The sequence below is a fragment of the Pecten maximus genome, chromosome 12 (genome assembly GCF_902652985.1).
Source record: "Pecten maximus chromosome 12, xPecMax1.1, whole genome shotgun sequence".
Taxonomy (NCBI): Eukaryota; Metazoa; Mollusca; class Bivalvia; order Pectinida; family Pectinidae; genus Pecten; species Pecten maximus.
Window position 1 is genome coordinate 34011644 of NC_047026.1, and position 144179 is coordinate 34155822.

Consider the following 144179-nt stretch of genomic DNA (forward strand, 5'->3'; position numbering starts at 1 on the left):
TAAGCACAGTTCACATCAGCCAGCGTAGAGGTCCCAAGTGAAGGTGGGGTGGGGGAATAGTTGATAATTCAACGCATTTGACAATATTATTTTCTTCTCAATTATTAGTAATTATTTTTATATCAAACACTCCACATCATTATTTTACAAAATATGCGAAAACTTTGTGTATACAGATGCTGGTTCTGACATTCGATTGATCCCCGAGGATACCCACTACATCTACAAAGAGGGTACTGCCATACCGGATATCCGGTGTGTGGCTGACTGTAACCCTACCTGTGAGATGTCGTGGTACCATGATAGAACTGGACACATCACAACGGGGAGTAACCTGTCCTTGATGGAAATGGAGAGGTCAAAGGACGGGAACTACACGTGTAAAGCCACAAACAGTCGAGGGACTCGGACTTTAAATTTGGCTGTAGTTTCTCTCTGTAAGTAGGTTCCTACTTATGAGCCATGTAATGTCACATCCTCTCTTACTTGGTAATATTCATTTGTTGCTAACCAGCATGAATAATAGGGTTCTTTCTGTGTATTTCAAGTTATGTAACACAGTAACAGTGTTTCATGCTTTGTGTCTTGTGAGTAGGGAACGTGATTCTAGCGGTCTACCACAGGCACTCCCCTCGTCTGTCAATACATCTAAGGCTAAGAACTCCATCGGCCTAGTGAAACAATTTCGAGAATATTGTGATTGTCGACAAACCGTTCAAAATATTTCGATGGGATGGTCTCAATCACAGACAGATAATATTTATTTAATCTGGTATAGGATCAAAAATCATGGATCGCTGGAAAATGGTTAGATTTCAGTCAGTCGGACATTACTCCGTCTCTAGTGAGTTGCATTAAAATGCGGCATATCAACACTGCATCTTCGTCACATTTAAAGTTGGGTCGAAAACAAATGTATCTGTACACCAGTTGATATCTGTAGATTGTCCTGTTGTTCGCCCCTGCCCATCGTAATAGCCAATCTGAAATTCTGTGTCAAACTAGGCCATGTTTAAACCCGTCTAACTCATTTGTAGTCTCAACGCCGATTGATTATTTGAAATCCACAAGGTTCGCTAGGCCAATGGAGTTCCTAACCTTGATTGGGTATATTGACAGACGTGGCGAGTGCCTGTGAATCTACACTGTGTTTTCTATGCGCTGTACGCTGTAATATTTTCGTGTTTATATTTCCACACGAAAGGGCGGAACATTTGACAGTCATTAATAGTCATTGTCGCTATCACTTGATTATCCTATATAACAAGCATCCATCCGAAATCATTTTGTTATAGGACAATAAAGTCGTTATATCATTTATAATACTTTTTGATAGACTGTCAGCTTAGATGAGTATGAAGGTTTGCTTTGTTGCAGTCCCTCCAGAAGGTGTCCAGAATGGCCTCCCGAACCCCTCCTATATGTTATACTCGGGCGACAGGTTGTATAGCAGTATCACCATTGACGCGTCACCTTCACCACATGTCTACCATCTGTATAAGGGGGATGACAATGCTCAGCATAATGAAACCGGCATAGCAATGCAGAGGACGAGGCGTGCCAATTATAGGGCCGAATATTCCTACAGCATCAGCAACATCACCTTCTCCGACGCGGGACACTACCTTTTGAATGTGTCAAACTCACAGGGAACCTTCATTTTCAGGTTTTCGGTCAACATTTTAGACTACGGTATGACAAATCATAATATGGCATTTTTACTGTTGTTTGCACACATAATAAATCTTCCTCGTTCGAAATTGGGAAATCAATGTTATGTTTTTCTGTTGTTAATACATACGCAGTAAGCCGCGGGAGCTCTATCTATGAATGGTAGTGTTCGATTTCATTATTTTTTTTTTAATTTTCGATTCTTGTAAGAATATAATTCATATCATTTAGATCCAATTTATCCAGATTCGCTTCAAATCACAAACTAAGAAGGCATCATTTACTTTCTATTGCAGATAGTCACACAGAAAAGTACAATATAGCAGCCATCTCTACCCTGGGAACACTTGCCGCAGTTTGCCTGACGACAATCATCGTCTTGTCACTCTGCCTGTTCAGGTAACGCAATTAAATTACCATTTCTGTGTTGTTGCATACTTGATAAAGTGTTTCATTAAGTCGACAATGTGCACTTATAATGCATACAGTTTACATTTGCTTGTCTGTATTCCAAAACAGCTTCTGTAACAAGGATATAGTGATATAATCGGTATAATGTTTTGAGATATCACGAAACGACCATGTGTCGGCTCGGACAAATAAGAGATTTATTTTGCAATAGCTTTATAAAAGACATTTAATAGCATGTGGCTATTCACTATTGCAGAAAAAGATCTACAGAGCAGGTCGATCAAGTGACAGGTAAGTACTGTACTATTTTTACTTTTAATGATTGTATTGTATGCCGTGTAGGTAATTGTAGGAAGACAATAATTGTCCCTGCTGTCCCCTTTGCATTGTTCTTCTTCTTCCTCTTCTTCTTCATCAATATTTATGAGTACAGCTTCGGTCTGAGACCTTGCTGTTCTTTGATTCGGTTTTAATTTGATAATAAAGAACGATACACTCTTCAAACTTCTGCTTGTAGGATTATTTTTCCGGCTTCATTTTTCTCGATTAATTTCTTTGCAATTGTCTTTACAGAAAATACTTACGAAAACATTAACCCCGCCGAAAGAGAAGATCCGCCAATATACGAAATGATGTAAATCATGCGACGTCACTGTTAGGAAATAACATCTGAAGCCATAGTATTTGATGAGGACTTTACAACACTGTTAGTCCCGAAACCCAAACATACAAAAAAAGGTTTCTGGGGTCCATTTATATGAACAAAACTTAATAAGTGTATTATTTTTATTTTTTATTTTTTTTTTTTTTTGGGGGGGGGGGGGGGGGGGGGTGTTCTTTTTCTTTTTTTTTCTTTTGTTTTGTAACTTGTTTTGCAATTATTACTTATCGTCATTGTTTATGTTATTAATCTATATATAATAATCGGCCTGATATATAGTGATTTTGCCCTTGTATATACAAATAAAAAAATGTATTGAATTTGCATGTCATTCAGCAACACTTGTGTGATATACAAGCGTTCATTTATAAATCATATTTAAGCTGTGATGATAATTATATATTTATTACATTGTTATATTATATCGTTATTTTAAATTATGCCATGCTTGTGTAAATATATTTGATGCAGGGCCATGTTGTAAACTAGACATTGTCTAAATATGTTACCCTGGTTAAATAAAAGATATTATTATTATTATTATTATTATTACAAGCTTACCGGTTATAAGTATTTATATATTAAAGTATTTAAAATGCTGAAGTATCCATCCACGTAAATATGGTATATCATATACACGTCTCTTCCAGAAGGTAGAAAGTTGTAGTAACATTTATTATGAAGTGTTTACAAAGGGATACGATAGTAACGTGACCCCGGGGTCAGGGTCTGCTGAGAGTAGCCAGATCACACCTGCAGACCAGTCAATTTTAAACAAAGATGCACCCTGTACATGAGAAGTACAAATATACTTGATAGAACTATCCCGTGAAGTAATTCGACTATGGTTGAGAAGATGAATTATTTATATGACCATTTCCGTAAACTGTAAAACGAAAGTAGGTCTTGCCCAACTACATATAGATTACGATACGATAGCTATAAATTAAATCAGTGTTACTTTCCATTGTAATTTAGCACAATGGTGTCTCAAAAATTGCGAAAATAATCCGGTAATGTTCAATGGTCTTCTGTTTTTATTACCGTCGTGTTTTCTGGGTCGCGTTCTAATAACCGACGCCACGAAATGTCATACAGTTAATGGACCGAAGTGTTATCCACTCCAAACCTCCACTTATCGACTATAGATGCCTGATTCTATAGCATGTGGGCTTCCTACGTCATCAAATTCATTTCCCGCGAAATTACTGGGAAATCTAAAACAATTCTTTAAATGAAATGAAACGAAAGAAATAGAAAACGTCTAAATAAAAGTATCGTGATCAGTATTGAGTACAACGTTAAAGTTCATTGTAAATAATTGCTACTATTTGCTAACCTAAAGCATAAGTAATCTAAATCAAATTATTTTAAAATCCATATTTCGTTTCTATATTATAATCTTAAAATTTGTATCACAAGATCATTTAGAAGCTTTGCAGTACTTACTCTTCCAAACGCACAGATGCTTTGATTTTAACAAATATGGCGACCTGAAGCTGCGAGGCGGTTTGGATTGGAATTAAATTGGTATATATTCGGCAAGTAAACATCGTACAATGTTCCCGTATGGTCAGATCATCTAATTTTGTCATTATGTATTCAGAACAGTTGTTGTTTAGTCGCTACCGTCATTAACATACAAATTCGGATTATTATATAAATACTTATTTAATTATTCGTGTAAGATGCCCCGGAGGGATTTTCATTGGCTTTGTTGGTCAGACATTGATTGTGACGATATTATACGGGCAATAAATCATCAACATTTTTGCTTTAAAACTTGTCAAATGTAGGTTTTCTGAATTATGTAATTGGAAAAGGTATATTTGTTTAGATTTCATATGAGATTTTATAAAACTCGTATAAAATGAAAACTCGTTTTAATACAAAAAAAATTATATAGAGGATATTGAATGGTTTCCCGTTGAGAGATAACATTTATTTCACGAGTATGACAGAATATCGATATAATCTGTCGTACGAGTCAAAATTGGGTAAATTTGGTTTTTGTATCACATAAAGTTGTATGTTGCTGTTGTTTATTCTGGGTTTTGTCTCTGTGTTTTCAATCCGGGTTCTTTCAATATCTAACATAACAGATTTGATCAGTGTCTGGCTAAGGCTCAGCATAGTTTCTTGTTTTGGAGCGCTTCGAATGTTATAGTGTTTGTCAGGGTGGTCGGTTGGCACAGTGGTAACACATTTACCTTTCACCTAGGCGGCTGGGGTTCAATTCCCCGACCGAACATGAAAAGATATGGTGGTCACCTGTCCGACTACGTGGGTTTTCCCCGGGTACACCGATTTCTTCCCACAGTAAGACCCTCGTATAACTTGTTTCGCAATTGTTGTGAAATGAATAAAGTTTACAGTGTTTATCAGCGAGCTCGTTACTTGTCTGATCGCGTCGCGAATTGGGAGCACGCTCAGAATATTTCGGCACACCCAAAGCGCCAACCATCCAAATCTAGGTTAAATCAAATTTTCAAAATATGAACTATAGTGGTAACAATGGAACCATATAGGCATTCTAACAATAATATAACACATCTGGCTTCATATCACACAAGTAATAGATTATTTCCAAATGAGATCATGACAGAAACTTTCCTATGATCTTGATCTTAGGAACTGAACACACTCTTAAATATCGAATCAACTAGGTAATATATACATCACAGGCAGAGGATGCAGGGATGCTACTGTTGGAAATGGAAAATTAAAAATTAGGATATTGATCGTATAACTAAGTTGTAAACTGTCTCTGTTGGTTATGTTGTAAAAAAATATCAGGATAGGCGGGTGATGTTAACACCTACACCTACAGTGTACATCACCTACAGTGTACTATAGTGTACATCACCTACAGTGTATATCACCTACAGTGTACATCACCTACAGTGTACATCACTAACAGTGTACATCACATATAATGTAAATCACCTACAGTGTACATCACCTAGAGTGTACTACTGTGTACATCACCAACAGTGTACATAACCAACAGTGTACATCACCAACAGTGTAGATCACCAAAAGTGCACATCACCTATAGTGTAATACAGTGCACATCACCAACAGTGTACTACAGTATACACCACTAACAGTGTACTACAGCGTACATCACCAACAGCGTACTACAGTGTACATCACCAACAGTATACATCACCAACAGTGTACATCACCAACAGTGTACATCACCAACAGTATACTACAGTGTACATCACCAACAGTGTACTACAGTATACACCACCAACAGTGTACTACAGTGTACATCACCAACAGCGTACTACAGTGTACATCACCTTCCGTGTGCATCAGCAACAGTGTACATCACCAACAGTATACATCATCTACAGTGTACTAAAGTGTACATCACCAACAGTGTACTACAGTGTACATCACCTACAGTGTACATCACCAACAGAGTACATCACTAACAGTGTACATCACTAACAGTGTACATCACTAACAGTGTACATCACCTACAGTGTACCTCACCTACAGTGTACATCACCTATAGTGTACTACAGTGTACATCACCTACAGTGTACTACAGTGTACATCACTAACAGTGTACATCACTAACAGTGTACATCACCTACAGTGTACATCACCAACAGTGTACATCACCAACATTATACATCACCTACAGTGTACTACAGTGTACATCACATTCAGTGTACATCACCAACAGTGTACATCACCTAGTGTACATCACATACAGTGTACATCACCTACAGTATACTACAGTGTATATCACCTACAGTGTACATCACCAACAGTGTACATCACCTACAGTGTACATCGCCTACAGTGTACATCACCTACAGTATACTACAGTGTATATCACCTACAGTGTACATCATTACAGTGTACATCACCTACAGTGTACATCACCTACAGTGTACATCAACTATAGTGTAATACAGTGTACATCACCTACAGTGTACATCTCGTACAGTATACTACAGTATATATCACCTACAGTGTACATCACCTACAGTGTACATCACTACAGTGTACAACACCCACAGTGTACTACAGTGTTCATCACCTACAGTGTACATCACCTACAGTTTACTACAGTGTACATCACTAACAGTGTACATCACGTACAGTGTACATCACCAATAGTGTACATCACCTACAGTGTACTACAGTGAACATCACCTACAGTGTATATCAGCTACAGTGTGCATCAGCTACATTGTACATCACATACAGTGTACATCACCAACAGTGTACTACAGTGTACATCACCAACAGTGTACATCACGTACATTGTACAGCAGTGTACATCACCTAGAGTGTACTACAGTGTACATCATCAACAGTGTACATCACCAACAGTGTACATCACCTACAGTGTACATCACCTACAGTGTACATCACCAACAGTGTACTACAGTGTACATCACCAACAGTGTACATCACCTACAGTGTACATCACCAACAGTGTACATCACTACAGTGTACATCACCAACAGTGTACATCACCTACAGTGTACATAACCTACAGTGTACTACAGTGTACATCACCAACAGTATACTACAGTGTACATCACCAACAGTGTACATCACCTACAGTGTACTACAGTGTACATCACAAACAGTGTACTACAGTGTACATCACAAACAGTGTACTACAGTGTACATCTCCTACATTATACATCACCTACAGTGTACATCACCTACAGTGTACATCACCAACAGTGTACATCACCTACAGTGTACATCACCACCAGTGTACATCACCCACAGTGTACATCACCTACAGTTTACATTACCTACAGAGCAGATGGTGATAAACTAGGGCAAATTTTGCTCTTCGGGTTGAAAGTAAAACGAATCCTTTTCGTGGCTTAGCTTTTTCGGTCCGAAAAAGGTGCAGTTTTCCCAGAAAAAAAAAACCGAGCTTACAAACGGGACAAAAACGCCGTTGATAAGTCCGTTTCACTTTTTCGGATAAAAAAATCCATATGTACTTCAAATAGTAAAATGACCATCTCGCTAATGTAGCAGTATAATAAAGTCACTACTACATTCATTATAAAATTAATTGTCTGTTGAGTACAAGATTAGCCAGAACAATATCTAATTTGAGAAAGTCATTGAAAGCGATTCATTATATTAATGGAGTTTTAACGCAATCATTTTTTTAATATTTAATATGAATATATAATAAGTACCTGATTTGTAAAGGGAATGCTCTGACTATATATGTTATAATGAATTGTAATGTCTAGAAACATTTATATAGTTTAAATATGTATTAATGTATGATGACACATGAGAATTAAGTCATTGACTTGGTATCATGTATTGCAATTTTTTTTAACTTAATGCAAGCGATTATGAGACGTTTTTAACATTTTACTTCATAACTTGTGATTCTACATGCATCGTTTTATCTGAAGGTCTTGTCAGTCATTTCCAGACACTCACGCTGAATATATTGTCTATGATAACCCTGAATGTAGTGTCTAGTATAACGCTGAATATATTGTCTATGATACCGCTGAATATATTGTCTATGATAACGTTGAATATGTTGTCTAGTATAACGCTGAATATATTGTCTATGATACCGCTGAATATATTGTCTAGTATAACGCTGAATATATTGTATATGATAACCTTGAATATATTGTCTAGTATAACGCTAAATATATTGTCTATGATACCGCTGAATATATTGTCTAGTATAACGCTGAAAATATTGTCTATGATAACCCTGAATATATTGTCTAGTATAACGCTGCATATATTGTCTATGATACCGCTGAATATATTGTCTATGATAACGTTGAATATATTGTCTAGTATAACGCTGAATATAGTGTCTATGATACCGCTGAATATATTGTCTAGTATAACGCTGAATATATTGTCTATGATACCGCTGAATATATTGTCTATGATAACGTTGAATATATTGTCTAGTATAACGCTGAATATTGTCTATGATACCGCTGAATATATTGTCTAGTATAACGCTGAATATATTGTCTATGATAACGTTGAATATATATTGTCTAGTATATCACTGTATATATTGTCTATGATAACGCTGAATATATTGTCTATGATACGGCTGAATATATTGTCTAGAATAACGCTGAATATATTGTCTTTGATAACGTTGAATATATTGTCTAGTATAACGCTGAATATATTGTCTAGTATAACGCTGAATATATTGTCCGTGGTAACGCTGAATATATTGTCCGTGGTAACGCTGAATATATTGTCTATCATAACGTTGAATATATTGTCTAGTATAACACTGTATATAGTGTCTAGTATAACGCTGAATATATTGTCTATGATAACGTTGAATATATTGTCTAGTATATAGAGAATACTCGCCAAGGCTCGCCACTTTTGTCTTTCTTTACCCTTGCCAAAATACAGCTTATATTTTAAGACACTGACCATGTATTCTATTTATCCTGTAACAATAAAAACTAAATCATCAAAAAATAGTCATTTTGAAGTGAAACGGTGTCAAAAATGACAGAAATGTGTTCGCCTTTTAAACATAGTTTCACTTTGAAGTAGGTCAGTCGAACTGGCGCACGTGCTTAGATTCCAAAATACATCTGTTTTCCGTCACTGCCGTATACAGCAAAAATATATACGGTGGGTGTATTCCGACAATGCGGTGGCAGTTGCAGGATAAAACACTGTATACATGTATATTGTCTAGTATAACGCTGAATATATTGTCCGTGGTAACGTTGAATATATTGTCTATGATTACGCTGAATATATTATCTATGATAACGCTGAATATATTGTCTATGATAACATTGAATACATTGTCTATGATAACGCTGAATATATTGTCTATGATAACGCTGAATATATTGTCTATGATAACGCTGAATATATTGTCTATGATTACGCTGAATATATTGTCAATGGTAAAGGTGAATATATTGTCTATGGTAAAGGTGAATATGTTGTCTATGATGACGCTGAATTTATTGTCTATGATTTCGCTGAATATATTGTCTATAGCAACGTTGAAAATATTGTCTATGGTAACTCTGAATATATTGTCTATAGTTAGCAACCATGTGCTTGCAGTGAGTTCAAAACTGAGGAAGTTTAGAACATTGCTCAACTTCATACAGTTTTACATTTTTTTCTTAAATTTGTTAATTCAAACAGTTCCATGGATTTTCTTAATCCCTTAATCCAATTTGGTTTTATAACCATCAACATTCTGGGTCAGGTTTTTTCCACAAAATTGAATCTCATGATGGGGGAGGGTGTTATATCTTTTTATTACATAATGCGAATGCGTTTGATTTTCCTTAACTATACGCATAAGTCATATTTTGAACTATTGTACGGCTAAAATGACTACTGTATTGCACGGTCACTTACGAACTATCAAACACACGTGACGTTTCGGAATTTGGTCACATGCAAACTATTGAACACCTGTGACGTTTCAAAATTTAGTCCTACCCTTTCAAGCGTCTAAGTCACTCAGGGCGACTTCGGTTGGGGCTCGAGAGTCAACTATTATAGTCGGGCTGTTAACAACAACCAATCACTGCCGTCCTTCCAAATGGTGACGCATGTGCAAACGAAGCATAGTTGATCTAACCCAGGGTCGGGCATGGGTTGATGGACCCGGGTCATAGGACGTCACTATAGTCTGAACTCTGGATGATCGATTGTTATTAGAGAAAGTCGAGTCTCAACTCCGAACCGAAGTCGCCCTCAGATGTCAACACTGCCAGGCGACTTCTAGGCCTACAGGAAAGTTGAGATTTCAGTGATTCCAAGTGTGTTTTAATGAGTATGTAACAAAATACGTATATCATGGGTGTCTGTGCAATAGTCAAGAATGTTTCAGTACTGGTAATCAACCGATGTTCTTCGGCCTCGTGCAATAGAAAATCGCACGATTACCAGTGCCTCGTATAAAATATTCTCAACTTTTGCACAACCACCCATGATTATTTGTATATATACTGGTCTAGTAGGGAAAACACATATTGCATATCCGGAAATCGGACCGTCTTCATTTTGTTTAGAGCTTTATTTGTATATTTACTTCTATTCTGAAATAAAGCGAGAAAATTAGATGTGGTTTGTTTTTCTCTGCAACGAAGTCTCTCTCCCTACCACTTCCTCATTGTTAGATTAGTTACACAATCTGTTGACGGTAGTGTCAATTGTTTAACCACTTAGTTACAAAGTATTTAACGTTTTTAAAAAAGATATAGGGTATACTGCTGGATGTTTTAATACAGTAGCGCTAAGTACCTAAATAATGACGATAAGCCATGCTTTAACGATGGACTGTACATAAACAGTATCATCACTTACAGTGCTGCAAAAGGACATTACAAACAGCTGGGACAAAAGACAATGATTCACGAGGTGACATGGTGGTGTATCTACATAAGCATAACCTAAAATATATAAAACAGATGAACAAACCTTGGTGAACAACCAATGGAGTCAGAACAGGTTGAAAGAACAGTAAAATAATCAATTGTTTGACCTTTCCAACAACCATTCTGAGAGTATTGTATGCTAATAGACTAAATAAAGGACTGAAGTATAGTAGATCAGTGGAAATTACAAGTTTGATTTTAATTAGATTGAACCAATACATACTACCTTCGCTGGGAAATTGTATCATATTTCCTTCGTGAAAGATTTTGAGAATAGTTTTGCTGAAAATGGTGCTACCAGTTACGATTTCGGAAAATTTAATTTCTCCTTTCTTCTGATGATGTTGTGATTGTTTTCAGTTGATGGCAATACCCTGTTAGTCCACTCTTGAGCCATTGTATAAATGGGCCGATTATTGGATATAGAGTTTGTTTATATTCCCCTAATGGAATATGACCTTCCGGTCTTTTGATTGGTCACGAATTCAAACTTTAACCCAAGCTGCAGTTGTTATTGACGTCATCAATAATCACAATAATGACGTCACATCACCGGGTCCCGGTCGTGACCTGTACACCTTATTTCACACGAGCAAGTAATTTTTTTTAAATTACAACAAAAACACTCGCTAAAGCTCGTTTCTTTTGTAACTTTTAAAAAACAACTTACTCGTGTGAAATCAATTCCATATCCAACAAGCACTCGTTGTGTAACCGCTATTTCTGCCACAATACGCTGTATCATTCCGCTCTCAATCCACTGTATCAATTGTTACGACTGTTGGATATATAGAGGTTACACAACGAGTACAATGCAGTAGTTTAAAATGTTAAAATTTTGGTCAAACTACTACTCTCTGATAATTGTATCTTAACGGAGGCATGTAATTTCCTTTATGGGGAAACGGGTAAAGTACACCAAACGTTAACTGGTTTATCTTAAACAGAAGAACAGTTGATTGGTGTATCTTAAACAAAAGCACTGTTGGCTGGTTTATCTTAAACAGCAGAACAGATTATGGTTTATCTTAAACAAAAGAACATTTCGCTGGTTTATCTTAAACAAAAGAATAGTTGGTAGTTTATCTTAAACAACAGAACAGTTGACTGGTTTATCTGAAACAACAGACCAGTTTACTGGTTTATCTTAAACAAAAGAACGGCTGGCTTGTTTATCCTAAACAAAAGCACAGTTAGCTTGTATCTCATAAACAAAAGCACGGTTGACTTATTTATCTTAAACAAAGGGACCGTTGGGATGTTAATCTTTAACAAAAGCCCAGTTCGCTGGTATGTAATTGTAGTAGGGCAGTGAGCAATGTCACGAGAGGATGTCGACTCGCGTTGTGTTCTGATTGGAATGTCAAATGGTTTCAACCGGTGACACCCAGTCATGTACTGCCGCCACCACACCCAGGTTCAATTTGCCAATGGCATAGACGTGAAATGATGACTACAAGAGTATAGTAAATTTAATAAGTTTATTAAGATAAAGATGATATATGAAATATGTACAAGGAAGTAGCTAACTGTGGGGGCCTAATCCATATACAATAAGGCATGTTCCCATTATCACCAGAAATATATACATATGTAGGCAAACAACAGAGTTAAACAACTAAAACTACACACTGCTGTTTACATAATATTCAGGAATGATAATTGTATCTAATGACAATAACTGATGTGCCCTGGATAAACATTACTAACAAATATAGCTACAGATATGCTAACATAAAGTCCACCCCCCTGTATAAAGTTGTCTACCTTGCATTGTCTCAGCAAGGACAGACGTGTATGTATAAAACCACCCAACCTCCCAAACTACAACAACAATCCTACATATAAATGAAACTATAGCATACTGAAACTGTCAACAGACTACGACGTTTTTACAAGTGAAGCTACCACATTCCGCTGACGGAACGATAGGTAGTCCTAATTAGATATTGGAACATGCTGTAACTGACAAACTAACACTAAGGTATAGATAAACAAAGCTGCCGCATTCCGCTGACGGAACGAAAGGTAGCTACGAGATCATAATGACAAACCACCCCCAACCCGTAAGTAAGCTAACCAACAGAGAAAGAGCCCAAAATTCCACTGACGGAACGGTATACCTGCTACATAGCTAACTATAAAATACTTAACTACATTCCGCTGACGGGACGGTAAATTAAGGAGGCTGGCCTCACCTGTTTAACTACAGAAGCGGTCTAGAAGTATAGAGAGAGAACTGACCCCGGGTCGACAAAGCTTTATATACTGACGAGAATAGTCTCTAACCTAGTGATACCATAAACAAATCCTAGTCAAATCAAAATCAAAGTCAAACGATTAGTCCCCGGGTAACATGACGACCAATCACAAACGGTCTTACAATTAAGACCACTTCCGCCAGCATGGCGGCGAAGTAGGCATAACAAACAGGCGACAAGCGCACTGCAACAAAATACCGGGATTATATGGCCATAATAACACCCGTCACAACAAAAATGGAACCAAAAGGTAACAAACTATTTCCCCTACATGGCTAATACAATGACACGACCAAACAAAAGGGGTAAAACTCCTAATTTAATACCTATAAAAACCGATTCCGCCATATGATAAAGAAAGACATATTTGGCTGGCTTATCTTCACCTGGTTCACCTGGCTTCGGTCTGTGTTAGACGTGGACGTTTTCGTCTCTTGACCACCTTGATGGATTTCAATTCATCAATACGTTTTGTTGCGCCTAGTCCTTGATTAAAAGGTTTTCGTCAATATATCATTGTTGTAGTTCCGTGGATTCCTTTATGATTATATACAATTTCACCACCTCTTAAAGTTTATGTACAGTTTCCACCGGTTCCTCGATTAAAAATATCACTTTAAATTTGTAAAAATTGTCTCACAGTCCTCTTTTTCCTTTTATATACTGGCTTGTAGATCTTTAAACACAAGTTGGGTGAAATTTTATTAGCAGGTCTTTCCATTGCTTGTTGAGTCTATTTTTGAATTGGTTAATTGTCTCACTTTCTACCACTTCCTCTGACAAGTTATTCCAGTCATTGATTACTCTTATACTAAAGGAGTTTGTTCTGATGTTCATTCTAGTTTGGGGCTTCATAATTTTGTATTTGTGTCCTCTGGTCCTCCTGTTTGTCTCTATTTCGAAGAACTCTTCTTTTTCGGGGTTGTCTATTCCCTTGATTATTCTGAATATTTGAATCATATCCGTTCTTTTTCTTCTGTATTGTAGGGACGGAACGCCAAGTTGTTTAAGTCGTTGCGGATAAGATTGGTTTTTAATATCTTTCACTAGTTTTGTAGCCCTCTGTTGTACTTTCTCAATCATTTTTTTGTCTCTTTGATTCATAGGATTCCATACACTCACTGCGTATTCCAAATGGGGTCTGATTAGGGATTTATAAAGTGGTAGAAACATATCCTTGTCTATATGACTAAAGGTTCTTTTCACCAATCCAGTTATTTGATTTGCTTTTTTCACCGCCTTCTCCACATGTTTACTGAATTTTAGGGTTTTGTCCACTACTACTCCAAGATCTTTTTCTTCCTCAGACTGTTCAATGTCTTCTTGTCCTAGTTTGTACACATTGTTTGGTTGTTGTGGCCAAAATGTAAACTTTTACATTTACTGTAATTGAAGTGTAATTGCCAAATATTTGACCAGTCCTCCAGTTTCATCAAATCAGATTGTAGTGTGTCTCTTTCCCTTACTGATCCACTTTTGTGTAGAAATTTGCTGTCATCTGCAAATAATTTTATCACTGCATTAACTACTTCTGGTAGATCGTTGATATATATCAGAAATAGTACTAGCCCTAACACACTTCCTTGAGGGACTCCGCTAACCACTGGTGTCCATGAAGAGGTCTGTCTGTTGATCACTCTTTGTTTTCTATTCACGAGAAAGTTACTGATCCATTTTAGAATCTTGACTTTAATTCCAATTGCCTCTAGTTTTTTGAGTAATTTTTGATGTGGTACCGTATCGAATGCATTTTGGTAATCCAAATAAATTATATCTGCAGGCTCTCCGTTGTCTCATATCCTGGTTATTTCGTCAATCATATCAATTAATTTGAGAACTGTAGATTTTTGCTTCTGAAGCCATATTGGTGTGGACTTAGTAGTTGGTTATTTCCCAGATACTCCATGATATTGTCTCTAATGATGGAATCCATAATTTTGCATATTGTACTTGTGAGGCTTATTGGTCTGTAATTTTTAGGTGAATTTTTGTCTCCTTTTTTTGTGAATGGGTATTATGTTGGCCAGTTTCCAAATATCAGGTAGTTCTCCTTCCTCCAGTGATTTTTTGAATACTATTGTTAATGGTTCAGATATTGCTTCTGCTGTTTCCTTTAAAATTTTTGAGTGTATATTGTCCGGCCCTGGCGATTTACTGGAGTTCACTTTTTGCAGTTTTTTGGTTACCAATTCCCTGGTGATGTTAAGATTTTCAATATTATTTTGTGGTGTGTCCAGTTGGGGAATATTGGAGACACTGGTGAAGAAGTTGTTAAGTTCTGTTGCTGTTTCTTGGTCAGTTTTTGTTGTGGACCCGTTCTCTCTGGTCATTGGCGGTATTCCCTCCTTCATTGATGTTTTAGATTTTACATAATGCCAGAAACATTTTGGGTCATTCTTGCTTTCCACTGCTATGTTTCTCTCATAGGCCTTGTTTGCCTTTCTTTTGATTTTATTGGTATTGTCCCTCTCTGTTACATATTCTACGTGATTTGCCCATGTTTTGTTTCCAAGGTATCTATACCATGCTTTTTTTTTTTTTTTTTTTTTTGACAGCATTTATTACTCTTTCGTCCATCCACAGCTTCCTGTTCTTTCCTGGCTTGTTCCTCTCTTGCTCACCGGTATGTTTTTTCCAATACTTGAAGATATTTTTTCCGCAAAAATGTTCCAGGATTCAGTAACTGTTCTTTCCCAAAGAATCTCTTGCCAGTTTATTTCTGTGATGTCATCCTTCATTTGCTGGTAGTTACCTCGGAAATATGCAGGCTTGTTATTCAGGACCGAGGTGCATGGTTCGTTGATTTTTATTTCGAATAACAGTTGCACATGATCACTTTTTCCTAGTGGATGATTGTATTTGATGTTGTCGACCATATCCTCACTGTTGGTTAATATAAGATCTAAAATGTTCGTCTATTTCCTACTCTATACCTGGTTGGTTCTTTCACGTGCTGATAAATAAAGTTGTCCTGAATACAGTCTAGACATTTACTTGTGTTTGGGTTTGAGGCTTCAGTTGTTATCTCATTATCCCAGTTGATATTCGGGTATTTGAAATCGCCCATAATTATGAATGGTTGGTTATTCAGCACAATTTTGTCAATCAATTTGAGTAGTTGTTCGGAGTTGTCGATCGTACTTGATCGGCTTCTGTAAATACATCCTACGATTATCTTCTGACCGGTTTTTAGTAATATTTCACACCACACATGTTCTTTAAACTCAATGTTGTTTATCTTCTTTTCTTCAACTCGAAGTGTTTTTGATACATATATGATGATGCCCCTTCCTGTGTCTAATGTGTTGTTGAACAAATAGTAATTTTCTAGGTGGAATTCAGCTAGTTGGAGATTTCCCGGATTGTTTTTTGGTAGTACCTCTGTTAGGCATATGATGTCTGGATTTTCCTGGTTGATTTCAATTTCTAGTTCCTTTCTTTTGTTTAGCAGTGAATCAGCATTGGCATAGAGGACTGTGAGTTTTGTATCAGTTAAAATGTTGATTCCTCCTCTCACGTTAAAACAGACATCCTATTTCTGGTTTGTACTCCGAGGGGTAGGCGATATTTCACTAGCATCCATATCCTCGAGAATGTGAGATAATTCATTTAGTGACACGTCTCTGTATATATAGCTCTGATTGCCAGTTTTTATTGTCGATTTCTTTAATTTTTTAGGGGTGGAGCTATCTCCACTCTCTATTGTTGGTTTGATGATTTTTGATTGACTTGGGGGATTTGATGATGTAGTTATACCTCGTTTTGGGGTGGAGCTATCTCGACTCTCTATTGTTGGTTTGGTGATTTTTGATTGACTTGGGGGATTTGATGATGTAGTTATACCTCGTGTTGTTATCCTGTCCATGATTTTAGGTGACTTTCTTGTATTTAGTTGCTCTTGTCTTGTATCATCTCGACTGACTGTTTGTGACATATTTTTGTCTTCCACAATTCTGTTTCCTCTGATAGTTACTCTCTCTCCCTGTTCCCTTCTCTCTCGTCATTCATTTCCTAGTTTCCTTCCCTCTTCTCTTTGCTTTGGTGTCTGGTCCCTTGTTATTATAACTCTTTTTAGTTGCTCATCTGGAATATTTTTTATCTCTAATTTTTCCCAATAGCTTATGCCTGTCTGTTTTGTCTCCAAGTGTCAGTTTAACTGGTCGTGTTTTGTCTTTCACTATTTTTCCTATGCGAATTATCTCTTTTATGTTGAAGTTTTCCACACCTAGGTGATTACATATTTTGTCCACTTTCTCTATATCATCGTCTTTCCTTGCGGGTCCAGTTTCTTTCTCCGATTCAGGTAGGTTGAAAATCATGATTTACTTTTCTCTCCTTTTCTGCTCGTCTACCTCCTTCATTTGTACCTCAACGGTTTGGGATATGTTCTCCTTGATTTCATCTATTATTGATGTTTTCATATCCGCCATTGATATTTTTACACCCTCTATTTCATAACCAAGTCAATCCACGTTTCTTTCTACCTCGCTTAATCTCACTTCTGTATTCCTGTCTATTCTTTCTAGTGTCTTCTGCATTACTGTTAAAGTTGGTAATAATTTTCTGCAGTATTTACAATACTTGCATGTCCATTCTTACTCACTATCAAGTATTTCATCATCCAGACCTGTACATGGTTGACAGAAAAACTCTTCACAGCTCTTACAGTTTATAAATTTATCTTCAGCTTTTATCGGTTTCTCACAGTGTAGGCAGAATTCGTTGCCACTTGATATCCTCCTTCTTTTTCTTTGTTTAGTTGTCTCTCCAGACACTCCTCCTTCCGCCATATTTTTGTTCCTTAGTGCCTGGTAGAGCAATTCCTACTCAGAACTATTCACCTGGTAGAGCAGTCTCTACTCAGATCTTATCACTTCATCCACTTAAGTTTAGTCTTAGTTCCTAGTTCCTGGTAGAGCAGTCTCTACTCAGATCTTATCACTTCATCCACTTAAGTTTAGTCTTAGTTCCTAAGTTCCTGGTAGAGCAGTCTCTACTCAGATCTTATCACTTCATCCACTTAAGTTTAGTCTTAGTTCCTAGTTCCTGGTAGAGCAGTCTCTACTCAGATCTTATCACTTTGGCCACTTAAGTTTAGTCTTAGTTCCTAGTTCCTGGTAGAGCAGTCTCTACTCAGATCTTATCACTTCATCCACTTAAGTTTAGTCTTAGTTCCTAGTTCCTGGTAGAGCAGTCTCTACTCAGATCTTATCACTTCATCCACTTAAGTTTAGTCTTAGTTCCTAGTTCCTGGTAGAGCAGTCTCTACTCAGATCTTATCACTTCATCCACTTAAGTTTAGTCTTAGTTCCTAGTTCCTGGTAGAGCAGTCTCTACTCAGATCTTATCACTTCATCCACTTAAGTTTAGTCTTAGTTCCTAGTTCCTGGTAGAGCAGTCTCTACTCAGATCTTATCACTTCATCCACTTAAGTTTAGTCTTAGTTTCTAAGTTCCTGGTAGAGCAGTCTCTACTCAGATCTTATCACTTTGTCCACTTAAGTTTAGTCTTAGTTCCTAGTTCCTGGTAGAGCAGTCTCTACTCAGATCTTATCACTTCATCCACTTAAGTTTAGTCTTAGTTCCTAGTTCCTGGTAGAGCAGTCTCTACTCAGATCTTATCACTTTGTCCACTTAAGTTTAGTCTTAGTTCCTAAGTTCCTGGTAGAGCAGTCTCTACTCAGATCTTATCACTTTGTCCACTTAAGTTTAGTCTTAGTTCCTAGTTCCTGGTAGAGCAGTCTCTACTCAGATCTTATCACTTTGTCCACTTAGGGTTTAGTCTTAGTTCCTAGTTCCTGGTAGAGCAGTCTCTACTCAGATCTTATCACTTTGTCCACTTAAGTTTAGTCTTAGTTCCTAGTTCCTGGTAGAGCAGTCTCTACTCAGATCTTATCACTTTGGCCACTTAAGTTTAGTCTTAGTTCCTAGTTCCTGGTAGAGCAGTTTCTACTCAGATCTTATCACTTTGTCCACTTAAGTTTAGTCTTAGTTCCTAAGTTCCTGGTAGAGCAGTCTCTACTCAGATCTTATCACTTTGTCCACTTAAGTTTAGTCTTAGTTCCTGGTAGAGCAGTCTCTACTCAGATCTTATCACTTTGTCCACTTAAGTTTAGTCTTAGTTCCTGGTTCCTAGTAGAGCAGTCTCTACTCAGATCTTATCACTTCATCCACTTAAGTTTAGTCTTAGTTCCTAAGTTCCTGGTAGAGCAGTCTCTATTCAGAACTATTCACCTGGTAGAGCTGTCTCTTCTCAGATCTTATCACTTCATCCACTTAAGTTGAGTCTTAGTTCCTAGTTCCTGGTAGAGCCATCCCTACTCAGAACTATTCACCTGGTAGAGCAGTCTCTACTCAGATCTTATCACTTCATCCACTTAAGTTTAGTCTTAGTTCCTAGTTCCTGGTAGAGCAGTCTCTACTCAGATCTTATCACTTTGTCCATTTAAGTTTTAGTCTTAGTTTCTAAGTTCCTGGTAGAGCAGTCTCTACTCAGATCTTATCACTTCATCCACTTAAGTTTTAGTCTTAGTTCCTAAGTTTCTGGTAGAGCAGTCTCTACTCAGATCTTATCACTTTGCCCATTTAAGTTTTAGTCTTAGTTCCTAAGTTCCTGGTAGAGCAGTCTCTACTCAGATCTTATCACTTCATCCACTTAAGTTTAGTCTTAGTTCCTAGTTCCTGGTAGAGCAGTCTCTACTCAGATCTTATCACTTCATCCACTTAAGTTTTAGTCTTAGTTCCTAAGTTCCTGGTAGAGCAGTCTCTACTCAGATCTTATCACTTTGTCCATTTAAGTTTTAGTCTTAGTTCCTAAGTCCCTGGTAGATCAGTCTCTACTCAGATCTTATCACTTTGTCCACTTCTTATTCCTAGTTTCTAGTAGAGCAATCTCTACTCAGTGAGTCGCGATGCATCCACTTAAATTTAGTCGTAGTTTCTGGTAGAGCATTCTCTACTCAGATGTTGATGACTTTGTTGTAGTGTGGTACACTACAAGATCCATGCCACGACTGTTGCTAGGTAGAGCAATCTCTACTCAGCAAATTGTCATACACTTATTGTTTTTCCGTGTAACATAGACTCACTCTACTTGTGTTTTGGGTAGCAGTATTTGATCCACACTGCATGCGCGAATCTTGTAGCCCAGTTTTTATTTAACAAATCCGATGCATGGGCTCCATCACGCAGCCTGTTGTAGCAAATTTCCATTCTATTTGTCCTTGCCCTTCCTTTTACAAGATTCTAAACTAAATTTGGGTGCAGATGATCCATTTTGTTCGTTTGAAACTCCTTATTTTTTCCTTTAGATGATCTATTCGCGATATTAGAATACGTTGGTTATCAATAAAATGTTCGGGGTTTGGGTGTCCATGTTTTTCGTTCCAGTCGATAATTGAATAATATGGGCATTCAAGTACTAATATTTTCACTTTACCTCTGTATCTCGCTACCCTGTCGATAGCATTCTGGTATTGTTGGATCACTTGGTCTACAGTTAAGTTAGATAGATCGATGTATTTTCCGGATTTTGACGTCAGATCGCATGTTCCGGCCCAGAACACCACAACTAGCCTTTCATACCTTGCGACTAGTCTTTCAAGTTTATTGTTGAACAGCTGCACTAGTTCTGTCGATTTTTTTCCAACCGAACAGTACCACGTAATGTTATTTTGCATCCGCGGGATCTCGCACTTCAAGTTCAAATATCTGCCCTTATTGTCACCATAAAAACACAAGTTTTCTGTATCTATCACAGTTAGGATATACTACCGGGTTCTCCTTCAGGTATTTGTTAATCCTTGTCACATTCATCCCGTTAATATCGCATGCAAAATAATGTTTTCGTTTTTAGCGCCGTCCCCTTTGTTATCGGCTGCCATGTTGGAATTTTTAGAACAACAACGTAGCACAGAGAAGTCCGAATATTACAATTATATAGTCGTACTCACTGATCTTTACGCTTCTGATGGGAGAGGGTCACATTGGGAACTATTCCCCCCTTTCTGGTTCCATCTTTACGAATATTTATAATACTTACAGTGGAAAATTGATAAAATTTTCAGAGAACACACAGAACCACAACCGTACTGCTCGCGCATGCGCAACTCCTCTCATACAAAAGCACAGTTCACTGGTAACTCTTAAACAAAATAACACTTGGATGGTTTATCTTAAAAAATAACAACAGTTGTCTGGTTTATCTTTTAATAAAGCACAGTTCGCTGGTATATCTTAAATAAAAGCACAACTGGATTGTTTATCTTATCTAAACAATAGAACAGTCGCCTGGTTTATCTGAAACAACAGACCAGTTAACTGGTTTATCTTAAACAAAAGAACAGTTGACTGGTTTATAGTAAACAACAGAACAGTTGACTGGTTTATCTGAAACAACAGAACAGTTGACTGGTTTATCTTAAACAACAGAACAGTTGACTGGTTTATCTTAAACAAAAGAACAGTTGACTGGTTTATCTGAAACAACAGAACAGTTTACTGGTTTATCTTAAACAACAGAACAGTTGACTGGTTTATCTTAAACAAAAGAACAGTTGAGTGGTTTATCTTAAACAACAGATCAGTTGACTGGTTTATCTGAAACAACAGAACAGTTTACTGGTTTATCTTAAACAACAGAACAGTTGACTGGTTTATCTTAAACAAAAGAACAGTTGACTGGTTTATCTTAAACAACAGAACAGTTGACTGGTTTATCTTAAACAACAGAACAGTTGACTGGTTTATCTTAAACAACAGAACAGTTGACTGGTTTATCTTAAACAACAGAACAGTTGACTGGTTTATCTTAAACAACAGAACAGTTTACTGGTTTATCTGAAACAACAGAACAGTTGACTGGTTCATCTAAAACAACAGAACAGTTGACTGGTTTATCTTAAACAACAGAACAGTTGACTGGTTTATCTTAAACAACAGAACAGTTGACTGGTTTATCTTAAACAACAGAACAGTTGACTGGTTTATCTTAAACAAAAGAACAGTTGAGTGGTTTATCTTAAACAACAGATCAGTTGACTGGTTTATCTGAAACAACAGAACAGTTTACTGGTTTATCTTAAACAACAGAACAGTTGACTGGTTTATCTTAAACAAAAGAACAGTTGACTGGTTTATCTTAAACAACAGAACAGTTGACTGGTTTATCTTAAACAACAGAACAGTTGACTGGTTTATCTTAAACAACAGAACAGTTGACTGGTTTATCTTAAACAACAGAACAGTTGACTGGTTTATCTTAAACAACAGAACAGTTTACTGGTTTATCTGAAACAACAGAACAGTTGACTGGTTCATCTAAAACAACAGAACAGTTGACTGGTTTATCTTAAACAACAGAACAGTTGACTGGTTTATCTTAAACAACAGAACAGTTGACTGGTTTATCTTAAACAACAGAACAGTTGACTGGTTTATAGTAAACAAAGGCACAGTTGGCTTTTTTTCTTAAACAAAAGTTATTTGAGCTAGGATTCGGATATGTCTGGGTGAGACAGACACCCACCGATATCTAGTCTGAGAAAATTACAAAAGTGCAAAATCTTGATTTAAAAAACTAAAAACAAACCATCAATTTGTAACGTGCAAATCGAAACAAAGCTAAACTTTCTATGATAATAATGTTGGCAAAGTAAAAACAAGCATGAACACATATAGTGCAAGAAAAGCCGAGACAAAAGCTTGTCAGATATGTTTGTGCTTAAATTTATATGTAAATCAATTAAGCATTGAGGGCATGAAAAAAAATTCTTTGCAAAAGTATGAATCTGCGTGTTCTTACAGAAGTTTCCAAACAATTTTTTTTTCATACTCCGATGAAACTAAAAAAATTGACATCAATGCTAAATAATTAATTTTTGAAAATAATTTTCTAATTTAAAACATGTTTTATGTACAATTTTTTATATGGGATTCTTTTTCTTAAACCAATACGCAATGTCAATTGTCGTATTGTGACGTCACATTTTTCGCGCCATTCTCGGAATTGTTTTCATATTGGTATGAAAAAAATCTCAGCCAATCAGAAAGTCGCATTCTGCATACAAACAATGGAAAATCAATTATATTCGTGTAAAGTATTATCTAGTTATTATACATGTAACCCATCTATTCATAAAATGAAAGGATTATTATCATTATGCAATATTAAGTATTATCAAATCTATCTATGCTCATCCAGTTATTAGAAAGACATCTAAAAAATAATATGTGAAGTTCAAACATCAAATTATAAAATTTGTATAATGTATATTGTAAAAATATTGAAATGATATGTTTTAAAATATACATGTTATCATAAGTACTATTGTACGGTTAAATATATACCAGCATGTATTGAACGAACGTTTATGCAGTGTATACTACAAACTTTGTCTTAATGTAATTGTTTCACTATTCTGTACACAATTATACATTGTATTAAGCTGTTGTAATTTTTGGTGACCTCTTGTCGCACATATGTAATAGTAAGTGTGCCTGAGTGCTAATAAAGATCTCCCTATATACAAATTCAGATTCAGATTCTTTTATTTCCTTGTGTTACAAGACACATTGGGGAGTAGACATATACATATACAATAATACAATAGTACAGATAGTGATGGACACATTGGAGAGTAGACATATACATATACAATACTACAATAGTACAGATAGTGATGGACACATTGGAGATTAGACATATACATATACAATAATACAATAGTACAGATAGTGATGGACACATTGGGGAGTAGACATATACATATACAATAATACAATAGTACAGATAGTGATGGACACATTGGAGAGTAGACATATACATATACAATAATACAATAGTACAGATAGTGATGGACAATCATACCATTATATCAATCAACAATATATATATCTTTATATAGAGGAACACATTACATGGTTTATCATTACATAATAGCACAATGCATTACAGTTACGTGATGGACACATTGGAGAGTAGACATATACATATACAATAATACAATAGTACAGATAGTGATGGACAATCATACCATTATATCAATCAACAATATATATATCTTTATATAGAGGAACACATTACATGGTTTATCATTACATAATAGCACAATGCATTACAGTTACTTAAATTCATATTAAATGAGATGACTTACATAAGCTGTAAGCTTGCTGTCAAATCCCTATTCATTTGGAATTATATGTATAATGTTTATTGATGTTTCCACTGAATAAAAATATTGTTTAAACTAAATAATAATCAGTGTTTATGCACTGGTATTTTAACATTCATTACATTGACCACTAAATTTTCAAGATTTTTTGAAAGAAATTCGTCATACAAATCCTCAGTGTAAGCCCCAGAATAAAATCTATATGAACGCTGACATAATTATTAAGTATAGATACTATTCATATACATTTATCATAAATGCATAATAAAGTAATACAGTATACAATATGTTTCATTGATAATACAAACATGATATACGAGTACTATAGAAACGGTAAATATTGCCAATCCCTACTTTAATTAGATACATATACAATTTTACATATTAGCTTTATAAGGACCACTGATTTACTTTTTATCATATAATTATACAATCTCGACATTTCGACATGTCTTTTAAACTGATATGCATTTTAAATGAAAGTAGAGCTCTGATATGTTTGTATCAACCTATCTTAAGGCAAAATTATATATAATTATTTCGGTGCTTAAAACGCAAAGATATATATTTGCCTTACTTATTTAATTCTCCAATATTCCGGGTATTTAACAGCAGGTCTGTAATAATATGGCTTAATGTACTTTTGCCTTAAATCAGTTGCACCTTAGAAGAAAATGAAATCATTAGAATTGCATACTTCACATATCCTTTGATCTCTAGGACGGTTTCTATACCGTCCTTGTTGAATATTTAAATTGTGTGAACTTAGTCTAATACGTGCTATATTCTTTTTGTACGAACTACTGATAGTTTTAGTTAAATATAATTGTAGTGTAAAATTATCAATAAGATGTCGGTATAGAAAACCCTTTGGAATTGCTTGTATGTTTGATAAAAGTTCTTGACGATAAACGTCGTAAAATCTATTTTCAATAATTGTATAAGCCTTCCTGTCATTGCATGTTATATCGTTCCAAAAATAAGATAATCCTAATTTATCTAATTCTGCTCTTATGTTTAAAATCCAACTGTCATTTGATCTGATCCTTTCTTCATAGCAATTTCTTAAAATACAATTATCTGAATTTCGCAGTTTCAACCAGTACTTAATTATGCGAAGTTTTCTGTATGTTGACAATGGTAATCTTCCGAGTTCACAATATACTAAATTTTTACATGTACTTTTTTCACACCAAGTACTTTTTACAAAAATTAATGTGTATCTTTTCAATATCTAAGGCTTTGTGGAAACCCAATACCTCGGCACTGTAACTAAGTATGCTATTTACATATATGTGTCAAACATTTTAAATCATGATTTTTGAACTTATTATATATAGCGTAATATGCTTTATTGCCCTGTTCAGCCACATGCTTTTGGGTAACATAAAATTTACCATTATAATTGAAAAGAATCCCTAAATAATTAAATTGGTCTACAATTTGTAATTCAGTTTCATTGTAAAACCACTTTTCGTTATTTCTAATATTCCCGCCGTTTCTAAAGACCATTATTTTCGTCTTGTCTGTATTCAAATTAAGACTATATTTATTGTAATAAGATTTGAGAGTATCTATGACTTGTTGCAAATTATCTGGAGAATCTGCAAATAGCACTGCATCGTCAGCATACATAAGAAGAAAAATACTGATTAAGTTAAGTTCAATTGATGGACAACATTCACTAATAAAATGCATTTCAGTCATTTACAAATAATGAATACAAAATCGGGGAGAGGATTTCGCCTTGGAAGATACCGATTATGTTGGAGAAGAAATCAGAGTAATAACCGTTATATTTCACACAAGATTTTGCTGAATTACATAATGATTGAATGACTCTTAACATTTCCCCCTCACACCCTGTTTTATTAGTTTAAATGTACATGTATATACGATACAAAAGCCGCACTTGTAAAATTATAATTAAGGTAACGTAAACTGTGACATTATAATAAATACATGTATATAATTAGTTGTGATCTTATCATGAATATATTATACTAATTTGTGAAAAAAATGTATAGTAAGTTTTGAGATTATAATAAATACATGTCGTCAGTTGTGACACCATAATAAATATAAGCTGTGACATTATAATAGATGTATAGTAATTTATGACATTATAATAGATAAAAAGTAAATTGTGACATTATAATAAATCTATAGTAAATTGTGAGATCACAATAAATATAAAGTAAGTTGTGACATAAAATAAATATAAAGTGAGTTGTGACATTATAATAAATATAAAGTGAGTTGTGACATTATAATAAATATAAAGTAAATTGTGAGATTACAATAAATATAAAGTAAGTTGTGACATTAAAATAAATATAAAGTAAGTTGTGACATCACAATATATTTCAAAAGAGTTGTGACATTAAAATAAATATAAAGTGAGTTGTGACATCACAATAAATATAAAGTGAGTTGTGAGATTACAATAAATATAAAGTAAATTGTGAGATTACAATAAATATAAAGTAAGTTGTGACATCACAATAAATATATACCTGTAGTGAGTTGTGACATTACAATAGATAAAAAGTAAGTTGTGGCATCACAATCAATATAAAGTGAGTTGTGACATCACAATAAATATAAAGTGAGTTGTGACATTACAATAAATATAAAGTGAGTTGTGACATCACAATAAAGATAAAGTAAGTTGTGACATTACAATAAATATAAAGTAAGTTGTGACATTACAATAAATATAAAGTGAGTTGTGACATTACAATAAATATAAAGTGAGTTGTGACATTACAATAATATAAAGTGAGTTGTGACATTACAATAAATATAAAGTGAGTTGTGACATCACAATAATATAAAGTGAGTTGTGACATCACAATAATATAAAGTGAGTTGTGACATCACAATATATATAAAGTAAGTTGTGACATTACAATAAATATAAAGTGAGTTGTGACATTACAATAAATATAAAGTGAGTTGTGACATTACAATAAGTATAAAGTGAGTTGTGACATTACAATAAGTATAAAGTGAGTTGTGACATCACAATAAATATAAAGTGAGTTGTGACATTACAATAAATATAAAGTAAGTTGTGACATCACAATAAATATAAAGTGATTTGTGACATCACAATAAATATAAAGTGAGTTGTGACATTACAATAATATAAAGTGAGTTGTGACATTACAATAATATAAAGTGAGTTGTGACATCACAATAATATAAAGTGAGTTGTGACATCACAATAATATAAAGTGAGTTGTGACATTACAATAAATATAAAGTAAGTTGTGACATCACAATAAATATAAAGTGAGTTGTGACATCACAATAAATATAAAGTGAGTTGTGACATTACAATAAGTATAAAGTGAGTTGTGACATTACAATAAGTATATAGTGAGTTGTGACATTACAATAATATAAAGTGAGTTGTGACATTACAATAAATATAAAGTGAGTTGTGACATCACAATAAATATAAAGTGAGTTGTGACATTACAATAATATAAAGTGAGTTGTGACATTACAATAAGTATAAAGTGAGTTGTGACATCACAATAAATATAAAGTGAGTTGTGACATTACAATAATATCAAGTGAGTTGTGACATTACAATAAATATAAAGTGAGTTGTGACATTACAATAAATATAAAGTGAGTTGTGACATTACAATAAATATAAAGTGAGTTGTGACATTACAATAATATAAAGTGAGTTGTGACATCACAATAAATATAAAGTGAGTTGTGACATTACAATAAATATAAAGTGAGTTGTGACATTACAATAATATAAAGTGAGTAGTGACATTACAATAATATAAAGTGAGTTGTGACATCACAATAAATATAAAGTGAGTTGTGACATTACAATAAATATAAAGTAAGTTGTGACATCACAATAAATATAAAGTGAGTTGTGACATCACAATAAATATAAAGTGAGTTGTGACATTACAATAATATAAAGTGAGTTGTGACATTACAATAATATAAAGTGAGTTGTGACATCACAATAATATAAAGTGAGTTGTGACATCACAATAATATAAAGTGAGTTGTGACATTACAATAAATATAAAGTGAGTTGTGACATCACAATAAATATAAAGTGAGTTGTGACATTACAATAATATAAAGTGAGTTGTGACATTACAATAAATATAAAGTGAGTTGTGACATTACAATAAATATAAAGTGAGTTGTGACATTACAATAAGTATAAAGTGAGTTGTGACATCACAATAAATATAAAGTGAGTTGTGACATCACAATAAGTATATAGTGAGTTGTGACATTACAATAATATAAAGTGAGTTGTGACATTACAATAAATATAAAGTGAGTTGTGACATTACAATAAATATAAAGTGAGTTGTGACATCACAATAAATATAAAGTGAGTTGTGAGATTACAATAAATATAAAGTGAGTTGTGACATCACAATAAATATAAAGTGAGTTGTGACATCACAATAAGTATATAGTGAGTTGTGACATTACAATAATATCAAGTGAGTTGTGACATTACAATAAGTATAAAGTGAGTTGTGACATTACAATAAATATAAAGTGAGTTGTGACATCACAATAATATAAAGTGAGTTGTGACATCACAATAAGTATATAGTGAGTTGTGACATTACAATAAATATAAAGTGAGTTGTGACATCACAATAATATAAAGTGAGTTGTGACATTACAATAATATAAAGTGAGTTGTGACATTACAATAAGTATATAGTGAGTTGTGACATTACAATAATATAAAGTGAGTTGTGACATTACAATAAGTATAAAGTGAGTTGTGACATTACAATAAATATAAAGTGAGTTGTGACATCACAATAATATAAAGTGAGTTGTGACATCACAATAAGTATATAGTGAGTTGTGACATTACAATAAATATAAAGTGAGTTGTGACATCACAATAATATAAAGTGAGTTGTGACATTACAATAATATAAAGTGAGTTGTGACATCACAATAAATATAAAGTGAGTTGTGACATCACAATAAATATAAAGTGAGTTGTGACATTACAATAATATAAAGTAAGTTGTGACATTACAATAATATAAAGTGAGTTGTGACATCACAATAAATATAAAGTGAGTTGTGACATTACAATAAGTATAAAGTGAGTTGTGACATCACAATAAGTATAAAGTGAGTTGTGACATCACAATAAATATAAAGTGAGTTGTGACATTACAATAAATATAAAGTGAGTTGTGACATCACAATAAGTATAAAGTGAGTTGTGACATTACAATAAGTATATAGTGAGTTGTGACATTACAATAATATAAAGTGAGTTGTGACATTACAATAAATATAAAGTGAGTTGTGACATCACAATAAATATAAAGCGAGTTGTGACATTACAATAATATAAAGTGAGTTGTGACATTACAATAATATAAAGTGAGTTGTGACATTACAATAAATATAAAGTGAGTTGTGACATTACAATAAATATAAAGTGAGTTGTGACATCACAATAAATATAAAGTGAGTTGTGACATTACAATAATATAAAGTGAGTTGTGACATTACAATAATATAAAGTGAGTTGTGACATTACAATAAATATAAAGTGAGTTGTGACATCACAATAATATAAAGTGAGTTGTGACATTACAATAAGTATAAAGTGAGTTGTGACATTACAATAAGTATATAGTGAGTTGTGACATTACAATAATATAAAGTGAGTTGTGACATTACAATAAATATAAAGTGAGTTGTGACATCACAATAAATATAAAGTGAGTTGTGACATTACAATAATATAAAGTGAGTTGTGACATTACAATAAGTATAAAGTAAGTTGTGACATAAAATAAATATAAAGTGAGTTGTGACATTATAATAAATATAAAGTGAGTTGTGACATTATAATAAATATAAAGTAAATTGTGAGATTACAATAAATATAAAGTAAGTTGTGACATTAAAATAAATATAAAGTAAGTTGTGACATCACAATATATATCAAAAGAGTTGTGACATTAAAATAAATATAAAGTGAGTTGTGACATCACAATAAATATAAAGTGAGTTGTGAGATTACAATAAATATAAAGTGAGTTGTGACATCACAATAAATATAAAGTGAGTTGTGACATCACAATAAGTATATAGTGAGTTGTGACATTACAATAATATAAAGTGAGTTGTGACATTACAATAAGTATAAAGTGAGTTGTGACATTACAATAAATATAAAGTGAGTTGTGACATCACAATAATATAAAGTGAGTTGTAACATCACAATAAGTATATAGTGAGTTGTGACATTACAATAAATATAAAGTGAGTTGTGACATCACAATAATATAAAGTGAGTTGTGACATTACAATAATATAAAGTGAGTTGTGACATTACAATAAGTATATAGTGAGTTGTGACATTACAATAATATAAAGTGAGTTGTGACATTACAATAAGTATAAAGTGAGTTGTGACATCACAATAAATATAAAGTGAGTTGTGACATCACAATAAGTATATAGTGAGTTGTGACATTACAATAATATAAAGTGAGTTGTGACATTACAATAAATATAAAGTGAGTTGTGACATTACAATAAATATAAAGTGAGTTGTGACATCACAATAAATATAAAGTGAGTTGTGACATTACAATAAATATAAGGTGAGTTGTGACATCACAATAAATATAAAGTGAGTTGTGACATCACAATAAGTATATAGTGAGTTGTGACATTACAATAATATAAAGTGAGTTGTGACATTACAATAAGTATAAAGTGAGTTGTGACATTACAATAAATATAAAGTGAGTTGTGACATCACAATAATATAAAGTGAGTTGTGACATCACAATAAGTATATAGTGAGTTGTGACATTACAATAAATATAAAGTGAGTTGTGACATCACAATAATATAAAGTGAGTTGTGACATTACAATAATATAAAGTGAGTTGTGACATTACAATAAGTATATAGTGAGTTGTGACATTACAATAATATAAAGTGAGTTGTGACATTACAATAAGTATAAAGTGAGTTGTGACATTACAATAAATATAAAGTGAGTTGTGACATCACAATAATATAAAGTGAGTTGTGACATCACAATAAGTATATAGTGAGTTGTGACATTACAATAAATATAAAGTGAGTTGTGACATCACAATAATATAAAGTGAGTTGTGACATTACAATAATATAAAGTGAGTTGTGACATCACAATAAATATAAAGTGAGTTGTGACATCACAATAAATATAAAGTGAGTTGTGACATTACAATAATATAAAGTAAGTTGTGACATTACAATAATATAAAGTGAGTTGTGACATCACAATAAATATAAAGTGAGTTGTGACATTACAATAAGTATAAAGTGAGTTGTGACATCACAATAAGTATAAAGTGAGTTGTGACATCACAATAAATATAAAGTGAGTTGTGACATTACAATAAATATAAAGTGAGTTGTGACATCACAATAAGTATAAAGTGAGTTGTGACATTACAATAAGTATATAGTGAGTTGTGACATTACAATAATATAAAGTGAGTTGTGACATTACAATAAATATAAAGTGAGTTGTGACATCACAATAAATATAAAGTGAGTTGTGACATTACAATAATATAAAGTGAGTTGTGACATTACAATAATATAAAGTGAGTTGTGACATTACAATAAATATAAAGTGAGTTGTGACATTACAATAAATATAAAGTGAGTTGTGACATTATAATAAATATAAAGTGAGTTGTGACATCACAATAAATATAAAGTGAGTTGTGACATTACAATAATATAAAGTGAGTTGTGACATTACAATAAGTATAAAGTAAGTTGTGACATAAAATAAATATAAAGTGAGTTGTGACATTATAATAAATATAAAGTGAGTTGTGACATTATAATAAATATAAAGTAAATTGTGAGATTACAATAAATATAAAGTAAGTTGTGACATTAAAATAAATATAAAGTAAGTTGTGACATCACAATATATATCAAAAGAGTTGTGACATTAAAATAAATATAAAGTGAGTTGTGACATCACAATAAATATAAAGTGAGTTGTGAGATTACAATAAATATAAAGTGAGTTGTGACATCACAATAAATATAAAGTGAGTTGTGACATCACAATAAGTATATAGTGAGTTGTGACATTACAATAATATAAAGTGAGTTGTGACATTACAATAAGTATAAAGTGAGTTGTGACATTACAATAAATATAAAGTGAGTTGTGACATCACAATAATATAAAGTGAGTTGTGACATCACAATAAGTATATAGTGAGTTGTGACATTACAATAAATATAAAGTGAGTTGTGACATTACAATAAATATAAAGTGAGTTGTGACATCACAATAAATATAAAGTGAGTTGTGACATTACAATAATATAAAGTGAGTTGTGACATTACAATAATATAAAGTGAGTTGTGACATTACAATAAATATAAAGTGAGTTGTGACATTACAATAAATATAAAGTGAGTTGTGACATCACAATAAATATAAAGTGAGTTGTGACATCACAATAAATATAAAGTGAGTTGTGACATTACAATAATATAAAGTGAGTTGTGACATTACAATAATATAAAGTGAGTTGTGACATCACAATAATATAAAGTGAGTTGTGACATCACAATAATATAAAGTGAGTTGTGACATTACAATAAATATAAAGTGAGTTGTGACATCACAATAAATATAAAGTGAGTTGTGACATTACAATAATATAAAGTGAGTTGTGACATTACAATAAATATAAAGTGAGTTGTGACATTACAATAAATATAAAGTGAGTTGTGACATTACAATAAATATAAAGTGAGTTGTGACATCACAATAAATATAAAGTGAGTTGTGACATCACAATAAGTATATAGTGAGTTGTGACATTACAATAATATAAAGTGAGTTGTGACATTACAATAAGTATAAAGTGAGTTGTGACATTACAATAAATATAAAGTGAGTTGTGACATCACAATAATATAAAGTGAGTTGTGACATCACAATAAGTATATAGTGAGTTGTGACATTACAATAAATATAAAGTGAGTTGTGACATCACAATAATATAAAGTGAGTTGTGACATTACAATAATATAAAGTGAGTTGTGACATTACAATAAGTATAAAGTGAGTTGTGACATTACAATAATATAAAGTGAGTTGTGACATTACAATAAGTATAAAGTGAGTTGTGACATCACAATAATATAAAGTGAGTTGTGACATTACAATAATATAAAGTGAGTTGTGACATTACAATAAGTATAAAGTGAGTTGTGACATTACAATAAATATAAAGTGAGTTGTGACATCACAATAATATAAAGTGAGTTGTGACATCACAATAAGTATATAGTGAGTTGTGACATTACAATAAATATAAAGTGAGTTGTGACATCACAATAATATAAAGTGAGTTGTGACATTACAATAATAAAAAGTGAGTTGTGACATCACAATAATATAAAGTGAGTTGTGACATTACAATAAGTATAAAGTGAGTTGTGACATTACAATAAGTATAAAATGAGTTGTGACATTACAATAAACATAAAGTGAGTTGTGACATTACAATAAGTATAAAGTGAGTTGTGACATTACAATAAGTATATAGTGAGTTGTGACATTGCAATAATATAAAGTGAGTTGTGACATTACAATAAGTATAAAGTGAGTTGTGACATCACAATAAATATAAAGTGAGTTGTGACATCACAATAAGTATAAAGTGAGTTGTGACATCACAATAAGTATAAAGTGAGTTGTGACATCACAATAAGTATAAAGTGAGTTGTGACATCACAATAAGTATAAAGTGAGTTGTGACATCACAATAAGTATAAAGTGAGTTGTGACATCACAATAAGTATAAAGTGAGTTGTGACATTACAATAAGTATAAAGTGAGTTGTGACATCACAATAAGTATAAAGTGAGTTGTGACATTGTAATAAATAAAAAGTGAGTTGTGACATTAAAATAAGTTTGTACACACAGATCGCATGGGTCTGCTTCTGGTAAGTATTTATAGAAGAAATATTAGTCCCTAGCTCTCTATGCGACTGGAAACAGACGCCCGTGCACAGAGTAACAACTAATTGATAGTTATAAAAATATATCAGAAACTGAAAGACAGTAAACAGTAAAACAAGTGACCAAGGGCAACCTATAGTTCTCTGGGCATGGTATTATTATTCACTTTTTACAGAGACGTGTGTATATATATATAACTTGTATCGTGCTGTGGGTCAAATTACCCAAACGGTCCATGATACTCTAATTTTTCTAGTGAAGTGAAGTTTAATTTGTTGAATGCTATATTTTCTTTGACGTTTCGTACCTTATTTGTTGTTCTTAATTTCAAATTGGTAAGACGTTAAGAAAAAAACTTTATTTTATATTAGAAAACGGCGGCATTTTCACGTGATGAGGAAGACGCAATTTAACAAGCTATTAAGCGATGGATCAAAACTACCAAAACGGTCCTAAATACTGATTTTGCTTGTGAAGTGACTTTTTATCTGTAGAATGATATATTTTCCTTAACATTTCATACATCGATGTTCTTAATTTCAAACTGATCATTACAAATACACAATTTTATATAATAGAAAATGGGCACTTTCAAACACAATACATGGGTGTGTACGTTCTAATTTATCATAAAAATGATTCATTGTAGATGCACCTAAGTGAAATATGTGTCTGCTTGTTGCGTCCTGTGTCACCCGGTATGTACGTTACTTGGCCACCTCCAGCTAGATGTCACCATATTAACCCCCATCCCCCAACCCCCTCCGGCCATGGACGGTTTTACCTCAACATGTATCCTCAATGGCAGTACAGGTAGGACTGTGATCTAAAGTCCTCTGGTTGCAGTTCAAAGGAACCTTCAACTTACTTGTGACTTACCTAGCTGTGATCGGGTGGCATGTTGACAAACTGTGATGAGTACACAAGCAAATTCACACTTAATAATATATACTATGGAGATACATGTAATAAACAAAAAGCAGATATTTTTAATACCTACTTTATTGCCATATATGACTCTAATATAACACTACCCTGTAATGTAAATACTCCTGATAATAAACTTGAAAATAAAATGATAATATTATTGAACAAGATGTTGAAGATGCAATCAATATGTTAGATATTCCAAAGCTTCTGGTCCAGATAAAATGAGTCCAATCTAATTAAGGCAGCAAAGACAGAGTCTGTTATTTCAATTCTGGCCAAATTAACACGTCCATCGACTGTAGTATATATGTTACACCAGTTTTTTGTAAAGGCGATAAAACTATTGTTTCAAATTATAGACCTATACCTCTGATAAGTATCGTTGGCAAACTAATCGAAAGGGGTATTTTTAAACACGTAAAAGTTTTTTTTAGAGATACGTTTTTTTTTTTTTTTTTTTTTTTTTACAAAATGTCAATCAGCCTTCACACCTGGGGATTCTGCAACAAATCAATTGCTAGACATTACAAATGATATTGGGAGGGCTTTAGACGCGGGTTGAAACAATCGGATGATTTGGTATTGAAAACATGTCTTGATGAAATGGTAATTGAGAATGACGTGTGGATATGTGACATTAAGAAAGCCGCTTTAGGTATCGAGTATATGTTTGATTCTAACTTACCAGTAGACTATGCTTTTCAAAATCGTAGAGGAGAGATTGACCGATGTTACAAAACAATACATGTTAACAAAGATATCTGGTTCGTCGAAAGGTAGATTATATCGATATCTGATAGATAGCCACTGTGTACAGTTTTATCTACGTAAACCTATAGAAACAAAATATAAAAGCATGTTAACTAAGTGTAGAACACACTCACACAATTTCATTTTATTTTGTTATGTCCATTATTATTATACAGATATGAGGGTAAAATATATGAAACAATATTACTACAAAAGACCATCTGTTTTTAAATTAATCCAACTCTTATCTGTTAATAACGCTAGAGAGTTGTCAAATTTAGGTAAATATCTATACTTGGCTAGCAAAAGACAAAATTGATTAGTGTAGATAATTTTATATGATCAATTTTCATGTACATGTATGTAACACTCGCCTGTACACATCTGTATTTGTTTAATGTTATATATCTTGTACATGTATACCTATATGCCTTAGGGCTTTTGGTAAATAAAGAACTTGAACTTGGGCAAAGAAATTATTGCTGTATTATGTGATATAAGTAAAGCCTTTGATCGTGTTTGACACAGGGGTCTTATACATAAATTGAAAGAATCGGGCATATCTGGGAAATTACTAACTTGGTGCAAAAATAATTTTTTTGCTCTGTGTCCCATGGCAAGAAAAAACTTATACAATTCAATTCTTTATTAATCTTGAGAATTACATCTCATCGACATTATACAATTACAAGAATACAAAAATAATACAAGTTAGCTCGGGTAGAGCAATGCACATATGTATAGCATGCACATATTTGTATATATATATATGTGTGTGTGCGTGTGCGTGTGCGTGTGTGTGTGTGACTCAATAAGGAAAATGAAGTGTGTACTAGTTACTAGAAGCCAACAGAGTAGAACGTAGTAGCGATGCTTGGTATAAAAACTTGCCCAGATTACTTAATTCTTTAACATTACCCGTTGATAGTAAATTTATTAACTTATAGACAGAGGGATTAACCCGATAATGAGGCTTTATATATTTTATTCTGAGACCGTTAAAGGGGGGACATTTTAAAATGAAATGGTATTCATCTTCTATGTCATTTCTACAGAAAGGACAAAATCTTACATTGTGAGGAATTTTTCTATAGATGCCGTCCAGTTTCAATTAACAGGTTATGTGAAGTCAAACGTATTTTGACAATTGCCTTTTTATATTTAACAGGAAAAGGCTTATTTAAGTAAGGTTGCAGACATACATAGTCAATAATATGTTTATACAACGTGCCTTTGGACGAGGTTAAAAAGAAACACTCACAATCTTGCTTAAAAATGCCTAATAGCCGTTGTTTTACTAAGGCCAAAAATGTTCTAGTATTAAAATGACTGCGCCTGCCAGTACTCGGCCAAGCCAATGGCACATACAATGTAGTTCCTGTTTAACTGAAGCTACCCAATTTTTACAATGTGGATTTGTTTCACAGCCTATGTACATATATTGATAACATGCACTTAATATAGTTATTGGACCTCAACAATTTACACCAGTACTTGAAGATTCGTATTTTGCGCAAAATGAGAAGAGGAAATCTACCAGAGACATATGTATGTCTCTGAATCTACCAAGTTCAGAATAGATCATTGCCAATCTAATTAAAATCTAGATGGTCATTCACACTACGTTACATGAACATCTAACAACATCCCATAAGGGGTCACGTCAGGGTTAGCCAATCAAATGACTACTTCCAGAATCTTGGAAGTAAATTTTATATGTCCGAATTAGCATGATTAGAGTGCATAGTTTGTATAATCTGTCAATTTAGTTCAAGTCATTTCGTCCCATAAAGCATAAAGCTATATACTGTACCGAAAAATGGTTTGCTTCAGATGCATGCTGTCACGAAATGTTTTGCTTCGATGACATCGACAAAATGCCAATTCGCCCTGAAAGTGAAATACACACATCTCAGAGGTCAACCTGACGTGACCCCTTATGGGATGTTGTTAGATGTTCAAGTAACGTAGTGAGAATGACCATCTAGATTTTAATTAAATTGGATCATTGCGTTTGCTGTAGATTTATGAACTCCTAAAATATTTTTACAAAAGTCTAAGTGAATTTGTTCGATATCTATGGCGCGGGAAGGATGTCATAATTAAATAGGCAAAAATAAAATATTGCCTAGGCAAAATTATTTCTGCCTAGGCAAAAATCGAATATTGCTTAGGCAAAAATATTTCAGCCTAGGCAATATTCGATTTATGCTTAGGCAAAATTATTTCTGCCTAGGCAAAAATAATTTTGCCTAAGCAAAATTCGATTTCTGCCTAGGCAAAATTCTCGATTTTTGCCTAGGCAGAAATAATTTTGCCTAAGCATAAATCGAATATTTCCTAGGCTGAAATATTTTTGCCTAAGCAAAATTCGATTTTTGCTTAGGCAGAAATAATTTTGCCTAGGCAAAAATATTTAATTATGACATCCTTCCCGCGCCATACTTATCACCAAAAATTATAATGCAAACTGATATAATTTTGTTTTCTGTGCTGAAACACATTAGTTCGTTCATTTTTTTCACCAGCAGTTTTATATTATAACCACCAGCATTAAAACTATGCCGTTTATCTTTTTAAAGATATGTCTTGTTTTAATTAATTTTGTATTAGTAACGTAATATTTCCGGAACATCATTTTCCGGAATCGTCACCGTATATTTTATTTTTCCCGCGGATACAACTATCCCACAATGCACAGCTAAATCTGTAAACACATGGACCGATATTTGGTACTGAACTGACATAAAAATCTACGTTTTTGGTGATGTCATCACACAAACCAATGATGCATGACCGCAACGGCCATTATCATGATCCCTTGTGGACAATATGAGTGCAAGAACCCGGAGAAAGTATTGGCAAAATCGTAGCATTGATGATAACCTACTCAAACAAGTCGCCCATTCGCCAAAACCATCAACATCTGACGATGTCTCGCCCTCATCGAAAGTAGGATGTAAGTTCTGTTTGATGTAAACACTGCAACAACTTCATTAGGATATGTATTGATGTTCAGTGTATCAATCGCATTCATTTTCTAAATTATTATTTATTAGGATAGGTAAGAATTGTAAAGTTAAACCGCATCATTTCATGGATCATGAATGTTTAGAATTGATTTGTGGTGGGGAAATAAGGTCTCTAGTGTGACAGAGCCACTGGTTTGCTGATCTCAAAACAATAATCCTCTAGTTTTCTATGTACAGTTTATTAACATATTTACAAGTTATATTTACAATACATGAGTCCAGCTTCCATACACTTTTCCGTCTGTTCTACTCGTCCTTTCTCACTAGACTGACCATTCATGCTACGTACCATTATCCTAATCACCCTGTCCAGGCACACCCATTCTCACGCCACTGGCTCCCCTTATCTGTAAAGCCATAAACTTCCATTCCTCATCCGATAGAACAATTTCATGCATTAATTCATTTATAAACATAGCCTAATCTAAACAGTCTAATGGTAAGTTCCCCTTTAATTTACTTAACGATCTGACACTTCAATTAAAATGTGACCTCACTTGACACTCGGTGAGGTGCCTAGGAGAATGTCCAGACTCATCAATTGGACATACATACATGCCAGTCTGTTTCTCTCCCCCCCTACTCTGTCGCAGTCTCTTATCAAATTTATCACCCTGTCACACTAGAATCACCACCAAATGGATGCTTATCTGCAGATGATGCATCATATTTAATTGACTCACATTCACAATAGTTAGTTGCTATAACTGCACTGGTGAAATATTCCTCAAATACGACTGAAAATGAATAAGTAGAGCGGAAATATTCATTTCACAGACTTGCATGATTTGTCATCCATTTTTTTCATTCTGCAGGAGAAAAATGTGACTGGCCTTCACCTGTTTGTTTACATTTGTGTATATCTGTGATCAGGTTTGACTATATAGCAAAATCTACTTATACATCCAGATTTACCAGTGCCTGAACACTCAAGTTTGGCCTTAGTAATTACACTACTGTCCTTGGTTCTAATTTTCTGATGATGATCTTACCACGTAGATACGTTGGAACTTCTTACCTACAGATAAAAAATAAGCAATTTTTTCAACCCAGCCTCAGGTCGGCGTTTTAACAACATTTACTCCCATTCCCTTCAATCTGACAAAAGGTATATCAATTAAAAGGTAAGATAAAAATATAATATTTTATTAGCTTACATACATATTTTACCCACTGGTCATCGTTCACTAAATAAAAATATCTGTCCACATACTTTATCATCTCGTTTTCAGAGAACTTTAGAGCTATCACTACTAAGCTAATCATGTCACTCAAATCTCATCACAAGGGACTTTTGCCTGATGTGTTTACATTGAAATCTCACAATATCTTGTGTTCTGGTGATGGTGGCCATTTTCAAAACTATGCTTAAAAAAAGGTTTGAAAAGAATGTGGACAGATATATTTAGTGAACGATGATCAGTGAGTAAAATATGTATGTAAGCTAATGAAATATTATCTTACCTTTTCTTCTTTATCATTCTTCTTTATCGTTGGCCAATTCCGTCAATAATGATGATTACATTGGCAATCTGTTGGCAAAAGGGACGTGCAGAGGGTTATGTTTACATTTAATCAATGTAAACATTTTATGTGCCTGGACGAGGTTGAAGGGAATAAAGAGAATTATTGTTCAATCGCCGACCTGAGCTGAGGGTGTGAGTCGAAAAAATTGCTTGTTTTTTGTATGGGTCAAATTCTGATGTTAAATCTCCACAATACAGCTTGAAAAGCAATAGATATCTAGAGGTGTTACAATTCACCGTGAATCACAGTATTTTGCGGTACAGTTCAATTCACGATAATGTTTCCGTAATTTCGATACGCTCACGATTATAAAGCTACAATCTACGCTAACTCTGTAAGCGTTTAGTACGCTCGTTTCCATTTGACCACGTGTAGTCACGAGAGCCAATCAACTTCAAGATTACATTTGATAGTTTATCTGCTTACATGTGGTCACAAACATGGCATGTTCGAATACAAAAAGTGGATCCACCTACAAGTTTTCAATCGAATGTTTGGAAGTATTTTGGCTTTGGAAGTGTAAAAGAAGTAACCGACAAGAGTAAGACTAAAGTATTCTCCACTGAGCTGAATTACAAGATAAGCTCCGTCATCTAAATTATTATGTGTTAAAATCCTCGTTCTCTGCGACAGTATTATGGTCTCGTATCCTCTGAATAGTTATCAGACTTATAACGGTGAACAATTTTTTATTTTGCATTTTTTTCATATTATTGCGTATATATTTAAAAAGTATAAACTTATGAACGATGACAATTTGATTTTGATGAAATCTGTACATAAAAACATCAATTATTTATTATAAAAATGTAATCACACTTCGTTGATCAACAGTCTGGATATGTAAATTTTGTGTCATACACAATATAAGGCATGCACACAACAAACTACAACACTTGAAAACAAAAATGGCGTTCCGCATGAGTCCACCTCGGTTGAAAACGGTAACAGCTTCAGCAACAAAGAGAAGAATGGCCAAATAGTCAAATACAATCCTAGAATTACACTGGGAAGCTTTGTTTTTAGCCCACCATCATCAGATGGTGGGCTATTCAAATCGCCCTGCGTCCGTGGTCCGTCCCTCCGTCCGTCCGTCCGTAAACAATTCTTGTTATCGCTATTTCTCAGAAAGTACAGAAGGGATCTTTCTCAAATTTCATATGTATGTTCCCCTTGGTGCCTTGTTATGCATATTGCATTTTGAGACCTATCGGAAAACAACATGGCCGACAGGCAGCCATCTTGGATTTTGACAATTTAAGTTTGTTATCGGTATTTCTTAGAAAGCACTGAAGGGATCTTTCTGAAATTTCATATGTAGGTTCCCCTCGGTGTCTAGTTATGCATATTGCATTTTGAGACAAATCGGAAAACAACATGGCCGACAGGCAGCCATCTTGGATTTTGACAATTGAAGTTTGTTATCGCTATTTCTCAGAAACTGATGAAGGGATCTTTCTGAAATTTCATATTTAGGCTCCCCTCTGTGTCTAGTTATGCATATTGCATTTTGAGACCAATCGGAAAACAACATGGCCGACAGGCAGCCATCTTGGATTTTGACAATTGAAGTTTGTTATCGCTATTTCTCAGAAAGTACTGAAGGGATCTTTCTGAAATTTCATATGTAGGTTCTTCCTGGTGCCTAGTTATGCATATTGCATTTTGAGACCAATCGGAAAACAATATGGCTGACAGGCAGCCATCTTGGATTTTGACAATTGAAATTTGTTATCGCTATTTCTCAGAAAATGATGAAGGGATCTTTCTGAAATTTCATATGTAGGTTCCCCTCGGTGCCTAGTTATGCATATTGCATTTTGAGACTAATCGGAAAACAACATGGCCGACAGGCAGCCATCTTGGATTTTGACAATTGAAGTTTGTTATCGCTATTTCTCAGAAACTGATGAAGGGATCTTTCTCAAATTTCATCTAAAGGTTCCCCTTGGTGCCTTGTTATGCATATTGCATTTTGAGACCAATCGGAAAACAACATGGCCGACAGGCAGCCATCTTGGATTTTGACAATTGAAGATTGTTATCGCTATTTCTCAGAAAGTACTGAAGGGATCTTTCTGAAATATCATATGTAGGTTCCCCCTGGTGCGTAGTTATGCATATTGCATTTTGAGACCAATCGAAAAACAACATGGCCGACAGGCAGCCATCTTGGATTTTGACAATTGATGTTTGTTATCGCTATTTCTCAGAAAATAATGAAGGGATCTTTCTGAAATTTCATATGTAGGTTCCCCTCGGTGCCTAGTTATGCATATTGCATTTTGAGACTAATCGGAAAACAACATGGCCGACAGGCAGCCATCTTGGATTTTGACAATTTAAGTTTGTTATCGCTATTTTACAGAAGGTACTGAAGGGATCTTTCTCAAATTTCATATGTACGTTCCCCTTGGTCCCTGGTGTTGCATTTTGGGACCAATCCGAAAACAAACAGACAGCCATTATCGCTAAATCTTAAATTTTATATATAGGTTCCCCTTGTTTGAAAAGTACTAGAGGGCTGTTTCTGAATTTACACAGATTAGTAAGACTTAGAGGAAGGGAAAAGTAGAGAAAAGATCAATCTGACATGGAACCTATAAAGATCATTCAATGGTGGGCGCCAAGATCCCTCTGGGATCTCTTGTTGTTATTTTGCTATTCAAATCGCCCTGCGTCCGTGGTCCGTGGTCCGTCGGCCGTCTGTCCGTCCGTAAACAATTCTTGTTATCGCTAATCCTCCGAAAGTACTGAAGGGATCTTTCTCAAATTTCATATGTGGGTTCCCCTTGGTGCCTAGTTATGCATATTGCATTTTGAGACCAATTGGAAAACAACATGGCCGACTGACAGCCATCTTGGATTTTGACAATTGAAGTTTGTTATCGCTATTTCTGAGAAAGTACTGAAGGGATCTTTCTCAAATTTCATATGTTGGCTCCCCTTGGTGCCTAGTTATGCATATTGCATTTTGAGTCCAATCGGAAAACAACATGGCCAACAGGCAGCCATCTTGGATTTTGATAATTGAAGTTTGTTATCGCTATTTCTGAGAAAGTACTGAAGGGATCTTTCTCAAATTTCATATGTAGGTTCCACTTGGTGCCTAGTTATGCATATTGCATTTTGAGACCAATCGGAAAACAACATGGCCGACAGGCAGCCATCTTGGATTTTGATAATTGAAGTTTGTTATCGCTATTTCTGAGAAAGAACTGAAGGGATCTTTCTCAGATTTCATATGTAGGCTCCCCTTGGTACTAAGTTATGCATATTGCATTTTGAGACCAATCGAAAAACAACATGGCCGACAGGCAGCCATCTTGGATTTTGATAATTGAAGTTTGTTATCGCTATTGCTGAGAAAGTACTGAAGGGATCGTTCTCAAATTTCATATGTGGGTTCCCCTTGGTGCCTAGTTATGTATATTGTATTTTGAGACCAATAGGAAAAGCAACATGGCCGACAGGCAGCCATCTTGGATTTTGACAATTGAAGTTTGTTATCGCTATTTCTGAGAAAGTACTGAAGGGATCTTTCTCAAACATTTTTGTAAGTTCCCCTTGGTCTTTAGTTCTGCATATTGCATCTTGGGACCAATAGGAAAACAACATGGCCGACAGGCAGCCATCTTGGATTTTGACAATTGAAGTTTGTTATCGCTATTTATCAGAAATTGCTGAAGGGATCTTTCTGAAATTTCATTTGTAGGTTGCCCTCTGTGCCTAGTTATGCATATTGGATTTTGAGACCAGTCAGAAAACAACCTGCCCGACAGGCAGCCATCTTGTATTTTGACAATTGAAGTTTGTTATCGCTATTTTACAGAAGGTACTGAAGGGATCTTTCTGAAATTTCATATGTAGGTTCCCCTTGGTCCCTGGTGTTGCATTTTGGGACCAATCCGAAAACAACACACAGCCATTATCGCTAAATCTTAAATGTTATATATAGGTTACCCTTGTTTGAAAAGTACTAGAGGGCTGTTTCTGAATTTACACAGATTAGTAAGACTTAGAGGAAGGGAAAAGTAGAGAAAAGATCAATCTGACATGGAACCTATAAAGATCATTCAATGGTGGGCGCCAAGATCCCTCTGGGATCTCTTGTTTAACATCCTATTAACAGCCAGGGTCATTTAAGGATGTGTCAGATTTTGGAGGTGGAGGAAAGCTGAAATACCCGGAGAAAAATCAACGGACTACGGTCAGTACCTGGCAACCGTCCCACGTAGGTTTCGAACTCGCTACGCAGAGGTGGAGGACTAGTGATAAAGTGTCGGGACACCTTAACCACTCAGCCACCACGGCCCCTATGGGAAGCAGTACAGGAGATGAGAACAGTTCAAACAAGCTTACAATGAATTTGTATGCTGCTTGTATTTTGCTGCTATGTCTATACACAATAACAAACTTGGTACACTATTTAAATACAGTCTGTACCAGTACTTCGTTAATGTCTTTCACTACTATATGCTTAGGGTTAACGCCTATATACACATAAATATTTACTCTGGAATATATGCAGTACGTGTTAAAACATTTAAAACAATGTATAACATCGTTATCCAACTAACCCAGATGGAATATTTCGACTTTTAAGCTATCGTGTGTTTGTGTTAATGGATAAAAATGTCTCGATTTCAAAACAGTCTCGTGATGATTTAAAAGTAATTTCCGCCCTAAATTTAGAGGGGTTTCCCAACTAAATCGAGTGTTCAAGCTGGAAATAGGGATCCACTGTGTATATAGGGATAGCACAGAAATGTAACTGGAAAGGTACAAAACATGAAAATAACAACGTTTTTACTGTGATGTCCCTTTAATCATCAAAACCTCCAACTGTATCGAAAATGTATCGAAAATCAAATTGTAGGTGCAATGTATCGTTGTAGCCCATTAACATCAGAACCCTTTGAATTATATTTTTCCCTGTGTAATTATATTAGAAATCTTGTATTGTTAGCCCACCATCATCAGATTCAAATCGCCCGGCGTCCGTGGTCCGTGGTACCTCTGTCCGTCCGTAAACAATTCTTGTTATCGCTAATCCTCAGAAAGTACTCAAGAGATCTTTCTCAAATTTCATATGTAGGTTCCCCTTGGTGCCTAGTTATGCATATTGCATTTTGAGACCAATCGGAAAACAACATGGCCGACATGCAGCCATCTTGGATTTTGACAATTGAAGTTTGTTATTGTTATTTCTGAGAAAGTACGGAAGGGATCTTTCTCAAATTTCATACATAGGTTCCCCTTGGTGCCTAGTTATGCATATTGCATTTTGAGACCAATCGGAAAACAACATGGCCGACATGCAGCCATCTTGGATTTTGACAATTGAAGTTTGTTATCGTTATTTCTGAGAAAGTACGGAAGGGATCTTTCTCAAATTTCATACGTAGGTTCCCCTTGGTGCCTAGTTATGCATATTGCATTTTGAGACCAATCGGAAAACAACATGGCCGACATGCAGCCATCTTGGATTTTGACAATTGAAGTTTGTTATTGTTATTTCTGAGAAAGTACGGAAGGGATCTTTCTCAAATTTCATACATAGGTTCCCCTTGGTGCCTAGTTATGCATATTGCATTTTGAGACCAATCGGAAAACAACATGGCCGACATGCAGCCATCTTGGATTTTGACAATTGAAGTTTGTTATCGTTATTTCTGAGAAAGTACGGAAGGGATCTTTCTCAAATTTCATACGTAGGTTCCCCTTGGTGCCTAGTTATGCATATTGCATTTTGAGACCAATCGGAAAACAACATGGCCGACAGGCAGCCATCTTGGATTTTGACAATTGAAGTTTGTTATCGCTATTTCTGAGAAAATACTGAAGGGATCTTTTTCAAATTTCATATGTAGGCTCCCCTTGGTGCCTAGTTCACAAAATGTTCTCATTAGATAAAGGAAAGAATTTTGATGGGGCCCTAAAAAAAAGTTGTGTGTTTCTAGTTTCAGCTCCTCAGAAAGTTAGGGTTGGTAGGTAGGAAAAAGCTTTTTTTTTATTAAATATTTTTAAGCAGATTTTATGCTTTGAATTACATTATACTTTTAATACTGGAGTAGAAGATGTTTAAGTTGTAGGGCTATTTAATATGTGTTAACTGTAGACTTTTACCATCTGAACACTTGCAATTACACACAGATTTAATGTTCCACTGAGGAGAGTAGCTTGCCAGAGTACAAAATATGTTGATTTCAATGATATTGCTATTTTATATTAAAACAGAAAATGGTTGTTTTCCAATAAACAGTTTTGAACCACTATTGTCTTTATAGTCGTTTTGAATATTCTGCTAAAAAAACCAACTAAAAACAGTTATTTCAATGGTTTCCTGTTCATCACACGTAAATTCAATACATCTTACTCCGAATCCTATAACATCAGATATTGTGAGACCTGCGCTGCGTTCATCGGGTCACGGAAAACCGAGAAAATTTCTGAAGAATGTCTAAAAACTTTTGGGTCCGCGTTGATTTATTGGGGTCGGTCGGGAAACCGGAAACACACAACTTTTTTTTTAGGCCTGGATCTTAATTGTTTATCAAAATAGGAAGTATGATTTGTGTGACTAATGTTTAGAAGGAACTAGATCTGGAACTCAGGAATTAACAAATAAATAAAATAATGAAGAAACAGAAAATGATACAAAACAATAGTGCAAATTAAATTTCAATATTTTAGATATTTTTGATTTAGTTAATTATAATAAATGATGAAATATTCAGTAAATAATTTTTCATTACTAGTATTATGGACTAATATATAATATTGAAATGCATACAGCATGGGACAGTTATAAATTGGTGTGAGAAAACTTACATCCCTGGTGTGTTGTACAATAATGGTGAATGTGTGTGTGTTGTAATGAAGTTTCGGCTGTACTAGCTGGTTAGCTGTGGCCTGTAATTTATCGATAACCTTTTTCTGTGATTAGTAAAATTTCATCAGAAACATATTCTGACTTTGAGATATACATAAACATGTATGTTATTTAGTGAATTAATGACACTTTCTCTTACTTTACAGATGGGGCCATATGTGTACATCAAAAGGTTGAGATAGGCCATACCCATAGCTCTGATCATATTAGTACGTTTGTGGATGAAGACCCGGAAGGATTGTACAATCTCTCTGATGTCAAAATAGGTCTGAATCCTAATGCTTTGTCAGACCAACAGGAATTAAATCAAGATATCAGTGAAAACAAACACTATTCTGATTTGACAAATCTTGTAACAGATTACCACGTGGATAACCCAGCAATGGAGTCTGGCAAGAAATCAAGTACCCCTTCCTCTGACAGCAAACTTGTCAAAAAGAAACAAAGGAACCAATCTGGAACCTTTCAATGCGATATTTGTGATCGGACTTACAAATATTATTTTGATATGCGTAGACATGTGAGAGATAATCATGTTAAGACATTAAAACAATGTAAAGGGAACAAGGCATTGACTGAAAAGGTCAAAGCTTATGTGAAAAAAAACATTCCATACAAATGTAAAGTTTGTGGCTCCTTATACAGTACACCAAAAGGTTTGTCTCTTCATATGAAAGTTATTCATTCAGCCAAATTACCAGCAAAATCAAAATCCATCAAAGATAAAACTGCGCGTAGCAAAGATTTGATTTCTCTGCTAAAGAATGCAAAGTCAAAGACATCAGTTAAGTCTCAATCTCCAAAAGGAAACAAGAAGGACACACCAGACAAGGAAAGTCCATCACCAAGAAAAAAAACTGTTCAACCAAAAGTTCCCTCAAATGGAACACTAGTACATCCAAAATCAAGTGTGTCATCTCCCTCCATAGCAAAATCTCCACCCATAAAAAACAGTACAAAACTTTCTGGGAATAGGAGTCACCCAATTGAGGTTGTATTTCAAAAGAAGGAAAAGAAATTGAGATGTAAACTATGTCAGAAAATTTATGGTACACGTACGGGGATCTTGTACCATCTAAAGATCACTCATCTTTACTGCTCTGCCTGTTACAAGCAGTTTTGTTATCAGAAGGTCTACGACAAGCATATGGAGTTCAAGCACAATCAGCATCAAGTCGTAGTTGATGACCATTATTTCTCTAATTTGTCTAAAGCAAACGAGACCACAATTTCTCCTGAACCCAAGAATGCAAATAGAGAACCTTGTTTTGTGGATAAAGATTCAGAAGGTTTGAAAGCACAGGAATGTACAACGAAAAAGTTGCCTGCCAAACAGAATTACACTTCTGAACTTGCTGTACCATCTGTAACTTCATCTCTTAACACTAGTAACGCTGTTAAAATCCCAGAAGGAACAGTCCTCAGTCCTTTAAAAATCAAATTAAACCGACTGCCATCAGACCCTACTGCTCTCAAAGATCTTAGTATGAGATATGAGGTGGTTCCCATCAATAAAAGCGTTAAAAAGGACAACAAAAGTTTGGATGAGAATAGTGTAAAAAATGCAGTGTTCTCCAGCCCACAAGACAAGCTTGTTTCCACTCAAAACATCAGTGAAAGTGACAGTTCTTTTGAAAAACCTGTGACTCGGCCGAAAATGGGACCCAAATCCAAAACACAAAAATCAACGATTATCAGAAATGAATCAAACGTCCTTGAATTACATGCACAACCAGTAACAGTCTCCAATAAAGGAAAAGTTGTGAAATTTATAGACGAAACAGATGAGTGTAACAGTGAAATATCTGTTGTAATGGATCAGGAAAGCCATTCGGATAATCAAAACTTTAGGAAGACTCGGAGCAGGCCATTTGGAGTTAGGAAGGGAGAGAAGACAAATATTTCAGCAAGTGAAGCAAAATTGAAGGATAGTTCCCAAGCAGCAGTTAATGATCATCAAATTGATACCATGGAGACAGATGATTTTAATACAGAACATTCTTCTTGCATGGAGGATGCTAAGGACATTGCAATGAAGCAGTTGAACACTTCCACAAAGCAATCTACTCTCCAAAGTTCGACATCTGCTGAGCGTGTAACAAGAAGCTCTTCACAACCAGCTGCAAGAGGAAATACCCTATCAGTAAAGAGGAGTCATTCAATGCCAGGTAACTCTTCACTGTCATCAACAGAAGATCTTCCTTATGATTGCCCTAGGAATTCTACAGCTATGAGGTCTTCTCGGCCGACAAACCAGAAAGATTCATCTAAATGTCAGAAGCCAATGCATGAATCCAGGACATTGACAAAGTCATTGGAACATTTGACAAGTTCATCTTTGACTACTCATTCAGCCAGGAATCCCTCCCTGCTTAGGAGAGATACAAATTCAGAATCTTCACAATTAACTCATTCAACCAGGAACCTTTCATTACGGACTAGGAAAGCTACAACTTCTGAATCTTCTCAGTCAACTCATTCAACCAGGAACCTTTCTCCCTCGCCTCGAACTGAAACTGATGCAACTATGGAATCTTCACTGTTGACAAGTTCTTCCAGGAACCTTTCATTACGGACTAGGAAAGTTACAACTTCTGAATCTTCTGCAGAGTTTACTCATTCAACTAGAAGACCTCTACCATCACCAGTTACAGATACAACTACAGAATCTTTTCAGTTAACAAGTTCAACAAGGAATCCTTCATTACAAACTAGAAAAGCTTCATCTTTTGAATCTTCCACAAAGCTTACCAATTCAATCAGGAATTCTTCTCTTTCGCCATCAACTAGGAAAGACACTGAATCATCACAGTTGACTAGTTCATCCAGAAATGTGTCACTATCATCAAGGAAAAAAACAACCTCAGAATCTTCCATATCATTTACTCATTCAAGTAAGGATTCTTCTCCTTTGCTGCCAACAACGACAGATCCTGAACCTTCTTCAGTGTCATCTAGGAAATCAGTACATTCATCTGAAATTGTAGCCAGTTCTTCACAGTTAACTGGGAAAAATAACACACTTGACTCACCTTCAGAGTCCACCAGAAATAATTTGGAGTCTGGTGACACCAATCATAGTCAAACAAAACCTTCTAAAGAAAAGAAGTCTTGCGAAGAAACAGATACTAGGAGATTGGAAGATTCTATAGAGCATTCAACATTGCATTCAAGAAGTAAGATCACATCAGTGTACAATCATGACATTCGAGAACTCATGTTCGGGAAATCCTGCAGTGCATCAGATCTTCATGTAGACGATAAAAAATCACCAGAACATCATGAGGATTTTGGGTGGAAAATAGTGACTGAAGAAAGATCTTACGACCTAAACAAATTAACTTTGAAAATAACAAGGAATGTGAAAACGGGTATGAGAAGTGTGAAAACACAACAAAGGTTCTTATGTAATTTATCAGGACTGAAACTGAAAATTGTTCGAGATTTTTCACAGCAGAAAAGGACAGTTCTCTCAGATGAGGATGGAAAGAACCAAAGAGAAACGGACCAGTCGGACACGTCGGCATATTCCACATCTCAAACCATATCAACAGGATCCCTAGTGGATGAGCTGTCCTCTGACGTTGAAAATGATATATCTAGCACCTGTCATACTCTACATAGCTCTCGAACTGGCGATTCTGCATCTTCGTCTAAAGACAGTGATGATTTCACATCTCCAAGAAAGACAGACATAAAATCCATAGATCGTGTGCCATATGGAGGATATTTGTTTGATGAGGGAATATTGAATTCCCAAAGAACTCCGTCCAGTAACAGATGTGATGGGAAAACATCCTACCTGATGCCGTCTGATGACATAACTGAATCATCAGATAATGAAGGTCATGATGATCCAAATTCTCAGGAAAAGAACGTCGGTGTCAACCGTGAAAGAAAATTACGAGGAAACCTTGATGTCACAAATTCAGAAGAAACTACCTTTGTTGATATAGATGAAAAACTGATGAGGCACACTAAGGGTAATTCCAAATCATCTTTAGAAAGTGTTCAAGCAGCAGTTGCTAATCTGATTGGACCCTCAGGTGACCATGTTCCAAATAAAACATCTCCTAAACCTGTTGAAGGACAAGCATTGGGTAGTGACAACATTCCGAGATTGTGTTCAAACACTTCCGACGATCTTTTGAAACATGTTAAGGAACGAGGTGTTGCCAAGGTGCTGCTGGAACAATTACAAGATTCAATGACTTTGCAGGATCCGTTAGTTAAGAAAAGAAATTGTGTGACAAAATTGAACAGGCCCGCTCCTGCATCTGTTAAGAAACAACGTTTGTTAAGCCAGGTGATGGTGGTTGATTCAGATGAATGTTGCAAAAGTGAGCTGAAGAATGAAAATGTTACGGTTACATGTCAAACGTCTTTGCCTTCGGGTGCTTTTGTCGATGAGATTGATGGAGAATGCATCGGATCCCCTGGCTTGGGGGAATTTCCACCTGAGAATTTGACCAATTTAGATAGACAGAAAGGACCCAGCAATGGAAATGGAACAAGAGTCCTCAAGGCAGACATGATCAGCCAATATCTTTTGAAGGGTTTCAATGAAAGTGATTTAGATATCCTACTAAACCAAAGCTTAGATGATAGGGATGAATCTTCAGATCAAAATGTAGATGTGACTTTGTCAGATGATGGTTTATATGCAACTGTGCATTCACAACAGGGGGATAAAAACAACAATCAATTTAAAGGTGAGGTCCTGAAGGAAATCATGGGTATTATTCAGTTTGCAAACCCAGGTCTATTCCAGATGGAGAGGGAATTAGAAAAAAGTAAAGCTGGTCTTGATAACAATGATTGTCACAGGAAGCTACGGAACATGAATACACTAGAGAAAAAGTATAAAGTGAAGTCTGCTCACAGAAAATTGAAGGAAGATTCAGCAGTCACTGAGCAAGAATCAAAAGATTCGTATGTCAAGAATATTGATGCACTTGAGCTGTCAGAAAAGTTACCAGAAGCAAACATAGAAGAGATGATATTGTCATCTGCTGATGAATGCGAGAAAGGAACTGAAATTGGTTTGATAAACAAAAGTATCGCTAAAACAGGCACTAATTATGCTGGCCCGAAAGATTGGATACCCCAAAATGAGGAAAGCAGCAACATTTCTGAAAAGGAAAAAAAGGAGATTCCTGCCCCTGTTAATGTAAACCTTACTGAGGACCGACCAGAAACAGTGCAACAGTCTCTGGAGAACAAGCCAAGCAAGACAAATGCTACAGCAGACGTATTACCACACCTACCTAAATGCAGTGTGTGTGGAGACAGTTTTCCATCAGTAAAGAGTTTGGAAAGTCACCAAGTTAAATGTCACCCAGAAAAATTAAGAAAATTGCAGAAATTTGCATGCAAATTTTGTGGAATGATATATGCACAAAAACAAAATGTGAAGAGACATGTCAAAAGTAGACACTCAGAAATTCTTGCCAATTCACTGGAGGCTTTCAATGATGTATGTGAAGTGATAGATATTGTTTGTGATCAATCTACAAACCATCATAATTCAGACGATATTTATGATGTAAATATCCAGTATCATTGCTTAATTTGTAATATGATCTACAAGAAAAGGAGCAGTGTTTTATGTCACATCAAGTCCAGTCATAAGAAAAGAGATTTATTATATAAACATGTCAGCCAGTGCTATGTTTCCAGCAAAACACACCCAGATAGTTTAATGGAAAGCTCTGAAAACTCGAAAATTCAGTGTCTTGATACCAACTGTAACATGGATGAGTCTGAGGCAGCAGTACATAATCTGTTAGAGAGCTTTGGAGAGGATGTTTCTACAAATAGAACTAGGGCCCAGGATCCAGATGTCCTGTACATGGAAACACCAAAACCTATGACACCTGACTCAGAGGTCATGCGGTCATCTGAGATGGTATCAAAAAGCACAGGGTTTAATTGTCAGGAATACAATGGGAAGAATTTTTCTGAGGAAGTAGGACAGGTTGATCATGGGAGTGGAGATGTCTGTCTCCAAGGAGATCTGCAAGATCATGTGACACATGGAGATCAGCAAGATCATGTGACCCACGAAAATCTACAAGATCATGTGACACATGGAGATCAGCAAGATCATGGACAATCAGAGAACATATCGCAGGAGGTACAGGGGGATCAGAGGGGAAACACACTGAAACATCGAAGAGATGCTTGTGAATGTCATGTGAATTTAGAACAGGAACAGCAGGGAAATGAACACCAGAAAGTTACAGGTGTTTTAGCTTTAGTGGAGACAGGTCAGAATAGCAACATTGTATGTCCTCCGTCTGAAACCACATCTCCTGAAACATCTGCACCATGTTCAGAGGTTGAAGGAGAATCCAGACATGTAGAAGAAGATGAACATGAGCAGAATTTTCCTAATGCACCACATGGTCCTATGCAGTACATGTGTAAAAGTGATGACAAGATTTGCGAGGAGGTTGCTCATCAGACCGGATTAACTATACATCAAAACAGTGTGGTCAGGATTTTCCGTCTGCCTTCTCATTGGTTGACAGCAGATTCCATTTTGAAGCCTGAAGGTTCTGTGGGAAATGTTTTTTTGAAAAGAAAAACCGTCAGTGGGGACACAGAATCGAACCATGTGACCAGTCCCCCGAATGAGGCTGCTCAACCTGTAAGTTGTAAGGAAGACCATAAACAGGAAAGCATACTATGTGTTAAACCTATCGGAGAGACCCAATATGCTGCACTATTGTCTGCTCGATCTAAAGGTGATTCCAAACAAAGATTCATTTGTGACTTGTGTGGATTTTCATACACATCCAAAGCAAACTTAAAGAGACACTTTATCACGAAGCATTCGGATCAAGTTACAAGTTCAGATGAAGCTTTAAACGTAAGATTGGAAAAAAGTAATTCTGATGCTACAGATAAAGAAATCTCAAGTTTTACACATATCCAAACCATCGGAGAAACAACAAGTGTAAATCCAACTGAAAAATCAGGAAAAATGGCTATCATCTCCTCTGCTGATTCTGAAGGTCAGATCGAGTTGAGAAAATCAACAATGGAATTAACAGATGGTTCTGGAAACAAAGACACAAGTGAAAAACAGGATGGTCAATTAGTCATAGAATCAAACAACCAGTTGGAGGTTCTGAAAGAAAATTTAGATAACCAGTTGGACATTCAACAAGACGACCAAGACATTCATACAGACTTGGTAGACAAAATGGCGACACAACCAGTTCTTAATTCAACAATACCAAACACAAATCAAGTTCCTGAAGCATCAGATCAACAACCAGGCAAAGAAAAAAAACTAAAAGGATCTAAACATAAAAAAGATAAATCAAGAAGGAAACTGATGAAAGTGAAGGTACCATTAATCGGTTCGCCAGCTAGCCATACCATCACAGAATTTGAAATGGCAATAAGCACTCCAGCGCAATCACAACGCAAATTAAAGAAAAGGAAACTGGATCGACAGACTTCTGCTGAAGAAGGGCCATCATCCAAAAGGCCAAGTTCTACCGATTCAAAGACTGGGTTTGATAAAACTCTTCAAGGTGTTACAGTGGAGAAAACCTCTTGTGAAGCACAAGAATGTTTCCAAACCCCAGAAGAAGATGTGTTTTCTGGTGATACGGAGATGGTTGATGGCCTTTTGAATGTGTGTGAAATAGACACTGAAATCCAAAGTGGCTCAGAAACATCCCCTAGAAAATCCGAGAGCCCTAGGAAACCAAAAAAAAGTATTGATAAGATAGTCCAGGGTATCATTCAACGACACAAGGATATGGAAAATAAGAAAAGTCAAGAAAAATTGGATCCACCTGAAGTGGATTTCCCTGCACCGTTTGAGGAGATTCTTGCTCGGTGCAAAGGCAAAGCTGTAAAATCTGCTGAGGTGAGCGAGTCTACAGGATCTTTAAATGATGAAAATTCAAATTCGTCATTTGGGTCTCAAAATAATGCCAAGTTATCAGTTAAACCCATTGATATATTTTCTTCCCTGAGAACAGGTCCATCTGTTAAGTTTGGAAAAAGTTTCCGAAAGATACCAACTCAAACAGCTTCAACTGATGAAGAAAGACAATTCAAATCACCTCTAGACAGAGTCGGAGCTGAGGTACCGATGAAATTTGGAGCAACGCAGGAAAGAAAGAAGGTTGGTGAGGCCACTGCTAAACCAATAAAACAGAGCAACAAAAATTACTTGATTGATATATTGAAGGACATTCCCTCTATATATGACTGCAGTAAAGAAGAAGGACGCTATGTTTCGCCATGGGACAACCCATCAGTGAGTGAACCTGAGAAATCTGTCATTGGTGTGACAAAACCACCTGTCTTTTCCAAAACTGTACACTTTGTCTCTGATGTAAATAATAGAGCACCAAACAACAGCGTGCACAAAGTAAATAACGAAACGTCAAACAAGTTGGTAAGAAGTAATGTCTCGGATATTTCCAATGAAGATATGAGAATTGAGGTTTCTGATGAGAATGTTAGAATGAAAATAGATAATAACTGTCAAAAAATAGTGGATACTGATGAAGAGGATTCATTGGAAAAAGGATTGGAGTTTGTTTCTGAGGAAATTGTGGAGGAAAATAATGATGGTGTTACTATGACAACAAAGGAAAATGCAGAGGAAAAGCAGTATTTCTCATCATTGCCAGATGAAGATGATAATAAGTTGACTATTGTAGATGGTGAGAAAGATGAAAATTTGTATGAGGATGAAAATGATGAGGATACAGATGATGGCCTTAGAAAGAACGACCGATTGGATGATGATGAACCTGAAGATGATCAGCAGAGTGATGAAGATGAAGAAGACGAGGAAAATAAGGATTCTGACAATCATAGAAACAGTGACAGAGAGGATGATTATCCTAATGATGAGGAAGAAACTAAAGATTCTGACAGTGAAATGGAAGTGGAGGAATTCGATTTCTGTAAGTGCAAAAGGTTTTACAGATTTTCACATTTTTTGTTAGGTTCTGAGGCATGCAGTTGGCCCTTGATTTTTAGTAATTTCTAAAGTCAAACCACCATTTCTAAGAAGTTTGAAGGGTTAAGACATGTCAAATAGACTTGTCCCTCTAATCTCAACAGTTGAATCTCATTATAGGTAATCAAAATCAAACTCTCAAGGATCTACTGGATACCCCAGATCTTTTTCAATTAAACAATTCTACCGTCACATACCAGGCAGGTTATTGACAGATACCAGGGTTGTTAAGGTTATATGTAATGTATACATCTCAGGGTTGTTTAGGGTTTAATATAGGGTTATATATAATAGATACATACCAGGATTGTTGAGGGTTATATATAATAGATACCAGGGTTGTTTAGGGTTATATATAATAGATACATACCAGGGTTGTTTAGGGTTATATATAATAGATACATACCAGGGTTGTTTAGGGTTATATATATATATAATAGATACATACCAGGGTTGTTTAGGGTATATATAATAGATACGTACCAGGGTTGTTTAGGGTTATATATAATAGATACATTTCAGGGTTGTTTAGGGTTATATACATGTATAATAGATACCAGGGTTGTTTAGGGTTAATTATATATATATATAATACATACATACCAGGGTTGTTTAGGGTTATATATAATAGATACATACCAGTGTTGTTTAGGGTTATATATAAAAGATACATACCAGGGTTGTTTAGGGTTAATTGTATATATATAATAGATACATACCAGGGTTGTTTAGGGTTATATATAATAGATACCAGGGTTGTTTAGGGTTATATATAATAGATACATACCAGGGTTGTTTAGGGTTATATATATATAATAGATACATACCAGGGTTTGTTTAGGGTTATATATATATAATAGATACATACCAGGGTTGTTTAGGGTTATATATAATAGATACATACCAGGGTTGTTTAGGGTTATATATATATAATAGATACATACCAAGGTTTGTTTAGGGTTATATATATATAATAGATACATACCAGGGTTTGTTTAGGGTTATATATACAGTGGAACTTCGTTAACTCGAACTCGGATAACTCGAATACCCCGCTTAACTCGAAGTACCTCGCCGGTCCCGGCCGAATTCTCTCTTTATCTTAGTAAAAAAAAATCGGAAAATTCGAATTCGGATAACTCGAAAAACTCGGATAATACGAAGTAAAAATTTGGTCCCAACAATAAAAATCCTACTTGAAATGTTCGAATAACTCGAAGTATAATTTTCGTCGATCGGTGGCAAACGCCGACATTTTTTAAGAGCTAAATTCCGTTTGTAATACTGAACATATCGGCACTACTAACCTACATGCTATTATAAGTGTTTCATAAATTCATAAAAGAAATTGTCGGTTGAATCTTATAACAACAAGTCCTGGTGATAAAAAGTACTGCTTTACTTACATCAGGTAATTTCCCAAGGCGGTCGCCGATATCAGTACACACGATAGTCAACAACTCATCTACCCGTTCGCTCAAGCGGAACTAATCTCTGACACACTGGTAGATCTACCGGGCTGATGTTTTTACAGGTGTAGAAATGACACAGTCACCGGCGCCTATTAAATCTATAAACTGCTGAAACAATAGCGTAATTACTGCCGAGGTGTTCAGAGTACAACTGTAACGGTCAGTGCTGTCTATTAAATCGGATAAAACGCCAACTCAGTTACAGTAACATTTTATACGCACATGCGCAGCCCAACTTCCGGTGCTAATACACATGGAAATGGCGTGGTTATCAATAAAAAGTAAGTAGGCCGATCAAACAGTATTTTATATATGTCCAATAAAAGGTATTAGTTCTGTTACGTTTTGTATGCAATCTGTGTTAAACTTAAACGGTTATTTGTTTTGACATTAATAACTTGTTATTTTGTCGAATTCCGTTTTATCGTTTACCTTTTGCAAACATGACTTGCACATCAGATCGTTATTGAAGTGATTAAGTGAAAGAAACTTTATCGTGACTGTTTATCGGCAAAACTACACCAAATTACAAGTGACATAACGAAACATTACATATATATTTACATGTATTGACCAGTCTTCACACTAAACTGATGAGCGACAGAGCGAAGGTATAATGATTATATAATGTTGACAAATATTGACCAAACTTTTCACCAAAAATGATAACTCGCTTAATTCGAACACTCAGATAACTCGAAGTTTTTTCGTGGTCCCGTCGACTTCGAGTTAATGAAGTTCCACTGTATATAATAGATACATACCAGGGTTGTTTAGGGTTATATATAATAGATACATACCAGGGTTGTTTAGGGTTATATATAATAGATACATACCAGGGTTGTTTAGGGTTATATATAAAAGATACATACCAGGGTTGTTTAGGGTTATATATATATAATAGATACATACCAGGGTTTGTTTAGGGTTATATATATATAATAGATACATACCAGGGTTGTTTAGGGTTATATATATATAATAGATACATACCAGGGTTGTTTAGGGTTATATTATATATAATAGATACATACCAGGGTTTGTTTAGGGTTATATTATATATAATAGATACATACCAGGGTTTGTTTAGGGTTATATATAATAAATACATACCAGGGTTGTTTAGGGTTATATATAATAGATACATACCAGGGTTGTTTAGGGTTACATATGATAGATACAGGGTTGTTTAGGGTTATATATAATAGATACAGGGTTGTTTAGGGTTATATTATATAACATAGATACATACCAGGGTTTGTTTAGGGTTATATATAATAGATACATACCAGGGTTGTTTAGGGTTATATATAATAGATACATACCAGGGTTGTTTAGGGTTACATATGATAGATACAGGGTTGTTTAGGGTTATATATAATAGATACAGGGTTGTTTAGGGTTATATTATATAAAATAGATACCAGGGTTGTTTAGGGTTATATATAATAGATTTCCAACAGTGTCCATAACTTAAAACTTTCAAAAAAAAAATGGTGTGTGCCAGATATAAAGCTAAAATTAGGACTGCATTATAAAACTGGTAAACATGACATAGAACAATTATTAGAATGTAATTTTTTAACATAATTTATTTAAAATTTGCCCCTTTTGATTTGTCATTTGATTTTCCCAAAATAACACTGGTTGTTTTCTTAGATTTTATGAAAACATATATTGGAGACATTTCATTTAATGGTAATCTTATTTTAGTACTGTCACACAGAATCTTTGTGTCAAATTATGTTTGCACTAATTATATGCTTTCTTTTAGCCATTACTATAACAAAAAAATGTAGGTACATAAATTTATCATTGTGCTGATGAGCTTATAAAATTTTGCTATGCACTAAATTTTAGTGTGCCAAAATGTGTATGTTACAGCACAGGAGCTGAAAGTGATCTTTTTTTAAAAAAAAAAACACAAAAAAAAACACTGAAAGTGCTGAAAGTTTAAAAAATAGCTTGACCCCAAATGAAACATTGAACTGGCTTGCCTTGTTGTCATGTGTGTTGAAAAAAATGAAATATAAGATTCTCATCATCAAGTGTATTCACCTTCTGGTTGTGAAGACAACAAAACTTAACATTAGGGTTTGTGTATGACTGATGGTGCTTAATATTATTTTCATTTTTTGACCGGTCAGTCGGACAGAGGGCTCTGATTGGTCATAATTTAGATATAGTCTGATTTTGATGAAATTTGGGTATATAGGTATAGTAAGACATTACAAAATTTTATTGTGATATCAGCATCTTAATTTATGACTTTGTAGATCGGTTAGGGGACGTATGCAACAGTCCCTGTTACAATAAATACTTGTTCTGGTTGCCATGGATAAAACAGTAGGTACTTCCAAGCTCGGTGTACGGTTTCACCTACCCATGGCCAGTATACATGACATTCTTTTTACACACAGTATCTCCTTCGGAACCTCCCTTAAAACGTCATGAGAAAAATGTGAGTGATGAAGAAAGGGACATCCTGTCTATAGACTACGACTCTGATGAAGCAAGTTTCCTTGACGATGCCGGGTCCATTGCCAGGTACAATGTAATGCCAGTGAAACAGTAGAATCTTATGACCATGTGGACCTACAGAATTTTTTTTGATTTCATGATAGCAAAATACGAATGTATGCATTGCTTTCTTTTCTGGTGAATATGACAGAGTTTTAATTTCATTATTTTTCTTGTATAACTATTGAGCGACTGTAGAAATTTTCAGATTTTATAATTCTTTCTATTTTGATGATTAAATTTGAACAAAAATATACAAAAAACAGGTATTGAATTTGAGCAAACATTTACAAAATACAGGTTTTAAATTTAAAAGCAGCTCTTTTAAGGAAGGGCAAAAATGAATAATCATGAACTTTTGATAATTGGGTTTAAGGTACAGTTGACAAGTAAAAATGGGAGATGTACAAATTCAGATACTTTTTACTGATCTTTTTTGAAACATTTAAAATGATGTGATTATTGTTGTCTCATATTTCTTATACAGGTGTACAAGTTTTCTTTGCAACAGGTGTCAAAGTTTTTTCAGTTTTTGAGCTAAATTTTTAGCTCACCTGGCCTGAAGGGCCGGTGAGCTTATGCCATGGCGCGGCATCCGTCGTCCGTCAACATTTTCTTTAAATTGCTACTAGTCCTAAAGTATTGAATGGATTTTCACCAAATTTGGTCAGGAACATCCTTGGGGGAAGGGGAACAGAATTTGTATAAATATTTACTCTGAACTTCCTGGGGTCTGAGGGGCGGGCCAAATAGGGGAAATAGGGGTTAATCCTTTAAATCACTACTAGTCATAAAGTTATGAATGAATTTGAACCAAATTTGGTCAGGAACATCCTTGGGGGAAGGGGAACAGAGTTTGTATAAATTTTTACTCTGAACCCCCAAGGGCCTGAGGGATGGGGCTCGATAGGGGAAATAGGGGTAAATCCTTTAAAACGCTATTAATCATAAAGTTATGAATGAATTTGAACCAAATTTGGTCAGGAACATCCTTGGGGGAAGGGGAACAGAGTTAAATTTTTACTCTGACCCCCAAGGGCCTGAGGGATGGGGCCCGATAGGGGAAATAGGGGTAAATCCTTTAAATCGCTACTAATAATGAAGTTATGAATGAATTGAAACCAAATTTGGTCAAGATCATCCTTGGGGGAAGGGGAACTGAGTTTGTATAAATTATTATTCTGAACCCCCAGAGGCCTGAGTGGCGGGCCCAATAGTGAAAATAGTGGTTAATCATAAAGTTATGAATGGATTTGAACCAAATTTGGTCTGGAATTTCCTTTGGGGAAGGGGGAAAGAGTTTGTATAAATATTGACTCTGACCCCTCAGGGGCGGGGCCAAATAGGGGAAATAGAGATTAGTCTTTAAATCGCTACCAGTCATAAAGTTCTGTAAATGGAAATCAACCAAATTTGGTCAGGAACATTGTTTGGGAAAGGGGGAAAGAGTTTGTATAATTTTTTACTCTGACCCCAAGGGGCCAAAGGGGCAGGGCCCGATAGGGGAAATGGAGGAAATTCCTTTAAATAACTACTAGTCATAAAGTTATGAATGGATTTGAACCCAATTTGGCCAGAAACATCCCGGGGGAAGGGGAACAGATTTTGCGTAAAGAGTGACTCTGATCCCCAAGGGGCTAAAGGGACGGGGCCCAAATTGGGAAATAGAGGTAATTCCTTTAATCTCTACTTGTCACAAAGTTAAGATAGGATTTGAACCCAATTTGGTCAGAAACATCCTTGGGGAAAGGGGAACAGATTTTGCATAAATGGTTACTGTGACCCTGAGGCCTCCAATCCATAACCATGTATAGCATCGCTAGATTCTGATGTAAAAATAGGCCCAAGGGTCTTTCCCCACCCTAAAGGTCTTTCAGTCCCTTAGAGAGTATATATATGTATTAACAAATCGAACATGAGCATTATTTTGACATTTGGTCAAATCCAACCAGGTGAGCGATACAGGCCCCATGGGCCTCTTGTTTTGATCTCAGATTAAAGGTGAGTTCAGATATGACCAGAACTATTTTGTTATTCATGTGTACAAGAGATAGGTGTTATTGTATGGAATAGTTTAGAAAAATACTCAAATTCCTGATATGGTTTGCAGTCGGAAATCAGTTTCCAAGAGAAGGTCTCTAGCTGCAGTTGAGTCTGAATTGGAAGCTATTGAAGTTTCATCTGTGGCAGTGTCAGCTATGGACCTTGCCAGTGAATCATCACTCGTCCAGTCCAAAATACAGGTGAGATAATTTTGGTTTTGTTCAAAGAACAATTCATGGATCTTATCAAAACATCTGCATCCTGAAATGAGGCTTTATGTTTTACCTGTATAATTTGCATATCGTCGGACGAGTTTACATTAATTTCTCTTCTGTATTGTATAATGCTTGAGAACTGTTTATTTATGTTGGAACCAAACATAATTAAGAAACTTTTTCATTCTATGATTATGACAGAAAAGTGGATTTAAAAAAATTCTATGATCAGCGTTTGCAAATTAAAGGTAAAGAAACAATTTCTAGAATACATATAGAAAAATCTGATTGTTTTCTATAGAGTTTAGGTTTGATGAAAAGGTTTAGCTTTTTAGGTCACCTGAGACAAAGTCTCAAGTGACCTATATATATATATTCGAATCGCCTTTTGTCCGTCGTCCGTCTGTAAACAATTTACATTTTCGACTTCTTCTCCAAAACCCCTAAACCAAATTCAATGAAATTTGGCAGGAAGCTTCTATGGCTGAAAGTCAACCAAAATTGTGAATTAAATGGTCCCCACCCCCCAGGGGCCTGAGGGGCGGGGCTTAAAAGGGTCAAACTGACTTAAACTTCAAAAATCTTCTTCTCTACTCTCAGATATGGTGGAATCAAACACTCTTCATAGATGGAAGGGTCTTAAGGTGCTTTACCAAAATTGTAATTTTCATGACCCAGGGGTCTCGCGTTTGCCCCTGGGGAGGGGGTAAACTTTACTATATAGTTTATATAGGAAAATCACATTTTTGACTTTTATTTGTTTTATTTCTATTGGAATTCATTCTAATTTTGTAAACATTATCAGCATGGGATGAAAGTTTGATAATATGCATATGTTGGCCCTGACTGACCCCTAGGGGTTGATGGGCGGGGCCAAAAAGGGTCAATTAAATTAACTGAAATATTTCAAATCTCAGGTGACCGTTAAGGCCCATGGGCCTCTTGTTAAGAGAAGGATTATTCAATAATAAATGTATACCCTTCGCACTAGTAAAAATTATGCTACCATTAACACCTGCCACACCAGGGCTGCATGATGGTATTTGTATGCATTGTTATGAAACTTAGCACTCTATGAGAGAGTAGTATATCACTGATTAAATCTCTTTGGGAACATGACAGTACACCACAGAAGGGTGTATGCTATCTTACTGTGACATGAAGGCTTAAGGGTGTGTGCTGCCTTACTGTGACATGAAGGCTTAAGGGTGTATGTTATCTTACTGTGACATAGACGCTTAAGGATGTATGCTACCTTACTGTGACATAGACGCTTAAGGATGTATGCTACCTTACTGTGACATAGACGCTTAAGGGTGTATGCTATCTTACTGTGACATGAAGGCTTAAGGGTGTGTGCTACCTTACTGTGACATAGAGGCTTAAGGGTGTATGCTACCTTACTGTGACATGGAGGCTTAAGGGTGTATGCTACCTTACTGTGACATAGAGGCTTAAGGGTGTATGCTACCTTACAGGGATGCTTATGTAATTATATACTCTATGTTAACTGTGAAAGGGAATCTTGGTGAATTTCATTGAAATAAAATTATCCTTTTTGGCCATGGTAATTTTTTCAATTTGTATGTATCAAGTTTAAAAAAATTAAACTGTGTTATTAGACTCGTCATGCAATGAGTAAATCTTGTTCAGTGTTATTATTCTAGTCTCTATAAATATGAGAATCAATTTTACTTGTTTTCCAGTGCAACCCACCTCCTGTGTTGACCCCAGCTGTGATTTCAAAAGCAGTTACAATATTTCTGACTGGTGGAGGTTACTGTTATAGCTTCCTACGCTATGGCTACTGTAGACGTAGGGATACATGCAGATATCAACATACCATACCACCTTTAGTAAGTTTTTGTCACATGATGTTTTGATGGATGGCTTTAGCAATGACAGAACTCTGCATGATCTTATAAACAGTTGTCAGATTTTCAAGCCCTAACCAAAAAGTGGTTGCAGGCATAACATGTATCGTTGTCCGTAGTTGACCATCCACCGATTTGGCTAAGAAGTCATGCAGAAATTGCCATTTATTTATTTAAATGATATATTGCTAATATTTTGAATGAAAGTGGACATCAGACATCATTACTCAATTGAAAAAAACACTTAAGTCTTATTTTTCCTAATTTTGTATGTATATTTTGCTATGTTTTGGAGTGGGAGTGATGACATACATTAGTCCTATTTTCCCCAGTTTTGTATGTATATTTTGCTATGTTTTGGTGGTGGAGTGACGACGTACAATAGTCCTATTTCCCCCAGTTTTGTATGTATATTTTGCTATGTTTTGGAGTGGGAGTGATGACATACATTAGTCCTATTTTCCCCGATTTTGTATGTATAATTTACTGTGTTTTGGAGTGGGAGTGACTTCGTACATTAGTCCTATTTTCCCCAGTTTTGTATGTATATTTTACTGTGTTTTGGTGGTGGAGTGACGACATACAAGTACTTGTTTCCCAAGCATTCTGTGGTTGTTCAGATTAAAAATAATTCAGTTGATTATGTTAACATTGACTGAAAACAAAACATCATTATAGAAATGTTTAGTTCTGTTTAGCTCTATCATGTTACAGGACCTGGGATGAGACGAGGGATTACGTTTGGAGGCTGCAGTGACCTTTTTGGGGTTCATTTGGGGCTGAATATAGGTCCTTTCCCCTAGTGAGATTTTGTTGTATTTTCCAGATTCCATGTTCATATTTTCCCAATTGGAAATTGTTAAAAGTGTTTCTGTACATCAAATGGTGTAAATTAATGTTTCACAAGTAGACATAAATGCTACTCATTTGTATTTATCGCAGCTATTATACATAATTATACATAGAACAAAATCTGTTTATAATTTTTAGCAAATAAGCGAGAGAAAAAAAACATGTCATTTTCCCAATAGAAAAGGTACAGGCCCCTATAAAATAAGGGTAAGAAAATCACTGGACTGTCATATTACATTGATGAAATACTGTAATATTTGTTTTGATAGGTAAGATGTTCCCATCCTCCTATTATCAGCTGTGAAACAGGGTAAAAATCACTGGTATTTGTCCACTTTAGTTTATTACATTGAATTACTTGTTTCCAGAATTGTTTTAAATTATGTGCAAATTATTTTGTAGGATTGGTTCTTCAGGCGAGGCCAAGCTACAATATTAGATTCTCGAGAGAAGCCTGACATAAAAAGGTAAAAAATTCAATCTTAGAAACAGTTTCAGATGTGAATGAATCACCTAAAATTAGTTAATTATATAGATTTGGATGACGATAGTAATTTATGTTAGATGTTGGTGTAGAGTGATGTTTTATAGTGATTTATTTCAGGTGTTGGTGTAGAGTGCCGTTTCATACATATATGATATGTAATTGACATACTCGAGATTTAGATTGGCCAACCTTTCAAAAATTGTCTCCTCATATTTCTCAGGACATTATGAAACAGTAATGTTTGTATTTTGTACAAATGGTTGGATCTTGTCAAAAACAATTCAATAGAAAATAGAAGTACAAAAAATATTTAAGACCAGTTCTCATTGAATTTTTGAAGACATATATATATTATTTAACATAGAAAACCTTGTTTTCAATCATTACCACAGGGCATTTGAAGTTTACCACCTTTTGAAGACACTGAACGTGAGGCCTATCACTCGTGATATCATTGAGGTCCTACTGAACCTTGCTGTTAATGCCTGGGACACTGATGCAGCCTTCCAGCTGTTTGGGGATATGAAAGCTACTGACCTTATCAATGACATGTATGCATATAAAGTACATTTCAGAATGCACCCCTGTAACAGACAAGGGTTAGGGTTCTATGAATTGTTTTCAAAGTTGGAGAAAAGAATTTTGCGATTGGTTTTGAAGGGAATTTATTGGTTAAAGCAAGAGTTAGGTGAATGATTGATTATCTTATGCTTAATAAATATATTGTTATTGTTAGAAAATGTAGAAGAAATGTTGATGGGAATGGAAGAAGGGAACATTTGACATGCCCGCTAGTTCCTGGATATTTCAGGAAACTATGTATATTCTTGACCTAATCTCTGGAAGCCAGTTGAATTCAATTGACCATTTTGCATATATTCAAAATAAAACCAATATTCTTGCAATCTAATTAAAATCTAGATGGTAATTCTCACTACGTTACCTGAACATCTAACAACATCTCATTAGGGGTCACGTTCTGATGACCTTTGAGATGTGTGTATTTCACTTTTAGGGCGAATTGGCAATTTTTTTGATGGCATCGAAGCAAAACATTTCGTCACAGCATGCATCTGAAGCAAACCATTTCGGCACAGTGTATAGCTAAATGCTTTCTGGGACGAAATGACTTGAAACTAATCTACAGATTATACAAGCTATATGCACTCTAGTTATGCAAATTCGGACATATAAAATTCACTTCCAAGATTCTGGAAGTAGTCATTTGATTGGCTAATCCAAAAGGTCATCCCGACGTGACCCCTTATGGGCTGTTGTTAGATGTTCATATAACGTAGTGAGAATGACCATCTAGATTTTAATTAGATTGATATTCTTGCAGAAAATTTAGTAGAAATGATACTCATACACTAATCATAACACCCAAAATGATGTTTGGAGTTTATAATGGATTATTTGTATGGTATTTTGTTTTCAGGACTTCAGTGATGTTGGTGCGTTTGTGTAGCAGCTCCCCTCAGAACTATACTGACCAACTTTGGGCTCTGTTCCAAGTAGTTCTGGAGAAAAATCTCAAGCTTGGTGGGGATTGCATAGATACAATTGTACAGTAAGCAATCTTATATAACTTTTTATCGCTTGTCTGATTAATTTTCAAATTCCTCAATTTTTAGCTCAATTCCATAAAAGGTAAGTGAGCTTATGGAATGATGTGGTGTCTGTCGTCTGGCATCAGTTTTTCCTCTTAACTGACTTCTTAATAACCAAGATGCTTATAAACCTGATAATGGGTCAGTAGCAAGCTGAGGCGAAGGCCTACCAAATTTGTTCAAATGAATGACCTTGACCTTCATGCAAATGAGCTAAAATCTTTAATTGATGACCTCTGAATAACAAAGAGATCCATATACATGATATTGGGCCAGTATGCTAAAGGTGAACGGCTTCAAAATTTATTTAAAGGAATTAACCTAACCATCTCTTATATTTTAATTAAGTGGTTATCAGCTGATTATTTGCATAAATGACATTAGGCCTATATTGGGCTGAATCTTGTTGAAACTATGTACTTATGTTGTAAACCAATTAAAAGTAAAACTTCACAGGAATATAAGGCATTATATGTAGATGGTACTTTACTATCAAAGGGACAATATGTAGATGGTACTTTACTATCATAGGGACAATATGTAGATGGTACTTTACTATCAAAGGGACAATATGTAGATGGTACTTTACTATCATAGGGACAATATGTAGATGGTACTTTACTATCATAGGGACAATATGTAGATGGTACTTTACTATCAAAGGGACAATATGTAGATGGTACTCAACTATCAAAGGGACAATATGTAGATGGTACTTAACTATCAAAGGGACAATATGTAGATGGTACTTTACTATCAAAGGGACAATATGTAGATGGTACTCAACTATCAAAGGGACAATATGTAGATGGTACTTTACTATCAAAGGGACAATATGTAGATGGTACTCAACTATCAAAGGGACAATATGTAGATGGTACTTTACTATCAAAGGGACAATATGTAGATGGTACTTTACTATCATAGGGACAATATGTAGATGGTACTTTACTATCATAGGGACAATATGTAGATGGTACTTTACTATCAAAGGGACAATATGTAGATGGTACTCAACTATCAAAGGGACAATATGTAGATGGTACTTAACTATCAAAGGGACAATATGTAGATGGTACTTTACTATCAAAGGGACAATATGTAGATGGTACTCAACTATCATAGGGACAATATGTAGATGGTACTTTACTATCAAAGGGACAATATGTAGATGGTACTTGACTATGAAAGGGACAATATGTAGATGGTACTTTACTATCATAGGGACAATATGTAGATGGTACTTAACTATCAAAGGGACAATATGTAGATGGTTCTTAACTATCAAAGGGACAATATGTAGATGGTACTTTACTCTCAAAGGGACAATATGTAGATGGTACTTTACTATCAAAGGGACAATATGTAGATGGTACTAAACTATCAAAGGGACAATATGTAGATGGTACTTTACTATCAAAGGGACAATATGTAGATGGTACTCAACTATCATAGGGACAATATGTAGATGGTACTTTACTATCAAAGGGACAATATGTAGATGGTACTTTACTATCAAAGGGACAATATGTAGATGGTACTTTACTATCAAAGGGACAATATGTAGATGGTACTTAACTATCAAAGGGACAATATGTAGATGATACTTAACTATCAAAGGGACAATATGTAGATGGTACTCAACTATCAAAGGGACAATATGTAGATGGTACTTTACTATCAAAGGGACAATATGTAGATGGTACTTAACCATCAAAGGGACAATATGTAGATGGTTCTTAACTATCAAAGGGACAATATGTAGATGGTACTTTACTATCAAAGGGACAATATGTAGATGGTACTTAACTATCAAAGGGACAATATGTAGATGGTACTCAACTATTAAAGGGACAATATGTAGATGGTACTCAACTATCAAAGGGACAATATGTAGATGGTACTTTACTATCAAAGGGACAATATGTAGATGGTACTTTACTATCATAGGGACAATATGTAGATGGTACTCAACTATCAAAGGGACAATATGTAGATGGTACTCAACTATCAAAGGGACAATATGTAGATGATACTCAACTATCAAAGGGACAATATGTAGATGGTACTTTACTATCATAGGGACAATATGTAGATGGTACTTTACTATCAAAGGGACAATATGTAGATGGTACTCAACTATCAAAGGGACAATATGTAGATGGTACTTAACTATCAAAGGGACAATATGTAGATGGTACTTTACTATCAAAGGGACAATATGTAGATGGTACTCAACTATCAAAGGGACAATATGTAGATGGTACTCAACTATCAAAGGGACAATATGTAGATGGTACTTTACTATCAAAGGGACAATATGTAGATGGTACTTTACTATCATAGGGACAATATGTAGATGGTACTTTACTATCAAAGGGACAATATGTAGATGGTACTCAACTATCAAAGGGACAATATGTAGATGGTACTTAACTATCAAAGGGACAATATGTAGATGGTACTTTACTATCAAAGGGACAATATGTAGATGGTACTCAACTATCATAGGGACAATATGTAGATGGTACTTTACTATCAAAGGGACAATATGTAGATGGTACTTAACTATGAAAGGGACAATATGTAGATGGTACTTAACTATCAAAGGGACAATATGTAGATGGTACTCAACTATTAAAGGGACAATATGTAGATGGTACTCAACTATCAAAGGGACAATATGTAGATGGTACTTTACTATCAAAGGGACAATATGTAGATGGTACTTTACTATCAAAGGGACAATATGTAGATGGTACTCAACTATTAAAGGGACAATATGTAGATGGTACTCAACTATCAAAGGGACAATATGTAGATGGTACTTTACTATCAAAGGGACAATATGTAGATGGTACTTTACTATCATAGGGACAATATGTAGATGGTACTCAACTATCAAAGGGACAATATGTAGATGGTACTCAACTATCAAAGGGACAATATGTAGATGATACTCAACTATCAAAGGGACAATATGTAGATGGTACTTTACTATCATAGGGACAATATGTAGATGGTACTTTACTATCAAAGGGACAATATGTAGATGGTACTCAACTATCAAAGGGACAATATGTAGATGGTACTTAACTATCAAAGGGACAATATGTAGATGGTACTTTACTATCAAAGGGACAATATGTAGATGGTACTCAACTATCAAAGGGACAATATGTAGATGGTACTCAACTATCAAAGGGACAATATGTAGATGGTACTTTACTATCAAAGGGACAATATGTAGATGGTACTTTACTATCATAGGGACAATATGTAGATGGTACTTTACTATCAAAGGGACAATATGTAGATGGTACTCAACTATCAAAGGGACAATATGTAGATGGTACTTAACTATCAAAGGGACAATATGTAGATGGTACTTTACTATCAAAGGGACAATATGTAGATGGTACTCAACTATCATAGGGACAATATGTAGATGGTACTTTACTATCAAAGGGACAATATGTAGATGGTACTTAACTATGAAAGGGACAATATGTAGATGGTACTTAACTATCAAAGGGACAATATGTAGATGGTACTTTACTATCATAGGGACAATATGTAGATGGTACTTTACTATCAAAGGGACAATATGTAGATGGTACTCAACTATCAAAGGGACAATATGTAGATGGTACTCAACTATCAAAGGGACAATATGTAGATGGTACTTGACTATGAAAGGGACAATATGTAGATGGTACTTTACTATCAAAGGAACAATATGTAGATGGTACTTTACTATCAAAGGGACAATATGTAGATGGTACTTTACTATCAAAGGGACAATATGTAGATGGTACTTAACTATCAAAGGGACAATATGTAGATGGTACTTTACTATTAAAGGGACAATATGTAGATGGTACTTTACTATCATAGGGACAATATGTAGATGGTACTTAACTATCAAAGGGACAATATGTAGATGGTTCTTAACTATCAAAGGGACAATATGTAGATGGTACTTTACTCTCAAAGGGACAATATGTAGATGGTACTTTACTATCAAAGGGACAATATGTAGATGGTACTAAACTATCAAAGGGACAATATGTAGATGGTACTTTACTATCAAAGGGACAATATGTAGATGGTACTCAACTATCATAGGGACAATATGTAGATGGTACTTTACTATCAAAGGGACAATATGTAGATGGTACTTTACTATCAAAGGGACAATATGTAGATGGTACTTTACTATCAAAGGGACAATATGTAGATGGTACTTTACTATCAAAGGGACAATATGTAGATGGTACTCAACTATCATAGGGACAATATGTAGATGGTACTTTACTATCAAAGGGACAATATGTAGATGGTACTTTACTATCAAAGGGACAATATGTAGATGGTACTTTACTATCAAAGGGACAATATGTAGATGGTACTTAACTATCAAAGGGACAATATGTAGATGATACTTAACTATCAAAGGGACAATATGTAGATGGTACTCAACTATCAAAGGGACAATATGTAGATGGTACTTTACTATCAAAGGGACAATATGTAGATGGTACTTAACTATCAAAGGGACAATATGTAGATGGTTCTTAACTATCAAAGGGACAATATGTAGATGGTACTTTACTATCAAAGGGACAATATGTAGATGGTACTCAACTATCAAAGGGACAATATGTAGATGGTACTTAACTATCAAAGGGACAATATGTAGATGGTACTCAACTATCAAAGGGACAATATGTAGATGGTACTCAACTATCAAAGGGACAATATGTAGATGGTACTTTACTATCAAAGGGACAAGATGTAGATGGTACTTTACTATCATAGGGACAATATGTAGATGGTACTCAACTATCAAAGGGACAATATGTAGATGGTACTCAACTATCAAAGGGACAATATGTAGATGGTACTCAACTATCAAAGGGACAATATGTAGATGGTACTTTACTTTCAAAGGGACAATATGTAGATGGAACTTTACTATCAAAGGGACAATATGTAGATGGTTCTTAACTATCAAAGGGACAATATGTAGATGGTACTTTACTATCAAAGGGACAATATGTACATGGTACTTAACTCTCAAAGGGACAATATGTAGATGGTACTCAACTATCAAAGGGACAATATGTAGATGGTACTTTACTATCAATTGCTGATATATGATATAATTATTGTAATATATTGGTATCTATGAAATATGCCAGTGTATGAAAATGAAGGGTAAGGAGGTAGGTTAGTTAGCTATCAGCTTACAGTTCTAATTGACTTTGACTAACTTTATTGAAAAGACATTTTGTGTGCTCTAGCAAAGAACTTTTTTGCGCTCATGAAAATTCAAATAGAAATTGTATGGAAATTTTTTGTCTTAATTATATTTATATTTTACAGAGGATTTTCCATGAGGCGAGACTACAGCAAACTCCTGGAAGTTTTGTACTATTCTAACAATATTCCTGAATATGTGGTACCCGTGCATGTATTACATATGCTCTTGATCACCTGCCTTAAGTTTCCTGAGGAGTACCTACCAGCCACCACTAAGTGGGCCGAGACCTGTAACCAAAACTTGCTGCGTCAACTTGAACCCAGAGTAAATACTCAATCTAGGCTTTTTCCAATACATATTCCGTTAACGTTGCAGCCCATTTGATTATAGGACCATGATCCTACTTCAGAAAGGATTGTATGCTAGTTAACCATTTCACTGTTGCAATCTTTCACATATTTTTACCAGTTTAGAGCTTAATGATTATATATTGCTGAAATAATTTTCGTTTTTTAGTAATAATACAAGTTATTGCATTTTTAGCAGTGAAATATAGAAATTTATCAAACTAATAAAACTTAGGTATTTTCACTGCAGCGATAAGCAGTGAAAAAGTTTTGCAATGAAAAATGCAAGTTTTCGTTTTTTACCAATCAGAGCAAACCTTTGTATTCACCCATTGATACTTGCCGATATTTCCAATCAAAGCAAAGATAGATAAATTGGTTATTTTGCTGTATTTGAACAAATGATGGGGCTGACCCCTGGGGGTCTGAGGGGCGGGGTCAAAAGGGGTCAATTTGGCTAAATTGATATAAACAACTTCTCTGAAACCAAACAATGGATATTGCTCATATTTGACTGTGAGCATCCCTTTGGGGTCTGCATTCAATATTGTACATATAGTGGGGCTGACCCCCCGGGGGGGCTGAGGGGCGGGGTCAAAAGGGGTCAATTTGGCTAACAACTTCTTCTCTGAAACGAAACTATAAGCACTGGATATCACTCATATTTGCCTGGTAGCATTCCTTGGGGCAGGGATTCAAAATTGTACAAATGACAGGGAGGACCCCACGGGGAGCTGAGGGGCCAAGCGAAACGGGGAATTTGACTGAATTGATATAAACAACTCCGCCTATGAAACCAAGCAATGGATATTGCTCATATTTGACTGTGAGCATCCCTTTGGGGTCTGGAATCAAAATTGTACAAATGGTGGGGCTATCCCCCTGGGGGTCTGAGGGGCAGGGCCAAAAGGGGTCAATCTGGCTAAATTGATGTAAACAACTTCTTCTCTGAAACTAAGCAATGGATATTGCTCATATTTGCCTGGTAGCACCCTCTTGGGGTAATGATTCAAAATTGTACAAATGACTGGGCTGACCCCCCTGGGGGCTGAGTGGCGGGGCCAGAAGGGGTCAGTTTGGCAGAATTGATATAAACAGCTTCTCCTCTGAAACTAAGCAATGAATATCTCTCATATTTGACTGGTAGCATCCTATTGGGGTAGGGATTCAAAATTGTACAAATGATAGGGCTGACCCCCATGGGGGCTGAGGGGCGGGGCAAAAAGGGGTCAATTTGGCTAAATTGATATATAAAACAACTTCTCTGAAACTAAGCAATGGATATCTCGTATTTGACTGGTAGCATCCCTTTGGGGTAGGGATTCAAAATTGTTCAAATGGTGGGGTTGACCCCCCGGGGTCCTGAGGGGCAGGGCCAAAAGTGGTCAATTTGTTTAAACAACTTCTTATCTGAAACTAAGCAATGGATATAGCTCATATTTGACTGTTAGCATCTTTTGGGGTAGGGATTCAAAATTGTATAAAGGAAGGAGCTGATCCCCCTGGGGACAGAGGGCAGGGTCAATTGGTTTCTCTGAAACTAAGCAATGAATATCACTCACATTAGTGTGGTAGCAATCCCTATGGGGTTGTGCCAAAAGTCAATTTCATTTCATGGATTAATTGTACTTTTTGACATAAAAACCCCATTTGTATGGTAGCATGGTTATGGGGTGGGTATTCAAAATTGTACAAATGTTGGGGTTAACCCCCCGGGGGCCTGGGGGGTGGGGCCAAAAGGGGTCAATTTGGCTAAATTGGCATTTTTAGAATTACAATAAAACCAATGTACATGTACCCATATAAAATGCTTATGATATATTGACATAGCAATACCAGCGACAAATATACTTAAGCATCATTCTTGTTTCATATCTCATGAAACCAGGTGAGCGATACAGGCCCTCTGGGCCTCTTGTTTTAAGTTTGTTTTATAAGTATATGAAATGCAATAAAAAGAAAATTGACTAGTTTCCCATTTAATATAACATATATTTTACTGATATGACAGAATATTTTGATATTTTTCACTCATGCTTCGCACTCGTGAAAATATTGATATTTTGTCATACTCGTGAAATATACCCAGGTATATTACATTTAACGGGAAACTATTCAATATCCTCTATATATCTGTTATTATTTAAGCATTGATGTCATTTTTTTTTAGTTTCATCAGGGTATGAAACAAATTTTGTTTGCAAACTGTATGAAGCTGCGTAGCGGATTCTTACAGAAGTTTGCAAACAAAATTTATTTCATACCCCGATGAAACTAAAAAAAAATTGACATCAACGCTTATAATTAATTTTTGAAAATGATTTTCTAATTTAAAACAAGTTTTATGTACAATTTTACTGGTTTTAAATGGGATTCTTTTTCTCAAATCAATACGCAACGTCAATTTTCGTATTGTGACGTCACATTTTTCGCGCCATTTTTTTCGACCAATCACATTTGAGTATTTACCATGAAAACAAAGAAAAAATAATTATATAGTTATGTTTAAATGTTGTAGGTAAAGCATTTTACATTGTAGTTCCGTTAAAAAACTACTGGCTAGGTTCTACTGGTCAACTGTATATTTGATATACTTCAGATATTGGTGGACCTTTATGATACATGTGTGAAACACAACAACAGAGTCCTCTGCTCCCTGTTAGAGAGACTTACCTCCACCATGCTACCAGTAAACCAGGTAAGATTCCAACTGACATGGCCCAAAGGGCCTGTGAGCTTATGCGATGGTGTAGTATCTTCCGTCTTTAGCATTATTGGGCAAAGAATATCTAATTATAAAGGGAGTGTGTGGATCCCCTGTGGCCGAAGGGGCCCCCCAATAGGCGATATTAAGTTAAATCTTTTTAAATAGCTACTAGTCCTGAACTATTAAATTGGTGAAATTTGGTCTGGAGAATTATTTGGAAATGTTGACTGTTGTATAAATGAAGGATTTGACAAACCAATTTTAAAATACTTTTTATGCCTTGCAATAGGCAGCTTACAGTGTTAACCATGTCTGTCTGATCCCGTCCCGTTCCAATGCAATGTAACTTGCTAATATCAGGAACTGCTGATGCGATTCCTCACCAAACTGTGTTTCGGGCTGTTAAGTGGCAGTGGGGGGATTTATATCTTACTGACATTTTCTAGAATCAAGAATGACAGGATTTAGTCCACCTGTAGTTTAAACCATTGTTGGGAGAGGCAGTTCAAAAGTAGGAAAGTGTTTGAAATATAACTTAAATTAGTCTTAAGAGTATTTTGCCAGAAGGACTGAAATATTCAGGTGAGCAATGCGGGCCCTCTGGGCCTCTTGTAAATGTTAACAGTAAACTCTTCAATGAATTTTTACATTTAATTGCAATAGATTAATATTCACTGTGCATTTATTTTGTGTGCTATGTTGAATGCCTGCCGATGTATTAAAATTAAATGTACCTACTATTCGTTCAAAACTATGTCTCTTTTGTCTCTCAATACAATGGGTCACTAATGCAGGTTTGGTTCTGTATTTTCTATTTATATGTTGGGACATCAAAACAAATTTTGTTCAGCTTACTTTTGAAGTGTGTTAAAAAACTTTAAAAACATCATCCTACAATTGGTATGTTAGATAAATGCATTTATTAGCAATACCAGCGACAAATATATTTAAGCATTATTCTTGTTTCATATCTCATGAAACCAGGTGAGTGATACAGGCCCTCTGAGCCTCTTATTTGCTATTGAGATTTTGTATCATAAATGATTTTGAAACTCTAGTTATACTCAATTCCTTTTTGTGATGTTAGCTACTGATGAGCTTAGGAATAATTGATTGCATTTGCTTTTCAGGGAGAACCCCCAGAAATCACAGATATACTAGACGAACAGGATTGGAATGGGGACAGTGTTGGCGAGAATGTGATGACAAGTTCTGATGAATACAAAGGACGCCAACACAGAATAAGGGTTTGTAATTTAACTAAAAAACCTCAAGTTTATAGCCAGTAATGGACTATCGGACATTGAGTTCATAGACTGTTACATATACAATCAGACATTAAGTTTATAGATTCCAACATAATATCAGACAGTAAGTTTATAGATTCCAACATAATAGCAGACATTAAGTTTATAGATTCCAACATAATATCAGACATCAAGTTTATAGATTCCAACATGATATCATACATCAAGTTTATAGATTCCAACTTAACATCAAGTTTATAGATTCCAACATGATATCAGACATCAAGTTTATAGATTCCAACATGATATCAGACATCAAGTTTATAGATTCCAACATAATATCAGACATCAAGTTTATAGATTCCAACATGACATCAGACATCAAGTTTATAGATTCCAACTTAACATCAGACATTAAGTTTATAGATTCCAACATGATATCAGACATCCAAGTTTATAGATTCCAACATGATATCAGACATCAAGTTTATAGATTCCAACATAATATCAGACATCAAGTTTATAGATTCCAACATGATATCAGACATCAAGTTTATAGATTCCGACATGATATCAGACATCAAGTTTATAGATTCCAACATGATATCAGACATCAATTTTATAGATTCCAACATGATATCAGACATCAAGTTTATAGATTCCAACATAATATCAGACATCAAGTTTATAGATTCCAACATGATATCAGACATCAAGTTTATAGATTCCAACATGATATCTGACATCAAGTTTATAGATTCCAACATGATATCAGACATCAAGTTTATAGATTCCAACATGATATCAGACATCAAGTTTATAGATTCTAACTTAACATCAAGTTTATAGATTCCAACATGATATCAGACATCAAGTTTATAGATTCCAAAATGATATCAGACATCAAGTTTATAGATTCCAACATGATATCATACATCAAGTTTATAGATTCCAACATGATATCAGACATCAAGTTTATAGATTCCAACATAATATCAGACATCAAGTTTATAGATTCCAACATGATATCAGACATCAAATTTATAGATTCCAACATGATATCAGACATCAAGTTTATAGATTCCAACATGATATCAGACATCAATTTTATAGATTCCAACATGATATCAGACATCAATTTTATAGATTCCAACATGATATCATACATCAAGTTTATAGATTCCAACATGATATCAGACATCAAGTTTATAGATTCCAACATGATATCAGACATCAAGTTTATAGATTCCAACATGATATCATACATCAAGTTTATAGATTCCAACTTAACATCAAGTTTATAGATTCCAACTTAACATCATGTTTTAAGATTCCAACATGATATCAAACATCAAGTTTATAGATTCCAACATGATATCATACATCAAGTTTATAGATTCCAACATGATATCATACATCAAGTTTATAGATTCCAACTTAACATCAAGTTTATAGATTCCAACTTAACATCATGTTTTAAGATTCCAACATGATATCAAACATCAAGTTTATAGATTCCAACATAATATCATACATCAAGTTTATAGATTCCAACATGATATCAGACATCAAGTTTATAGATTCCAACTTAACATCATGTTTTAAGATTCCAACATGATATCAGACATCAAGTTTATAGATTCCAACATGATATCATACATCAAGTTTATAGATTCCAACATGATATCATACATCAAGTTTATAGATTCCAACATGATATCATACATCAAGTTTATAGATTCCAACATGATATCATACATCAAGTTTATAGATTCCAACTTAACATCATGTTTAAGATTCCAACATGATATCAGACATCAAGTTTATAGATTCCAACATGATATCATACATCAAGTTTATAGATTCCAACATAATATCAGACATCAAGTTTATAGATTCCAACATGATATCAGACATCAAGTTTATAGATTCCAACATAATATCAGACATCAAGTTTATAGATTCCAACATGATGTCATACATCAAGTTTATAGATTCTATGACGTTTACAAATGATAATTAACATGAGACATCAAGTCTATAGATTCTGATGCTTACTGTGGATGTTCACTGATGTTCTCGTTAAATTAATGTTTTTGCTTTTATGACAAAATGATAAAACAACTTCACAGAATCTGCATAGCTGTAAAAAATTGTTTGTGGTTGTCCTAGCCGGACCTAGGTAAAATAAAATGTATTGGATATAAAATTTTGAACAACCAGGCCTTATAAACATTCTGCAGGAAACACTTCTATATATTTGTTTGTATATAGAAGATATCCAAGAATGTCTTAAGTAGTACCAAATATATTTCACAAGTGGAGCTAATATTTTGATATTTTTCACGAGTATGCAGCACTCGTGAAAAATATCAGAAAAATTGATATTTTTCATTTGTGACAAATGTCACTTTTATAGATTGAATGTTTTTTGATATTTCACTGATAAAACGAAATAGATATGAAAATTCACTTGGTGTTTACTTTTTCGCCATATTTAATTGCTGTAACTACATTTGTAGCTAAAATTATTCGCCTGCAAATATTACAAACTGTAAGTAAGTTGATCCCCAATCAGGGTTTTTTCAGGACATTGTATTGTGACTACCATTTGTATATACTTCATAAGGGATGCAAATTGACAAAGAATTGGGAACATCTTGGGTCCATCTTTGTGGAGCTGTGTTGTGACCTGGAGCTAAGCAATCCAAACTATATCCAGGAATACGTCTACGTGCTGACAGATTCCATGAAACCAGAGACCATGGCTGAAAACTTCAAGCTATTCCTACAGGCCATTCATAAAGGTACATAGAATCCCTCGGCTTTTTACGTACATTTCAACTTTCTTCCAAATGTAATCTTTATTTGTCCATTACTGGTGAAACTGGGGGAGATGTAGGTTTCCTTCCCATCTGCCCGTCCATTCATTTGTCCGTCCATCTGTAAGTCCATCCACTCAGTTTTCTGCATTCATCTCAGCCATGCTTAGAGATAATTATGTTGGTGAAAGTTGGTACGTAACTTCAGTATGAGAAGCTACAGATCAAGTTTGAGTTTCAGGAATTTTGGGTCAAGGTCACTGTTACAATGTTTAGTGGGGGCTGGTAGGGAATATGCATCACTTTAGCAATACTCTCAGAATACTTGTTAAATTAAGATGGTTATTGTGACGTTAGACGTTAAAGTTTGTTGTAAAAATTTCTCACAAAATCATGGAAGGATCAGATAGGTCATGTACTCAATTTCATGTATAAGTTTCACTTGCTTTATCTGTGATTATTCAACATAAAATTTAACTAGTCACAAAAATAGAATGGCCATCCTAAGTTCACACTCTTTAAAAAATCTTGTTATGCTGATGTTGAAATATAATAATCCTTTCAGAGATGGAGACAAAGATGGCAGACAATATGGATGTACTGGATGAGCCGTCACTGGCACGTATTGGTGCAGGACTTCTGCAGTGGTGTTACAAGGAGGGACAATGGGAGCAGGGCTATCACCTGCTGTTTGTGATGCATCAGACCCGAGTCTACTATTACAAGTGTACTGGCAAAGGAACCATTGGTACAGCCCTCATTGCCATGGAGATTTGTCTCAACACTAACAACCCAGACAGTGCTCTTCAAATTCTAGAACGTAAGTGACAAAGGATTGTTCAGGCCACAACATCAGATGCTAGACATTTTAATGGATAGATGTCCATGTGGGGGCCAAAGCAAAATACTATATGAAAATTTGGTTTCTTTGACACTGATGTCTGTAAGATTTTAATGCTGACACTTTTTGATGTCTGTTATTTTATGCAAACGAAAAATCTTATATGAAAATAATTCTACCTTTCATATATTTATAAATGAGATTTAGCTAAAACACTTTATAAGTTCCTACCAAATAAACAAGTGGGACTATAGGTTTCCTCCCTGTCCATTGGTCTATCCATCTGTTGGTCCGCCCACTCAGTTTTCTTGCACTTTTCTCAGCCATGCTTCAAGGTAAGTTGGTGAAAGTTGGTATGTAACTTCAGTTTGAGTAGCTACTTATCAAGTTCGAGTTTCAGGGTTTTTGGGTCAAGTCCAGGGTCAAGGTTACAATTTTTGATGGGGGCCGGTATGGGACATGTATTGCTTTATCAATACCCAGCATGCTTGGTAGTCTCCTTCCGTTGAAACTGAGGGGCTTATAGGTTTCCTCACCGTCTTGTCCGACAGTCCGTCCACTCAGTTTTCCGCACTTTCCTCAGTCATGCTTGAAGGTGTTTTGGTAAAAATTGATATGTAACTTCAGTATGAGTAGCTACAGATCATGTTCAAGTTTCTGGGAATTTGGGTCAAGGTCACTGCTACTATTTGTAAGTTGTGAGGGGGGGGGGGGGGGGGGGGGGAAGAAGGTATGTTAATGTTCTGATCATTGTTGTAACCATCTCATTGGTCCGTATGTATAATGATACAATGACATCTTGATTTATTGCAGGTTCTAAAGGACAGATTTTGACGAGTGAAAATCCAGCTAATGTCACAAGAATTTTGAATAACCTGTTTGACAAGTTGTTGGAAAAATCGTATACAAAGATGGCTTTCACTGTTCTTGTTATATTTCTAGAAAAACGAGGTAAAATATTACAAGTGATTGTACGCACAGGTGAATAGCACTGTAAACCGTAAATGTTTAAACAATACAATGCCAAATTAATTATTATAGATTTGGTGAGCGATACAGTGCCAAATTTATTATTTTAGATTTGGTGAGCGATCCAATGATAAATTAATTATTATAGATTTGGTGAGCGATACAGTGCCAAATTTATTATTTTAGATTGGCGAGCGATACAATGCCAAATTAATTATTATAGCTTTGGTGAGCGATACAGTGCCAAATTTATTATTTTAGATTTGGTGAGCGATACAATGATAAATTAATTGTGTTAAGTTTTGATAAGCGATACAAGTCTGATTAGATGACCCATTCTAGACTTTACAGTGTTTTTATTATTTCTGTAGCTCATTGTTTGTGCATGCAAAGTGACGATACAGATACCAGATTTGAAAATGATAGGGATCAGGGTATACTATCATTTCTTATCAGATGAAATATCATATATAATATCATAAATATCACATACTAATTCATTGTATGTGTTTTCTTTTTGTGGTGTCTGCTTACACATGCATGGTCGACATATTGTGTATTTTGACTATGGGATTATGTTGAAAATGAATATTGAGCAACCCTCCATCAGCTAGACACTTCTTAAAGTTATTTTAACAGCATTTTGTGATGATAGATAGCTTACAATAAAGATAAATTATTGTGTTTTGAAACAAAAACTTATCAAATGGTACTCTCAAGAGAAAATGGTCTTTTGTAGTTTTCGACTATTGTAAACACTATTACAGTTTTTATTAGCCCACCGTCATCAGATGGTCGGCTATTTAAATCGCCATTCATCTGTAGTCCATCCAACTCCCATTGGCAACTACATTTTGTAGTTGTGTCCGTTCAATTTTAAGTCTGATCAGGGAAAAAAATGGCTGACAGGTAGCCTTCTTAACTTTGTCAGTTGAAGTTTGGTATCACTATTTCACAGAAAGTTCTTCTTACAATTGTCATAGATTTCATTTTAAGATTTTCTTTGTTATTAAATGATTAATTAAGCAGAATAGAGTAAAGAAGGGAAAGGTAGCGAAAATATCAGTCTTACACAGAAACAAATTGAATAAAGATCATTTAACGGTGGGGGGCAGTAGGGATCTATTGTTATACAGGACACTATTGTTTCTTTCGTAGTTCATTTTTCTAGACTGCTCAGTAAAAAGCCCCTATTAAAATTTGCCTGACACTATCTTTTCTCTATTTCAGAACAAGATCAGGCTCCAACAGGTAAGTTTTTTTCACCTTGAATTTTAAGGTTCCTCAGTGTTAGTAGTATATCCCATCAACAGACAATGAAATAAAATCTCTTATTGATCAATTTTGTTAATTCTCAATGGGTTGTATTATACAGTATGTTGTAACACCAATCCTCTATTTATAGGACATAAGATGCGCTGTGGCATGTAAAGTAGTGTTTGCAAGCTGGTCCTTCACATTTTTGGTAGATTTGAAGTTTGGGCTTGTGTGGGACATGTATTTCTTGTTACACTAGATAATTGTCTTGTTATGTTGCAGATTTATCTCTCTATTTTAACTGCCTTGTCCAGAAATCACTGTTGATGAGTGACATTCACACTGCTTTAGGAGTGTTCAAAATACAAAAGGAGACAGACAATGGTAAACTGAATGTGCTTTGCCTGCGTGGACTTCTCACAGCTTGCGGTAAACACATGTTCGACAATAAATATATTGAGGAAGTTTACAAGTCTTGTATTGTACGTAAGCTGTACCCACCTCATAGATTTGACATGCCCAGATCTATTCTGCTATCAAGCATGATGACACCAGTGGAAATGTACCTGTATATCAGTGACTACCTGAACATTCTGTACAACAGTGTGTGTGACTCTGTAATGGAAGGTGTACACCTAACAATGGACCATTTCTGTCTGTCTATACATGTTTGGTGGGAGGAAGATCGGCTTCAGCAGCTGGACTTTCCTTACCTGTCCCTGGCGCTGCACACTCAGCAACAGGTGTGGCAGATGGCCCTGTATGTTCTACACAAAGATATCAATCCACCTCTGAAGGCTGATTACAACTCGGTCAGTAACTGTATCTTCATCAATCCTGAATCCTTGTATAACTATCTCCAGGTCAAAGATGGCTATGGTAAGTACCAAACTCTTTGTTAGCTATCAAACACTAATATCATTTTGTATGCCTAGTTATATTATTTGATTGGTTTGCTAGGACATATTTTTCCAATATCTGTCCTGTCATGATTAATTTTAATCAGCTGATTTTGATCATCTATGTATGAGTATCTCAGAATTGTTCATATAGCTTAATCATTGAAATTTCTCTGAATTATACATGCAGACAGTGACAATGATACAAAAAACAAGTGTGGAAAGTTTATGTTTCAAGGTATCAGGAAGGTTGAGTGAAATAAGTTTGCCATCAATTTTACAGTTATTTTACAAATGAATACAGGAAAATGGGCAGCTTGTATTTTTGTCACCCGCCCAGCTACTCTAGCCATTTTTCTCTGTGACTTCCTCATACATTGCAAATGCAAATAGACCAAAATTGGCAATACCAGCATTTGATAACTTTCAAATCTTGAAAATTTACAATAATAAGACATCACATTTTAGAAATGTAGAATTCAGTGCATATTAATTACTTTGTCTGTGTCAGTATCCATTGATGGCACATAGAATTTGTGTACAAGATCTCTCTAGAATCCATAATTGGTTTAGTCTCTATATTCTATTTCCTTATGCAATATGGACTCTGATGTGTCTGATGCAATTTTGAAACCGGTAGGCATACTTTAGGGGTAGGGGGTATTATCACCGGTAGGCATACTATAGGGGTAGGGGGTATTATCACCAGTAGGCATACTTTAGGGGTAGGGGGTATTATCACTGGTAGACATACTATAGGGGTAGGGTGTATTATCACTGGTAGACATACTATAGGGGTAGGGGGTATTATCACCGGTAGGCATACTTTAGGGGTAGGGGGTATTATCACCAGTAGGCATACTTTAGGGGCAGGGGGTATTATCACTGGTAGACATACTATAGGGGTAGGGGGTATTATCACCGGTAGGCATACTTTAGGGGTAGGGGGTATTATCACTGGTAGGCATACTTTAGGGGTAGGGGGTATTATCACCAGTAGGCATACTTTAGGGGCAGGGGGTATTATCACCAGTAAGCATACTTTAGGGGTAGGGGGTATTATCACTGGTAGACATACTATAGGGGTAGGGGGTATTATCACTGGTAGGCATACTTTAGGGGTAGGGGGTATTATCACCGGTAGGCATACTATAGGGGTAGGGGGTATGATCACCAGTAGGCATACTTTAGGGGTAGGGGGTATTATCACCAGTAGGCATACTTTAGGGGTAGGGGGTATTATCACTGGTAGACATACTATAGGGGTAGGGGGTATTATCACCGGTAGGCATACTTTAGGGGTAGGGGGTATGATCACCAGTAGGCATACTTTAGGGGTAGGGTGTATTATCACTGGTAGACATACTATAGGGGTAGGGGGTATTATCACCGGTAGGCATACTTTAGGGGTAGGGGGTATGATCACCAGTAGGCATACTTTAGGGGTAGGGGGTATTATCACCAGTAGGCATACTTTAGGGGTAGGGGGTATTATCACTGGTAGACATACTATAGGGGTAGGGGGTATTATCACTGGTAGGCATACTTTAGGGGTAGGGGGTATTATCACCGGTAGGCATACTTTAGGGGTAGGGGGTATGATCACCAGTAGGCATACTTTAGGGGTAGGGGGTATTATCACCAGTAGGCATACTTTAGGGGTAGGGGGTATTATCACTGGTAGACATACTATAGGGGTAGGGGGTATTATCACTGGTAGGCATACTTTAGGGGTAGGGGGTATTATCACTGGTAGGCATACTTTAGGGGTCGGGGGTATTATCACCGGTAGGCATACTATAGGGGTAGGGGGTATTATCACCGGTAGACATACTATAGGGGTAGGAGGTATTATCACCAGTAGGCATACTATAGGGGTAGGGGGTATTATCACTGGTAGGCATACTTTAGGGGTAGGGGGTATTATCACCGGTAGGTATACTATAGGGGTAGGGGGTATTATCACTGGTAGGCATACTATAGGGGTAGGGGGTATTATCACCGGTAGACATACTTTAGGGGTTGGGGGTATTATCACCGGTAGGCATACTTTAGGGGTAGGGGGTATTATCACTGGTAGGCATACTTTAGGGGTAGGGGGTATTATCACCGGTAGGTATACTTTAGGGGTCGGGGGTATTATCACCGGTAGGTATACTATAGGGGTAGGGGGTATTATCACTGGTAGGCATACTTTAGGGGTAGGGGGTATTATCACCGGTAGGTATACTTTAGGGGTCGGGGGTATTATCACCGGTAGGCATACTTTAGGGGTAGGGGGTATTATCACCGGTAGGTATACTTTAGGGGTCGGGGGTATTATCACCGGTAGGTATACTATAGGGGTAGGGGGTATTATCACTGGTAGGCATACTTTAGGGGTAGGGGGTATTATCACCGGTAGGTATACTTTAGGGGTCGGGGGTATTATCACCGGTAGGCATACTTTAGGGGTAGGGGGTATTATCACCGGTAGGTATACTTTAGGGGTCAGGGGTATTATCACCGGTAGGTATACTAAAGGGGTAGGGGGTATTATCACCGGTAGGTATACTATAGGGGTAGGGGGTATTATCACCGGTAGGTATACTATAGGGGTAGGGGGTATTATCACCGGTAGGTATACTTTAGGGGTCGGGGGTATTATCACTGGTAGGCATACTAGGGGGTATTAGCAGTTTTATCTTTTGCAGCTGTTTCATCAATACCAAAAGCAACAAAATAGCATGCATGGGGGAAATCATCCCCCCCCCCCCCCCCTTATGTGATTACAAATTTTTTAAATTTACAGTGGTCATGCTCACTTTGCTTCTTTAACCACCTCCACTCAACCATGACCACTAATATTAGCTCTATAATATTATCAGTCGTAGTTGTCTTTGTTAGCACATACCCACAGAGATCCTAGTATCTGGACTAAGTCTACATTGTAGAGTTTAAAATGATAATTTGTGAGAAATTATGGTATACTGTCTAAAGATATTTCATTATTACTGACCATTGTACCTGTGCTGTGTGTGTTACAGGTAGAAAGCAGGGCCTACATATACAGACAGGCACGTTGGGGCCTGTCAAGATTAGAGGTCAGGCGTGGGCACGTCCAAATAACTTCTCCAATCAGAGGCGGGGCCGACCATACAGGTGATAGCTAGCCTATCTAGCAAGATCACAGCCGGTAATTGGACAGAGAAAAGCTCAGCCAGAGGACATGGACATGGTTTACTGACAATGTCTAGTCAGAGAACACGGTCGGCTATCAGAGGACATGGTTGACTGACAACCTTCAGTCACAGGACATGGTTGACTGACTTATCTCCAGTTCTAGGACACTTCAGCAGTCATATGTAATGCATTAAGTTTCCGGTTTTTGGGTGGGACCCACTGTTTACTAGAAGATCAATGCCAGCCGGTGCTGATGACTAATAAGGAATTCTGAAACATAGAACTGTATGATTTATATTTCCTCCGATGATGAGTGATTAAGGATACATGTGATATAACCTAGTCAGTAATGGAGGAACAGCAGTTTTAGGAATCACTAGGATGGTGGTCACTGCTGTGAACAGGATATTCCAGTGATGGACCTTTTGTGACTTTACCATTTTTTTTATGTAGTTGATAACCCATTAGAATATCTAGTACATTTAACATGTGTAACTCTTTATCAATGTTCATTTTAAGGTACCTTTTCATTAGTTCATATATTTTGATAATGAACCAAGAAAATGAAAATGTTTTAGTTCATCTGTAGCCTACATTGAATAAACGTGAAAAAATTGGAACAATAGCACTTCCTTTTTCTATAGGATAAATTTTAAACAAACTTTATCTTGAGCATCCTTGATTGAATGGGATAAAGTAATGTTTAGGTGATGCTAAAAGACTAGGTGAGCTTTTCAGGCCATGCAAGGTAATAAATTTGTTGATACATAGTATCATTACACAAGTACAGGTATCATTACACAAGTACAGGTATCATTACACAAGTACAGGTATCGTTACACAAGTACAGGTATCGTTACACAAGTACAGGTATCGTTACACAAGTACAGGTATCATTACACAAGTACAGGTATCTACACAAGTACAGATATCATTACACAAGTACAGGTATCGTTACACAAGTACAGGTATCGTTTCACAAGTACAGGTATCGTTATACAAGTACAGGTATCTACACAAGTACAGGTATCTACACAAGTACAGTTATCGTTATACAAGTACAGATATCATTACACATGTACAGGTATCTACACAAGTACAGGTATCTACACAAGTACAGGTATCGTTATACAAGTACAGGTATCTACACAAGTACAGGTATCTACACAAGTACAGGTATCCACAAGTACAGGTATCTACACAAGTACAGGTATCGTTATACAAGTACAGGTATCATTACACAAGTACAGGTATCGTTACACAAGTACAGGTATCGTTACACAAGTACAGGTATCGTTACACAAGTACAGGTATCATTACACAGGTACAGGTATCTACACAAGTACAGGTATCATTACACAAGTACAGGTATCGTTACACATGTACAGGTATCGTTATACAAGTACAGGTATAGTTATACAAGTACAGGTATCTACACAAGTACAGGTATCTACACAAGTACAGTTATCGTTATACAAGTACAGATATCATTACACATGTACAGGTATCTACACAAGTACAGGTATCTACACAAGTACAGGTATCGTTATACAAGTACAGGTATCTACACAAGTACAGGTATCTACACAAGTACAGGTATCTACACAAGTACAGGTATCGTTATACAAGTACAGGTATCATTACACAAGTACAGGTATCGTTATACAAGTACAGGTATCTACACAAGTGTTACACAAGTACAGGTATCGTTACACAAGTACAGGTATTGTTATACAAGTACAGGTATCGTTACACAAGTACAGGTATCGTTATACAAGTACAGGTATTGTTATACAAGTACAGGTATCTACACAAGTACAGGTATCTACACAAGTACATGTATCGTTACACAAGTACAGGTATCGTTACACAAGTACAGGTATCGTTATACAAGTACAGGTATCTACACAAGTACAGGTATCGTTATACAAATACAGGTATCTACACAAGTACAGGTATCATTATACAAGTACAGGTATCGTTATACAAATACAGGTATCTACACAAGTACAGGTATCATTATACAAGTACAGGTATCGTTATACAAGTACAGGTATCTACACAAGTACAGGTATCGTTATACAAGTACAGGTATAGTTACACAAGTACAGGTATCGTTATACAAGTACAGGTATCATTACACAAGTACAGGTATCGTTATACAAGTACAGGTATCTACACAAGTACATGTATCGTTATACAAGTACAAGTATAGTTACACAAGTACAGGTATCGTTATACAAGTACAGATATCATTACACAAGTGCAGGTATCTACACAAGTACAGGTATCGTTATACAAGTACAGGTATCTTTACACAAGTACAGGTATCATTACACAAGTACAGGTATCGTTACAAAAGTACAGGTATCGTTATACAAGTACAGGTATCGTTGTACAATACAGGTATCTACACAAGTACAGGTATCATTACACATGTACAGGTATCGTTACACAAGTACAGGTATCATTACACATGTACAGGTATCGTTATACAAGTACAGGTATCATTACACATGTACAGGTATCGTTACACAAGTACAGGTATCTACACAAGTACAGGTATCATTATACAAGTACAAGTATCGTTATGCAAGTACAGGTATCTACACAAGTACAGGTATCGTTATACAAGTACAGGTATCTACACAAGTACAGGTATCATTGCAGAAATAAAAGTTGAAAGTACTGACAGAATATATTAATACATAAAAATGGTAATTACAGGTTTGTGTGGGAATAATTGTGTATTAAAATTTGCAATGGAATATATTACTTCAAACATGTTTTACAGGTTTGTATAAGAATTTTGTATCAAAAGCAGTGACAGAATATACTACAAATATTTAATACAAGTTTGTATGGGAATTATTATGGTGCTTGACCTCTTCTGTATCATCCTGGTGATAGTTACAAAACCACACTGAATGATACTGTTAAGTTTTTTTATATAATCGTGATAATAAAAAGAAATATGCATTTAAATTCAAAACACTTTCATTGCTTGTGTTTAGAACAGGTTTGATTTGTAGACAAAAATGACTAGTATTGTATTTCCGATACATTTTTGCCATTTAATTATGATGAGTGTGTTAGCCTGGAATCTATGTTCACTTGTCCATTATTGTCATGTTTTTGTATGCGTAGTTATATGTAGGTGAATATTTCCCTATTTTAGAGAATGTCCAGCTCTCTTGAGTTAGGAAAAATATAGTGATGCTTAATTCAGCACAAAATTTCAGAATATTTTTTTAATGCCAAATTGCAGAAGAAACGTTAAAGTAAGATGAAATATAAAGTAAAGTATAAAATTGGATATATTTTCTCAAATTTCAGGAAAAATGTAAAAAATATATACATTGTATATATATGTTTTTTTTTAATTGATTGAATTTTGCTGCCAAATATATATATGTGAAAGAACAAGTATGTATCGAATGTTATAAGCTCACATGGCTAAGTGAGCTTTCGCCATGGCCTCTTGTCTGTCCGTTGTAGATATGCCATTTGTCAACATTTCCTTTAAATCACTTCTTGTCACATAGTACCAAATTAATTTTAATATATCAAATTTGGTCAGAAACATCCTTAAGGGAAGAGGGAGCAGATTTTGCATAACTGGGGACGGGGATGGGGCCCAATAGGGGAAATAGAGGTAAGTCCTTTAAATCGTTACTTATCACAAAGTACAGAATGAAATCAGAAGGGGAATAGATTTCGCATAAATGATGAGTCTTCATTGACATATACACACACACCCGGGGGTCAGAGGGAAGGGCCCAATGGGGAAATAGAACGAAGTCCTTTAAATCTCTACTGTAGTCACAGGGGGCAAAAATGTAAAAATCTCCTTTTCCTTAACCAGGCAGCCCACATTAATCATACAATTGGCCTGTAGGTATTCGGGCTAATTACGTGCTCAAAATTTTCCTCTACTTCAACAATTATAGGCATTAGATGTCCAAAATGATAACTGACCCGGTGCATGATGGAACAGAGATACAACTTCATTTAGTAAGGAACATTTAAATCAAGGTGACTTGTATATATGGAAATTACACAACTATCCATGCGAGCAATACAGGTCCTCTGGGCCTCTTGTTTTTTACTTCGTCAAAGCAAAACCATTTTTCTATGTTGTGTTATGCAAACATATATTTATTTTGTAAATTTGAAGAGAAATATTCAAATATTTCAAATATACCGTATTTTACTAGTTGTGAAAAGTTCAGAAGATGAGCTTCCATTTCCTCATTTTAGATAGAATATTTGAAAATGTAGTTAATTAAATGTAGATAACTTTATTAAAATGATTTGAATAATTTAGTTTAATAACCATTTGTTTTTTTTAATGAGACAGAATATGTGCAGTATGGGGTTATAATGTTGTAGCCACAGAACTTGTAAACCTTGCATTTAATCTGATATTTCTTTAAAATTGTATTTTTGCTAGCATTTTAGAAGGAAAGTAACATATTTGCTGCTTATGCCAATTTTACTTTCCTGTTAAGATAATTTTTTTATGTCCACATACTAGGGTATGTTATTGCATTTTATCAGTTTTTTTTTTGTCATTGAAAATATCCATTTATGTGTTCAGTATTATAATGAGATAACACAATTAAGTTGTAAATTTAGAAATCCTTTATTACATATTGAGCAAATCAAAACTAAAGCAAAATTTGAAATGTGCATCAAAATCACATATGTCACAAATCTGTTATGTTTCATTCATTTTCCACAGAACCTGAGCTCCTTACGTAGTACGTGTTTAACTGGTAATTAAATTTCCAGATCTGTGGTCTGTTCAATATTTTGTACTGGAATATTATGGAAGGACTTCAAATTCATTTGTATGAAAAATAAAGACCTTCCAGAAAATGAGTCATTTGTCAACTTACCTACCTAGTAAGTGAACAGAAGTAGTTTGCAATTACCGAAATCAGTGTTGCCTATGCTCATTACTCTTTAAGAAGACTTTTGTTCATTTGTACTTTTTGCTATGTTCAAATAGTATTGTATTCTTTAATTAAAAGCATACAATTGCATTAAAAGTTGTAGTGTTTTGTTTAATAAGAAACCTTGATGTGAAGAAGGAAATCATCAAATATGGAGTATGGGGTAGGAAATATGTGCTAATATTATTGTTATAAAATTACCTCCAACTGGTTATTAGCTCACCACCCCGAAGGGCTGAAATCTTCAAACAACTTCTCAATTACCAAGAGGCCTTCGGACTTGATGTTGGGCCTGTAGAATGCTGGGGTGAAGTGCTACCATGTTTGTTCAAATAAATAAGCTTGACCTACATTAAAGGTCAATAGGGGTCAAATAGGTTTAAATCTTGAAAGAATGATTTCTCGATAGTAAAGAGACCTGGTATTAGGCCAATTGTATACTGGAATGAAGGACTAGAAAATTTATTGACATGAACAAACCTAGCCTGCTCTGATTTTTAGGTCGCCTGAGACAAAGTCTCAGTTGACCTATTGCGATCGCCTTTTGTCCGGCGGGGTCTGTTGTAAACAATTTACATTTTCAACTTCTTCTCAATTACCAACAGGCCCACAGACCTGATATTGGGTGTTTAGTATGCTATGATGAAGGCTACCAAGTTTGTTCAAGTGGATCACCTTGACCTTCATTCAAGGTCACAGGGGTCAAATATGATAAAATCTTTAAACAACTTCTTGTTAACCAAATTGCCCAGAGACCCAATATTAGGTCTAGCATGCTGGAACAAAGGACTACCAAGTTTGTTCAAATGGATGACCTTGACCTTAATTCAAGGTCACAGGGGTCAAATATGCTAAAATCTTTAAATGACTTCTCCTTGATAACCAAAAGGTACAGAGACCCGATATTAGGTCTGTAGCATGCTGGGATGAAGGGCTACCAAGTTTGTTCAAATGGATGACCCTGACCTTCATTCAAGGTCACGGCCGAAATATGCTAAAATATATCAAAACTCAGGTGACCGTTAAGGCCCATTGATTAAAGTGGTTATCAGCATATAGTATCTGCAGAAATGACCTTAATCAACTTCAATGTTGCTGTAGAGCCAGGTAAGCGATACAGGCCCATTGAGCCTCTTGTTTAAAATATATCAAAAAGCTATTAAAAAAATATCTTTGTATCAAAATTATTTCTTAATGTAATAAGATTTTTTTTTATACATATATCGGAAAATAAACCATCAAAAAATCTTTAATATTGATAAGATACAATCTAATTAAAATCTAGATCGTCATTCTCACTACATTACATGAACATCTAACAACATCCCATAAGGGGTCACGTTCTTATGACCTTTGAAATGTGTGTATTTAACTTTCAGGGCGAATCGTCAATTTGTCGATGTCATCGAAGCAAACCATTTTGTCACAGCATGCATCTGAAGCAAACCATTTCGGTACAGCATGTACATATAGCTATATGCTTTGTGGGACGAAATGACTTTAAACAAATTGACAGTTTATGCAAGCTATGCACCCTAGTCATGCTAATTCGGACATACAAAAATCACTTCCAAGATTCTGGAAGTAATTGTTTGATTGGCTTATCCAAAAGGTCATCCCGACGTGACCCCTTATGGGCTGTTGTTAGATGTTCATGTAACGTAGTGAGAATGACCATCTAGATTTTAATAAGACTGGATAAGATACAGAATAAAATAGTACTTTATATGGCATCCCATACAACTGACCTGATAGACACACTGCCAAGTGAGTGTTTATGCTGTAGTTTGGTGTCTGTGGTCTGTCTTTCATCTGACTTCCGTCTGACATCAATTTTTCACTTCGTTTCAACAAATTTTATAGACAAAAAATGGACATATATTGAAAAATGAAGTCTTCAATAAGTCTGTTTGGATGTACAGAAGTTGGAAAATATGTATTACAATTGAAAACGGATGTATCTGCAAAACCAAAATACCAAGGAAAACGGTATCTGGCTTGTGGATTCCTGGGATGGAACTTCACAAAGTTTGTGAAACCAATGTAATTTTACCCAAATTTAAGGCCAAAGGGACCAATTCAAACAACATTGTCTAATTAACTAAAAAGCCTAAAATCAAGATGACAAATGGTTAGAGTGTCCGTCTTTCGGAGGTCTGGTCGTTGCATTTTCCTCTCCTGTTAAACAACAGTCATACATAAAACATGCAAAAGATAAAATAACTCAAATAAATGCATTGAATTATATAATATTTTCATAACAGCATAAAATATCATCATCGTCGTAACCGTAACGCACGTTTACGCTGTTTGTATTTCCCGCACATTTGTGTTTTTGTTACATGCATGGTCACTAAAACGCTTATTTCTGACTCGATGCTGTAAGCGTCTGTTTGAAAAATCTGTCACAAACTGAGAAAAATGGGCGAACAAGCCGGTAGGTCGATCTATGGTGCAATGTGTTTTACATGTTTTATGGAGAAACATTGAATATAGTTTAATATATAGTTTATTATGTAAACACATTTGGCTACTTGGCGCTTAGCGATCCTTTGTTTGAACGATGAGTTTCCAATGTCACAATTCATAATCTGTACAGTAACCCTCAGACCCTAGCCTGTAGGCCTAGTGTAGGCTGTAGAAATCTAGTAGGCCTAAGCTTACTGGCTAGCCAGTAGAGTACTGTACATTATTTTCATTTAGTGCTTATAATTCATATCCATCGGTGATGAATGATACAAAGCGTATAATAGATGTTATGAGTAATTAACACGTCAGTTACTTTCGATTTGTCCGATTTAATAAGAAGCATTTGCATTTTACTGGATAGTTCTAAAAATAGATCTGATTTCATCCCTGGCTGTTGGTGATTATAGTATACATAATGTATCTGACACCATGATCGAATTGAAGAAAGTTGTTTATATCTGATATTTGTCTCAGGAATAAGTTAGAACGATATTTCATACCTTGTCTACTCTGCTTGATGACGACCAGTTGTCAGAAATCAGTCCTTCAGCCAGAACTATGTTATCGCAGCTAAGAATAAGTAAGCTTGGACAGGTAATACATTCATAATTAAACACAGGTTATAGTTAATTACAGGTAAAAGTTATAGACCATTGAGGTTATCATTAGTTATAAACAGGTAAGTTATAGACAGTCAAGGTTATTATTAGTTATAAACAGGCAAAAGTTATAGACCATTGAGGTTATTATTAGTTATAAACAGGTACAATTTATAGACAATCAAGGTTATTATTAGTTATAAACAGGTAAGATATAGACAATTGAGGTTATTATTAGTTATAAACAGGTAATATATAGACAATCAAGGTTATTATTAGTTATAAACAGGTACTGTATAAGTTATAAACAGGTACCGTATAAGTTATAAACAGGTAAGTTATTGACCATTGAGGTTATTATTAGTTATAAACAGGTAAGTTATAGACAGTCAAGGTTATTATTAGTTATAAACAGGTAAAAGTTATAGACAATCAAGGTTATTATTAGTTATAAACAGGTAATTTGATTAATATTGGTTATACATAGATGTTCATTATATAAGCTATAAACAGGTAGTAGTAATAGAAAGATGGTAATTATGGACAAGTAATAGTTATAGACAGGTAGCAGATAGTGATGTATGGATATGTATAAGTTATAGACAGACGGTAGTTAAAGACTGGTAGTTATAGATGGTAAAAGTTCTAGTCAAGTGGCAGTTGTATACATAGACAAGTAGTCACGAAGGCATGTTCATTTGTCTATATCATTGTAAAATTTGTGTTAAGTATAATTCCATTTTTCCTTTTGCAGGAATACCTGAGGGCACTCTTTCAAGCTTTAAACAGAAGTTTTCTAGTAACGAGAAAAATCTGTTGGCCCAAAATGTTTGCTACAGAACTGATCTTTGGGAGACGTGTAGGCAGCAGGATCAAGTTTGGAGGAGCCCTCATGTGTTCAACTACAAGGTGTGTGTTAGAGGAATGTTGACCATTCAGGGGTTGACACTTACTTATTATAATAATCTCCTTGACAGTCCGCTGGGCTGCCAGGTTTTGAAATGAGGCAGCCCGGACTGCCAAAGATGAAACCCCTCCTGGAGGATTTGGGGGCATTTGTCTCTACAGCCCCTAAGACAAACACTGATGAGGAAGAAATTGAATTCCAGATACAGTTTCCTGTGTTCTAGTTCATTTTGAGCATACAAATATTAGATCTTGCACCAAAGGGTTCTATAAAAAAAAGTTTTGAAAATAAAATTATTGAAGTAGATAAAGAAAAGTTTAGCTGGACATTATACTTTTGACTGAACATGTTGTGTCGATCCCTGCCATATAAAAATACAGGTACATAAGTAAATAAGTGCTATCATATTAAAAAAAATAAAATTTATATTGAAACATGCTTGGCTGTCAAGCTGAAGGCCAGACATAATCTAGTATATATTTTAAGTGAAAATACAAAAATTGACAAAAGAAATTTTAAAGTGGTGTACAAAACTCTACGATTCCATCTTTTAGAATGCTAGCCAGATGATCTAGTGATCAAGTATAGAAATACTCTTGTAATACTGAGCAAAGATTTTAATAGATTTATCAAGGCTATATTATATCAAACGAGGAAAGAAATAAAAAAAATCCATAAAAATGGAATGATAATTTCACAATAAATTGGAAGAATATCTGGCTAACTTTAAACAATAATTTGATTGATAGGAAAATTAAGGATTTTCAATGGAGAAGCCTTCACACAGTTCTAACAGAGTTTCTAAATTATTATAAAATATATGAAAGTTTCATCATTGCATGCATATATGGATTTTAAAACTAATAATGCTGAATGTAAGTCATAGTTACTGAGAATCGTTGTTGCCAAAAAATGATTTCAGCATTTGTTTAATTGATTTTAATAAAGATATCTTTGTTGTCTGTATTAGGCAGGAGAAGGGAAGCCAATGACAAATCAGAAAAGTTCAGGGAGGTGTTGGTTGTTCGCATGTCTCAATGTTTTACGGGTGCCAGTTGCAAAACACTTCAAGCTGGAAGAGATGGAGTTCAGCCAGAACTATCTCTTCTTCTGGGATAAGGTTGGTATCTGTGTTACTGTCATGTACAAATGAAGAAAACATTTCATCCATACAGCAACAATATTCAATTAAAGTTTCATGTAATAAAAAAAGTATTTGGAATCGTTCAAGATTTCATATAGCCGAAGTTTCCTTTTGCCCTGTCACCATGTCTGGTGTTTACGGTATATATGGTGTCAGGGCCAGAGGAAACTCGTGCTAGCTTTCATAATAACTGATTGGTTTTAAGTGGTAAATGCCAACACATCAAAATATTTTCTAGCTGTTAACAATACTAACTTTATTATTGACTATTAATATTAGATATTTTTGAAAATATGGGGAGAATGTTTTGTCAAGAATAGGTGTGGCAAAATATACTTAACTTTAAAGGGCAACCCTTAACCTTTGATCTTTTTAATCATTTAATTTTGGACAGAAAAAAACAAAACAAAAACAAAAATTGTACTATGTATGTATTCCATTAATTTGATTGGAAAGTGACAGTAGCCTACTAATTTAGTTATTTTATATAATGATAAATTATCAATTACAACATAATTATATGACTGATATTGGTATATAGCTTCAACCTTTGCTAGAAGCCTGATGTATGGTAGCAGTGTACAGTAAAAATGCCCAATTCTGAAAAATATAGCACATGTTTTAGATATGTAAACATTGCCAGTTAACCCTACATATAACCTCTAATAAAGTATACATATTTGTAATCTGTACAACATTTGCAATTTTAATACAGCTCTGAAGGATAAGTAAACTTACATTTTCAGTGATTTTTAGAGCTGTGAATACCATGGTAACAGCTTAAAAAATGCTCAAAAATTGCAAAATATTATGATATTTGACCAAAAAAGACGCAATTCTCTACACAATTTTTTTTCTGAAACCTATTTGAAATTAAATATCTCTATCCCAAAGACAGAATTAATCTTGTTTTGACATATGTTGTAAATTAAGTTTTCCTGCTATCTTACCTTTTCAGTGGGCTTCCATTTATCGCTGTAGGCAAAACTAAATCCGGAACCAATTTATTAATTTTTGTTTTAAATAGATGTGAAGCCTGTTTGTACTACTTCATACTGATGGAGTGAATATACCAATTATAGTGTGCATTTATTTTTTCATTTTTTATGCATATCATAATACAGGAGTTATTTGCTTAACAAAAAAATCGCCCATGGCCAGCCTGTCCTACTGTAGTGTGCTACCTATGGGATTTATTGTCAGGAGTGATCTCCCCTCATGTCTAGATAAAACTTCTCTTTTTCATCTTGCATCTCAAAAAAAGTGTAGTTGTACTATGTATATTTCATTAACATTTGTTCTAGGTAGAAAGAGCTAACTATTTACTGGATGTATTTGTCGACATATCAAAAAAGGGGAAGAATCCAGATGGTCGGCTGATGAGCCACTTACTCACCAACCCTATAGATGATGGCGGCCAATGGGACATGCTGGTCAATATTGTAGAGAAATACGGCCTTGTACCTAAGACCTGCTTCCCTGACGCTCATAGTGCTGAGTCTTCCTTAAGGATGGGAAGAATGATCAACAACAAGGTATATAGGTCTTACAGTGTTAGACAGAGCGGTCAGTAACATGATATATACAGGTCTCTTAGGGTTAGACAGAACGGTCAGTAACATGATATATACAGGTCTCACAGGGTTAGACAGAACGGTCAGTAACATGATATATACAGGTCTCTTAGGGTTAGACAGAACGGTCAGTAACATGATATATACAGGTCTCTTAGGGTTAGACAGAACGGTCAGTAACATGATATATACAGGTCTCACAGGGTTAGACAGAACGGTCAGTAACATGATATATATAGGTCTCACAGGGTTAGACAGAACGGTCAGTAACATGGTATACAGGTCTCACTGGACTAGACAGAACGGTCAGTAACATGATATACAGGTCTCACTGGACTAGACAGAACGGTCAGTAACATGGTATAAAGGTCTCACTGGGTTAGACAGAACGGTCAGTAACATGGTATACAGGTCTCACTGGACTAGAGAGAACGGTCAGTAACATGGTATACAGGTCTCACTGAACTAGACAGAACGGTCAGTAACATGATATACAGGTCTCACTGGGCTAGACAGAACGGTCAGTAACATGATATACAGGTCTCACTTAACTAGACAGGACGGTCAGTAACATGGTATACAGGTCTCACTTAACTAGACAGGACGGTCAGTAACATGGTTTACAGGTCTCACTGGGTTAGACAGAACGGTCAGTAACATGATATACAGGTCTCACTGGGTTAGACAGAACGGTCAGTAACATGATATATAGGTCTCACTGGACTAGACAGAACGGTCAGTAACATGATGTACAGGTCTCACTGGACTAGACAGAACGGTCAGTAACATGATATACAGGTCTCACTGGACTAGACAGAACGGTCAGTAACATGGTATACAGGTCTCACTGGACTAGACAGAACGGTCAGTAACATGATATACAGGTCTCACTGGACTAGACAGAACGGTCAGTAACATGATATACAGGTCTCACTGGACTAGACAGAACGGTCAGTAACATGATATACAGGTCTCACTGGGTTAGACAGAACGGTCAGTAACATGGTATACAGGTCTCACTGGACTAGACAGAACAGTCAGTAACATGGTATACAGGTCTCACTGGGTTAGACAGAACGGTCAGTAACATGGTATACAGGTCTCACTGGACTAGACAGAACAGTCAGTAACATGGTATACAGGTCTCACTGGGTTAGACAGAACGGTCAGTAACATGATATACAGGTCTCACTGGACTAGACAGAACGGTCAGTAACATGGTATACAGGTCTCACTGGACTAGACAGAACGTTCATTAACATGGTATACAGGTCTCACTTAACTAGACAGGACGGTCAGTAACATGATATACAGGTCTCACTGGACTAGACAACAGTCAGTAACATGGTATACAGGTCTCACTGGGTTAGACAGAACGGTCAGTAACATGATATACAGGTCTCACTGGGTTAGACAGAACGGTCAGTAACATGATATACAGGTCTCACTGGGTTAGACAGAACGGTCAGTAACATGATATACAGGTCTCACTGGACTAGACAGAAAGGTCAGTAACATGATATACAGGGTTAGACAGGATGGTCAGTAACATGATATACAGGTCTCACTGGACTAGACAGAACGGTCAGTAACATGGTATACAGGTCTCACTGAACTAGACAGAACGGTCAGTAACATGATATACAGGTCTCACTGGACTAGACAGAACGGTCAGTAACATGGTATATAGGTCTCACTGGACTAGACAGAACGGTCAGTAACATGGTATACAGGTCTCACAGGGCTAGACAGAACGGTCAGTAACATGATATACAGATATCACTGGACTAGACAGAACGGTCAGTAACATGATATACAGGGTTAGACAGGATGGTCAGTAACATGGTATACAAGTCTCATAGGGTAAGACAGGATGGTCAGTGACATGGTATACAGGGCTAGAAAGGATGGTCAGTGACATGGTATACAGGGCTAAGCAGAATGGTCAGTAACATAAGATTTAAGAGATCATCCAGAGCTCAATATCTTCTTAACGAAGACTAATGCATATTGACAAGAAGATAAAAGTTCACAGGATAGAGGTCAAGGATATTTTGAATGATTTTAACTAATCTTGTCATTTAGACTCTAAACATAGACTGCTATAAACTTGGGTAAGTAATTTATTCAATGTTATTAAATAGATCAAAATATTTATGTCATTATAGCTATTTTGCCTTAGAATGACAATTTTCACTACTACCTTTTTCAGATGAGGGAATTTTGCATGCGTCTACATAGCATGGTGAAAGAAGAGAAATCTGAAGAAGAAATCGCTTCAGAAAAGACGAAGATGTTAGAGGAGGTAACATGTTTTTGTTAGAAATATGACCTTTTGTGGGTTACTTAAGACGAAATCTCAGTTGACCTATTGCAATTGGCTTTTGTCCGGCATCGTACGTCATCCATCCATTGTGCGTCATAAACAATTTACATTTCAACTTCTTCTCCAAAACTGCTGAACCAAATTCAATGAAACTTGGCAGGAAGCGTCAATGGCCAAATGTTAACCAAAATTGTGAATTATATGGTCCCATCCCCCAGGGGCCTGAGGGACGGGGCCAAAAAGGGTCAAATTAGCTGAAATTTCAAAAATCTTCTTTTCAACTTCAAGAGATTCAATGGTCTTAAGATGCTTTATCAAAATTGTGAATTTTATGACTCTTGGTCCTCAAGTTTGCCCCTGGGGAGAGGGTAAACTTTACTAGTTTATATAGGAAAATCAAATTTTAGACTGTCATTTGTTTCATTTTTATTGGAATTCATTCTAACTTAGTTAACATTATCACTATGGGATGACAGTTTGATGGTATGCAAATGTTGGCTCTGGCTGACCCCCAGGACTGATGGGCGGGCCAAAAAGAGTCAAATTAGCTTAAACTTTTAAAAAAAGGCTTCTCAAGGTCCAAATAAGGTAGAATCAAATACTCTTTATAGATGGTGTTCTATAAACACTTAAGGTGTTTTGCCACTGGGATCTCATGTTTGCCCCTGGGGAGGATGTACCCTTTACTGTAGATTATGTAAGGAAATCACATTTTCGACTGTCATTTCTATTGGAATTAGCAGTTTTGGAAGGCAGCATTTGATGGGCGGGGGGTCAATAAGTGTCATATTTACAAATTTACAAACTCTGATGACCGTTAAGGCCAATGGGCCACTTGTTTGACATCTTTTCTCTAGGTAGATGCTTATTGTTTCATCTGGTCCACTTTAAGATTGCATAATCTATATCATTTCTAGAGGAATAAAGACATCAATAATTTTGTACAGGACTAGGTGCCAGCTAGTTCGGGCCTCTAATATTCATTAGAGATCCTATGTTCATCTGTTGTCTGGCCTCCATTGTTTTTGTTGTGAAGAATTAAACATATAATACTGTACTCCTTTTTTATATCAAAATTTTCTGATGGTTGGAATGATGCCCAGGCCCCACTTAAATAATTTCATACATGATTCAGTGCTTGGCATTGTCCAGTAATATGAGTATGGAACTCTTTATCTTTATCCAAGGTCTTTATAATCTGTTCTTTTTTCAGATCTACAGAATATGCTCAATATCCCTGGGAACTCCACCAGAAACAATTACTTGGGAATTCTATGACAACGAGAAAAAATACAGGAAAGTTGGACCGATCAAACCCATAGATTTCTATAAGGAACATATCAAGCCCTTGTCAGACCTCAAGAATATGGTAGGTTATATCACAATTGTTGAAAGTAACAGAATGTTCCAAATCAGTAATTATTTCCTTGTGTAAAGCCATAGATGGGATAGATATCCAGTTATCATGAACTTCATACAGCTTGTTCACAAACATCACCTCTTGTATGAGCTCACATATCATCTACCTGGGGTCAGAAATTAGATCATTGTTACTATTGATAGAATTTTGATGTACTTCCTCATCATTTATAATCTAATTATTATGAAGAAACATCATATACTTGTCCACATCAGTAACCTTTTAATTTGTATTTTAAACAGTAGCATTTCATGCAGTAAGTTTTCTTCTGACTACATTGTTGTGTATGTAGGTTGTATGGGTGTTACAAGATCACATAATTGTACGGTCTAGGGGAGATAATCGAACTCCATATGTATATGAGTTATTCCCCTTTGTTGTACATTGGATGTGTTAAATTCACGTCACCAACATTTGTCGGCGATTCGAAGTTCGTCACTGGAGTTTTGGGCCAAGATATCCCTCTACCATGAGATGAGAAGGACGACATTTGTGCTTGTACGTGCCGTACAATACTAGTTTTATTTTCCAAGGAAAACAATTCCTTTTTGAATTATAATTACAATCAGAGACCTATATACTAGGTCTCTGTTACAATGCAATGTATGTATCATCATTGAACACACGGATGTCATCTGGCATGTCATAATTTGTGCAGCGGATGCCGACTTATTCAGTATGCAGTGGCTATGGACCAGATGTGTTTTGAAGTTTTTGTTCCCTGTTGCCTTTTTCACAAGGATAGTTGATCGATGAGATCCTTGTTTATCACCGTTTTCAGAAGAACAGTTCCGGTCTCTAAAGCTTACACAATACAGAATTTTGAACTTTCAAGTGATGAGTGCCTCAATAAAGCAAGATCAGAATAAACTTATTTACATATTGTACTCGTAAATTTACAAATATATTGAGAATGGCTTACGTGAGCTATGGTTTAGATTATCAAAAAAAAAAGTTGTGTTCCTTTTATCTAGCTCTTGATTCACTTTTGTTTAAAAATCAATATTGCCTAGATCTAGCCATATCCAGACAGTTTTATATTGCAAAACATCATTGTTTCCAAATACTATGAATGGTTTCTCAGATTAATTACCGGTATATCAGAAATACACTATTAATTAAGAGCGAAATCTCTGCTGATATTACTGTGATAACATGTCATATTGGTTAACAATTTATACTAGGATGAGCATATGTCATTGGATAGATTTAGGATGGTATTATGTTGTATGTCATGTAGTTTGCCATGGAATTCTGTGCTTTGGTATGTATTTAGTAATATTTAGATATTCTATTTGTATTTTGATTGAAGAACCATAAGGCCATGCCGAGATATTTTTCAGTGCGTATATGAAGCTACGGCAAGGCTGATAGGGATAAGTATAAAGCTGGCAGGTTAATGTTATATATTGTTTGATTAGTCGAAAGTTTTATTACGGTTCATTACTCTATAACTTTTAATCACATGGTCTTATGACGCAACATGATGATGCTGCAATGATATAAGCAGTTAGTTGAGTAATGCCAGAACAAACTATTTAGATGTCTCTTAAATATGTATCGATATTGTCTGATTGAATCTTGAGCTTGATAGAATGTTACAGAATTTTAACTTGATATGCTTAGCTGAATATCTAAAGTCATCTGTATGTAAAATCTCTTTCATCTTTGCTATTGTTGTCTGGATGTTGTATGTGTGATCCATATTGAGCTCAATGGAAAGTGCAAGTGTGAGAGTTAGTTATCAGGAATTACATTGTATGAGAGTGATTTTTATACTACCAGGTACATCTCATTGATACAAATTATTGGACATTATCTTCTGGTTATAGTACTTTATTTTCAACAATTTTCTAACATTTTCGTAACAGGTCAAATACAGTATATCTATTTGGTTCGATATTATTTTTACCTTTACATCATTTATGATCATCTCGTACACCCATGGTTAAATTGTGTATGCCAAATTTTATTTTGTGGGCGGGGATGTTGTGTATGTAGGTTGTATGGGTGTTACAAGATCACATAATTGTACGGTCTAGGGGAGATAATCGAACTCCATATGTATATGAGTTATTCCCCTTTGTTAGCTCACCTGCCCGAAGGGCAAGTGAGCTTATGCCGTGGCGCGGCGTCCGTCGTCCGTCCGGCCGTCCGGCCGTCCGTCCGGCGTCAACTTTTCCATTCAAACAACTTCTTCTCAATAACCAAAAGGCCCAGAGACCTAATATTGGGCCTGTAGCATGCTGGGGTGAAGGGCTACCAAGTTTGTTCAAATGAATAACGTTGACCTTCATTCAAGGTCACAGGGGTCAAAAAGGCTAAAATCTTTAAACGACTTCTTCTCAATAACCAAGAGTCCCAGGGAGTTGATATTAGGTCTGTAGCATGCTGGGGTGAAGGGCTACCAAGTTTGTTCAAATGAATGACCTTGACTTTCATTCAAGGTCACAGGGGTCAAATATGCTAAAAAAAAATTAAACGACTTCTTCTAAATAGCCAAAATACCCAGGGACTTGATATTGGGTCTGAAGCATGCTGGGGTGAAGGGCTACCAAGTTTGTTCAAATGAATGACCTTGACCTTCATTCAAGGTCACAGGAGTCAAAAAGGCTAAAATCTTTAAACGACTTCTTCTCAATAACCAACAGATCCAGAGACCTAATATTTGGCCTGCAGCATGCTAGGGTGAAGGGCTCCCAAGTTTGTTCAAATGAATGACCTTGACCTTCATTCAAGGTCACAGGAGTCAAAAAGGCTAAAATCTTTGAGCGACTTCTTCTCAATAACCAAGAGGCCCAGGGAGCTGATATTTGGCCTGCAGCATGCTAGGGTGAAGGGCTCCCAAGTTTGTTCAAATGAATGACCTTGACCTTCATTCAAGGTCACAGGAGTCAAAAAGGCTAAAATCTTTAAATGACTTCTTCTCAATAACCAAGAGGCCCAGGGAGTTGATATTGGGTCTGTAGCATGCTGCGGTAAAGGGCTACCAAATTTGTTCAAATGAATGACCTTGACCTTCATTCAAGGTCACAGGAGTCAAAAAGGCTAAAATATTTAAACGACTTCTTCTCAATAACCAACAGTCCCAGAGACCTAATATTTGGCCTGTAGCATGCTGGGGTAAAGGGCTACCAAGTTTGTTCAAATGAATGACCTTGACCTTCATTCAAGGTCACTGGAGTCAAAAAGGCTAACATTTTAAAACGACTTCTTCTCAATAACCAAGAGTCCCAGGGAGTTTATATTGGGTCTGTAGCATGCTGCGGTAAAGGGTTACCAAGTTTGTTCAATTGAATGACCTTGACCTTCATTCAAGGTCACAGCGGTCAAAAAGGCTAAAAATTTTAACAACTTCTTCTCAATTACCAACAGTCCCAGAGACCTAATATTTGGCCTGTAGCATGCTGGGGTGAAGGGCTCGCAAGTTTGTTCAAATGAATGACCTTGATCTTCATTCAAGGTCACAGGAGTCAAAAAGGCTAAAATCTTTAAACGACTTCTTCTCAATAACCAAGAGTCCCAGGGAGTTGATATTAGGTCTGTAGCATGCTTGGGTAAAGGGCTACCAAGTTTGTTGAAATGAATGACCTTGACCTTCATTCAAGGTCACAGGAGTCAAAAAGGCTAAAATCTTGAAACGACTTCTTCTCAATAACCAAGAGTCCCATGGAGTTAATATTGGGTCTGTAGCATGCTGGGGGTAAAGGGCTACCAAGTTTGTTCAAATGAATGACCCTGACTCGCATTCAAGGTCACGTCGATCAAGTATGCTTAAATCTTTGAATGACTTTTAGTGAAAAGCCAAAGTGCAGAGAGACATTATTATATTGGTCCTGTAGCATGCTTTCAAATAACTGCAGGATCCATATATGAAAAGATCACTGCATTGCAGGTGAGCGATTTGGGCCCATTGGGCCCTTGTTGTAATTCTTTTCGTTTGTGAGATACATTTTGATTCTTAATAAAGACTTGAAACAGAAAAGACGTTTGTTGTTTTACCTGACGATATCATAATGTAGCGTAAAGCGAGTTCCCCATACCTCACAACATTACAACATACTGTTTATACAATGTATGAAAACGTATGTACAATATTCCAAATTGTTATATGTACACATTTATTATACTAATAAATATCAAACTATTAAAATATATTTGTGCTCCAGGTTTGTATAGTAAATGACCCCCGTCCAAACAACATTTACGATAAATTGTACACCGTGGAGTACCTCAACAACATGACATCCGCCCGAACTGTTCTCTATATCAATCAACCTATACAAGTTCTCAAGGAGCTGGCACTGGCTTCAATCAAAGAAGGGGAGGTAAGCACCATTTGTTTGTGTTTCGATCGAAGAGGGGAAGGAAGCGCCACTTGTTTGTATCTCGATCATAGACGGTATGGTAAGAATATCTCAAAAAAAAAATTAAGTAAGGACTTCTAACACCGTATACCTGTATACCATGTTTCACCGAGAATGGGAAGGTAAAGACCTCTTGTTTCTTAATGAAAAATTGGTAGAAAAGGATTTCTTTTATATGTCTTAAAGACTGAGAATGAAGTACCACTTGTATGTCTGAGATTGCTATCAGTACTAAAAGGTTCATTTGACTCTACACTGTTAGATTATTATTAAGCTCAATTCTAATATGAAGCTTTACATGTATCAGTACTAAGGAAGCTCAGTATACAATGACAACAAAATTTAGTATTAGGTAGGTTATTTACAAAAAAGGTCAGAACAAAGAATATCAAATATGAATTAGCAAGAATCTTTTAAAAAATTTACAGATTGACTTTCAATGTTGACTTTTCTGTGTAATCTTTGTTAACTTGTCCATTATCATGAATTGTAAGTTTGTTGTATTTTTAACTAATATTAATGTTTTTTTCTACATATAGCCTGTCTGGTTTGGATGTGATGTTGGGAAGTTTTTTAGTCGTAAACCAGGGATACTAGACCTCAACATGTGAGTGCTTAATGTAGTCTAGATTTTGAAATTAGTATTTTAAAGAAGACCACACTTAATTCAACTTGTTGATGAAAACTTTTTAATGTTGCAACATTAAGCTAAAATCTAAATATACTATAACTTGTTTTTTTTGTTTTGTTTTTTTTTTACTTATCATTCCTTATTTTTGAGGACACTGACTACTTGTTAATAATCAGTTACTTTGCAATTTTACTTCATGATATAAAGGGATTTGTCTTTGACTTACAATAGCCACGTTTTGATTTTAAACCTATTGTGAGTGTACCAATATGTATCTACATTTTTAAATATTTCGTTGATTTATGTCATTTTGTCTCTTGCCCTTTTTGCTCATATTTTTAATCACTTATTTTGGCCCTAATGACCTTTATAGTGTTGATGGGCCGTTAAGCATTTTAACTAACTAACTAACTTGTCTTTTGATAAAAAAACGAATTTTTTTTCTCCATTATATGATATAAAGTAATTTGTTTTTTTTATCACCAGAATTAACACAGATTTGGTTTTTGGTACCAACTTGTTGGGGATGACTAAAGCTGAACGTCTACAGTACGGTGATTCTTTGATGACACATGCCATGGTGCTCTCAGCTGCTCATGTAGAGGTATAAAAAATCATTTTCCACAAAATATACACATATACACACACACAAAAAAACATATTCACCGATATATATAGTCCTTTAAGTACAAGGAAACTGCTAAGGCTATATAAAAACAATGAAGTACACAGAAGGACAAGAGTATTTTGAGAGGATAAGGAAAATGGATATCTTGTTCAAAAATAATAATTGATGCAGGTGCCCTCCAGTACCTAGTAATGACATGTCATGTACGTCCTCAAATTTCCCAGAAACCAACATTTCTGATATTTTACATTCTGAGGTATTAATTGTTAGTTCAACATAACTGTTGCAGGTCAAAGATCAATGTCATATTTTCTCAACTGGTTTACAGATTGTTATGACATTATGAAGAATATGATTACAGTATTATTATAATAGCCTGTATATATATATCTATATATATTTTTTTCTTTTTTTTTTTCAAGAAATTAAATTAACTTAATGGTAATATCCATATTGTAAATGAGCTATGTTTAAAGAGGTAACTACTTTTAATAGAAATATATTTCCAAGCAATTGTTTTCTGCAACTGCAAATTATCTGTTTTTACAATGTTTCAAGTGTTAAAACCTATTTTATTTGAAATACATTAATTACTGTGTAAGTAGTGACAGCCATAGCAAACTTCGCTGATGGTAGGGCTATCCCCAACCCTTACAAAACTAGCTGTGCTACATTGTCCAAACTTGTCCTTTGTATTCCTTTTTTTTTTAATTTTTAAATCTAACATATTCAATTATCTTTCAAATCTAAGCAATAACTCTCACAAATCAGGTAAATACACATGTTTGTTTTTTAAGTTTTATTTATTTTTATTTATTTTGTATCTGTGCATGTCTTTTACTGTTTGAGTCGGTTTAAATAGCTCATTAGAGCTAATGTTGATTTGTTATATGTACCAGCTATAAATAAAATTTAAATTGAATTGAATTGAGCAAAATGGTAACTACCCAACTGCCAACGTAATCAGGGTTATATGCCAATCAAATTTTGTATCTTTGAATTCGTAAATATTTTCTGATGACATCAACTCTAAAGGTCATTGTGGTGCAATGTCAATGTGATTTATATTTGGTATTGGTAATAGATGTTATAATTGGGCATACAGTTGGTGACTTATGCCTGTGTTCTTTTAAACTGTAAGTTACAGTGTTTAATTTGTATGATTGAATGAACAACTGAAATAACATTATTGCCAATACAAGCTGTATTTTTAACTTAATGTTTCTTTATATCGTCTTGAAGGACGAGAAGAGGACTGTGAGATGGCGAGTTGAGAATTCCTGGGGAGACGCAGATGGTGATAAAGGTAAATATGAAGGAAGTTGATTAAGAATAAGGTAAATATGAAAGAAGTTGATTAAGAATAAGGTAAATATGAAGGAAGTTGATTAAGAATAAGGTAAATATGAAGGAAGTTGATTAAGAATAAGGTAAATATGAAGGAAGTTGATTAAGAATAAGGTAAATATGAAGGAAGTTGATTAAGAATAAGGTAAATATGAAGGAAGTTGATTAAGAATATTTGAGTAGATATCTGAAGAATGCATATCACAGCACCATCTAAAATTGAGACGACGAGTTCTGCATGAGATAGATACAAATGTATTTAGTGTACGTATATATTTTAAATTAATATTTTTCTACTAAAAAAAAAAAAATTAAAGGTGTATTTGCTTCTAACCATATAGAGAAGCCCATCTATACATCTCATGATAACTAATTGAATTATTCCCTCTTTTTCGCCAGTGAAACATTGCAAAATTATTAAACTTCACATTGTACATTTCAGGCTTTGTCGTTATGACAGATGACTGGTTCTCTGAATTTGTTTACGAAATCGTAATTGACAAGAAGCATGTTCCATCCAAAATCCTGGACGTTCTTAACCAAACACCTGTAGTTCTACCAGCCTGGGATCCTATGGGGGCACTCGCAGTTAACCCAGATGCTGGTCATGCCGCAAAAATGTAACCATTTGGAGATTTGAACCAACACAGGTCTTCGAAGAAATTGGTTGATTCTAAGGAACATTCGCAATAATGGTTGATGTATGTCTATATAGTAGGAAATGGATCAGTATCGATGTCCGAAGAAAGAAGTGTCATTTCAGTAATGGATTACTGTCTGTATTTATCTTATGTTGAAGTTTATTCCAGTATGTATAAATGTACAATTATTATTATATGAATGCAACTGCATGGGAAATTAATTAGGTATGCATTTTTTTAGACACTGAAAAAATGTGCCTGAAATTTTTAGTCTGAATATTTTGTTAATCAGTAATTTGATAAGATATTTCTTTACAAACGTGCTTACTATTAGAGATAGTACATTTTATTTCAATGTGAATTTTAAATGTAGCCACCAAACTCAACACTTTCTTTTTGTATTTAAACAGAAAAAAATGTACTGTTATGAGTTGATATACAGGAGCCCAAGTTATAATATCTTAATTAGTGTTATTCTGTTGTAATTCCATTCAAATCCGGTGAGAAATCAGACATGCAGTGTAGTCCCTAAATGAACTTGTAGATCTATGTATGTATTGCATAGCAATGACACCTTGATATTTATGTTCATCAGTTAAAAGAATTCTTGGATTTAACCTCATATTTTCACTGAAGTTGCACTGTTATTTCTTGATAGACTGTGACCAAAGATGCTTGTGTTAATGGAGCTATGGCATTTATGTTTTACTTCTTCTAGTTTATAATAGCTTCTAGTTTAGTGCTCAATATTTTAAATTTGAATATCTGATTACAGCGATCAGATAAATAGATGTGGAACCAAAATGGTAATAATATTATTTGCAATAAGCAGAGGATAAATGGCAAATATTTTGATAAAATATCTACGACATATAAACATATCAATAATTGTTTTACACCTGAAAAATTTATCTTGCGTCATAAATATCAAAAACATGAATATTTTACCATCAGAAATCCTTGTCATCATAGATAAAAATGTTTATAATTTGTTGTATTTTGGGGGAAAAAATTCTTATTTTATAATTAGAAATCCTCAAAGTTATCTGTGGTTGTCATCATTTCGTCATGTTAGTTTATTTCATATTCTGGAACATTTTCTTCAGGTTGGTGAAGTTAAGTAAATATGATAGAAGTTATATGAACCGCTCAACAAATCGGCACTTACAGACCATTCTGTGCCGCAAACCACGTTATATGAACAGCTCAACAAATCGGCACTTACAGACCATTCTGTGCCGCAAACCACATAATTGAGGGGGAGGGGCCACAGACTCCCGCACATCTATGACTAAATGTTAAACAAAGCGTAGCAATCGACTAAAGTACATCATACCATCTCGTACACTGGTCTGATTATATTGTATTTTTAAACTTTGTATCAATATAGGATCATGATAACGATGAAACATCCTTCAGAGTAGATCAGATGTAGTCTTTGAAATTTAATCAACTTATGTTTTTGAGTAGATTGTTACTTGCATACGTTAGGGGGCATTCCTTCGTTTGAATAAAATTTAGGTCGTTAAAATGAAAATTAATGGAGGATATGTATCACCCTCCCCCCCATTCGTCATTTTTCTGTACAATTTCATTACTAGTTGGCACAAACTCATATAATCCTTGTTCAGACATAGATTTCATCAATAGAAATTTTGCATGTTTTCTGCTGTCCGATCGAAGGAATGCCCCTTTAACTGGAGAATTTTCATGTTTACTACTATCTGTAAATTTCAATCACTGTAGTTTAAAACATCTTCTACCACAATACCCCGTGTTATTCAACTCTCAGACCATCAGTTAATCATTACAGCTGTTGATTAACAATCTGTTTATACCACACGTGGTATAAACTCTGTACGCATTTCGATTGGCTAACACGGTGAACTTTGACCCAAGCTGCAATTGTTATTGACGTCATCAATAATCTAATGACGTCACATCACCGGGTCCCGGACGTCACCGGTACACTTTATTTGCATACGCGAAATTATACTTGGCCACGTTTCCCTTTGATTCAAGCCGATATTATTGTGGTAGAAACAGGTCACACGACTCGAAATTGTTGGATATGGAATTTATTTCACACGAGTAAGTTATTTTTTAAAAGTTGCAAAAAACACTCGCTAAAGCTCGTGTCTTTTGTAACTTTTAAAAAATAACTTACTCGTGTGAAATAAATTCCATATCCAACAACCACTCGTTGTGTAACCTCTATTTATACAACTTTGTGTAATCTACTGTTTTAAGGAAACCAGTGTAAATTTATAATTGATTCATTTTCAAAAATCTCCATGTTGTACATTTGCAAATTTACTGAAATTAATCGGAAGTTCCAATCCAAAATCTAAGATTTGAAAGATATTTGTAAACTCTTATACATGTAGTGCAATACATACAACTAATACCTAACCAATATCGGTATTTTAATTCAGAATTTATAGCTTTTTATGAAGCATCAGATTCCTTAATGTTTTAATAGATCCCTGAAGAGCTGAAACTAAAAGTTCCAAATGTTTGTCAACATCCCCAAAGTAAGAATGCTGTTAAATGGTATTTAGAAAAGACAACCAATTATACAGAAAAAAAACCATGCTAGGGACTTTGATATTTATATACCTCATCAAAATTTAACTTCCGTCATTTAAAAATTTAATTTATATACATTTGTAACCATTTTGTGACTAATTTGTATTCATGGAATTTTTGTATACAAGTATTTATTTTTTAAGTTGAAATACTGAGTATTTATATTAAATACCAGATTTGAAAAATAAATGCATCTTATTGATGTGGAATTGTCAATGTTTTTAGTACATGTAACACCTTTCCTCTTGGAAAATCTAGTCATGATATTCGACAAAGAACCATGATATTATGCACTGAAGGGCTGCACTCATACATCAACTTCAAGGCAGGGCTTCCCAGCATTCAATACTGTATCTTTAATTGTCTGTTGGATCCAACTTCCCCCAACAGTGTTCTCGGTGAGCATAATTCTTATTGGGGATATTTGTGGGAGCTAAAGTGTGTATCCAGCCGATTATATTGCCATCTTTTGAAATTTGTCATGCCCTCCATCTAAAACAGAGCAGCCAGATATCTGTACTTTTGATTTTTGCGATTTCTAGTTTTTAGTTAATTGCAGATGTGTGGTCTTTCATGTATTGAAAGCATTAACAAAATGCCTATGGGCTTTAAAAATGGTCATCTGACTCTAAAAGACCCTTCTACTATTGTAGTATACTCAGTAGTAAGGATTGTGGTACTTTTGGCCATGGCACCCATCTTGGATTTCTGACCGACCCACAAACTAACACTTGGTCAGGACTAATCTCTGGATCATTGTAGGCAAGTTCGAGTTCAATTCCACTAGTGGATCTTGAGAAGTTTAAATAGGTGCCGTTTAGGAAAACCACGATTGTACAATCCTGTTACAAAATGGTCACCATGGCTGCCATGTCATGAACCTGAAAAATAACACCATTTTAGCCCCCTTCTTTAACATCCATACCAGTTTTAAGCTCGATTACACTAGTGGAATTGGGGTACTGACCGTAGGCCGGTGGTTTTTCTCTGGGTACTTCGGCTTTCCTCCACCTCCAAACCTGGCACGTCCTTAAATGACCCTGGTTGTTAATAGGACGTTTAACAAAATAAACCAAAACTAGAATTGGAGAAGTTTAAGATGTATTTTTTTTTAATATGGCCGACACCTTGAATTTCAAACCGACCTGAAGAATATCACTAAGTCAGGACTATCATTTCAGTAAGTTTGAGCTGAATCCTACTGGTGGAATGCGAGTAGTTTAGACCAGGTTTTGCTATGGAAAACCATGATTGTGCAATCATGTTAGAAAATGGTGAAAGTTTTCTCAAAGCCGAAAGTTGGCTCCCCTTCCTTAACATCTTTACCAATTTTCAGCTCAATGGCACCAGTGGAACTGAAGAAGTTTTGATAAGTTTTTTTTTTTAAGATGGCAGGCCATCCTTGATTTCAGACAAACCAAAAACATTTGGCCAGGACAATCTCGGGACCATTTCAGGCAAGTTTGAGCTGCATACCACTGGTGAAACTTGATAAGTTTGAAATGTGGATAGTTTACGGATGACCCAATAATCCACATCAATTAAATTGGATAACAGATGCTGCGCCATCTGCATCCCACAATTTTCACTATGCATTTAAGATAATTAAAACAAGGAAGCAAATTGAATTCAATCTTTTTTTTATTCAATCATTTTGTTATGAAAAAAAATGTAGAAATGCACAAATTATGCAATGCATAAAAATATGGTTGATTAAAGAGTACTTCTTTAACAGAAGTATAGGACTGTGGGGTCGCACACAAACACACATCTCGCTCGCTCACACTACCTCTGCCATGGTTCCTGTATGAACATGAATACATTTGACTGACAAAGGAAAATAAATACGTATCACATTGATCATTCCAAAAGCACTAGTCCAGTTCCTGTTTTGTTCAAGTTAACCAAGATGAACACAATGGACAAATATTCATTCAATTTTAACTAACATTCAAACAAGGGTGTTCGGTTATAAATACATCCCCTTCAAAATTTAAACAGGTATAAAGCTGCTTCACAGTTTACAGAAATAAGATGCAACTAATGCTTGGGGTGATGCAGATGCATGTGTGGATTGTTCACATTTCATACACGATTTAGTTTTAAAACTTCACTTGTCCATGAAATTTCGTTTTTTTCCTGCGTTAATTTAAGAACTATTCCTGACTCCATGATTGTACTGAGGAGTTAGAAGCATTAGGTCCAGATCTGCCTACCCTTCAATAGATAGATGGTGGTACCTCCCACTTCTCCAGTACAGTCGAAAGTGGAATGATCCTTAAATAACAATGCAATACCCATGAAATAATTTGTTCAGTAGTCTTTAATACCTATAGATCTAGCTAGCCTACATTGGCCTCCCTCGTCCTCTACCCATCCCTCCTCCTGGAGCGCCACCCTCTCCGGCCTTTGGGTTTCGTATCGTCTCGTCCACCGACAAGATGAGACAAGCAGCTTCAGCGGCTGCCGTTAAAGCATTGATCTTGACAATAGCTGGTTCCCAGATACAACCAACAAAGTTGTCGGCTATGTCTTCTGTCATAACATCCACACCATACCACATGGAGCCTGCAAAATGCACAAAGACCAATTAACCAAATATAAATCACTAGCTCCAATTTCATTTATTGGTAAAGTTCCCATAAAACAACAGATAACAAATCTGTGTTCTTAACACATTTTTGGTTCATGAAAATCTTTCCCTGCTAAGAATATTTATTTGCCAACTATTTTGTGGTTTTGAAGCCTGTAACTTAAATTTACATATTTGCTGTGAGCTTTGTATCAGAGTAGCTAAAACACATCTGTTCATCTAATTACTTAATTACAAGAAAGCCTGTTTTCAGAGTCACTAGATTACTTTATACTACTTTAAAACTTCAAATAGAAGATATAAAGACCTTTCCTCTTTCTACTGATTAGGATTATTCCAGTAAAATATCAACTGAACAGTGGGATTTTCAAACAGAAATCCCTTGATTTGTTTGATGTGGGAAAGATGAAAAGCAGCCTGAACGAGCTCACGGATCTGAATTACGATCTACCCTTTCCATCATAAGGCAATATGTTCCCTTACCACTGGCATGTTTCTGTCGGAGTTTATTGAGAATGTTTGTAGCATCAAATCCTGCATTCTCACAGAGCTGACGAGGAATAATCTCCAGTGCCTTTGCTATAGCTGAGATCAGCAGCTGTTCTTTGCCAGCAATGGTTCGTGAGTAGTCCCGCAGAAACTTGCTCAACTCCATCTCTATAGCACCACCACCTAAAACACAATACACATAAATTTTCTGTACATTCTTGATAGAACTTACAACTTGGTATTACCCCGAACATAACTTACTTAAATCAATATCAAATTACCTAAATCAAAAGTGAATTTCCTTGGGCCAACACAATAGCAATTTGTTAAATGACAAATTGTGTAAAATACTGCTGATTACATCAAATACGTCTGAAGTGGTATCTGTATGGGAGGCACTTGTATTAAAATTTGATGGGAGGTGGGGTTAATCTCTTAAAAATATTTTTCGAATATTTGATGGGTGGTTGGGTCTTTGAAAAAATGCCTCCCATCCCTCCTACAAATAATTTTGGAAGAGTCCTTAAAGAATGGAATAAATACTACTTAAGTACAGCAATATATCCTATCTGCCATAACGGTACCATTCTAGTGATTACATTATATATGTAGTGTTTTCTGAACTCTTCGGTTAGAGAAGAACGAAATAAATATTGTAACATATATACTTAAATACAGCAACATGCCCTACCTGCTACAACGGCATCATTCTTCATTGCTCGCCTGACGATCATTATGGCATCGTGAAGAGATCTCTCGGTTTCTTCAATGAACTGTTCAGCACCACCTCTCAGAATCAATGTGCAGGTCTTGGCTTGGGGACATCCCGTGAATATATTGTACCTATCGATAGCATGATGCATGAATAAAATCTTAAAATGACATAATAATATGAACAGTTCCAATTACCCCATAGACTACAATTCAAAATTCAAGCACTTTTCAAACACTGATGTGATTTTCAAGTAATTTTCAAGCATTGATTTGATATTAAAGCACTTTTTAAAAATTGTCAAATCATGTTCAAGTTATCTTCAAGGATTTATCAGTTTTGATGGTCAATCTAAAGGAAAGAAGAGAATTTGACAAAGTTGGCATGTCATGAGGGAATCAATTGAATGTCTAATTGGATGGTATTTAGTTATGGGACAAAATTAGTGTCTATAAATACTAATACTATGTACTCAAAACTACCCTAATGTTGACTTAGAAATCAACATGTCCAGCCAAATCTGAATTTTAATCCAGTTGAAGGAGCTCTTAAGGAATATACCTTTCCCCGCCAACTTGGATTTCTTCAAATTTCTGACAGCTACCAAGGACACTTTCAGAAAGGTTCTGAATGGATGTTTGGATGGATCCTCCACAAGCCTTCATCGTCCTCCTTAAATCTTCATCTGCTACACGGCCAGCACAGAACATGTCTCTACAAAGTTTAATGTCAATCAAATTATTACCACAATGCCCATCACTTTTTTTTTAACTTTTGTGTTACATTTTTACAACCTCTAGGATCTGTTCCTGATTTCACGGTCTTTCCTACATTCATAGAATATGCAACGGCAAATTTGAATGGACTGTATCAACCACACTACAGATAATTGACTTTGCAAATACTAATAAAATCCTGTAGCTTCAAATACTAATAAAATCTTGTTGCTTCAAATACCAATAAAATCTGTCACATAGCTTCAAATACTAATAAAATCCTGCAAGCTGCAATCTGTTTGGTACAAATGAAAGGAACACTGTTATTAATGAATTGGGACTCATTTGGTATACTGTAGCTCCTCAACTATCAGAGGACAAATATCAAGTCTAGTGTAGTGTTGGGAATCATTTATCGATCATGAACAGAAAGAGTAATATATGCAAAAACGTAAACCAAAATAGGGGAAAATGTTGAGGACAAGTTTTAGGCATCTAGCTATGTTTTCAAATGTTGTTTTTTTTATGTGTTTTTATATCCATTTACCAGTGATATTATTCATTTATTAATTGTTGAAGGCAGCTGTAAAACTTGAGCTGCTATAGGCAAACCATCAATTAAATTGATTAATGGGAACAACACTAGCCTAGTGACTGACCATGTTTTCTCAAGGTCCTATGTGAACCTTCATTTTTGGCACAATGAATAGTAAATACAGGTTATGTGAAGATAGGAAGGGAAACCAAGGGTTACAGAAGATATTCTGTGAATGTAAATTCATGTAACTAGAGAGTACACTTCATTTTACTTTCAACTAATAAACAAGAAAAATTTGTGTTTGTTTCAAAAACTATGATGGAGATATCAGCAAATTTTCCACCAACTCTCAAGAAACAGAAGACAAAGCCTAAACAAGAGTGTCCTTGTCCAGAACGGACAGAGACACAAGTCAGACCAAGTCATTAATCTACCACAGGTGTAACGCTGGAACCAGGTAGAGACAACTGGTCAGCTGACTTACCTGTGGTGAACATTTTATAAATCTATTTTACATGTTTAACTTGGCTGTGTACAATTTATGCTTCAGTATGTTGCAAACATGGTTTTAATATTTCAAAACTGTGAACATTATATAATGTTAACGTTCTCCAAATGTTAACTTGATTATAGTCTGTTTTCTTTCTTTTTTAACTACATTAAAATTTATCATTTTTATAGACCTCCATTCACTTTTGTGACAGAATATGTGGGAGTGAAAATGATCTCGATCAAATTGTCAAAACAGTTAATTCTTTTTATAAGCTAACAGCGTGTTGACAAGAATTCATTTTGTACAAAATTGTACTATAAAACCAAAATGTGTATCATAATATCTGTAAGTGATGCTATTGGTTTTTTTTTCTTTTAGCTTTCATTTTCTGGATAAATACACTCAACTCCTTTAAAACAAATTACCTGTCAGCAAAATACTGTGTGGCAACATCTCCTATAGGCAGTTTGGATAACACTACTTTAGCTCCACTCTCGTGAATTGTATCCAGTTTATCATACAGGATTTTCCACTCTGCATCAACTATCGACTGGTACTCCTACAAATAGAAATAAACCAAATACAAATCCTATTACATAAATGTCAGAAATGTACAAGATAACACTTTTTAGTATGATTTCTATTGAAAATCTGGAAGCTATCATTAAAACAAACGCAAGAGGAAAATTTGAAGACATTTATCTGAAATTTCTTGTGTCTTCAGCTGAAATTTCTTGAATATTAAAATGCTACTAAAACATTTAGTGTGAAGAAACATCTAACGTACCTCCACACTATCCACGCGCACTTCAGCGTTATCCTTTTCTGCCTTCAGTTCTAATTCCACATTCAGTAGAGCTATCTTGGGATTTACATAATTCTTCGGCTGCATTTCAAATCCAGCGTAGCTGAATGTCTTTTTGAATGCTACTCCAGCAATTAATCTAGAATCCTGTAAAGAAATCCAAAACAAAAGTCATTTCTGGGATTCATAATATTTAATAAAATTTAATCAAGAAATGTGAAGGCCTTGATGGAAAATACATGAGAACATTGCCCAAGGGACCTGCATGGCTCACCTGGATATTTCAGTGATCATCTGAAAACACTAATAGTCATTTAAAGAAAATACCTCTATTTCACCTTACAGGCCTCACCCCATCTGTCCCAGGGGGACCAGTCACCATTCAAACGCAAAATTTGTTTCCCTTTTCCCAAGCATGCTTCTGACCAAGTTTAGTCAAAATCCATTCAATTGTTCATAACTAGCAGAGATTAAAAACAAAAGATTAACGACAGACAGCAGATGTCTCCGCATGGTGTAAACTTGCATGTTCTTGGATTTTAATCATGAGACACTGTGATAGTTTATAGCAGCAAAAAGGGGGATAACTGATAGTTATAGCAGCAAAAGGGGGATAACTGATAGTTATAGCAGCAAAAGGGGGATAACTGATAGTTAGAACAGCAAAATGGGGATAACTGATAGTTAGAACAGCAAAAATGGGGATAACTGATAGTTATAGCAGCGAAAATGGGGATAACTGATAGTTATAGCAGCAAAAAGGGGGATAACTGATAGTTATAGCAGCAAAAATGGGGATAACTGATAGTTAGAGCAGCGAAAATGGGGATAACTGATAGTTATAGCAGCAAAAAAGGGATAACTGATAGTTAGAGCAGCAAAAATGGGGATAACTGATAGTTAGAGCAGCGAAAGGGGGATAACTGATAGTTATAGCAGCAAAAGGGGGATAACTGATAGTTAGAGCAGCAAAAGGGGGATAACTGATAGTTAGAGCAGCGAAAAGGGGGATAACTGATAGTTATAGCAGGAAAAGAGGGATAACTGATAGTTATAGCAGCAAAAAGAGGATAACTAACTCTAAATTGGATAACTAACTCTAAATTGTTTAAATCTTATTCTGTAATTATGACAGTTGTCACAATTTTCATTTACCAAGAAACAAGTTTGGATGGGAACAATAATTATGTATCAAAAATCATTATTTGTCCAAGAGAACTTGGCTTGCAGAAGCAGCAAACAAATGCAAGATTAGTAAAGTTCTCTTGCATAATTTCCCAAAGCTTTGGCCCTCTATGTCCATGAGAAAGGACAAAGAGGAATTTGACATACTTTGGATAACAATTTAACCGATGTCAATCATGCATTCATTTTTGGAAGTATCGGAAACAGTTACCATATCTATTCTAAAATAAGCCCTCTCCCCAAGAGTAAAGTTTAGTATAAAGTTTGGGGAGGGCTTATTTGTGAACCACTTTTAGCTTATTATTTTAAAATCAATGATTCTGCAATAATGATTGGGGAATATTTGTGGGCAGGAGCAAATTATTTTAATAACTACAGTCATCATTTTGCTAGTCATTCATATCTAAAATAGAGCAAGAGATGGGGGACAGCGTAATCCATTACCTCTAATCCACCTCCTGTGACCTTCTTTACTCCAATCATATTAAGTGGCAGAAGTTCATCCAACAGACTAACAGCTTCAACAACCATCTTGGCGAAGAAATCTTTCTGATGAGCCACAAGTTTGGAGCTGAGAGTAGTAGCAGCACATTTCTCCAACAAACTTCTCTGTTCACTGTGAAAATAATAAAAACAATCCCATTTCTTCAACACAATAAAGACTAAATGATGAACATCAAGAAATTCATTCTGACAACCAATAATTTGTATTTAATAAAATTTGAAAATTGTTTTTCTTTTCTTTTCTTTGTTTACTGATGTTTGTTTCAAAAACTATGATGGAGATATCAGCAAATTTTCCACCAACTCTCAAGAAACAGAAGACAAAGCCTAAACAAGAGTGTCCTTGTCCAGAACGGACAGAGACACAAGTCAGACCAAGTCATTAATCTACCACAGGTGTAACGCTGGAACCAGCTACAGACAACCGGTCAGCTGACTTACCTGTGGTGAAGGGAAGTTCAATCACAAATATATTTATTACTGTACATGTTTTACATTGTTCATTATGCATTTAAAGAGATTAAATGATTGGTGATTACCATATAACATATTTTTGTCATTTCGAATTCACAGCACCATTCTTAAAAGCAGGAATAAAGTCTCAATAAAGTCTCAATGAGTCACTTTAATACAACTATGAATGTGACAACAACACAGATTTTTTTTACATGTATCCATGATATAATCATTTCACAATGAAACACAAGGGCAATGCAATTCAAGGATAATGCAGACCAAACAGACAACCAATTGTTTTAGATGTAAATCTATCTTTTCAGTCAAATGTATCTATAGGTAAGCCGGCAGTCTGATCTAAGTCATGATGGAAGGTATCTAATTCTGCAAATGATTCAATTTACTGGTCTTCCACTTGTGTCAAAGATCCTGTTAAGTTTTAGAACTGGGTATTGCAATCAATTTTCATACTTCAATATATTGCAGGTAATATTTTGATATTCAACGATAACAAGAAATTTCAGGAAACATAAGAACAAAATTGAGCAATCTGTAAGTCTTGACATGGTGAACAAATACACCTTCTAATTTACTCATTTTACTTCTTCTTTCTTTCTAATATTTTAATATCGGCACTAAATACTGGTTTCTACCAGAATTTGAAAATCATCAAAAATCATTTGAAGAAGCAATACAATTTTAACAAATAAATAAGTTTTAAAATATTGAAATGTATTGCTTTTTCAAACTGAATTACATAACAAATATTGCAGTAATGTTATCATGAATTGTTTGTTTCAAAAACTATGATGGAGATCTTGATATACTCTCCATCAACTCTCAAGAAACAGAAGACAAAGCCTAAACAAGAGTGCCCTTGTCCAGAACGGACAGAGGCACAAGCCAGACCAAGTCATTAATCTACCACAGGTGTAACGCTGGAACCAGCTACAGACAACCGGTCAGCTGACTTACCTGTGGAAAATATTTTCAGTGGATATAATTTGCATAATACCAATTATGACAAGTTTTTAATAAAATGTGCTAGGTTTTGTAACACTTACCTTGGGTCGTCTTTCTTAATCTTGATTGATATTTCTTTAATTCTCTGTACAGACTGAAAAAAAATACAAATACGCTAAATGTGTGCCAGTATATCACTTTAGGTAATTCAAAACTGAACCATATGCAGGCAACATAAATTTCTGAAGATAATACTTTTACCAAATTAACATCCTCATGCTTTTTCAAAAGTAAACAGATGAATATATATATACATACATACTAGAAGAATTTGGCGAGGCATTTTGCTCTAAGATGTTTTAAGCCTACTAATTCATTCCAGCTTAAAGCTTATAGCTCTAGTAGATATACCTCACCTGAGTTTTAAAACCTAGGTCTATATATCATTCTATACACAAAGTCACACACATACCAGAGCTGCAGCCTTCCTGTAGGCTCGGACCAGGACTTGTGGGTGGACATTTTCCTCTACATATGGTTTTGCCTGCTTCAGGAACTCTCCAGCTAATAGAACCACAGAGGTTGTGCCATCTCCGACCTAAAACAATTCCAAATGGTTAATTTCTTATTCTTTCAATCAAAGGCCAAAGGCCCTGAGAAACATCAGGGTCTGAGGTCATATTATAAGAAATTTAAAATTGGATTTTATAGTCAGACAGTTACATTTGTATCAGATGAAATGTCTTCATCTGGCCCTGGTATTTCTATTCTATATATATTCAAGAAAACATGTATAACATATATATCAGCTGACAACTTTACAATAGCTGAGTATAGTTCTTTCCCCATTTCTTTAATGCTTGTGGAAGATTATTGATATACTCCTGAATCAGTAAAGCTGCTTGTAAACTTTGAAAAAAGAATCAACTGAACGACAAATCGGTCTATTAACAGAACGTTGTTCAAGTAACTACAGCTAAAGATACAAGAGATCCCAGAGGGATCTTGGCGCCCACCATTGAATGATCTTTATAGGTTCCATGTCAGATTGATCTTTTCTCTACTTTTCCCTTCCTCTAAGTCTTACTAATCTGTGTAAATTCAGAAACAGCCCTCTAGTAATTTTCAAACAAGGGGAACCTATATATAAAATTTAAGATTTAGCGATAATGGCTGTCTGTTGTTTTCGGATTGGTCCCAAAATGCAACACCAGGGACCAAAGGGAAGATCCCTTCAGTACCTTCTGTAAAATAGCGATAACAAACTTCAATTGTCAAAATACAAGATGGCTGCCTGTTGGGCAGGTTGTTTTCTGACTGGTCTCAAAATCCAATATGCATAACTAGGCACAGAGGGCAACCTACAAATGAAATTTCAGAAAGATCCCTTCAGCAATTTCTGAGAAATAGCGATAACAAACTTCAATTGTCAAAATCCAAGATGGCTGCCTGTCGGCCATGTTGTTTTCCGCCGATAGGTCTCAAAATGCAATATGCATAACTAGGCGCCGAGGGGAACCTAAATATGAAAATTTGAGAAAGATCCCTTCATTACTTTCTGAGAAATAGCGATAACCAACTTCAATTGTCAAAATCCAAGATGGCTGCCTGTCGGCCATGTTGTTTTCTGATAGGTCTCAAAATGTAATATGCATAACTAGGCACCAAGGGGAACCTATATATGAAATTTGAGAAAGATTCCTTCAGTACTTTCTCAGAAATAGCGATAACAAACTTCAATTGTCACAAGAGATCCCAGAGGGATCTTGGCGCCCACCATTGAATGATCTTTAAAGGTTCCATGTCAGATTGATCTTTTCTCTACTTTTCCCTTCCTCTAAGTCTTACTAATCTGTGTAAATTCAGAAACAGCCCTCTAGTACTTTTCAAACAAGGGTAACCTATATATAAAATTTAAGATTTGGCGATAATGGCTGTCTGTTGTTTTCGGATTGGTCCCAAAATGCAACACCAGGGACCAAGGGGAACCTACATATGAAATTTCAGGAAGATCCCTTCAGTACCTTCTGTAAAATAACTTCAATTGTCAAAATACAAGATGGCTGCCTGTCGGGCAGGTTGTTTTCTGACTGGTCTCAAAATCCAATATGCATAACTAGGCACAGAGGGCAACCTACAAATGAAATTTCAGAAAGATCCCTTCAGCAATTTCTGATAAATAGCGATAACAAACTTCAATTGTCAAAATCCAAGATGGCTGCCTGTCGGCCATGTTGTTGTCCGCCGATAGGTCTCAAAATGCAATATGCATAACTAGGCACCAAGGGGAACCTACATATGAAATTTGAGAAAGATCCCTTCAGTACTTTCTCAGAAATAGCGATAACAATCTTCAATTGTCAAAATCCAAGATGGCTGCCTGTCGGCCATGTTGTTTTCCGATTGGTCTCAAAATGCAATATGCATAACTAGGCACCAAGGGGAATCTACATATGAAATTTGAGAAAGATCCCTTAAGTACTTTCTCAGAAATAGCGATAACAAACTTCAATTATCAAAATCCAAGATGGCTGCCTGTCGGCCATGTTGTCTTCCGATTGGTCTCAAAATGCAATATGCATAACTAAGTACCAAGGGGAGCCTACATATGAAATCTGAGAAAGATCCCTTGAGTACTTTGTCAGAAATAGCGAAAAAAAACTTCAATTATCAAAATCCAAGATGGCTGCCTGTCGGCCATGTTGTCTTCCGATTGGTCTCAACATGCGATATGCATAACTAAGTACCAAGGGGAGCCTACATATGAAATCTGAGAAAGATCCCTTCAGTACTTTCTCAGAAATAGCGATAACAAACTTCAATTATCAAAATCCAAGATGGCTGCCTGTCGGCCATGTTGTTTTCTGATTGGTCTCAAAATGCAATATGCATAACTAGGCACCAAGTGGAACCTACATATGAAATTTGAGAAAGATCCCTTCAGTACTTTCTGAAAAATAGCGATAACAAACTTCAATTATCAAAATCCAAGATGGCTGCTTGTCAGCCATGTTGTTTTCCGATTGGTCTCAAAATGCAATATGCATAACTAGGCACCAAGGGGAGCCTACATATGAAATTTGAGAAAGATCCCTTCAGTACTTTCTCAGAAATAGCGATAACAAACTTCAATTGTCAAAATCCAAGATGGCTGCCTGTCGGCCATGTTGTTTTCCGATTGGTCTCAAAATGCAATATGCATAACTAGGCACCAAGGGGAACCCACATATGAAATTTGAGAAAGATCCCTTCAGTACTTTCGGAGGATTAGCGATAACAAGAATTGTTTACGGACGGACGGAGGGGCGGACGACGGACCACGGACGCAGGGCAATTTGAATAGCCCACCATCTGATGATGGTGGGCTAAAAATCCAAGATGAACACAGCCGAAGTTTATTTTATTTTATTTGTACTATAAGTTATTAATAAGGCCTATCAAACATCTATTTTATGACCCCTTAAGTAACGCATTTTAACACTGATAGAAAATTGCGGTCGCGTTGTCTGACGAGACATATCTAGTTTGACACCGCCAGTACATCAGTCGCGGATCATAATCATTAGATTCTTTTCAAACAACAAATAATAACCTTATTTAATAAAATCCTCACGAAAAACGGCAATGTAGTTTGTTACAACTTGCCCTCAATTCCTGGTCATATTTCTTATTCTCGTATTCTAGCGACAAACAAATAAATATGAAACTGCGAACGGTCGTTGGTTTAGTTACAGTAGACATAACCGCCATTTTGGCTGACTAGAGATGAGTCACGTGACAGCTGAAGTTATCTCGTGGAATGCTCGGGTGCATTTGACTACGTAAATAGGATTGGTTTTAAGCTATCAAATGTTCCTGCATATGAACTCAGGATGAACAGATGTGGATAGTTTCTCTGTGAATGCATGTAAATTTCCACGACGATCAAACAGATTTTTCTACTTTCGTTTTCAAGGCAGTATCGAGACAGAACTACGTAATCCTACGCCAACAAAATTGCATATACTGACGAGGAAAAAGGTTATTATTTATACTCTAAAATAGTCTAGAACACCAAACATTCACATTTCATTTTAAATAATTGCAGTAAACACGGTTTACATCACTTAAATTGTGTCAATAATTGCTATCAAAATAGGAACTATATTAGGCTGCGGATGTATATCATTTGTATGACAGAAAAGAGGAATAGTTAGCCGGAACAGATCTGTCAGTAACAACATTTTCCCACCACGCCTATAACGGCAGGTGCCAAAGGCACCCCGACGTTAAAAAGGAAATGACGATAGCTGTTTGAAATAATGATAGACAATACTAAACTAATCAAAAAGGAAAAGGACAGATAAAATTACCTTACTACAATAGATAGTTCTTGTTAATACCATTTACTTTTGATATTAAAGAAGACAGTTAAGTTTGTTTCAATAACTATGACCGAAATCCAATCTTTGTCATATTCAAAAATCTTAATAAATTCATAGAAACTTTTGACAATAAAAATTAGGGGTGGATGATAATATCACTGGTATCAGTTATTTCAATATGAAAATAGAAAACGATTTTAAAATGCCGGTATTTTAATGTATTTGTTGGTTCTACATAACCATATCAAAACTGCCCAGCATTTTGAAAACAGTGTTAATAAAGGTATAACACTTGAGAAAAATTCAGACCTATATTTCCTATATTTTCAAAAATGGAAGCAAAGCTACCTTTCATAAAAAAAAAAAAATAATTGTTAAGGTTATCTTAAATCTAATGTGATTTATCTTTGTTAGTTGTTTAACAAGAATTTCATGTTGAGAAACTGGAAGCTTGATTCTAATATTGGTAAAAACGTGATTTCCACTTTCATTTCTACCAGGGATGTCGAGTCGATGGTGAGGTCATTTTCTGGTCAAACATTATCAATGTGCAATATATTGCAATATTCGGTGCAATATTACAATATGATTTTCATAGGCAATACCCACCCCTAATGAAAATATAAATAATATTTACTTCAGCGTCTTGTGACTTGGCAATGTCAACCAAGGTTTTGGCGGCAGGATGAACAACGTCCAAAGTTTTCAAAATAGTTGCTCCATCATTGGAAATTACAGCCTTTCCTAAAGCAGAAAAAATACATCATAATCATTTGTGCTTACAGTTGACTGCTAGAAATTTCAGCTGTCAGTTGTGTCCGTTCAACTTCATTTGGAATTCATTATGATCTCGAGCAGGGGGCCGGTGGCCGAGTGGTTAAGGTGTCCCGACACTTTAACACTAGCCCTCAACCTCTGGGTTGCGAGTTCGAAACCTACGTGGGGCAGTTGCCAGGTACTGACTGTAGGCCGGTGGTTTTTCTCCGGCTTTCCTCCACCTCCAAAACCTGGCACGTCCTTAAATGACCCTGGCTGTTAATATGACATTAAACAAAAACAAACCAAACCAATCCATCTCAAGCATCAAAACTTCTAAGGGGAAGTTTGAGGCAACTTCCTCTGATCGGAAAAAGATTTTAAGATTTTTCAATCACATGAATGAAGTATATTATCCCAAATTGTTTATAATCATTTACCTTTATCATCAACAATGAGTTTGTCCATGCCCCTCGGGCCAAGGGTGGTTCGTACGGCATCTGCAATGGCCTGGCAGGCACTAATATTACTCACTACCTGGGGGACACCCTGGGAGGAGTCTGTTCCCTCCTTCAGCAAAATTATCTGGGGTTGCTGAAATTTAAAGAGATACAATGCAAGGTAATTTGAATCATGCCTGTTCAATCAAGGATCTGGACTATTACAGAAATTTTTACTGGTTTTGTCCATGCTTTAGGAAGATTCAGCGAAAGTGTTTTCAGATGTTAATATAGGGAGTTCATTCCGATCAGATATTGTGTTTGAAAAAAGAAGTATTCATGGTAAAAAGTGGTTCAGCAATGAGGCATTTGGTATGTGAAAGAGTGCAAGCATAAGTTGGTCGGTTGAAGGACAAGAAAAAGATCATTTTAAGTTGTTAAAAGCAACAATTGTGTGATTTTTAAGAACAATTATATATACAAATTACATGTATCATAATTCAATGACATGAACGCATATGATGTATTGTTATCATTTGCAAAAATGCTTTGTTGTGAAGCTGATGTAAATTACGTTTTAAAGCATATAGATATAAACGAGTCACGCCAGACATATATAATATCTCGAGTCAAACTGGATTACGTTCAAAATAAATGCCAGAATCGATTTGGTGTTGCCGGTTTCCTAAACAAATAAAGCGCAGAGTAAAAAAAAGAAAACATCCCTGAGCACTGAATAACGATACATATGTCTTCAATGCAATATTTATAAATCTATAAATGGTAAACTTAGTTGCAAACCTAAATCGCTGTAACTAACCGACATGTTTCTACACATAAACATAAACCGTGCTGATACATGTCGGGAGGAACGTTCCAGAACATGTGTAATTCGAGAGACTGATACAGAATAACAAACTTATTTTAACACAAAATTACTACTCAAAGATATGTAATGGTTAACATAAATGCAACTGCTGTACTCAAAATTCATCTATAGCTAATATCTGAGCAGATGTTGATCGATTTAAAAGGTGATCCCGGCAGATACCCACCATATTGCCTGTATGGATTTGTTTACTTCGTGACGGAGAGTTATAACAAGGGGGATAACTCTACTATAAAACCGTGTTTTGTTCCAGAATGAACTAGAAAATATTAACTAAAAAGAAACATGTACACACATTCATTATAACACTTTTTCAGTGTCGAATGTTGCCATGGTTTAATAATTTCATATAGATTGTCGATATTATATATTTTTATTTACTCGGAGACTTCTAAAAAAATCAGTATATTACAGTATAGTATGCCCAATATTTCATATTTGAACATGATACATGTACATTGTAGTTCATATTATTGTTCGTTAATTGTAAATAAGCTTATAAGCTTATATTCAATATTTTGTATATGTCAGATGTTCTTTTTTTAAATTATTTGTGACTAAACAATATAATGAGATAATTTGTAAAACGTATGAAAGTGGCTGAAATTATTTTAATCGTTTAAAAATTTCTTTTAGTCAAGAGAATAGTCTGTATGTATTAGAATATACAAATCCGCGGCTGAATTTTGTAAAACGGGGAAATGATTTCATCATATTACAAAGAATTAGGCTGTTGTTTTTATCAATGGAATCCCGGTAGTGCATTTATTAGATTTCAATTACAACTAGTTTTAAATATACAGAGCAGGAAAAGGATGTTGCCACATGGTTCCTTTTTGTGAACATAAAAAATAGAACAGAAACAATGAAGGAAACGAAGTTTCAATCCTGAGATTCAGACGAATACTTTGTATATTGGTTTAAAGTATGATAAAAAAAAAAATATCAATATGCGCCAAGATCATCTAGTGATTCGAATTTAAGAAAATAAGAGGGGTGATTGATATGTTGTGAGCCTCTTATTGAAGGAGGTACTCAAGGATGTTCTTTTTAAAGCCCTACTATTATTTGACTATATAAGGGCCGTGTACCCAAGGACTAGTCTCATTTGGTAGTTTATATCGACGAGGTAGTACTCTAAAGTAAAAAAAAGACATAAGCGTCTCTTGCAAAATGGACAAAATCGGTGAAAGAACGGTGATCCAATATTTCCATAAAAAGGTTTAACACCCAAGGATAGCCATAATGATATGGTAGCAACACTAGGGAAAGATGCCCTTTAATATACGCTACAGTGAAAAGGTGGGTGGCGGAAGTTAAGCGCTGCCGACAGAGCCTTGAGGATGACCTCCGTCCTGGAAGGCCTGTCAATGTTGCAATCCCAGAAATGATATTGTTATTACTGACAGACGAATCCCAGAAAAAATATATAGCCAGTAATGCTGGCATTTCACAGTAAAGTGTACATGTATGCTATTCTGACCGAGGATCTGGCAATGAGAAAGCTTTCGATCCGATTGGTACGAAGACTTCTGACAGTTTTTTTGCCCAGAGATTTGAACATATAGATGACCGAAAGGGTTGGGACACTGAGTTCAGCATCTTTACAAATATGTCCTCATGCAAGAGGCCTTCAGTCGACCTACACTTACATTCGTTCTTTCGTTCATTCATTTATTCATTCATTTTGATGTTGTTTCATTTATTTTGTGATTCATTTATTCAGTATAATCTTGCTACATACATGCATCGGTATATAACATGGTTTTGTTTCAAGTTTTCGTCGATGTTTTACTATGTGTGTCGGTTTTACCAGGATTTATATGCACTCGCAGAAAAATGCAAGTACCACAATTTTCTACTCGCAAAATGAAAAATCAGCTCGCATTTAGCGAGTGTGCGAGCGTTAAATTCGAACGCTGGTAACACAAATGATGAAGGAAGACAACATTTTGACTCGTGCCCTGACCGGGCCTCGAACTCACGATCTACGGCACCCAATCGCCTAGCCAGAACTTGTACCCGCAGCTTATACCGCTGCGCCACATCGGCGTTCTTAAAAAAAAACGTTTACTCTACAAGGGCATTATAAAAAAAAAAAAAAAAAAAAAATCCCCATTTTCGGTAAAATTTCCCCAGTAAATTCTTCCTTTTTGCAATATAGAATTCCATTTTCAACGTTTTAACAAATTGAAATTTGCAAGTTGTAAATGTAGGCATTATATCATTCCTTCTACAACAATGTATGTGGTATTTAATTATTAAAAGGAAATGGTTCAAGATATCACTAAAATTACAATAAGTAACAAACAGCTTTTCCACTTTTCCTGACTTTTGACTGGTTTATATTTTTTACTGTTAACTAAGAGCCTGTAAATGAATTTTTGATCTTTCACATTTATCATTTTCTGGACAATATCAATATGTTTTGGTGTAATTATTTCACCATTCAATGATGCAATTCTGTATTCATTTTTGAACTCTTTATTCATTTTTGAAAAAATGCATACTATGCAATGAAATTAAAATGTGGTAAATAACTAAGATCCCCCTATGTTTTTGGGAGTCCATTTATAAATAAATTTTTCATTGTACGGAGACCATTATTTCTCTACAAAATGCAGCGGTTCACTTTCCTGAGAAATACACGATAAGTTATATCTACTGCCAAATATTCTTCAAGAGTATTTGGTTGATGCTTCATTTCAGCTAAGGAAAACATAACATACTGCCAAAAATTGTTTTTCATTTTTGTTGCTATTTCTATCAGCTTTCCAGCATCTAAATTAAAGAGTATGTCCGGATCTGATTTTAATATGTGTTTTAAAATGGATTTCCATCCACTGTCTGTATTTGTATGATATCTCTAATCCATCTAAGTTTCATGTATTTGCTAAAAGGTAACATATGTGTCATATTTAATCCACCTTCATCATATAATGTAACTACAGTGTCTCTTTTAACTTTTTCTGTATTTGAGTTCCAAATAAACCTGAAGAAGACTTTATTTATTCTGTTTAAAAAGTCTCTGTATGGGTTTGGCAGAATACTAAATAAGTGAACAAACTTAGGCATAACTAGAGTTTTTAAAACTGCTATTCTGCCAATTATAGTTAGATCTCGCACTTTCCAAGACCTTAACAGTTTTTCAACTTATTTCAAAGTATATTCATAGTTAATTTCTCCCATTTCATCAAGATTTAAAGAGAAAGTAATTCCAAGGAGTTTGAAATTTTCCTTTGACCAGGTTGAATTTAGATCTTAACAAATGACTTCATTAGAGGACTTTTTATTATTAATCCAATAAAGCTTTGATTTTGCTCTTAATCCTGATATTACTGTAAAATCTTGAAGTGAATGCACTGCTTCCCTTAGAGATACCATCTAACAGCAGATACGCATCATCAGCGTATTGTCCAAGTAACACATTTAATCATTAATTGTAAGGGCCCAAATCATCTGATTGGACTTTTAACCTTAATGGAAGTAGCTCAACTCATATAGGTTTCCAAGACGGCAAACTCTTTGAAGTTTGAACAAAAATTGATAGATTACCATTGTTAAAAACATAGCTTTTTGAATCAAAGTGGAACAGATTAAATATTTTCGAACAGATGAACCAAAATTGAAACTTTCTAACGTTCTGCCTAAAAAATCCCACTCCACTGAATCAAATGCCTTTTCAAATCAAGAAGGTATAATAAACCTGATTTTTGATTTTCATCTAAAAACTGCAGAATATCATATAATTGCCTAGTAATATCCCCTATGAATCTGTCTTTGATAAATCCTGTCTGTGGTTCACTTATTCTTGGCAGTAGCAGCTGAAGCAATTTTATAATCAACACTTAATAATGATATGGGACGCCCCTGCAACGCAACAAAGTTAGGGGTATACTTGAATCAGCCTGTCTGTCTGTCTGTCCGTAGAAAAATATTGTCCAGACAACTCCTCTTATAACGGTTGGCCAATTTCAATGAAACTTCACACAGACATAAAAGGAACTTGTGTAGATGTGCATGCAACATTTCTTTTCTCAAAATTATGGTTGCTATGGTAACTGGTCACTATAAACCGGTTTTCTATAGAAAAAAAAAGTCTGGACAAATCCTCCTAAACCACTTGGCCAATTTCAATGAAACTTCCCCCGGATGTGAAGGACCATGTGTAGATGTGCATGAAACTTGTCTTTTCTTAATATTGGTTGCTATGGTAACCAAAACACTACAGTGATTATTTCCTCTATTATTACTCAGCCATCGGCATACAGTTCTAGTTCTCGTTAGGTAAGCATGTTATTATTCCCCGAGATTGGAAGTCAGACAGTTTTCCCACAGAATATGCATATTTTACTGATTTGCAGACTAAATTGCCAATGTCTTTCCAGAAAAAAATTGTAAAATTCTACACTTAACCCATCAGATCCTGGAGATTTCCCATTGTTCATGTTCCTAAGTGCCAAGGATAATTCTTCTAATCTAAGTAAACCTCTTTTTGCTCTTCATTTAACTTAACACTGTGCTGAAAAAGTGTAGAATTTTCTAGTCTTTCTCAATCTTGTACATTGGAAGAATATATTTTTTTTATAAAAGGATGCTTTTTCATTTAAAATATTCTCCTGTTGATCCAATATATTACCATCATCAGATACCAACTCAGTGATTGCTTTATTTATATAATTCCTTTTCTCTAAATTGCAGAAGTACTTTGTGTTTCTTCCCCCAAATTCTTACCAGTTTGCTTTCCCCTGTCATTTGTCACCGAGTATTCATCTATTGTCTCATTAATACACATCTTTACCTTTTCAATATACTCTTGATTTTCCAATAACTTTGAATTGTGTTTCCAATACCCTCTACCTCTAGGAGGATTGTTAAAATTTATTTGAATTGTAATACAAGAGTGGTCTGATTTATACGCTGGTATTATAGCTGTATCCCTAATCCTAGCATAAATATCCTCAGACGCCAGAAAGTAATCCAATCGACTCTGTCTTATAGGGTTGTTTTTGTCTCCAGGTATAGGCAGTTAGCTCTGGGTTGAAACTTCTCCAAGAATCAACAAGATTAAAAATATCAATGATATTACGAATGGCCTGTCTACATTTTGGTTTATTATTTCCAGTAATATTACATTTATCAAAATTTCTATTCTGCACTGTATTCCAATCGCCACACATTACAATTAGGTAGTTCTCGAAGTTGAAAGCCTGGAAATATCTAAGAAATCAGAATAAAACTTTGGTGTATCATGATTTGGACCATAAATATTCACAAGTATAAACCTTACGTTATCTATAGAAATGTCACAAATGATAATCATGCCTTCACTGTCTACTCTACTTCTGTGTAAAACATATTAAAAACTATTTCTCATCAGAATAGCAACACCAGTCGATGGAGAGTTGTAACTACTGAATACTTATTTGTAACCCCATTCTCGTTCCCATAGTTTTTCTACTTTATCCGTACTGTGTCTCTTGTAAACAATCTCTATCAGCAAGTTTGTTTTTGAACCAATGTAAGACATCTCTTCTCTTATACTGGTCAGAATACATTCCTCGAACATTCATTATCACTATTTTAATATCACCCTGGCTCTCCCCGCCAAGGAAGGCAAAGACTAATCCATCAGCTTGGATGGTTATGGCCTCGGTTTTCACGGATGCAGATGGTATTCTGCTGATAGATTATCTCCAAAAGGGGACACATACTATGCTTCACTTCTGAGGCAGTTACGGGAAAATATTAAACTTAAGCGCGGCGGAAGCTCACTAAAGGTGTGTTATTCCATCAGGTAATGCTCCTGATCAAAAGTTTGTCATTGCCATGGCTGCCATTCACGATTGTGGATTTAAATTGATTGAGCATCCGTATTATTCACCTGATCCCGCTCCATCAGACTTCATCTATTTCAAAAACTGAAAACAGCTATATCAGGCGCCCACTTTCAGTCCGATGATGACGTCATACATACAGTGGATGACTTTCTGAACAGCCAAAAAAGGAGTTCTATAAAAGTGGCATTTAGGCCCTTAAACATCGCTGGCAAAAGTGTGTAGATACTGAAGGGGATTATGTTGAAAAATGATACAATATGTCCGGCAAAATTCAAATCCTTCAATATGAGGCTCACAACATATGAATCAGCCCTCGTAACATCTAAGTCACCTGGCCCATCCACCGTCAGTAAATATACAACATTATTGGCGGTTACGCTATGTATTGTTGAGCAGGTAGAAATACTACTGACAGCTTACTCATGGTAAGGGGCCGCGGTGGTCGAGTGGTTAAGGTGTCCCGACACTTTATCACTAGCCCTCCACCACTGGGTTGCGAGTTCGAAACCTACGTGTAGCAGTTGCCAGGTACTGACCGTAGGCCGGTGGTTTTTCTCCGGGTACTCCGGATTTCCTCCACCTCCAAAACCTGGCACGTCCTTAAATGACGTTAAACAAAAACAAACCAAACCAAACTTACTCATGGTAAGCACTCCCGGATCTTGGTATATCTAGATTCTCCGTAAAGAAGGTAACGGAGGAACTGGTTGTTTGATGCATATATGTTTCAATGGTAATTGTAGATATTTGAAAATATTGGCCAAAGGCGGAGTTTCCTGTGATATTAATTTACCAAAGAAAAACTTATACATTTAACCCAAATCAATCGATGGCACACTTCCCTAATTAACAAATTACGTAACTAAATTACTGAAAGATCGCAGATTGTCAGAAAACAGACAAAAATAATTATTCATTTTAACGAAATAGGAAAGTTTGAACCATAAACTAAATGCCAAAATACTAGAACAGTAAGTATACCGTCGATGATATCTATGTTTAAGCATTTTGCGAAAAAAGCATTTTTTTTTATTTTGTGAACAAATGACATTTTGAATGTCTTCCATATTCAGTCTGTTCTAAATTATGTATCGTATAAAGCGCTTTATTACTTTCCCTAACCCTGCCCATAGATCAAATCTTGACGATTGGTGCAAAGTGTTAATTATTTGGATTAGATGAATGTCACCCAAATGATTTGTTGAACGATAGCAGACATAACCAAGTGCGCAAAATACCAACTCGTCTGTCATCACAAACTGTCGTGTCCTTGGTCTTCACGTATTTGTTCACATCATCTCGTATTGAAAGATCTTAACTCTAACGTTGAAACTCGCATTGATAAAAAAAGTTGACTTCTCGGCTACCTTCCAGACCAAAGGAAATTATCAACGATCTCTGGGAGCTATCACATATGCTATTAATGTAAATACTTGTTTTACTCTGCGTTTCTCCTCTCTGGATGATGCAGATCGTAAAGCCTGGATAGGCTGGGCAAGAACACATTTTCTAGAAATTCTTTCACATTATTTGTCCTCTATTGATACTAGTGTTTACACTCCAAACCACGAAGATTACAAAAGCCATCATGGATAGGCTGGAAAAAGATGACAATGTCGTTGTTGATCGAGGGTTTAGCGATGTTTTGACAGATTTGGAATCACATGATTTGACAACAAAGATGTCGTCTTATCTAAAACCTTAGCAGACTCAACATGACGACCTACAAGCTAACCTTGATAGATCCATAACTAAATCCAGATGGGTAGTGGAGTCATACACTGTTCAAGCAATGGCTGTTTTTCAAAACACAACTTGCCTCCAACGATTTCATTGATGTCATCAAGGCATTTGTTAGAATAGTAATAGCCTGTCTCAGTGGAATCCGGTAACCCTTATGTGTTAGAACACCAGCGCGAGACGCATATGATAGGGTGCTGGCTGACAAAAATAAAGCGCCTTTTGTGTTCATAATACCTTAGCTCAGCATTTGAAAGATGAGCCAGATCTTACAAGAAGGGCCGAGTCACTATTTGTCAAACCAGATGCGACTGCGGATAATTATGACTTTCCAAAGTTAGACATGGAATACCTTCGGACAATATACTGTGACACATACCGAATGTCACTAGTAGCTGACAACATTAGTGAGCACTGCATGCACGTGGAAACCAGTGAGCCTTTACATCCAAAAGTCAAAAGGTATCAGGCAAACCTCAAGTAATGTAGTTTTCGCTACCAATTGTAATCTTCCAGGTATTAGGTATGGTCAACTTGGACAACCACGACCTAGACCAACGCTGACATGGTCAATCAGATTCTAGGACGAGGATCTGTATTGGATTACAGATTAGGTGGTTTAATGTGTAAACCAACATAAATCTATCATGTGGCGTTCTTGTCAGAAAATTGATTCAGCAGTTGTAAGAACATTTAATATTTGTGGTTATCAGGGTCCACGGTGGCCATTTTGAAAGTGTACTTTTCGTTTTAGTTTGTTATTAGTGTAGGTGTCAGTCCCTGAGTACTAATGAAACATTTTATATCAGTTCACTTATATTTCAATACTTATATTCACAATATTTCAATACAACAACAGATTTTTCCTTGTGCTCGTTTTTCTTTAAAAAATTACAAAGCAATTTGCTAACAATTTAAATTAATTTGAAAAAAACTCCCAATAGCTATTTTTGGACAATTTATTTTATACTGTTTGGAGATGTTTTAAGCACATACTTATTAATGGACTTCAATATGAAGTTGTATTTTTTACCTTCAGAAAATTTCACTCAATGTAAAAAGAGCATGTTCTTACTCAAAATCAATCGCATTTTTATCTCCTGTTTCTAATGTATTCAAAATTGCAATTCCTTGCTTTACATATATGATACCTAGCATGTTATTATCAGCAAGTTAATGCTTAGTTTCCTCGAGATTGAAGAATTGATATTGTAAAATTTCCCACAAAAATCCATACATTTTTTTTCATTTTGATACAAAAAGGGCGCTATATTCTTGCGTATGTACATGTTGGGACTTAAATGTCTATTTGTAAATAAAGGACTTCAGAGGCTACCAATAGCACATACCAAAACCCCACCTTTCAACATCATTTTCCTATATAGATGACTCCTAAGATGTATTCAGAGAGTAAAACATAACATGGAAAGGAATGGAGTGACAAGAGCAGAAAAGAATAAACTTTAACAAAAGACAATAAAGACATTGGAAATGGTACAGAGAGAGAAATACGAGGGCTGATATATATGTTGTGAGCCTCATATTGAAGGATCTGAATTTTGCCGGACATATTGTATTATTTTTCAACAGAATCCCCTTCAGTATCTATACACTTTAGCCAGTGGTCTCAATGCCACTTTTATAGAACTCCTTTTCTTGGCTATTCAGAAAGTCACCCACTGCATGTATGATGTCATCATCGGAGTGAAAGTGGGTGCCTGAAAAAGCTGTTTATAGTTTTTGAAATAGATGAAAGTCTGATGGGGCGAGATCAGGTGAATAAGGCGGATGCTCAATCAATTGAAAGCCACAATTTGGTTTGGTTTGGTTTATTTTGTTTAACGTCCTATCAACAGCTAAGGTCATTTAAGGACGGCCTCCCGTGCATGCGACATGCATGCGTGTGATTTATAGTGCTACCTCACTGAAGCATACTGCCGAAGACACCCAGCAGGACACCCCACCTGGTCACATTATACTGACAACGGGCGAACCAGTTGTCCCACTCCAAATATGCTGAGTGCTAAGCAGGAGTAGCAACTACCATTTTTAAAGACTCTGGTATGTCTTGGCTAGGGGACAGAACCCAAAGCCTTCCTCACAGCGGCGAACGCTCAACTAAAGGCCAAAAGTGAGGCATTGTCAAGGGAGAAATTAGAAATTAGAAAGTTGTTAAGAAAGAAGAGAAAAGATAAGATCCCAAATTTAGTCGCCTCCCACGATCATGCAATGGGGACAGCAGGTACAATTCTTACGCCCTACGGAGTCATGGCAATGGCAGACTTGCGAACAGGAGCATTTTCCTGATGGAATAACACACCTTCAGTGAGCTTTCCGCGGTGCTTAAGTTTTCCCGTAACTGCCTCAGAAGTGAAGCATAGTATGTCCATTGATTGATTGTCCCTTTTGGAGATAATCTATCAGCAGAATACCATATGCATCCCAGAAAATCGAAGCCTCAACCTTCCCAGCTGATGGAACAGTCTTTGCCTTCTTTGGCGGGGGAGAGCCAGGGTGCTTCCGTTGTTTCGATTGTTGTTTGACCTCTGGGGGTAAAATGATGGACCCATGTTTTATCCATAGTGACAAATCTCTGAAGAATGTTGGCAGGATGTTCCGCAAAGAAGTTAAGATTAACACGTGATAATGTGCACCTGGTGTGCTTCTGATCAACTATCAGAAGTCTTGGTACCCATCGGGCCGAAAGCTTTCTCATTGAAAGATCCTCGGTCAGAATGGAATGTACTTTTTTTGAAATTCCTTGAAATGCCAACACTACTGGCTACATTTCTTTCTGTGATTCGTCTGCCAGTATTAACAATATCATGAAATTTATTGACCATTTCTGGGGTTGCAACATTGACAGGCCTTCCAGGACGGAGGTCATCCTCAAGGCTCTGTCGGTCGCGCTTAAATTCCGCAACCCACCTTTTCATTGTAGCATACGAAGGGGTATGTTTACCTAGTGTTGCTACCATAACATAATGGATATCCAATTTTGTCCAATTTTGTCCATTTTGCAAAAGCCGTTTGTCTAACCTTTACCTGAACTAACCAAATGAGACCAGTCCTTAGGTACACGGTCCTATATAGTCAAAGAATAGTAGGACTTAAAAATAACACCCTTGAGTACCTCCTTCAGTACGAGGCACACAACATATCAATCGTCACTCGTAACAACTGAGATAACCAAGATATAGATTAGAAATAGAGCTGTACAGACATCGACATGAAACGCTTTTCCAGGGGTGGTAGATATCCGGAACAAAAATAAACACCACGATCGATCTGACAGTCCTAGAGGACAGAGAGATCCACCAGAGACAGACTTGTATTGGTGCAAAGGTTTCCAAGCCCAATCGGCTTGGCGAATGTTACGTACACCTGGTGTAACTGGTCAAATAGGGAGGAAGCTGTGCAACGGATCAACCCGGCATTAGAAGGGTTTAGATGAAGAGAGACGTGTGCACTACCTAAACAGCCGATAATGGAAGACCTCGACTAAGGCACAGTGGTAACTCACTCGCCTTTCACCTAGGCGACCGGGGTTCGATTCCCCGACTGGACGTGAAAAGTTACATGGGGCCACACATGGGTTCTCAAAAGGCCATAGGTTTTCGCCAGTTAATCCGGTTTTCTATCGCAGTTATACCCTACCTATTGCGTGACGGATGCACTATGTTTTAAGAGACGTTTTCTTTATTTTAATTTTAAACATGTAATATTGTATTCTATTTCTAAATATGTAACATTTTATTCTATATATAAATGTGTGACATTGTATTCTATATGCAAATATGTGATATAAAATTCCATATATAAATATGTGATATTGTATTCTATATATAGATATATGATATTGTATTCTATATACAAATATGTGATATTGTATTCTATATATAGATATGTGATATTTGATTATATATATGGGTGTGTGTGTGTGTGTGTGCGTGTGCGTGTGATATTGTAATCTATATATAAATATATGATATCACATTTTATTACCTTTTTACTAGTGAAAAATCGGAAATTATCCATTTGATAAAAGTGATATTTTTCACTAGTGAAAAACATAACTTTTTCAGATATTTTTCACTAGTGAAACATATCATTTTTTTCTGATTTGACAATCAGAACACTGCTTACAAACGATAATGGTGAAAATTAAGATATGGTATTACTGAAGACGCTGTTAGATATCCTTTATCTATATGTAAATATGTGATATCACATTATATAAATACGTGATAATATACTCTATATGTACATGTATATGTGGTATTGCATTCTATATACATGTATTTTTGTAAAAGACAATTTAATATTCACGGGCGTTTGGCTGTGACAACCATCATCTTTAAATCAAAGATATATAACAACTAAGCAACTTTTTATCTACCTTAATGTTTCACTCTCTCTCATAAATTTAAATTCTGACGTACATATATGCACTGAGGAGTAAGTAAGGCCACGACAATTTATTGGGTTTGGAAGAGAAGAAAAAGAAATCTGATTAGTTTTCTGCAAATAGTATTAAAATTCTTTATTGTCTACGCATGAACGTTATGGGGGGCATAGCAATCGCGACTGGTAGTAACTAGTGCTAGTTATGGCGACGATGATCGTCGACTCTCAGAGATAATTAAAACAAATTATCCTTGCTGATTACCAAAGGGATAATTAAAATCTCTGACTACAGGTAAAAGGGTGATTTATCCACCAGTTACCCCGCTACCCTGAGAAAAATCAGGTTTTAGGAGGGCACGTGCTCGTAAACTTCTATGACTGTGACTACAATCACGGATTACAACAATACCGTTGTCAAATTCTTCGCGCGAAAGATCTTAAGTCAATTCAGTGGCCCCTCGGCAGCCATTCGGTAAATGTCAATTGTCCTCTTTTTCAACCATTTTGATGAGCATTTTAACATAGGGACATGCTTGTTCTTTTACCTGCAGTACAGCAGTATCAGTAATTTGGTACACGGTATTCTGTAGGAACATCTAGTACCTGCACAGTCTGACGTAGGTGACAACACAATCCCATGAGAGATTGACGGTCACTGTAAAACAAATATAACTACACAATTCGGCAAAACAAAAAATGCAACCGACAGCCTTACCTTAAAATCTAAAATCGCAATTTTATGCTTTAAGTGGCGAAGCATTAAAATGTATGCTAAGAAAGAAGCTATTTTGATTTCATGATCTTGTGGAATCGGCATTTGTTTCCGAAACTAGACAAAATAAAGTTTAACTGCGTCTACAGTATAGTGATATTTTCTGACATATTGAAAAATAATAGTCCTTTTAGTACTATTGTTTTTGTTTTGATTTTTGATTTTTGTGTGTTTTATTCGCGTTCTGATCTGATGGCATTATTTCCAAGACCAATTACCTTTTGAAGTTATTGCAAGTATTTGCAATATTCTGATGATTGTGCCATGTGTATTTATATAAAACTAAACCACGGAGAAGTTGGAACTATATTTCCTCGCGGAATATTTGTGCGTTCATTATCAGTTTTAATGTGCCTCAGATAACCGAAATACATGTCTGTGAAAGATTGATCTATAAAAACTTGTATAATTATTTCAAGGACAAGCACCAATCGGGCGTTATGCATGGTCATTCGTCAGTTTACCAACTTATCGATATGTATCTTCATAATATATGCACTGAACTGAGAAAAATCATATATGTGTAGCATTTTGTGATATTACCAACGATTTTGAAAGGGTTTGGCATGTTGGTTAAATCAAAATAGTATAGTATTTCAGGTCGATTGTACTCTTGGGTAGAAAATTATTTAACTCAGAGACACCAAAAAGTATCTTTAAATAATTCAAACTCTACTGTAAGTCTAGTTGAGGCCGTCGTTCCTCAAGGCTGAATTCTTGGACCACTTTTGATTTATATCAATGACATTGCTGATATATTTCAATCGGCCTCTTGTCTATTTGCAGATGATGCTTCACTATTAAAGTCATCATCTTCTTGTCTCAAATTCAGGAAGTTCAAGATATATGTATATCACCAGGTCTGTGATTATTGATTAAGATTTAGATTTAATTTCTGATGGGAAAGCCCTAGACTGATTATCATAAACATTAAGGTGTAACTTTTAATTCTGATGTAAAGTGAGGAAATTGACGACATATATACTTATCAACTATTATGAAGAATACTAATGTCCTATGGAAACTTAAACACATTCGATATGCTCTCTCTTATGAATATATCAAACATTCATTTTACCAGTCCTGGAATACTTTTGCAAATTGTGGGATGGGTGTCCACGATTTAAATCTGAAAAGAGGAGGCGCAAAGGGAAGGTGCCCGTATTGTAACGAGACTTCCATCATATGCCCATATTGATGATTTTACTATGTAACAGACTTACAAACTCTTTCAAGCCGTATAAAACGTAGAAAATTACTTACACAACAATTTAACCCCTGGCTTCTCATATCAGCTACTTCCACCTATTATTGGTGAAAACAATAGCTATATGGCCTCGGACCATACTTATACTTCCGGGTCGTTGTACACCAATTCAATACATATGGGAAATTCAAGACTGAATAAATATGTGTATAATTCTAACATAACTCTATGTGCAATACTTATTATAGTAATAATATTTCAACGCCATTTCCATGTTTGTTTGTGATGCAGGAGCAATGGAGTTATAAGATTTGATTTGTAATATTTTGTGATTTTCCGGATTTTCCCATTATACATAGTGGGGCGGTGACCCTAACATAGAAATATCATGGTAATGAAGTACTTCTAGCTCACTGTAGATTCAGCTTGAACAGTTCTACAACATGATATGAAAACAAGATTTTTCTTGTAAAGTTTTGAAATATTTTAATTGCATTGTTTTAGGTAGAATATAGAAGGAAATTAATTGTGACCATATAGACTTCACGAAACAATTATAACTACAGCCATCCTCAATTAGAACTCTCTCTTACCAGCCCTTTATACCTTCCACTCTTCATTCGTGTAGTTGGTGCGCTGTGCGTTCACTACCTTCGTTAGATTTTGATGTCGGCGATCGTAAGGTGAATATTTTGCACACAAGGCTTAGACACCCACGTAATTCCCTTAATTATGATGTCGTAAGAGCAAACATCGGAAATAATACAATATGTACTTGTACATTTGGTAACTCTGGTGACAATGTCTTCCCTACTATATAGAATGTTAGATTTTCAAAAATGAAAGGGTACTCTTATCCAAAATTTTACTCTTTAACAAATGATTCTCTCTGAAAAACACCTTGTTTGGCAAAACGCATCTTACCGTGGAACTGAATGCAAAGGTTTTGTTTTAGATATGTGCAAGCTTTTATCAAATCCAGCAACACATTTTAATTGTAATACATATTGTATTATTATTTGTAAAACTTTACATTATTTCATTTCATTACATTTTCAGCAGTAAAATCTTTATCGAAAATTATTCATTTTATCAAAGTTATGTGTTTCACTTGTGAAAAATAACACTTTTACTGATATTTTTCAATATGGAAAATCAAAAGCTGACCCGGTATATGTTGCTATAAAAATGTAATAAACAGAATATCTAACAGTATCTTCAATGATAGCAAATATATTTCACTCGTGTGGCTAACATTTTGATATTTTTTCATTCGCGCTTCAAAACAATAGCCCCACTTGTGAAATATAGTTGAAATTACTTTTAGGTATCCTT

General features: G+C 35.4%; 4 protein-coding genes across 12 annotated transcripts in view; 3 read left to right on the forward strand and 1 right to left on the reverse strand.

The window, feature by feature from the left end:
* LOC117339013 (hemicentin-2-like) overlaps positions 1-2839 on the forward strand; it is a 4794-nt gene extending 1955 nt beyond the window's left edge. Inside the window, exons 2-6 of the mRNA XM_033900377.1 lie at positions 177-437; positions 1378-1692; positions 1968-2070; positions 2339-2373; positions 2656-2839. Of these exons, the coding sequence (XP_033756268.1) occupies positions 177-437; positions 1378-1692; positions 1968-2070; positions 2339-2373; positions 2656-2720 (779 nt within the window). The 3' untranslated portion in view covers positions 2721-2839. The remainder of the gene's footprint in view (positions 1-176; positions 438-1377; positions 1693-1967; positions 2071-2338; positions 2374-2655) is intronic.
* A 36201-nt stretch (positions 2840-39040) lies between these two features.
* Positions 39041-92423, forward strand: LOC117338798. 7 transcript variants are annotated; one of them, XR_004535041.1, is made up of 19 exons: positions 39041-39292; positions 47934-56729; positions 60678-60804; positions 62888-63020; positions 64742-64891; positions 66164-66228; positions 66641-66799; positions 67687-67818; positions 73247-73448; positions 76071-76169; positions 77309-77425; positions 80055-80232; positions 80813-81067; positions 81902-82039; positions 83288-83308; positions 83597-84193; positions 87240-88383; positions 88568-88625; positions 89030-92423. XR_004535041.1 is itself a non-coding variant. In XM_033900146.1 (17 exons), the coding sequence occupies exons 1-17, from the start codon at positions 39166-39168 to the stop codon at positions 87356-87358; spliced, it is 11415 nt and encodes a 3804-aa protein (XP_033756037.1). In that variant the 5' UTR covers positions 39041-39165; the 3' UTR covers positions 87359-92423. The 7 variants fall into 7 exon arrangements, 1 of the variants encoding a protein (XP_033756037.1); XR_004535039.1 differs by having other exon boundaries at positions 87240-89526; positions 89723-92423; XR_004535038.1 differs by having other exon boundaries at positions 87240-89292; positions 89331-92423.
* A 2276-nt stretch (positions 92424-94699) lies between these two features.
* On the forward strand, positions 94700-112263 carry LOC117340001 (bleomycin hydrolase-like). 3 transcript variants are annotated; one of them, XM_033901742.1, is made up of 11 exons: positions 94700-94770; positions 96156-96310; positions 97279-97428; positions 98757-98987; positions 101239-101331; positions 102566-102721; positions 106942-107100; positions 107679-107746; positions 108257-108374; positions 109641-109704; positions 110188-112263. In XM_033901742.1, exons 1-11 carry the CDS (start codon positions 94755-94757, stop codon positions 110367-110369), a joined length of 1392 nt encoding a protein of 463 aa, XP_033757633.1. In that variant the 5' UTR covers positions 94700-94754; the 3' UTR covers positions 110370-112263. The 3 variants fall into 3 exon arrangements, with proteins under 3 accessions (XP_033757633.1, XP_033757632.1, XP_033757634.1); XM_033901741.1 differs by lacking the exon at positions 94700-94770 and adding an exon at positions 95253-95382; XM_033901743.1 differs by lacking the exon at positions 94700-94770 and adding an exon at positions 95287-95396.
* A 2335-nt stretch (positions 112264-114598) lies between these two features.
* Positions 114599-129133, reverse strand: LOC117340000 (T-complex protein 1 subunit eta-like). The gene is made up of 12 exons (XM_033901740.1): positions 129045-129133; positions 127990-128143; positions 127431-127537; positions 122902-123027; positions 122531-122583; positions 120951-121122; positions 119304-119468; positions 118942-119075; positions 117331-117483; positions 116749-116900; positions 116052-116240; positions 114599-115543 (listed from the first exon to the last, which is right to left on the reverse strand). The coding sequence occupies exons 1-12, from the start codon at positions 129045-129047 to the stop codon at positions 115323-115325; spliced, it is 1629 nt and encodes a 542-aa protein (XP_033757631.1). The 5' UTR covers positions 129048-129133; the 3' UTR covers positions 114599-115322.
* Positions 129134-144179: the final 15046 nt, after the last annotated feature.

Excerpts from the sequence above, each read along its gene's own strand:
- LOC117340001 (XM_033901741.1), top strand. The coding sequence starts at position 95,361 with ATGTTATCGCAGCTAAGAATAA. Across the intron at positions 96,311-97,278 it reads CTCATGTGTTCAACTACAAG|GCAGGAGAAGGGAAGCCAAT; the intron begins GTGTGTGTTAGA and ends TGTCTGTATTAG. Across the intron at positions 108,375-109,640 it reads TCTCAGCTGCTCATGTAGAG|GACGAGAAGAGGACTGTGAG; the intron begins GTATAAAAAATC and ends ATCGTCTTGAAG.
- LOC117338798 (XM_033900146.1), top strand. The coding sequence starts at position 39,166 with ATGAGTGCAAGAACCCGGAGAAAGTATTGGCAAAATCGTAGCATTGAT. Across the intron at positions 76,170-77,308 it reads CCATGCTACCAGTAAACCAG|GGAGAACCCCCAGAAATCAC; the intron begins GTAAGATTCCAA and ends TTTGCTTTTCAG. Across the intron at positions 82,040-83,287 it reads TATATTTCTAGAAAAACGAG|AACAAGATCAGGCTCCAACA; the intron begins GTAAAATATTAC and ends TCTCTATTTCAG.
- LOC117340000 (XM_033901740.1), bottom strand. Across the intron at positions 123,028-127,430 it reads CCAAGTCACAAGACGCTGAA|GTCGGAGATGGCACAACCTC; the intron begins GTAAATATTATT and ends GAATTGTTTTAG. Across the intron at positions 116,901-117,330 it reads ATCCAAGTTGGCGGGGAAAG|GTACAATATATTCACGGGAT; the intron begins GTATATTCCTTA and ends TGCTATCGATAG.